General features: G+C 37.6%; 6 protein-coding genes across 7 annotated transcripts; 4 read left to right on the top strand and 2 right to left on the bottom strand.

The window, feature by feature from the left end:
• The first annotated feature begins 1487 nt into the window (after window positions 1-1487).
• LOC140153188 (dnaJ homolog subfamily C member 1-like) lies at window positions 1488-13238 on the top strand. Its single transcript, XM_072175865.1, has 9 exons — window positions 1488-1686; window positions 5982-6083; window positions 6504-6550; window positions 7154-7325; window positions 8584-9036; window positions 9451-9573; window positions 10091-10157; window positions 10816-11237; window positions 11747-13238. Exons 1-9 carry the CDS (start codon window positions 1534-1536, stop codon window positions 11828-11830), a joined length of 1623 nt encoding a protein of 540 aa, XP_072031966.1. The 5' UTR covers window positions 1488-1533; the 3' UTR covers window positions 11831-13238.
• Window positions 13239-18978: 5740 nt separating this feature from the next.
• LOC140152217 (monocarboxylate transporter 4-like) lies at window positions 18979-22872 on the bottom strand. Its single transcript, XM_072174516.1, has 2 exons — window positions 22155-22872; window positions 18979-19163 (listed from the first exon to the last, which is right to left on the bottom strand). Exons 1-2 carry the CDS (start codon window positions 22870-22872, stop codon window positions 18979-18981), a joined length of 903 nt encoding a protein of 300 aa, XP_072030617.1.
• A 7389-nt stretch (window positions 22873-30261) lies between these two features.
• LOC140151874 (monocarboxylate transporter 12-like) lies at window positions 30262-39481 on the top strand. Its single transcript, XM_072174190.1, has 4 exons — window positions 30262-30965; window positions 31631-31771; window positions 32778-33581; window positions 37271-39481. Exons 1-4 carry the CDS (start codon window positions 30761-30763, stop codon window positions 37474-37476), a joined length of 1356 nt encoding a protein of 451 aa, XP_072030291.1. The 5' UTR covers window positions 30262-30760; the 3' UTR covers window positions 37477-39481.
• A 6502-nt stretch (window positions 39482-45983) lies between these two features.
• LOC140153187 (monocarboxylate transporter 12-like) lies at window positions 45984-54036 on the top strand. Its single transcript, XM_072175864.1, has 5 exons — window positions 45984-46133; window positions 48420-48682; window positions 49433-49573; window positions 49922-50776; window positions 52771-54036. The coding sequence occupies exons 2-5, from the start codon at window positions 48457-48459 to the stop codon at window positions 52974-52976; spliced, it is 1428 nt and encodes a 475-aa protein (XP_072031965.1). The 5' UTR covers window positions 45984-46133; window positions 48420-48456; the 3' UTR covers window positions 52977-54036.
• An 8117-nt stretch (window positions 54037-62153) lies between these two features.
• Window positions 62154-72585, bottom strand: LOC140151873 (gamma-butyrobetaine dioxygenase-like). Its single transcript, XM_072174188.1, has 5 exons — window positions 72010-72585; window positions 66344-66464; window positions 64884-65089; window positions 63829-63995; window positions 62154-62729 (listed from the first exon to the last, which is right to left on the bottom strand). Exons 1-5 carry the CDS (start codon window positions 72576-72578, stop codon window positions 62554-62556), a joined length of 1239 nt encoding a protein of 412 aa, XP_072030289.1. The 5' UTR covers window positions 72579-72585; the 3' UTR covers window positions 62154-62553.
• Window positions 72586-83091: 10506 nt separating this feature from the next.
• On the top strand, window positions 83092-100099 carry LOC140153186 (monocarboxylate transporter 12-like). 2 transcript variants are annotated; one of them, XM_072175862.1, is made up of 6 exons: window positions 83092-83232; window positions 88975-89229; window positions 89803-90033; window positions 92365-92505; window positions 93173-94033; window positions 96127-100099. In XM_072175862.1, the coding sequence occupies exons 3-6, from the start codon at window positions 89997-89999 to the stop codon at window positions 96330-96332; spliced, it is 1245 nt and encodes a 414-aa protein (XP_072031963.1). In that variant the 5' UTR covers window positions 83092-83232; window positions 88975-89229; window positions 89803-89996; the 3' UTR covers window positions 96333-100099. The 2 variants fall into 2 exon arrangements, with proteins under 2 accessions (XP_072031963.1, XP_072031962.1); XM_072175861.1 differs by lacking the exon at window positions 89803-90033.
• The last annotated feature ends 1697 nt before the right edge of the window (window positions 100100-101796 follow it).

The following is a 101796-nucleotide window of genomic DNA, read 5'->3' as shown; positions in this document are numbered from 1 at the left end:
TCTTAATCTTGAGGCACCATTCCAAAAACGTTTTTTTTAGTTTTTTGATATTGGCCTTATTTTTTGAGATATTGACCAAATAAGGCATCAAAATGAACTTTTTAAAATTCACAAACGCGTATTTGCACAAAATGATGCCTAAAATCGGAAATAGACCAAAATAGAAAAAAATGAGAAAAACGTTTCTTAAGGCGATCATGCTTTTTATGATGCTGTATTTATTGAGTTATCGTGTACCTAAATCGTCATTTTACCGAGAAAATGAACATTGAAATAAAGGCCGATGAAGTTTAAAGTGGTCACATTTTGCACTTTGATCGAAGCTTACAGAAGAATGCGGCAGTTCTCGTTTTCTACCTTACATTACGTGAACATCGGGTAAATCCACAGCCCTTGAGAAATTTGGGCGAAATCTATTCATATCTTGATGTTTAAATCGGGGAAAGAACTTGAAAAAATCACATTTTATCAGCTAAAACGGAGCCATTTGACCGCTAGGTTTTTGTGAAATCAGTGCTTCCGTGATGTTTCCATAAGATGCGCCGCGCATGCAGATAAGCGTCGCGTATGCGTAGCGTATTTGTGCGTTACCAAAGTGCGCGATACGCAACGCGATGCGTTGTTGCGCGCGTGTACCTTGCTGGTACAACAAAGATTTTCTTTCCTTTTAAATTTCAAACACGAGTGGAATAGTGAAATAAAATCCTTAAAATATTACAGTTGGAGTTTACAAATCTGGATTTTCATTCCTTGTATTTATAAAAAACATAACAAAGTACAAACATATCAAAAAACTCAATTTCGCGAAAGAAACATTGTCTAGAGTACACAGCTGCCTTAACAGCCCTACATACGCGTCACCTCCAAAGTTGGAGTGCCCCCCCCCCTCCCCCCAATATTTTGATAGGGGGATGGTCCATACAATCATCTCCCCAATGTTGACGCCTGTATATGGGTTTCTAACCAAAATTAACCCCATATTTGGTCATTTTAAAATAAAAAGTGCCAATTTTTTGGCGCTTAGCGCAAATTAATTCCAGTTTCGTACTATATTTCACCAGTTTAGCTTCAATATAGCAAAACTTTTTACCATAAACTTATTTTGTCGGCAAAAGGCAAAAGAAATCTATGCCACAGTTAATGATGTAGGCTACCAGGTATATTTTTGGTTTTTTTTTAGGACATGAAGGGGGGTCAAAAAAATTTTAGACGATATAAAGGGGATAAAAAAATCCACCCTTTTTAGGGGGATCACAAATTTTTGACGTCCGAGGTTCCAACTCCCCCACCAAAGTATTTATGAACACTCCTTAATATCTAAAACGTAATGTCTTTTTAAAGAACAGTTCTTGTTTAATGCAAAAAATCGCCCAGCCATTGGTAACCTAAGTTCCTGAGCCCTCACTCACAATTAACCTATCAGGACGGAACAAAATGACCATGCGTAGCTGATATTTGGCTGGTTGATTAACTTAATTCAACAGCTGTCAAAAGGTCATTCAAGGTCATATTTGGACGTGGCCGGCCGTGATCATGTTTTTGTGCGGAAAAGGCCCAATTTTGGCCTTATTTGTGTTAGCCTTATTGCCGTTTGTGTCTTATGCTTGGGATTCAGACGACTTCGAACTGTTCGACTTGGTAGAAGAGGTCAAACGGAATTTTTATGAAGTTTTGGGACTAGATCAGGTAAGCTTACGTACTAAGCTTACAAGTACGGCGATCCTGACTTTTAGACCACCCTCGCTATATCATGATATAGGGCTCAAATATTACTATTTCATCAAGGTTTAATATTCTAACAAGCTTAAACTAAAAGTTTCATCTAAGGAGTCAAGCTTTAAACTATTAAGCAACAATATCCAACAAGCTAAAAACGATTTTTTACCCATTTTTTAACAAGCTAAAACCAATTTTTGAAAAGAAGCTTTAACATCAATTTTTTCATTGTAAAAACCATCTAAAAAAAAATTAAAAATACAGTGACCTACCTAATATTACTAATCTATGTTTCCGATGATATCCAAGAAGCTAAAATATTGAAAAAGAGGGCAGGGCTTTGAGTAATGAGGGAATATACGAGGTAAAATACATCACGTTTTTCGAGAAATTCGCCATCTTGAATAAATGCAGAATTGCGTCATGCAGTAAAAGCGATGTCAAGCGCGCTTGAAAATGCATGATACGCTAAGCGTAAATTACCGTCAAAATGAGCGTACATCAAGCGCTTGTGCTTCTGCGAAAACCGGAGCTGGCATCACCGGTTTTGTAACCAGCTCTTTTACGTCAAAAATAGCTATAAAAGCGTGAATTTTGGAACAAAATAAAGCTTGTTTGATGGAATAAAAGGTATGTTTGTACAGTTGAAAACATGTTTAACCTTGTTGCGAAAGTTTAATATGATAAATTTGCAATTTGTACCTTATATAGCTCGGGTGGTCTAAAAGTCAGGATCGCCACAAGTACTTACAAGACAGTTAATTATTGATTCACGGTTCATCATGCTCATGCACTGTCTTGTCATGCTTGTACAAAACATACATGTACTACTAACTTAGTACATTTACTAGTCCGAATAATCAGACCCAGAACAAAATATTAATTTCTGACATGATCCTGTTCTGGGTCTGAAATGTTTCTATCGAAATCTTGATGGCAAAGTGGACAAAAGAAGCACATGGTCCTACTCCACAGTTTTTTAATCCCCTATAACCCTATTCATGTTGCGTGAATCACTCTATTGTGGACCATCCTTTTGATACTTGAGTATTTGGACAAGCGGAACAGTTTTGACAGACCCTTTGCAGCTGTCTACCTCTCTGTTTGTAAACAAACGAGGAGGTCGAAATCGTCCTCCTCGCGGAATAGGAAATTCAGCGTAATAGTACGGCACTGTACATTTACTAGGGATTCAATCAATCCTGTTTCACTGCTGTGTCATCACCGATTAACAACGATGCGGCCGCGTGGGGCAGCTAGAGCTGCCATCGCGAAGTAAACCACGCAGAATTGTTATAGGTATGCCAGGTGAATTCAAATTTGCCATCAAACTGCATCATGTTATATATCAAATTAAAGCCCTTGAGTAAAGAAAGCCAACACTGAAAACCTTTTGTCATAGCACTTTCCGTAGCAAAGTTACATCTAGTCAAAGATTGACTTTCATCAAACATGTCAAAAAAGATTCTGCTAGCAAAATTCCCCAAAACAGCATTACGGGGTGTTTCTAGATCTTAGTCTCATGGCGATAGCAGCTTTTTTAATGGAACTGCTATCAAAATCCTCTGAAATTCCATACTGTGCGAGTCTCTCATCACCAAAAAAAATCATATATTTGACATCACTGTTTATCAACAAAGGCGAGGGACTCGTCTATCGATATGCTCGAATGAGCCGCTACGCTGTTCAATGGCTTTCCTGTTCTATATGAAATGTTGTGGGCGATTTAAAATGCACGTGCCCTTAGCAGACTACGATGCGTCACGCACACTGCAGGGCAACAAACAATGGAAATTGCCATAATCTTTGCAGCGCATACTGCCGGGCAATGGCGTCACATGCCAAGTGGTCTATAGACAACATATTTTTGAAGGTTTCCTTGAGCAAGCGGTTCTTTTAAATTTCAATGTAAATTTGTATTGCCGGTTTAGGCCATTTTGACTGACTAGCAAATGTGTTAACCGAGGTTTCCCTGTCATACCTAGTAGTTGTTAATCGTTGATATTGACAGTGTAATCATACTGACATTTTTTTAACGGAACAACTCTAACTCTTCACTATTAGTTGGACAATATTTGTGAGTCCTGAAACACGTAGCGAAAGATTGTGATGGACCCAGTAAGTTTATCCGCACAGCATGCTAGTATGACATACATCATGTATGGGCTGGATTGAACCAACTTGACACGACGCATTGAATTTGTGTGGACTGCACTAGTTGCAAAATGTACACAATGAATTCCCACCAATAGACACCCATATGGCCAATTCCACCGTTACAGACGTTACAGATACATGCAACTTTTAAGTGAATAGCACACATGTTTGCTGTTAGGATAACACTTTATTTCTTTGTATGCTACTACATTGTAGTACACACTCTAATGTTCAATATAATGAAGCAATTTTGTTTTGGCTTTCTTAGTTAATTAGCTACAGAAATTAGAAACGAGCGTTACGGACGTTACTCGAAAGTGCATGCTATTTTGACAGATGGTACATATCCTTAAATCTCCATTCAGTTCTGTGTTTTATTTTTTTCTGTTAACTATATTGAGCAAGCCCTGACTCCATTCTATGTAAACATGAAAAGCAAGTTTGAAATTAATACTCCTGTATCGTCCTACACTGTTAATTTAGTGTTACGGACGTTACATTTTATCTCAAATGTAACGTCCGTAAGCGTTTTCATAATGAAAAAAAAACTGTCAAGGTGCTTCCTCAGATTTTTTCTTTACTATCTTGAAGTAGGTCTGACATCAATCTATGGAGGCATCATTAGCAAATTTGAAATAAATGCTCCTGTTTTGAGCAATAATGTTCCAAAATTTTGTTACGGACGTTACAAAAGGCACTTTTGGCATGGAATTGGCCATATGATAAAGGACGCGATGGTGGGATATTTCTCACTAAGGTAAACGTAAAAACACATACATTTATTGTACCACGTACCCTTATGCCGTGAGTGATGCATTGACATTGTTTGTTTACCCAGGAGGGACACATCATAAGCTTTAAAATGGTATATCATTTGACTTCAAACATGTCAAATGATATCCAGAAGCGGGTTTATGGTTTGTTGAACTTTGCTCCTTCAACAAAATGGTACCTTTTTCGGTTCTACCTCAGTACCTGTGTCTCTTTTTCCACATTGCTGACTACAAACAGTCATAATTGGCGGTCATTTCAAATCATCCCCAGGTCAACAAGGTTCATGAATTCATGTCCTTGTATTGTTAATTGTTGTTTATACATTCCTAGACCAAAATACAATGCTTTGTAACCCAATACTTGAACAGGATTTAGCCAAAGCAAACAAAAACCAGAGCTATTTCAGAATTCTATCTATAGAAGCTTATTATCCTCTTCAACAAGAGGATTATTGATTGGTTTAAAATGAGATGCATGTCACCAACTTGAGGTACCGGGGTACCTATGATTGAATACGACCTTCAATTCATGCACATCACTCTAACTCAGAATACAATTTAGGACATTACGACTCATTCGTTGTGTACGGTCACAATTCTACAATTTTACTCTTAGCCCTTATATGGTGAGAAAGGAAACCGGAATTCCAATCTCAAGTCCCGATGCAAAGGCTAATTGTAATGAGTACCTTACACAATGAGCAAGCATGTGGCATTTGGTCGGTCAGCATGACGTCACTTGCAATAGGTCGCTTCTTCCCCTTTGTTTTTGCTGGGGTTTGGCTGTTCCATTTCACATGCTCTGGCATGAAGGGACGCTTAGTCGGAAGTCACAAAAAGCTGCTGGTCCGTGTACAGGAAGAGTCATCCCTGTGTGTGTCAGAGTTATTCGAAAAGAAAAAGGATACCATTTCCGGTTCTGATCTATTAATCCTAGGACTTGTTGCAGGATATTTTGATGTGATGCTATAAAAGCCCTGTCAACTCAATCAAGACTTTGTGTTAAAGAGAAAAGACCACAAAAACTGGACTACAACTTTCTGTCTAGTCTTCATTTTGTTCATCACAGCAATGTGGACATAGCCTACCCCTGTTGGGAAACTGACCAAAGGGGAGTGGCAAATATTGTATGTATGTAAGATTTCTATCAATTGTAAAGAGTAATGAAGGGTATGGTATTCAACTTGACAGGAGGCAATTCAAATTGACCTTTTACTGGGTGACATTGCTAAGACTTACTTTTCTCTTTTTGGTGTGTATAAAAGTTAAAGTTCAATCTGAAATGAATAATATACCGTCCAATGTTTTTTTCTCCTGTATTTTTCCTTTCAACAGTCAGCAACTAGTGCAGATATTCGCAGAGCATACAGGAGACTGTCACTTCAACTTCATCCAGATAAAAATAAAGAAGAGGGAGCTGAAGAACAATTTAGACAAGTGAGTCTCACGCTCCAGATAAAAACTCAATTTCACCATACTTTCTGAGAATCAAATCTTATTCCCGTACAGAAATTTAACAGAATCACTAGATTTGATACCAGTACCAAAACTACACAGGAAACCCACCTGTGGCTGTCTCCTAGAAATATTGGTGCACATAAAAGCCAAGTAGTAAATTTAGCACAAATACAAAGACTTGATTGACAAAAGTCACACTCAAAGTGCAGTGCAACAGGTGCATCATTGTTGTACAATGACCATTTACAACAGTTAATCTGAACTGGTGTTTATAGAGATAATCTAGACTAGAAACGTGAAGATAATCTTAATCTTTGGTAGTTTAACTTCTGCAATATGACTATGTGATGGTACTGGATCTTGTGTAAAGCTGGTGTCTTACTTTACATTTATTTACAGCTTGTGGCTATTGCTGACGTTTTAAAAGATGAAGAAAAGAGGCAAAGGTATGTAGAATTTAAAAAAAGTGTATTGGATGACCAGAGGGTGGGGAAAAGGGCAAGATAATCAATTTCATGGTAGAGCTATAGATCACCTGAGTGCAGTCGCATTTGGAGCCACCTGACTGAGTGCAGCCACATTTGAAGCCTTGTTTCACCTTATTGAAGATAATTAGTACTCTCTAGTGGTGGCTTGGCAAATGGTCCTTGAATTTCATTAATGTTTGTATCTTCTCTGTGCCCTAACTGATCAGTACTTGACACTCTTGAGGTCTCTGGATTGCAGATCAGACTTGGTGGCTTAAAGACAGATATTAGATTTTTCTCATGTATTTTTTATTTGTAAATAAACCTGACATACCTGTAATCAGTGTTGTAAAGAGTCAGATGGGTTTCCGACTTGAGTCAAGTCAATTTGCCAGAAAATGTGACATGAGTAGACTCAAGTCATTTACAACACAACACTGCCTGTAATCATTGGTCATACTACCCTGCTTCTAAGTTTCATAGCCTAAAATGGGTGAGAAATGATCAAATGATGATATTTGGCGAGGAGTTCCATTTTGTTTTATCAATGCATCAATGATCTATTGTCCTTTTTTTATCTAGGTATGATCATGTCCTTGAGCATGGTCTACCAGACTGGCGTCAACCTGTCTACTATTACAGACGAGTCCGTAAGATGGGACTTCTGGAGTTATCAATACTTCTTACTATTATCCTGACTGTGGGTCACTACTTGGTTATATGGTCCATGTACTGGGAAAGACGTTTTGAACTGGTAGGTAGAATAAAGAGATCAAAAGCAGATCTACGAATATTGAGAGAATTTTTATAACATACATATAAGTGTCAAAAAGACACAAGATTTGAGTGTTTTGGTGAGAAGGGGTACTGCATTTTAGGGACATGGCATAGTTCCCCATGGACACATCTACTTGTTGGATAGACAACTGCTGCTAGAATTGTCTTATAAAGTAAAATGTTATAAACAAGAATGATGATTGAAAGCATGATATTTATTATTATGTAATTTATGTTTATAATGGTTTTAAAGGGGTAACCCTATTGGTTTTGGATATGGATTGTCTTTAAAATAACATAATAATATCAAATATTGTCCCCTTTATGCTGCTTTGTGAAAAAACAAGAGCATTTTCAGCGTAAATGTGAATAAATAGCCAAATTTGCAATCCAATACCTTGGTATGCGTGAATTGCATTCTGGGCAGCAAGCAACAAAAACACATGCAGTGCGTGTGTGATTGCATTGACACCAAGCTCCACTAGTACACGTTCCGAAACTTGCGATTGTGACATTAGTTTTCATATAATAGACTTACCACTTACCACAACCAGTTTTTCCATGTTAGTCTTTATATATCGTTCATGATAGATTTTTGTGTATAAATTATGGCAATCGACCTGACGACAATGGCATGCTGCAAATGCCCGTATTGAATGGAAAATTTTAGTTTTTAACTCTTTTTCGTACCATTTCAGAAAAAAAGGAAACAAAATATATTTCCCCTTGCAATATGTACATTTCAAATGAATATAAAAAGTTTGGGTTAAAATAAACCTTCCACTACCGGGTTTTGAACCGGGTACCTTTTGGGTAAAAACATAACACGCTTATCATGTTGGAATTTTTAGAGCTACATACTACCGCCGTAAAGCTGGAGTCTCCTCAGCAGTTAGTGTGGTTCGCTTTTTTCACAGAATGTGAATGACGCGAAACCAAAGTAGCTGTTGAGGAGACTCTGATGATTCGTTCATAATTCCCTGCCCAGAAATCCGAAGTACTTTTTAGTATTTACAAAGTGGTAGCCTCTAAAGGCCGCTGTGTTTCATGATTTCTGATCTAAAATATTATGTGATACCAAAACCTCATCAACAATGAAAAATATAGGGGGGATGATGCTGTCGATCGGGTTATGGACCGTTAACTTAAAATTAATAGCATCTATAGCATGTGTAATTTCATAAGTGGAGAATTTGTTCTGATGTAAATATAACAAATTTTTATATAATTTACAGGAGGAATCTATTTTCAGCAAGAAGAAGAAGAAAAGCAAGAAGTCGAGCAAGCAAGCAGGAGAAAATCAGACCCAACCGGATCCATTATCCATCCTGGATGATCCAAGTATTTTATCCAAACCTCAAATTTCTGACATCATCCCATGTCAAATCTACAGACTTATCAAAGCCATAATCCTGGGTATACCACCTTCAATTGTATGGACCATTGCACAAATACAGGAATGGAAGGAATCTAGAAAGAGACAGGAGGAAGAAGATGTTGAGGAGGAAGATGAAGAAGAGGAGGTGGTATATGATGATAAAGAAAGGATAAAAAGGAGGCAGAGGATAAATCCAGCCTTGTATGAATATGATAGAACTAGTATAGCACCGGTTACTAATGTAGGTAGCCAAAATGTGTGTGATACCAAAAGTGCAATAAATGATGAGCAGCAGCTTCAAAGCAAGCAGGTAAGCATTGTAAAGTTTGTGAATTATATAATCTGTCTGAATGTCAAAAATGACTTACACTTCATTTAGACCTCTTTGTACTTCCCAGCCTGGCAACCTTCTGCTTATCTTCAGGCTGCCATACCACTGCAGCAGTCATATACAATTTTGTACTAAAGTTATATCATTGTGCCTCGTTTGGATGTAACCAATTCAATTCCATATTCTCAGTTTGACTTCATAGCTAATCCATGTTACTTGATTTTGGTTCTTTAAACAATTTTGATGTTTTACCTTTTAAAAAAATACTACGGTATACTATATACTAAATATAATACTGTATTCAAGCATTGATTTTAGGTGCTGATAATTATATTTCTATAGTTGTCTTTTCTGACCACTGTGTTTGTGATGTTACATTTTCCTTTTTTCCAGTCTGGTAGTGAGTGGACACCTGAGGACACAAGTAAACTAATCCGAGCCATGGCCAAATATCCAGGTGGTACTTCAGCACGCTGGGAGAAGATAGCCAGTGAAGTGGGATGGCCAGTAGATCAGGTAAGATTGATGTCATAAATTTTTGACTTTTCTGACAGTGAGCGTAATGTATTAATATTATTTTGAAGTATGTGCCCTGGTTGCATCTGGAATACAGTAAACATGGTAAAGCTTGTGCATGTACTCAGCAGAAAAACCTTTAAAGAATTGGTTTGGGCCAGGGGCTATGTAGTACAAATGACCATATGGGGATGGGCCGCAAACGTGGGTAGCATTTGCGGCCTTTTGGTATATCAATGACCCCCTTTTCTAGGCCAAATTTTTGAAATTTCACCAAAATTTGGGGTAAAAACTATGATAATTTGGGTTAAATTGGGTCAAATATTTTGATTTATGGTATATTGATGGGTCCACTTTCAAATTCTCAGCAGCACAGTCCTACCAAAACCAAACTTGAGTACCCCCCCTCCCGGCGGTTTGGCTGCGCCACATACATTATTTACATTTTTACTGTCTGACATTTAATTTGGGTGTGAGGATAGAGCATTACCCTTTATTTCTTAATTATTACTTACAGGTGACAAAGAAAGCCAAAGCAATCAAAACGTCTGGGTATGCAACTCATGTGGATACAGCAGCACAGGGTAAGTATGCCACCTTAAAGAATGTCACCATCAAAACAAGATTGGTAATGTGGTGAATTGATCTTGGTGTTATTTTATTTTATTTTATTCAGCATGTTAAAATGGAGACACATTACAAACATTATATTACACTGGTTTAATAATAATACTGAGTCTTGAGATATAGTTTAGTAGTGATATTTATTTCTTTGTCTCTCCATAATATAAATAATACAAAATACTCGAGTGAAAATCATAATGTAATGTGCAGAGCGAACCCGTTGTATCGTGTTGGTTCACGAAGAGAGAACTCCCAACTAATTGGTTTTCTCCTCACTCCCAGGTTTTTACAAAAATCTCAGCCCAGGCAATATCTCAAATGATTGGTTGAGATAGGGTATCTCCATTGATATCTAAATTTCTTTTGTCCCAAACTAGATCAAACTGGATATGAATAGATCGGAAGATATTATTTTGTGAACAAGAATATCCTGAAAAGGGGTCTGCTCCCAATCAACATTCCGCACTGTTATACACACCTTAAACAAGGGTGGATTTTTTGTTTTGTAAATGAGCTAAAAATAACAACATGTGGTACATCTAAAACTACAAATGAACAACATGTCATCACTTAACTGTAGTGATGTACTTATTTAATGTCACCTGCTCTATATTCTAGGTATCACTGGTGGTGTCCGACATACAGTCATCAGCAAATCAGGAAAAGTCCTAGGTGATGATGGCACAAACCTGCCAAACAATCAAACATCATCAAATGACCAAAGTACTGCCAATGGTTATGATGATAAGTCTTACGAGAGCCAGGGAAAACACAAGACTGCTAAACCAATCAAGTCATCAGACAGAACGTTAGTGATAATGCAACAGCAACAGCGAAATGCTGTTGATAAATCAAGAACCGCTGATGAGAGCGATGAAAAGCAGGATGATGGTGCTAATGATATAATATATCCTGGAGTGGAGTCTTGTTCATGGACACAGAGACAACAGAAAGTGTTGGAAAAAGCACTCAGTGTGTATCCAAAAGGTACTGATGCCAGATGGGACAAGATTGCAGATTCTGTACCAGGAAAGTCCAAAGTAAGTCTGGTCATGTGATATATTGTGACATGTCCTTGGTTTTAAATACAGACATTATTAACCCTAAACCAAGTCTCACTAATACTCACTATTGAAACCACTGCGTGCATGCATTCCATGTGACTTGATGATGCAGTCAGCCTATTAAGTCATATATACCCAGGGAATCGCTGCCCGGAGCAGAGTGATCTTCTGCGTGGCATGCGAGGGGTTCAAGGTTCTTATCCCGGTGTACCAAGTGACTTTTTGTTTCTTCTTTCCCTTCCGATAGCAAAAAACCCACAGGTAGGGTTGGGGTCAAAGGACATTATTAAAGGACATTGGGTCCTTGTGCTTTTAAATGTAGCAGATAATAACATTGTGCATTTGTAATTTTAATATTTATGCAAAAAATTGTGTAATTGGCCCCATAGAGCAGATCATGTTACATTATACGCTACTTATTTGTAGACAATTAAAAGTACTTTTCCTTCTTCTCATAGCTTTATTTATTGTTTTAATCTATCTAGGAAGAATGCATTGTCCGCTACAAAGAACTGGTAGAAGTGATCAAAAGGAAAAAGCAACAAGCTACTGCAGCCGGAGATCAGTAAAGTGCAACTCAAAGGTGACTCAGTATTGTGTCCAAGCTTAGTTACGAAGATATTCATAAGAACTGGAAACACATATTATAGAGTATAATCTTTTCGCAGCCAACTCATTATCTTTTATGGTGGCACATTGGACCCATGAACAAAAGGTCCAAAGTTCCTAATCAATTTTAAGTAAATTTCCTTTTGTTTTTTCCTTCTTTTTGTTTTATGACTTTTCATTTCTATATAAATGCGTATTGGAAGAAGTTTAAAGTCTGTTTCTTTGAAATGACCACACATTGAAAGGTTTGGAAAAAATGGTCATGTCACATAAATTACAATTCCTACATACTTACTAACTTATATTAAAGGTAATTATATATTGTGACATAAACTCATGTTGGACTATATTTCTCTTTTGAGTGTTATTATTAGACCTACGAGGTAATCTTGACTCTCCTATTCTTTTTTTTGGGGGGGGGGTGTAAAATCTGGGGATTTAATTTCATAGTGCTGTACATGTCTCTAGTCTCTGATATCAAGCGTTAATCAGTTGTACATAATGTGTATAATAACAGGAGATATTGTCAGTGTGCCAAACAGATCTTGCCACCAATTGGCTTTATGGGGAACAAGTTTTTCTTAATGGATGCATGGATCTTGATAAGTTTGTTAAATTTACTATTATTTATTGACAAAGGGACAGTTTTTACTACCATTGTGTTTGCTACTGCAGCAGTACCATTTCTGCAGCTAACAAGAAACGTTCACTAGACAGATTATAATCATAGGTCATCCAAAGTTTAAATGCAAAAGCAGTGGCATGCCTGACAGGGGGATTGCCACCGACAACTTTAAGATAATAGAAAAAGAAATATTCCTTGTTCTTTGTACTTTTTAAATACGCACACATTCGGTAAACACCTCGTTTTTAGTATCCATGCGAAATGAACCTAATGTGTATCAACTTTCACCTCGCCCTAAAACTTTTTCCACTCTCTCAGTAATATTGGGCCAAACTAATGCTCACTGGGCAAAAGAAATTCCAGGCACTCCGCTGTTGTGCTAAAGTTGGCCTGATTGGGCTTGAACTTAGTGCAAATCTTCCTTGAAATTGACGATGTGTATTGAATGCTGTGTGCATGGTGGCACAGCAACAGCAATCTAAGAACTGGAATCATAAACGTGAGGTAGCTCAAGGTCGTGGTTTGGGTCAATGCAGGGTCAATGTGTTGTGCACCAAAGCAAGGCTCTTCACCCCTATCGCACATGATCGGTGTTTTTTTATTTGTTTTGGTTTTTTTAAGTGTTATTGCATTCAGCATTTCTCTTGAAAAGTTATCTATCGAAAGTTGCTTTTTTATTATGACTTGGTTTGAAATATGCAAATAAAAAAAAATGTTTTATCATCAGTAGAATTTGGTATTATCTGTTTATTTTATGGTGTGTTTGTAATTTACTCTATGGAACATGGTATTACTGAAAACATCGGTTTAGTTATTTGTCAAGATCATTTTACTAACAGCAATATAAAAATGGATTCAGAAAAAGTATAGTTTGACCTACCTGCGACATACCGTTCTTGAGTTATAAGCAAAAGGTCAAATTTTTGGCGATGGTCAGTTTTTTTGGCCACACAGGGCCAAAAATGAAAAATGTCTCGATTTCAACGCAAATGGTGTCAAATTGCTCGTCATGCAAAGACAAGTCAAAAAAGGAATTGTTTGCACTGTCTAAAATGCTTCGTTATTGACAAAATTGGCCATTAAAGGTCAATCCCCATTACAGCCTATTGACCACAACCTATGTTGTGATGTTTCCTAGGTAACGAAACATCCTACATGGTTACAACTATTGCTTATTTGACTTATTTTTACATAACAAGCAATTTGAGACCAATTTTGTTCAAATCGGAGCATTTTTCATTTTTGGCCCCTGTGTGGCAAAAAACTGACCACCGCCCAAAATTTGACCTTTTTGCTTATAACTCAAGAACGGTATGTCACAGGTAGGTCAAACTATACCTATTCTGAATCCTTGCAATGAGAGGAATAATTTGGTGTGCTTGTGAACCAGATTTGAGCAACTTTGAAATTTGACCACTGTGTTGACCTTTAATCTTGAATATGGCCAGAGTGCCGGGAAATATTTTTTGTTAACATCTTGAATGTGTTATAGGACCATAAAAGGAAACTAAAAAAGTTGGTTTGGTAGAGTCCTGGGGGGGATGCACATTAAAACCTCGTAGATACCGGACGGAAATGGCCAAACTCTTTTGTAATGCCTATTGTGATTGTGCAAGTATGACCTTGTGTGTAGATACATGTACACTAAGATACACACTGCAATTTTAGCTTATCTATACCTATATAAATAAATAATGTTTTTGCTAACCCTAGAATTGATGTTGAAACTTAAATGTCATTAAAAAAATCATAATTACAGTGTTTAATGTTGGATATCTAATGAAACATAATATAGGCCTTCTAGATACATGTTAACTACAGAAATCAAAGGGTATTAAATGCTTGCCTATTGGCCCATTGTTAAATATCTCTGAACAAGCATCTTGAAAAATCGACTGATCAGGTAAAAATGGTGACAAAAATTATTGGAAAGAGCTATACCTGCTTCTAAACTTCTAATTAATGAAAGCATGATGCTAGTTTTAATGTGCTAATCAGTGGAAGTATAGACTATGCCATAGTCGAATTTTGATAAATAAAGATATGTTATTATTATGATCATGATTCATGAACCATTCTGTTGAACTCAAAATTATACTGATGTTTATTAAAATTAAAGTGTTCAATAGTAAAATGGTCATAAAGAGTTTATATAATTAGTGACAGTAAAAGTAAAAGTATAGGCCCATGTTATTGAGCACAACATAATGAACAAATCTTGCATTTATTATAATGGCTCACTTCAATACTGAACAATTTGGATTTTGAAATCTACCAGTTTATTGATCGCGAAAGCCAGAGTAAAAAATCAACAACACACATTGAAATAGCACTTCAAAATAATTACAACTGAAGAAGCACATTGATGGCAACGACCTTTTAATAAACATCTCAAAAAAAGTAACTACTAGTAACCCGCCTTAAATAATGGCCATTATTCAAAAACGGGCTATTGTATTACAAATCTGTAAAATGCGTTGGAAGCAGAATTTATTATTTTTGAAACGATAGCCCAGAAAATAATAAAACACAGGTCAATTTGAATGTAGTCAGGTCTAGATTTGAAAGTTGCACTTACAACAATACAAAAACACTCAGATATCATAACACAGATTTCCTTCCATTATACTGAACACAAATCAATAGAATTTACTGCAACTTTCAAATCTTGGGTTACATTGATTTAAACATACGCTGCACGCTGTGGCGACAATATTTAGACAATTGCTACAAATGAGGTGTCAAAATATGCAGAAATAAATTCTGCTTTCAATGCATTTTACAGATTTTTTTAAATAATGGCCATTATTTAAGGGGGGTCAGTTACTTCTTTTGAGATGTTTATAATAATGTGTTATGAGTGCTTTTTGGTTTTAGAAAAAAAGTTTTAATAACATTTAAATGTCCGGTTATATAGAGGTCATGGAAACATTTTAAATATGAAAAAACACTACAACAACATTTGAAGAAAATGTTAAAATGTTATTGTAATATAGATTGGGGAAACATTTTGTAATATTTATTTTGTCAACACAAATATAAACATGTTAGAATGTATAACATGTTACAATGTTTTGCATCAAGTTTTCAAAAATGTTTTTTGAATTTTATTAAAACGTTTTATACCCTTTATGTAGCCTGACATTTAGATGTTTTCTGTAAAAAGTTTTGTGGGTGCTGGATTGCACCAGCAAAATCTTCACAGTTTTGTTATATGTGATGCGATCAAGCAAAATCAGTCGGAACTCGGCCATAATAAATTTTCAGTTTCCTATAGGATAGTAAAAAGCATTTACAAAGCTGGATTTTGCAGAAAACCCCATTGAAATTGAACAACCAGTTCCAAAGATATGAGCAATTTAAGAGTTTCCAAAAACAAGAGGAAACAAAAGGAACAAGAAATGTCTTTAAAAAAGACAATGCCTCCAAGATACCAGTGGGCACCTTTTGTTATTAGTTAAGGAGACACTTATAATGCTAGCTTTGAGGTAACGCTATTGGATATAGATTTTTGTCTGATTGAAATATGTGAGTCCATTCTCTCCTGATTACAAGACTGAAAATTTTATTTTAATCGGATATTCGGTTACCAAAATATGAAGTTGGCAACAAATTTCTTTAATTTTTGTTATGCAATGATGTCAGGTAGGCCTTATTTTCTAATTATATATGCAAGAATTGTACAAAGTAGAATGTTCAGATCGGCTACAAAATAAGATATAAAACCCATGAATGCCTTTTTCCATGCAAATTTCCATTTGCATAATTAATTAGGGCCCTAATCAACTTTTCTAATAAGTGGCCCAAATTAATTATGCAAATTGAAATTTGCCAAGACGCAACCGTAATTTTGTAGTAGGTCTACAGTGTGTGTTCTACCCATGTACCATGCCTCAGTAGGCCTACTATAATAGCTCTTTTAATTGTATCTGAAATCTTTACTTTGCATAATTCATACATGTAATTAGAAAATCATCTGGCAACTGGACTTGTCAAAAATATAGAAAATAAAAATAAAGTTGTTGCCAATTTTTTGTTTTGGGTTCGCACCATTTTGACAGGCCATATCTCAAGAACCGAATGTAATCTACAGGGCATAAGCTTTAACATATTATTTAAATAGAAAGAAAATCTAAATTTGTGCATTAGCCAATAGGGCCACGGTCACCTAAAGCCATCTTGCAATCTTGCAGATAATTCTGATGTATGAAATAAGACCTTCAAACTTTCAGATATGAAGAGTTCCAGATGCAGGCAGCCGTTTCTGTTTTTAAATGCATATATAAATAAATAAATAAATAAAGTAATTTATATAGCGCATTATGCCAGGCCTCAATGCGCTGAACAGAGAACTAAACTTACAAATAATATGCAAAAACTACAAAAGTACATATTCAAATAGGCATAATACAACCAATACAAATTAAATTATAGTAAACACATTTAAAAAAACAAAACAATATAAAGCAATATTACACTTGATAAGAGAAACAGAATAGCATATTATAATGAACAAAAGCATGATAATTATAAACAACACACTTAAATCCAAATCACTACTCGAATCCCCAGGAATATGCCCAAGTTGTATCAAGAGTCATTTCTCGTGGAATTTTGACTGAAAATTACGATTGTAACGTTTCAGAGTAACAAATTTTCGTATCAGATTTTTTTTATGCCTGTTTATTATATTTTGTATTCAGGACTAAAATAATATTAATATTATTATATTTAGGGGGTCTTTTATAGGCCATTTCTCTTTTGTATGTGTAATTGAATAAAAAATCAAAAACATTATTGTTTTGTTTTGTTTCCTTCATTTGTGCTTTGTCTTGCATCGAAAGGGCCAATATCAACACCTTGTTTGTGAGAATTATTGTGTGGGGAAAGATGATTCTTGCATTTTATTTTTATTTTTATCTTAACAAACAAAAAGCAAATTTCTCAGTCAAAGTCTTGAAACGGTCATGGGTATGCATGCAAAAATATTGCAACAGTACCGTACTCAGTAGAACATAAAACACAACCACGCATGGGAATTGGGGAAGCAAATACTTTAAAACGAATTATTCCGAATTATATCAACGCAATAAAATTCAAAAATTGCAATATTTTAGTACATGTATTTGAACAGCAATGCCCGGGCAGCAATGAAGCCGGCCATAGGCGCGGCTAGGCGTATCATACCATACATTGCAGTTCAAATGCATCGGATCATGATTGTGGCCTAGTCGAGCCTAGCATGCATGCCAGTCGGTCTGCTGACTCGCCGCGGCACAAAAATACCTCCAATTTTGCACAAAACAATCCATGATGTCAAATTATCACATCCAAAGTGTCGCCATGAACGTCAGCTTCAACTTCTCCAGCCAAAGTTTTTGCATTAATAACCAGGTTTCATGTAATCATGAAATTAAACCTTGTTTGATGTGTATTCCCATTGCCACAGCACAACGGTTTTCCAACTTGTCTTCAACGATAAAGCTGCTGATCACACCGAAGGCTGATGAGCGCTGAGGTTACAACCTATAATTAAAGACCGAATTAAAAAAGACTAGTTTGCGTCTGACGTCATGACAAAGGCGCGCCGTGATTGGTTGCTGACCTGCGCAGTATGGCATTTTTGGTCTGGTTTACAGGACGGCATACGCAAGCTAGTCTTTTTTAATTCGGTCTTCAATTATACAACGTATGAGTTTGAAAATATTCTAATGCATAATTCATTAACTTGATAGACCCACGCCATTGGCGCCACGTGCTAGGCGTTTCTAGAATCCCTATAGAATAAGATTAATTTTAATGGTAATTTATTGCACATGCTGAGGAAGCGTGAATACCTTTTTGAACATTCGGAAATGGCGATAGGCGAATTTATGTATGGCGCAAAGAGGTGGGGGATATATATTGGGCTCTCGATATTGGGCGGAAATTAGAGTACTTGTCAGAATATAAATTTGTACAATCGGCCTACATGCCGCGCAATGTGCGGCATTTTAGGTGTAAATTTCAAAGCATACTACCTCCTGCGGAGGCAGAAAAACTTTCTTTGTTTGGCTATATCTCAAAATCAATATTTCCGAGTTCCGACTGATTTGGCTTGATCGCATCACATATTCATTTTCAACATGGAAAAAAACCTTTTGCCAAATTCACTAAGATCACTATAAACTTGACTCGCCATGTGTTTATGTATAGTTTTTACTTATAATATAATTCCCTTCCACTCAAATATCAGAATAAAAAGCAAAACTGCTTGAGGATAGAGAAAGAGACTATGTTGTCGTCTACCAACCCACAAGCTTCTGCAACTGAACTTTTTGCCTTAATTTAAGCCCCGATTTCATGTTTGAAAAAAAAAGTTTAAAATTGTACATGATTATATCTATTCTTTGCACTTTTTCCCATGAAGTTACGTAAGGGAAACCATAAAAGTATGAACAGCCTGCAGCTTATATAATGTGTTCATACTTTTCAAATGTCTCGTCACACTGGAGTTGAATTATCCGTGTCTGCAATACTCGAATACATGTGATTTGTTCGTGAAGTATTGTATTGCCTCTTTTCTTCAATCCTCAACTGCCAACGCTTCATCAGTGGATCTGCCAGTACGATGACACCCATGATTAAAACCATCATACCGCACACAATGTATGGCAAGTGGAACGTGCCTGTTATGTCATAGAGAAACCTGTGCATAAAAATTAAATTTGGGAAAAATTTTGTCATTTATTATTCCTATATAGGCGAAAATTTCATTTTCGTATCTTCATAAATTATTAAAGTATTAAGGTGGTATTGGAGGCATTATGGAGGTGCTCTGACATAACGGTTTTTAAAATATATCAATTTATATTTGCTTTGTATCTTATTGTTTTTATCAATAATCAATAAAGTTAATGAGCTAAAATGATTGGAGAAGCTCATTAACATATAATTTTTTGCCAATATTTTGCTAAAATCCATGCATAAATGTTCAGGGTACTTTTGCCCCTTTTATTTTGCATACTTTTGCCTTGAAACTTGCAAATTAGCTCATTAATTATGCAAATATGCAAATTAGAGGAGGCTTCACTATATAATACATTAGAACATATTAGAAACACGTTGACCAAGTTTCAGGGCAAAAGTATGCAAAATAAAAGTACCCTGAACATTTATACATTGATTTTTAGCAAATTATTGGCAAAAATTACATATTAATGAGCCTTTCCAATCCTTTTAGCTCATTAACTATATTGATTATTGACAAAAACAATAGAATACAAAGAAAATATAAATTGGTGTATTATGGAAACCGTATGTCCGATTTGCTCCAAACAAAAGGCATATTAATCAGTGTGCTTTATCCTACTTAATTAATCTGTTTAAAACATGCTCAGAGCATTTCCTAATTTCTAGAAAATGCCTCCAATACCACCTTAAAAACGGTATATTATGTGAATAGCATAGCATGCTAGTGGTTAAGCCGGGGGGACTCCAACTTTGGAGGTGACGCGTATGTAGGGCTGTTAAGACCCCCCTTTTCAGCGTCGCTGTCACCCAAAGACCCCATATTTTTTTACAAACACATGCTCTGTCACCCAAAGACCCTTACAAGTTCAATTTGAACAGCAACTTTCATTTATCACTGATTTTGTTACTTATTTTGAAAAAACAAAGGAATTTGAAGCCATTTAGAACTTGATTTTCAAGGTTTCTGTGGCGCTGTTTCGACTCTCACCCAAAGATTCCATTTAAAAAATGGTCATGTTCTCACCCAATGACCCCATATTTTTTACATTTTGCTCTCACCGAATGCCAAAAATCATGCTCTCACCCAATGACCCCATATTTTTTACATTTTGCTCTCACCGAATGCCCCTTAGTGCGGAAGTGCCAACCCTACACCTATATCCATTTCATATTGAAGTCCCCCCCCCGGTGGTTAAGCCGAACGCCGTGTGTTGATGACAGAATTTGATCCCAGTGCAAGTGTAAAAAAATTAAAATTGTTTATAGATTGCTTAAAAGTGAAGGATATGTCATTCAAATTGTCATTTTGCATTTTTTAAATGAAAAATTGAGCAAAAAACAAAGAAAACAGCAGTATTGATGAGGTCGGAGCCCCATTCAAATACATGTAGCTAATTTACATAGTGTCAATATATAAATTACGAAAATGTCGTGGTTTGTCTTACACGGATTTCGGCTGAACCACTGACAGGCTATGTATTTTTATTGTTATCATGGTTATTAGCACATCTATGACAATGACAAAGGTACCAAAATCTGAATTTTGATGATTTTTACGATCGTCCGGATGAGAAAATCACTGAATATGTAGATAAATCCGGGGGGCACTCCAACTTTGGAGGTGACGCGTATGTAGGGCTGTTAAGACCCCCTTTTTCAGCATCGCTGTCACCCAAAGATCCCATATTTTTTTACGAACACATGTTCTGTCACCCGAAGACCCCTTATTTTTTCATTTGATCTGTCACCCAAAGACCCTTACTTGTTCAATTTTAACAGCAACTTTCATTTATCACTGATTTTGTCACTTATTTTGATAAAACAAAGAAATTTGAAGCCATTTAGAACTAGAAATTCGATTTTCGAGGTTTCTGTTGCACTGTTTCGGCTCTCACCCAAAGATTCCATTTAAAAAAAGGTCATGTTCTCACCCAATGACCCCATATTTTTTACATTTTGCTCTCACCGAATGCCAAAAATCATGCTCTCAACCAATGACCCCATATTTTTTACGTTTTGCTCTCACCGAATGCCCCTTAGTGCGAAAGTGCCAGCCCTACACCTATATCCATTTCAAATTGAAGTGCCCCCCCCCCCCCGGAGATAAATTAGCTGCACGTATTTGAATGGGGCTTCAATTTGATCAATACTGCTGTTTTCCTCGGTTTTTTTTGATATTTTAATGACTTAATATCCTTCACTTTGAGCAATATTTTGACACTGTTGTTGGGATCACTGAATATGCCTTTAAGGCCAAGGTCCGGATACGAATAAAATCATTTCATCTCTCATATTTCCTCCGCTTGTTCGGCACGCAATCCGCAACAAATACAACATAAAGAACTATATAAACATCTCAAAAAAGTAACTAACCCCCCCTTAAATAATGGCCATTATTTAAAAAGCGCGCATTTGTCTCCTTCAATGTTCATATTTGATTATTGGCAGCTAAACATAGCTACTTTCGCTCCGCTGCAACATATTTTCAAGGATTTTACACCAACCAACCCCCCCCCATGTCACGAAGAAATTTACCCTCCTCCCACACACACCCCTCACTCCATGAAGTCCTGCACCGTCATCACTGATCAAAGGGGCCCGTGTGTTCACATTACCCCGGGCCCGTAATGGCTCTCGGCGGCACTGTGCACTGGAGCAAACTGTAACTTTTGAATTTGCATCTTCCTTGGGTTTTTGGATCATCATGTTTTTATTTCTTATAACGATTTCAACGAATGAGGTCTTAAAGCCGAGCTAAAAGATGCAGTTATTGGCTGCTGATTCCAATTATATTTGACATTTCTGACTGTGTTTAGGACGGGGTGAACATAACTGGTACCTTAATTCTTTTGCATGCGCACTGTAAGGACCGGTATAGTGTCGAGCAAACGGAGGGACGGTGCCACCTTCTGTCTATATAAACTTACCACATCCATTTATGTACACAAGACTTCCTATACCAATTGACAGGTACATCCACGCTATTGCACCAGGAGCTTTTTGCACAGATCCCGCAGAATATGCCGCAATAACCGTACAAAGATTTCCGCCAATACCCCAGGTCATGCCTAACACTGCAGCTATAACCATCAGTTCCGAAAACTCATTTAGGAATGGCATAACAATGGTCGTACATCCAAATATCAAAAATGATACTCCAGCCAATGTTGGAGCTGATACCATCTTTTTATCGACGAAATATCCAACAGGAAAAAGTCTTAGAGCAAGAATACTTATGCCTAGAGTTGACAGGATGAAAGATGCTCCGATATCTGATATTCCAATATTTGTCGCATAGGGAATGATGTATACAGCTACTGCAAGAATTGCACCCCATACAAATCCGCAAATTATACTTTGAAAAATAAACTGTACATTGGAGAAGAGGGATAAATCAAAGTCTTTGGCGATGTTTTTCAAGACGAATCCACAATAACTGGGAGTATCTTCTTTTAGACTACCTGTTGTCGGGCCTGTTGTTTCTGCAATATGTTTTGCCTGTGACATTTTATGCATTGGGGTACGTAAAAGATATCCTCCGACACATGTATTTGCCATGATAGCAGATATGACTTGTAAAGCACCTGCAAAACCATAGTAAGTTACGAGCACTTCAAACAGCGGTGGAAAGACGATGTACGCCATTCCTGTGGCGGCACTGCACAAGCCGTTAGCGAAAGCGTAACGTTTGTCGAAGTAAAATGCAAAAAATGAGCAAGATGTTTGGTAGACTAAACCGACTGATATGCCTGAAAAAAATTGAAATCAGAACAAATTTTTAACTATATCGACAAACGTAAAGTTTGTCAAAGTAAAATGCAAAAAATGAGCAAGATAATAATAATAATAATAATAATAAACAGACACTTAATATAGCGCATTATTACGAAGAGCCTCAATGCGCTTTACAACAAAATATACATGCATAAAAAACATTAAAAGAACCAACACGCCTAAGAATACAGTCAGAAGGAGAGCAAAACATGGCCAAAGGCTGAAACTCAAACGTGATGGTTTTACAAAAGCAGGCAAGCAATACAAGTAAAATACAGTTATACAGTTATAGAACCACAAAATATAGGCAAGCAATATAATGATATAATGATATAATATGAAAGTAAGCTACAAATATATCAAAGCATCAACATAAAAATATTTCAATTACAAATGCCAAGATGTTTGGTAGACACCTGAAAAAAATTGAAATCAGAAGAAATTTAAACACTATCTTCGTCATTGTTTGTGACATTTCTTTTTAAACGTTTTACTATTTTGTCACCTGAATTTTGGGGTTTTTTTTACCTTGTATGATTTGGTTCGTTTGTTCACCATGTTCATTTTCCCAATTTTAAACTCTTCCGCAAACTAAAATAAATGGCACTAGTGGCGAGTTAAACACTTCCAACACGTCTTTACTTAAACTTACTTATAACCCATGCACATAGTTATCTGATATGTATATGTATACAATATATCATTTTTTAGCCCGTAACAGTACTGTTAGACGCCATGGTCCTACACTATGGAATACTATTAGTTTAAATACCAAAAATTCACTAAAATACTCGGATAAGTTTCAGTATAAATGTGAGTTATTATCTCGTTATGTATCATGTGTATAATTTCGTTAGTTTACAAAATTATTATTAACTAGCGGTCACCCGTCTTTCGCGGTCACCGTCTTTAGCCGTCACTGTCTTTTGCGGTACTGATATTTTATATAATTTGTTTTTAATGTTCTATTTAATGTGATAAGTGATGTGAAAGGATATGGTCATTTAGAATTACAATTGAGAAGGTCAGGTACAATTTCAGTATTTGAGTTAATTTCTTTACCTTGGGGTGCACCTCATTTTGAAAGTTGTGGTGCATTATTTCACCTGATGCAGCGCAATTTGAAGTGCAGTCTCAGAACAATCAAAATAAATTTACAATTTTGTAGGACACTGACGTTAAACAAGGGCCTAAATATTTTGCTTTGACACATTATACCTGTCAGCTACTCCTGTATGAGTGACCCAATATCAGACAAACCCTCTCCGAGGGTCTTAGCAGGGTTCATAATTAATTATTGCACATGGGACAGGAAACTATTTCTATGGGACAGGAAACTGTTTCTATGGGACAGGAAATTATCAAAAGTCTCAGGGAAAATCTTTAAAAGTCACCCCTTTTGGGCTACCAAACCACGGGTTTGGCAACCCTGATTAATTTGTCTTTCATCACAAAAGCATCAAGCACTTGAACTAATTCAATAAACAAACACTCTACTGTTGACACGTTCTCAATAAAACACTGAATGCATGCTATTCTCGTGTGGTGTAATAGTTGATGCAGTGACCGGAGTATGATACAAAAAAGTAGTATGCGAGTGAAAAATATGACAACCTTATTTTAGTCAGAAAGGCCCTTTCAGTGCTTTTGAAACTAATTAATTTAATCTTAAACCATAGCCAACATTGCCTGTCTCACGTGTCCTGTGCGGTCTTTGTCTGCACATAATTATGTCCTGATACGTCTTTGATCGTGTTTCGTCCTGAATATTTAACTTATTGTAAAGGGTGGTCAAAATATTCGAGCCCTGCTCTGTGCTCCTACCATGTAATTTTGCTTTACTAATGTAGAAGTTATTTAATGGTGAAATAAACTGAACTGATCTGAACCTATGACGACAGATCGTGGGCTAACAAAGTAAAGATATGACCCGGAGATATGATCGAAGTATTAGAGTGTCAAAGAGCAATCAGTTCGTTGAATGTAGAGATGGTTGAACCCGGGACCTCCGACTGCACTAGTGTTTCTATTGACCGTCTGTGCAGAAAGGGTGGCATGAAGGGTAGATTACTTCATTCTTTAATTACTATTGGGTCAGATGTTATAAACTTATTGTTTTGGACAATGTAATGTGGTTTACCTAATATAGGTGTGATCGCACACACCTGCCACAGCTCACTTATCATACTCAAAGCAAACAGACAGCCAAATGAAACCACTCCTGCACCGACGACGACAACTCTTGACGTCAGACGGTTTCCTAACGCCGATGCAACTGGTGCTGTATAATGATTATGGTGATAGTAAATACCATTATTATTTTTATTAATATTATTAATATGATTGTAACGACGAGGACACTACGAGAAAATGTGGTAACAAGAAAACAAAGAACATAAACAATTTCGCAGGGTCGGATTTAACGTGTCAACAATTGCTGACAGGGCCACTTGCTATCTGTATTCGGGCCCCTACTCTAGGCAATACGCCTTTTGTTTTAAAGCGTGAAGACCTTGCAACTAATGAGCCCGTAAAATCGTTCACTTAGCGAGAAGTCACGCAAAATGTATTATCAACTTTTCAGAAACACTGGTGTTTTGTATATCGGAAAAGTAAACTACAGACTTGAAAAATTCAGAGAAGTAGAATAAAAGTACACTTTATCCTGCCTTGAATTTAAATTTTAAAAATGATATTAAAATTTTGATATAATGATGTAGGGGCCTATATCTTAGTCTATGTATAGGGAATTAGAGAATAAATGATAGTACACTTTATCCTGCCTTGAATTTAAATTTTAAAAATGATATTAAAATTTTGATATAATGATGTAGGGGCCTATATCTTAGTCTATGTGTAGGGAATTAGAGAATAAATGATAGGATTTTGTCTTTTGCCTATCCAATATCGTGTCATAATGGATGGGCTGGCCAATATTTTGAGTAGTGGATGCCGGCACAAAAATTTTTCTCGCAAAAATTACATCAAAACTGAATAAAAATGAGAATAAACGATAGGATTTTGTCTTTTGCCTATCCAATATCGTCTCATAAGGCAAAAAAAAAATTGTTGTGTTGCCCTCCCAAGCCTAAAATCTGGTAGTACAGCCGGCCGGATTTTTTTTTTTTTTTTTTTACCAACTCAACCATTTCACAGTAACATGAGTGAAGAGAGGCATATGAATAATATTGGCTGTATGTTCTACCCAATGTTGAATATTTTATTGAAGTAAATATTAATATTAAGACCCTTCACAATTAATTCTTAGTTTACCAGTTAAATATTTTTAAAAAGGCATGAGGTAACTTAATTATTAGTTATTTATTACTTATTATATTCTTCATTTTGAAACAAGTGGTCACAGCCCAATATCAACATCCTGCATGGTACATTTTGGCACTGCAGATCATATTGCAATTATGGTTGATTTTATACATTGATAATAATATGTGTTATTTGTTTGTTCAGGATTCATGATCAAAGTAAGAAAGTAGCAAATTAATGTAACAAAAATTTCATTTAACAGAGAAAATGACAGATAAAAATCAAATAATTAAATATTTTGCAATTCTCAATTTTTTTTTTGGTCTGGAAATAGGAAACTCAAAATCAGTTGTGAAGGGCCTAACATCCATGTTGTTGGGATTCAATGAGTAAGTCCTACTATCCAATTAAAGTGCTGGCTTGGGGCACAATCTTTTTAGTGAACGTCAGGGGTCCGGGAATAGGCTTGGGGGTACATGTATGATTTAAAAAAATCATTTGTTAAAAAAGAATTATTAAAAAAAAAATAATAAAAAAAAAAACCCGGGTCCAGATTTTCGCGATTTTGACCCGGCCGCGGAGGGCAACACAACATTTTTTTTTTTTGGCCTAAATGGATGGGCTGGCCAATATTTTTATCGTAGTCGGCTGCGCCGGCATCCACTACTCAAAATATTGGCCAGCCCATCCATTATGACACGATATTGGATAGGCAAAAGACAAAATCCTATCTTTTATTTAGAGAATAAAGGTATTGGTTTTAGTCACTGGAGTGCATCTATCGTCTCATATAACACGGGCGACATCATTATTTTAAGTAAAACAACGAGGTGAAGCCGAGTTGTTTTACGCCAAAAATAATGATGTCGCACACCGACACCGCCTGGCTAATAATTATTTGGTGGAGCAGGGACACTAAAATGAATACACGGGATCGATACACGTGAATTGCTATGCACGATTTTGATATCAGACGAAAATCTTCGAATACTGGGTTAGAAATTGATGAATATCTCCCGCAAATGAATTTATCTCAAGAAACCAGATGTGGTCTCATAAACTTGAAAATACGTGTTGAACAGATATGATAGTCACTAGAATGCGCTTTGAAAATTGGCCGTGCGCTTTGAACTCAAAATCTGACCATTTTATATTGCGTTGGTCCTGTAATACCCTGTATGGACTACAGCATGTAGTACAGCTGCACTCACTGTAGGCAGTATAAAAGTCGATGACCATTGACCTCAATGGGGTATACAAGCTTATTCACGCACAACCAAGATCACTTACCAGGCTATTGTGAGTAGCCTTAGTTATGTCCCTCGACTAATTATTAGTTCTAAAGAGCTTTAAAGGTTTGAACCAAATGGCTAATCGTGGCTGTGGATTCAACCTACCATGGCGATTCCTGCCATGAAGATATAGGGTCGATGACACTGTGTGTCGCCCGTGTTATATGAGACGATAGATGCACGACAGCAGATAAAAACAATACCTTTATTCTCATTCTTAAACACATCAATTCAAATAGAAATATCATAAGTATTAAAAATTGTAATCAAATTAAATCCTATACATTATATAAGGAACTACCTAGGGTTTAAAATCGACCTGTCCCGTTGCTGCTATGCGCATCCGATTGGTTCAAATAGCGAGCACGCGTATCGCGTTGATGCACACGCGCGCTGACCCGTGTGATATCGTGTCATATCACACGGGTAAGAACCAATGAGATTGCAGGAACGTTCTAAAGTGTAAAAGAATCTCTAATTCTTATTCAATGGGTGCGTCTTGTAAACAATTCACGTAATTTGATTGGTTTTCTGGTGTATAATATATCACAATAGTTGATAGTGATATTAGTCAGGGCGCGCGCCGCCACGCAACGGCGGCACGCTTGTTGCTCCTCAATGATCGCGCGATAATGCGTTCGCATAATACACGTGCGAGAACTAAGAACGCGATTGGCGGCTTAGATGTTCGTGATGGTTTCGTTCATTTAAAACAGCGGGGATGTCCTCACAAAAGTAACTTTATTTTTTTCTGAAAAAGTACAGTTTTTCTCGCAAAAATTACATTAAAAACTAAATAAGAATGAGAATAAAAGATAGGATTTTTTGAGTAGTGGATGCGCCGGCATCCACTACTCAAAATATTGGCCAGCCCATCCATTATGACACGATATTGGATAGGCAAAAGACAAAATCCTATCATTTATTCTCTAAATGATAGTTCTTACAGGTATCTAGCAAATTAACTTAGAATACTGTGAAAATGTAATTAAAAACTTTTGCTTTGCTTTCAGTTTTGAGCTTCGCCTGACAGAGTTAGCCGAGCCAACACGCCATCAGCGACAGGAAGGGGACAATTATTTTATAAGAAAACTTTTAAAATAGAATAAAACACTTGCATAAGTGTTTAAAAGTGCAATATACTTATTATTAATAAAAGGTTGTGTGATTTGTAGATGTTTTAGGCCTCATATGTTTTTAGTGGGTTTTTTATTATGCTGGGTATTGTCAGGGTTAGTGACGTAACTAGGGTTTGTAGCGCCCGGGGCAAGAAACTAAATTGGCGCCCCTCCCCCCCCCCCCCAACAAAATTTTGACTTTCATCGCTTGGAGAGGCGCAGAATCGATGCTGAATTGGTCAATTTGGGGCCCCCTAAGGGCGCCCGGGGCATGTTGTCCCCCCCCGTAGTTACGCCACTGGTCCGGGTTCACACAAACGATGTATCAAATTATTGATACGATATACATGTGTATATGCAACAAACAGGCAATAGCACATTGTGCTTTGTGGTTAATTAGAAGCAAGCAAACGATGTAAAAATTTAAGCATAAATTATATTAATGGCAACGTGTCACGCGTCGTTGAACATGTCAAATTACATGATTGATCTACGTCAACATTATTGTACTTAGAGTTTTATATGTATAGTTATTGAATAGTATAAGGCCTGTACAAAGTGTCAAACTTGAATACAATATAGGCACTTCAACATGTTCAACCAACACCTTCCAAGATTCTGTTGAGCTTGTTTTCGCCTATTATAAACCGAACAACTGAACTTTATGACTGAAAAATAACCAAAAATAGTCCAACCCTAAACAAAATTTGAGAGTTTCATTCTCTTCTTTGGAAAAGGCTGGAGTATCACTATTGCATCGATCACCTTTTGAAACCCTGGATCTGCTTCTCTGGAAGGCCCCCAGGCCACTTTGCTGACACATAGGGTCTTTTTCCTTAAATCGCCTCTGACACTAAGTGCGTGAGTGTTGCGGTGATAATATTATTTCTCAGCGTTTATATAAGTAGTGTACTTACAGATAAGAAAGACACATGACGAAAATGATGACCCAATCAACGCCGATTTTGAAGCACTAATTTTGAGATGTGTCCCCCATTCCAACATGAAAATGCCCTGGCAAGACCAAAGTCCATCAGCTAATAACCTAATGAGAAAGCAACTTGCCAGAACCACCCAAGCGTAGCCACGGTCAACTGGTGCCGATGTAGCAGATAGCTTCGTTGGTTTAATGACTACCATTTCGCAGGGATGTGAGAGTTCCTCTTTTCAGCTAATTTCCTCTTTTTTTGTTGCCAAAATTTACGCGTTTTTCTTTTATTTTCAACCCATATTTGGCGTTTTTACCCTGATTTTACACTGTTTTTAGTGATTTTCCTCGTTTTTGGTCAGTGGCCTCTCACACCCCTGATTTCGAACGAAGGTTTCAGAGCTTCTTCATGTTATGGATACGTTAACAGCTAGCTGTTGATCGTGCAGCTGAGCGTGCAAATGACAAGGTATGCCGTATTCGATGAACTTAATCCAAATAACAATCTGGGGCAACAGTACAGCTTAATTGCAGCATGCATTGTCAGTTGACCTTGAAAAACCTTTCAGTCGTGGAAATGTCAAAACTTGTTTACTAAAACTCAGAGTTTTAAGTTTTGTCTCCAATGGATACACTTGTCGTAAGCTGGCTTATTTTATATGGCTGTTTACTTAGCAAACGTCGCTCCTTTTAGACACTAAATATTTCAGCGCCTTCATGGAATCGTGTTCCTGCAAATTCAAGTGAAGCGCAGTCCATTATTACAAGTATTACAGCAGACACAGTTGCTCCGGGCTAGGAAGTCTATAAAATTCTTTCAGTCCAGAAACCGTGATTCCTCATTCCTCAATGTCGCAGCTCGGAAGCTGCACTTTTACAGGCACTTTTACAACAAGAAGTAACTAGTGACAGATAATTATAATAGGACTACGACAGTTTACTTCAATATAGCTAGTTGCCTGCTTGTGTGGTACAAACGTCATCCAACTTTGAAGCTGTGGCAATGACCGTTTATAGACTGTCAGATACTGATGAGCAATTCTGTGCCTCCTGGTTTAGATTTTTAGTGATCAAGTGGAGCTATACATGCTTTGGTCTACTATGTGCTGAAGAACAAAAAACTGTTTCGGGAAACATCCATTGACATTCTTCAGCTAATGATGGGCGCCTCTTCAAGAACACAGTTTGATCATGGTTACGCGTGGGTTGTACTAGGAGCATGTATCGTGGTGCGACTGTTTGTTGATGGTCTCTGGGCAACATTAGGTATTATGATGTTGCAATGGCAGAAACATTTCAACGTCAGCTCGTCGACAACTGCATGGATAGGGTCGTCATATTTCTTACTGATATTTTTTACAAGTAAGTATAATTATGGAAGAGTGAGCGACTTTGATTGGCATTTTCCCATTGTTGAAAATATGTCATGTCTATACAGGTCTATGTATAAATAAGCCTATGTAAGCCTTTTGCTCATCTTGATCTGATCTCAAGTCGTGTTTACACGATCGGACATAAGTCACTTATTACCGGTAATAAGTCACTATTACCGGTAATAAGTCACTTAGGCCTATGTCCGACCGTGTGAGCACGACTATAGATTTATTCTAAACTACGTCAGTGGTCAGATTATCATATCAGTTGTGTTCTCGGTGACAATTCGCCGTAGAATTGACGTAATAATCGGATTAACTACCATAGCAATAGAGGAATACAATTTTTGAATAGATCGCCCTGCACTACAAACAGAGTGTACATTTAGCGTATATATTTCAAAGACCCAAAATTGAATAAGTTTTTAGCTCAGTTTGAGATTCGCCGATATATGTTGTACTGGTCACAATATTTAATATGTATATAGGGGCACACTATATACGTATGTACACGTCATCAGGAAATGTCCAGAGCAGACAGAAAATGAATTTGTGAAAAGAAAACATTCATAATTTCATCTTACTATAATTTACTGTTAAAAAAGACATTTATATATCAAATCTATTTTTGTGTCCTTTTTCTCTTCATCACAGCACCAATATCTTCAGCATTAGCCCATCGATTTACGTACAGAGTAGTTACCATATTTGCTGGAATCGTGATCTTCGGTTGTCTGCTTGCGTTAAGCTTAATACGATCTTTGTGGCAAATTTATGTAATAATGCCAATATTGGGTGAGTTTTCTTTTCATCATTCTATCGTTGAATGAAATTTTCCAATAGCAGCTACCTTCGACTATATTTATAAATACGTATTTATAAATACGCACGTGACCCATCGGCACGACATACCAAGACCAGCACACTGACATTGGGAGATTCAGAATTTATAATATGTTATCAAAAACAACATTTTGAAAGTATTTATCGACGGAAACGTTTACAATATAATCACAAAGTTGAACAAAATAGACAGTTTTTGCTCTGGTCTCATGCTGTTATGTCAGCGCGGAGGTGGTCACGTGCGTATTATTTTATAAATAGCATACTGAATAGAGACACTTTTAACTTTAAAACATGCAAGTGGACTGCGATCGGATTTGATGATAAAGTGAATGAATATGAGCTAATATATGTTTTGAACAGGCATAGAACCTTAATAAGGGTACAAACCGAGGGAACAAGTAAACCAAAGAATAGTATAGAAATTGCAATTGCAGCGAAAGGCAAAAGTAATGAAATAAAAGGCAACCTATTATGGGCTTCCACAAGGAGAAACAAGAAACTTCCTTCAGCTTTCTGTGGCAATGCAGCTTTCTTTGTCTCTGTACTTGCCGGGTGTACTTGTGATATTATGCTTGCTACCAAGCTTCAATTGCGCAGACGATGTCACGTTAAGTCCAAAGAAGACAGAGAAACGTCCGCTTTTTCTCTTAAAACAAGGATCTCCCTCAGATCTGTATAACTTATCCACAAGAGAGCATTCAACCCCATTCTGCCAGTATCATGGAATTTCCTTTATTATACCCACCCCTTCAAATAGTTATTGTAATATTTTCGTGCTTGCAGGGCAGTATCTGGCAAAAATTCGGTTGTTTTAGTCTTGTTCCTTTTAGCTGATCTGTTCTATTGCAGTTTGCATGCTCCTTGAGTACAATATTTTCGTTAAGTTTGCCCTCTTTTATTTTCTCCCGACTAATGTTAATGCTTCTGTAATGCGTTTTATCTATTTGCTCCTCAGGAATTGCAGCAGGCCTGGCTTATCAACCTGCTTGTACATTTTTTGTTTACTACTTCGACAAGCGTTACGCTTTTGCCAATGGACTCAATAGTTCCGCCAGTGGCTTGGGTATCTTCATTTTCCCGCCGCTGTTGGAATTTCTGAATAGTGTATACGGCTGGCAAGGGGCGTCACAAGTTTTAGCTGCCATAATGGCCAATATTTGTGTATGTGGGTTTCTATTACGCACATCTAAATTTGAAAAGTTACAAAACAAACAACTCAAATCGCGTGAACTTAATGACACTGAAGACACAACTCGCTGTAACATCTTGAAAGATGTTGCACACGATTTTGACTTATCGCTTTTCACCAACGTGCGGTTTATCTTTCAAAGTATAATAAATGGACTATTATACGGTGGTATATTTGCAGCCATCATATATCTCGTTCCTTATTCCACTACCGTTGGTATTTCTGATCTTAATGCATCTTTCATCATGTCTATAACGGGAATATGTAATATAATTGCGAGACTCTCACCCATTGGGTTTTTAGTAGACAAGAAGTTTGTATCAGCATCAATGGTGACTGGAATGGCATTCCTACTGCTTGGCCTTATCACAATTCTCATTCCCTTCGTGAAAACTTTTCCATTTCTTATATCGCTTGCTGTAGTGTTTGGACTAACGTGGGGGGTTGGAGGTTCCTTAATCATGTTTATTGTGGCGCATTCTGGTGGCTCCAAGGACAAAGCTCCTGGTGCTCAGGCATGGATGCTTCAGCAGATGGGGTTTGGTGGATTCTTGTGTATCAACGGAACTGGTAAGTTCAAATAAATTTATATCAAAGTGTAAATTCCCAGGGAGTCACTCACCAAGTGACTTGCTACGCACCCGCGTCCCAACAAATATCGAAATGAATGCCATTTTCATAATATGGCGGCATCTCTCTCGCTATGAAGGAAGTGCAGGCTAGCAGGAATCAACTTGTTTTTTTTTTTTTAGATCATGATTAACATTATTGTAAGACCTTGATTTTGATTTTCCGAAGAACCTTTCAGCTTTAGGCTTTCATGTTTTGAAATGTGTTTACAATTTCATGCCTTAAGAATGAAACTAAATGCCGAGTCAAGAATAAATGAGTCGGTTTCCTCACGCTTTAACTTTGCATGTCGTACAATATGTTCAAAACGATTAAAACTTAAGTTAACGTGCATTGACACATGCAATTATTGTGCAATCATTCATTTCTTCGTTTTCAGTCAATCGGATCGGGAAGCAACCACAAAATGTTTTTAAAACGTTTTAAATAGGTTATACTTTGGGTTTTGGTTTTGGTAAAAACGTTTTAATATCATTAAATGTCGGGTTATATAAAGGTCCTGAAAACGTTTTAAAACGTTTTGTATGAAAACATATTTTTTAAATGTTGTCAAAATGTTATTGTAAAAAATATTTTGTCAACACCTAAATAACATGTTACAATAATTGCAATACGTTATCGAAAAACGTTTTTGAATGTTATGAAAATGTTTTATACCCTTTATATACCCTTTATATAACCCGACATTTAAACGTCTTCGGGCAAACCTTTCTAACGTTTTGCGAATTATGTTGAAAACGTTTCGTTTTCGCTGGGTATGCACCAATAATATAAAACATGTGCTATATACTCCTTTTTATTTTATTATTTTACAGTATGCGTCGACTATATTTATAAATATGTATTTATAGATACGCACGTGACCACCTCTACACTGCCATAACAGCTTGTAGACAGTAAGTCTCGAAGTGACATTCTACATAGCGGGTGGTCTTCCTGTACATTTGAATGCAAAGGCGGTAAACAACGCGAGACTTTGCAGCAGAATTGTCAATTGTCTATTTTGTCCAACTTTGTGATTATATTGTAAACGTTTCCGACGATAAGTTTTTTCCGTCATTAAATACTTTCAAAATGTTGTTTTTGATAACAGGTTACAAATTCGGAATCCCCCATGTGTAATAATTTTGCTGTTCAATTAATACTTAAATTTGATGATTTGTCTAAATAGTTCCTATCCTATTTAATGACATGAGGATTTGGTCACACTTGCTGGTCTTGTTATGTCGTGCCCATGGGTCACGTGCGTATTTGTAAACATATTAGAGATATTGCGATTTCCAAACGTAGACATCGGACGTACGTTGATCTATTCAAAACCACTCTCCTGTATCGAAACGAGGTCACATATTTAGCTATTTTTGAAGATATTCCACGTGCGAAATCGACGTAGATACATCGTTGAAAATGCACAAAATTTGTTCATTTCACAATATGTTAAAGGCAGTCAAAGATAATGAACATACTAAGGAAAGTCTAATTATTATTATGATCCTTTTTGTTTGTAACAAATCATTATAATAAAGGTACAGCGATGTGTTAAAAATGGACTAAATTTAAACGCAATATTCATACGCAGAGATTGCCCATTATAATGTGTGTGATACTTTGCGTACAAAAAATGACATTGCGATTTCCCATTTTGGATTCCAACGTAGAATAAAACGCAGATGCTACGTTGAAATATGCTGATTTTACCTCATGTCTAAGTCCATGCAACGCGCCCAATTTTCAGGACGAAAAAGTCTCATTTTGAAAGTAAAGTCATGATGATAATGGATGTAGTGATCTTTAATTTACCAAAATATATGTTTTTGGGCAACTATACTATTTGTGGAGCACAAAAAACAATTAAGTTTAATCAGCATGTAGGTCAAAATTTTAGTCAAAATCAAAAGCGGTCTGTTTGAATTAAGCAGAGACTCAGCTTACTGTTATTTTTTCAATCACTATGCCCTCTATCGACCTAGATTAGATTAGATCAAATATTATTGTCTTTATTTCAGCATACTCGTTCTTCTTCGTGACGAATGAGCACAATCCAGTTTGGAACCGAGACTAGCAATATTTTGGTTTTCCATCGTGCGTTTTGCCATAGCCACCCACTTGTCGTGCCCTTTATTATATTTTGTTGCATGCTTTTATTATGTTTGTTGTGAAGGTTTTTAATCTATATATTTTTGCCTATAATATTTGCTTATTGTTTTTATGTTTTTAATGCTTTGTACAGCGCTTCGAGATTAATTTTGTAAGCGCTTAACAAATATGTGCATATTATTATTATTATTATTATTAACTAGGCGGTTACCCGTATTTCGCGGTTCTCGGCTGTCATAGTATTGGCTTTTGCAGATCTCAAACCTGGGCTTCCTTGGCCAAAGTTACACCCACCGACCAAGTTTGAGCTCCATGAGCAATTTGAAATCTTTGTTTTTTGACCTATGACCTCTCAACCGTAGGTCTGACAAAAAGGTCACAATGGAACTTTTGTTTGTTAGTCCAATTTCCTCTTACCCACCAAGTATGAGCTCCATAGGCAATTTGAAATTGTGACCTTTCTTGACCTATGACCTCTTAACCGTAGGTCTGACGAAAAGGTCACCGTGGAAACTTTTGTTTGTTAGTCCAAGGTCCACCCACCTACCAAGTTTGAGATCCATAGGGACAGTTTGAATTTGTTACCTTTCTTGACCTATGACCTCTTAAAGGTAGGTATGATGAAAAGGTCACCGTGGACACTTTTGTTTTGTTTGTTAGTCCAAGGTCCACCCACCCACCAAGTTTGAGCTCCATAGGGGCAATTTGAAATTTTGACCTTTCTTGACCTATGACCTCTTAACCGTAGGTATGACGAAAAGGTCACCGTAGAAACTTTTGTTTGTTAGTCCAAGGTCCACCCACCCACCAAGTTTGAGCTCCATAGGAGCAATTTAAATTTGTTACCTTTCTTGACCTATGACCTCTTAACCGTAGGTATGATGAAAAGGTCACCGTGGAAACTTTTACTTGTTATTCCAAGTTCCATCCACCCACCAAGTTTGAGCTTCATAGGGGCAGTTTGAAATTTTACCTTTCTTGACCTTTGACCTCTTAACCGTTGGTCTGACAAAAAGGTCACCGTGGAAACTTTTGTTTGATAGTCCAAGGTCAACACAATGGCATGGCTAGATTTGCCATTTAAAGTATTTGAAATTAGACTTCAATTGAACTTGACCCCGTCCTTGACCTTTGAAAAAAAAAAAAATATAAACTCGTTCTTCCTCATACCAAGCTGCACCCACCCACCAAGTTTGAGCTCCGTATGACCTACGGTGGCCTCACATTAGCAGTCACAGACAGACAAACAGACAGAGAGACAGAGAGACAGAGAATAGCGTATTATTATATAGATATTTAACACCGTATTAACGTACGTAAAAACGTACGTGAAAACGTACGTTCCACGTGCTGCGTTTGGAACATCGCAATGTCTCTATTTATAAATATAGCTGAAGGTAGCTGTTTGATTTCCAATATAGGTTCCAAAATTGTCATCTGAAGCTATTGTTTTGTTCTCAGTCAGATATATATGTCGCTTATAGCGATCGTATCAAGTATTTGTTTACTATTTGATTTTAACTTCTTTGCAGCCTGGTTGTATGATTACATGGGCAGTTACCGATTAGCACTGATTCTCTGCGGGGTCTGTACATTATGCATAGGAAGTATTGTATTGGCAGACCCGTTGCTGCATCAATGGCAACTGAGGCTAGAAAACAAGAAGAAGAAGAAGTCTTCAACCAAGGATTACATATATTCTAGTCTTGGAAATACCACAAAAGAAACACAAGTGTGACAAGACAATTAGTCTATACCTGTACGTGATACGCAGTTTCAAGGAATAATCTATGTGCAATTACGATGTTATCATCATACGCTACTTGCACTGCTCAAAAAGGTATCATTACACATACACACAAAATCATAACATAAACATTTTCTTCACTCAGTGATAACTTTTATTGAACCTGTTTATTTCAATGCCAATTTCAATTTGGTTCCCAGTTCATCCTGCAATAAATAGTTTCTCCATCACTATTCACGACTGCTGAAATGCGACGTCGCGTGCTCCTGATGAGGTGACTTGTTTTTTCTTCGTCAATGCTGTTCCACTTTCTCAAATTCTCAAGATCATGAGGCGCAAACCCTCTAGGGTTGTGTCTGGCTTGACGGTCTTGTTAGCTTTCTTCTTCAGAGTGTCTAGGTTCTCTATTGGGCTCAAGTCTGCTTTTTATCGAATGATCAACCATGCGATAAACATAATGGTTTAAATTTTAATGAAAATGGCGCGCACAAAGCATGTATCGCATTAGATACTCATCCAGTAATCTATGTAGAATCATTTGTATAGATGAGTTGAACTCAATGTTTATCAACAAAGGCAAGGGACTGACATATCGATATGCTTGCGCGAACTGCATACAACCACTGCACTGTTCAATAGCCTAGTTTCATGTGATGTGGCGGTAGTATTAAAATCACGGCACTGAACAAAATATGATGCGCGCGCATACTGCCATATTGCCAGGCAATGGCGTCAGAAGTCAACTCATCTATAAAGACTTCTGTAACTTTTGAAAATCAATTCGTTAAATTGAAACGCTTGTCACAGAGCAATAAATGAGGTGTCAAAATTCGCAGTATGAAATGCTCCATTCAGCGAAGTTTTTTGTTTTTAAATCATGGCGATATTTTCAAGTGTTATGATACTTTTTGAGCAGTGTAACTTTCAGATGTAAACTTTATTGTAACCTAAGATGTAGTGTAAGTTGTAAAATTTAAGATCATTGTAAAGCGCTTTGTTCAAGAGAAAATTTATTAATATCAAAACCCTCGTCGTGTCTCACACTAAATAAAGTCATATTATATTATAACTCCCGGGTTTACGGACGGGGCAAGAAGTTAGTATTTGACAAGGTATCTAACCCGAGGTCAGACCACTGCTCCAGAGATGTGACGAGAGTCTGTCACTTGAAGGCAGGACCTTCGTCCTGATCATACTCAGTGAAGTACATCTATGGCGACAAGAGTAGTACAAGTATAGAGGTGAGGCTCAAACTCTTGCGCAGTTAAACGTCTGATGTCAATTATTTTGGTACCATGGAATTGGTATAGCACTCTTCTTTTCAAATCAAGTACAAACATCCCCGATTTAAGCAACCACAAGCTTGAAAATTGCCGATATTTAATCATACCATACCATTCCAAATTTTCCAAAAAATTTAATTTCAACAAAAAATCACTAACTTTTAAGTTTTCCAATATACTGGAAATGATAGGTACTTTTAAAATTATAAAGTATTATGGCCATAGTTTTAAACAACAGCACCCTCCTCTACCCTCGACTTTGGACGGTCTACCATACCCCCAAGTAAGATGGTAGGGTTAACAAAATCGATCAAATTAGCACAAGTATAGTAATTACATGGTGCTGTTTGGAGGTTTGTGTGAGCGCTTTAAGGCAATTGAACAGGAAATAATCTGAAAGGGTAGGTAGCCTCTAGCCCCCTCGCTAGGCTAAGGGTTTAAAGCCCTACTGACTTTTTGAGGCTTAAATTTGGTAAAATGAGCTTTGAAGTTTTCGAAGCCGAGGTTACATATCGAATAAAAAGAGTTGCATATTGTCCGCAAATTGTACAGTGAGTTTTTGTACCCTACCACCTTATCAGGACAAGGGCTGTGCAGCTCCGTTTGAACCATGTTTTTAATATTTTTCATCATGTTTGCCCAAGTTATTATGAAAGAAAACTTTGACAAGTTATCTCATCTACATCATTATAACACTATAGGGGTAGCAATTTTAACTTTCAGGTTCCAAAGTTCCATTTTTACAGGAGGTTTTTAGAGGTTAATAACTGCGCATCGGTTATTTAGGGCATTGTGAAAATCTAAACATTTTGCCTTTGGAACCGAGGGATATTCCGAGGTCCAAAGCAAAATGTTTAGATTTTTCACAATGCCCGACATATATATTACCGATGCAAAGTTATTAACCTCATTCATAACCGTCACTTTAATCTCTTCACCTTACACAATAACACAAAATTTCGCTCAAAAGTTTATTAAAATAGATGATTTTTACATCTTCCCTTTCCAAAAATCGATCAGGCCAATAACAAAAGTGTGTATCACAATCTGTGCAAATATGGTAGCGCGCAATCCAAATACGGCAGCCAGCGCGCGCGCAGTTTGTTCGACGCACAACAACACGCAAACGCCGGTCAATTGTGTGCGACATTGGAACAATTACGCATTTTGCGGTCAAGTGTGAGATATTAATTACCTCGATTTGCGTTCGCGTTTTCACAAATAACTAAATGTAATTCATAACCTCATTCATAACCTCATTAATATACGCAGCAAGTGCGATCCAATCACAGAGAATAACTTTTAAATACGCGGACGCAAATGCAGGTCATTGAAAAAGTATAATGACCGCGTCTCGGGTATTGTGAAATATACGGAATATCCCTCGGTTCCAAAGCACAATGTTTAGATATTTCACAATACCCTCAAAACAACTGATGCGCAGTCATTAACCTCTTATCAATGACCTCCGCGTATGCTTACGCGGTATAATAGCTTCGGCGTGTACGCATCTGTTGCGCCGGAACACTTCACGCGCACGCAACTACCATATTTGCACATGGCGTGATTGTGTAGTGCATCGGAATATCCCTCGGGGCTGCGCCCCTCGGGATATTCATCGGATCCAAAGCACAATGTTTAGATATTTATATAATATTGAATGGATTTGAGTGTGATACAAGAATATATTGCACGAGATAGAAAAATATTTTTCTATCGAGTGCAATATATTCTTGTATCACACGAAAATAAGCCATTCAATATTATTATTATTATTTATATCAGGGTTTTGCTATGCGGTAAAATGAAAATTTAAGCTTACATAGTCACCGGGTTTAACCAAGGGGTTGACAGTGATTCGCCGATTCTCCAAATTTGGCCAAATTTGCACGCTAAGGTATGCTGTACAGAAGCTGCCGCGAACCACAAAGTTGGTACCAGCATGGGCGCCGCCATCTTGGAGAAAGGGGGTGCTGGCGACCGTAGACTCCCCAGACAAACGAGAACCTAGACCAAGGACTTTGACTCGCGTAGTGAAGCCGACACTGCTTAGCAACGAATTTGACAAGGACGCATACCCGGACGCAAACAAGCAGACATGTTCGCGTCTACGGAACATGTTGCATTTGACGCGAGCGATAACAGCGCAGTAACCACGCAAACGAGCGAGTCAGAATGTACGCAATATATCTCCGCGCCTAGTAACCCCGTCAATCCGTCAATATCACCTTGGATACGGGGCTTCACCTCCCGCTGTGGTAAAGGATGGTGAGTCATAGGTCTAGGTGGTATGTCTATGGTAGACTCGACGGTCGCCAGCACCCCCGAACGCGTCCAGCAGCTCCCAGCACCATGACTACGCGTAACAGTACGCGTTCCCAACTGTCAATCATTCGGGGTCAATCACCTCGAGCTTGACAACGATATCTGAATAGACTATCGCCAAGTCTTACGTGTATCGCGCGAAATTAGGTTAATTTTCGTGTTTGAAACAGTAGTTTCTTTTATAAATCTTGGCCCGGATAGCGGGATTGTTGGTTGATTTAATGTATTTGATAAATTAAGTTCATGGATGCGCTAAGAAATGTAATTAAAAGTATTAAAAAAGCTGTTCAACATTTGAAAAAGCACTGTAGCAGGCTTGAAAAAGTCTAACCGTGGATGCAGCAAGCCACGATTTTACTGGTAATTTTCATGACTTGAACGCGGAGCACGGGCGCGATGCAGCCGGTAGAAATCGCGGTAGTGTTCCAGGCCTACGCGATGGCAAGGTAATGGCGGCTTCCCTAGTTGTATTACTTTTTATCTCAAGTGTCACTTCCCAATCTTATTTATTTCCTGGTTTAACCAATGTGTATTGTAAAGTAAGCTTACCTTTTGACCTTCTTGTTTTCTGCTCTTTACTCTCCAAAGACAATTTCGGAATAATTATATATATGTTTATTTGTAGATTTCCTAAGGTTATCATACTCCAGAATTGCCGCGAATTAAGTTTGTGATTTTACTTGTTTATACAGTACGAAATCTCCTGTGAGCCGTTACGATGTCTGTAGTGTATCGTATTGTTGTGCTGTTGTATCATGACGCGTGTTGGTGCCGTCACCATGGTAACTCGCGACGCGTACGCGATACGCGTACAATATTCAAGAAATATTGTATTGCATCCGGGTATTTTGAAAATATTGTACAATATACAGTTTTATTGTATCGCTCAAAAGCCTGATATAAATAATAATTCACAATACCCTCAAAACAACTGATGCGCAGTCATTAACCTCTAACTAAACAATCAATGTAATAATAAAATGTCAAATGTTTTTAATATTTTAATCTAGGTGTTTCATGTTTTAAGTAGTTGCATATATTTTTTTTCATTGTTTATATTTGGAAATAAGTCTCTGACTTTAAGGGACATCCTTGGCATATTATCATGTCATATATTTTATATACTTTCAATTTGTATTTTATAAGAATTTTGTATAAAACTGTGCAATATTTGTATTGACTCTGTGATGATATGCTGAATCAAATCAAATAAAATCAAGTGAGCAAGTAAATATTTGTGTGATTTGACATGAATCTCTTCCTACCATCCTCTAAGATTCAATACCGTACCTCTGTAACCATGGTATCATTGATGAGATGATACCATTGCAATACATTAATCGTATCTTGTAGTCTTTCCATACACATATAATTTGTTTGATGTAATATTAATGTTGACTTCTTACATGACTTAAAAGCGAAAGCGTAGAACCTGGTGGGGGGGGGGGCACTCACATGTTAAGGTGGTACGGGTATGTGCGGCGCTCAAGGGTCCCTTTTTCAGGCTCTCCGGCAGTTCCTTAAGCCCCACATTTGGATCTGCTCCAGTTCTTTGAGCCTCAAACTCTGACAATTGTAGCTCTTTAAGCTCAAATTTGGAAATAATTTAGAATTTTTTTAGCTCAACAGCCTATAATTTGGCCCTAATTTCAGTTCTTCAAGCCCCTATTTTGCCCGAAAATCAGTTCTTAGTTCCCAAAGCCGCACACCCCTACCAAAATTTAAGTTGAGTGCCCTCCCCGGGGGTGAGTCTGACTTTCTGCTGGACCTGGTCCCCTTCCTCTGGGTTTGGTGAAGTCATAAAATTGGATAGCGCACTATAAATCACAGGCTATTCACATGAAAGAGATTGTCAATTTGGTAACAGGAAAGAAGAAATGTTGTTTCTAAGTAAAAATGAACACACTTTCTTCTCGTTAAATCACTGGTAGCACACTAAAAACTAAATTCAGGCCCTGGAATTACATTATTTGTGATTTAGCCTTAAAAAAACCGGTATTTTTAGGGGTCACTTTGCATTTGACCTTGAGGATTAATGTACCACTTACAATTTTGGAAACATGTATACCATTTCGCACTCCGGACAATCCATACTTTTACATGGTAGATGTAAAAAATACGGTTCTAGATACTTAATTACAACCAACTCCTTAACTAAGGCCCCTACAAAAAGTAGCTTATGGACTACGACCCAATTTCAGATATTTGCAACTGTTTATGTAGGCCCTATAAGTCTGTTCCATGTTTGGTGGTAATAAGCCAAATCGGCATTGGAAGTTTGCAATGCATTGTAGGGCAGTTTTTGCAGTTTTGGGACACTTTGTCCTTAGACCTTTCAGAAAATTCAGAAATATTGGGTTTTTTGTACGTACAAAATATAATGTAAAATGAGTCACAATAATTAGAACAAATATAAAAAATATTAGTATTTTATTTTTAATTATTTAATATTTTTAATGATCAATATAATGACAATAATAAGAAAAATATTAATAATTATGTCAATTTTCCCGATATGTCAGAGGTCAAAGTGTCTCAAAAAAGTTAGAATGGGGTCAGTCCATGTCAAAACAGACTGAGTGTACACCCACCCTCTTGGATTATGCTCTCCTTTGGCTCAGGGGTACCTTTCATGGACCCCTAGGTGAGGTCACAAGAAAAAAATTCAAATTCAATTTCGTTTCCGAATGGCGGGCCATCTAAGTTTGGCGATCTTGACCAAAATTGGGAATTTAAGGTGTCCAAATGACAAAGCGCTCTCTTTGAGAGGCATTTTCTTCTTAATTAAATCAGTTGTGACCCTCTTTTTGAATGTGGTCACTCACTGGCTGTGTCTAAAATGCCTAATGCCAAAAAAGATTGATTTCGGAATTTCGTTGGGATTTCAGAGGGGGTCAAAATCAGCACTTCATACTGTTCAATCAAATTATCTTTGATTTTGAAGGACCCATGATAATGCCACAGTGCACTTATAGGTCCTAATTATGTTCAGAATGGATTAACCATGTGCCAATGTCTATGAGCAATTCAAAAAAAAGAGAAATTTCTAGACCCCTACAGAATTTTAGGCCCCCTAAAGTGGTTCAGCCACAAATGGCGCTTAAAATCGGCAAATTTTGACACCTAATAACTTTAGGTGTACACAAGATATGAATTTATAGTCTTTTGCATCTGAAAGAATGTAGTCTAATGTTACTAGGAACATAAGATTTGTTTTGTATTTTTGTGTTTTGATACTTTCAAAAGGTTGTTGACCTATGAACATTTTTCGTCATAGCGCCCTCCTGAAAGGTCTGACACATAACAAACTATACATTTTTTGTATTTTCATGACCATACGAGTAATTTGATATATTACTTGACATAATTGGGAGCATTCTGAAAATTTGACCCCATAACCTGTACTTTGCATGTGCATCGTTGCCAGGAAGTGCATTTTGATTTAAAAATCCATACAGAGGATTAGAAAGTAGTTTTTTCTTATTACTTGACTCAAGAGCAACTTGAAATATCAGGATAAAATAATACAAATGGCTATAAAGTGATCAAAAATATAAAAAAATATCATACTAAAATTGGCATTTTGTACCGTATCCTGTATGCATGGTATGTTAGGCAAAAATGACTATTTTTGAAAGCGTCAACTTAATACTAAAACACAAAAATACAAAACAAATCTTATGTTCCTAGTAACATTAAACTACATTCTTTCAGATGCAAAAGACTAGAAATTCATATCTGGTGTACACCTAAAGTTATTAGGGGTCAAAATTTGCCGACTTTAAGTGCCATTTGTGGCTGAACCACTTTAGGGGTGGCCTAAAATTCTGTAGGGGTCTAGAAATTTCTCTTTTTTGAATTGCTCATAGACATTGGCATATGGTTAATCCATTCTGAACATAATTAGGACCTATAAGTGCACTGTGACATTATCATGGGTCCTTCAAAATCAAGATAATTTGATTGAACAGTACGAAGTGCTGATTTTGACCCCTCTGAAATCCCAACGAAATTCCGAAATCTATCTTTTTTGGCATTAGGTATTTCAGACACAGCCAGTGAGTGACCACATTCAAAAAGAGGATCACAACTGATTCAATTAAGAAGAAAGTGCCCCTCAAAGAGAGCACTTTGTCATTTGGACCCCTTAAATTCACAATTTTGGTCGAGGTCGTCAAACTTTGATTGCCCGCCATTCGCAAACGAAATGGAATTTGAATTTTTCTTGTGACCTCACCTAGGGATCCATGAAAGGTACCCCTGAGCCAAAGGAGAGCAAAATCCAAGAGGGTGGGTGTACACTCAATCTGTTTCGACATGGACTGACCCAATGGCGATTGGGCTTATTATATATTTTCCCATTTTGATCAGTCTCTTACATTGCTTATGGCAACAAATCGACCATGGACCGTAGCTTAATTGACTTAAATTATCTGTGTCTGTGTTCATTTATTTCGATGCTTCCGTTGACATACGCCCTCGGTTAAATTATAGTAGTAGCTAGTTATATCCAGTTAGCTCTGGTTTCTATTTAAAAGAATTGTTAAGTAGAAACCCGGGTAGAAACAAATAATTTTGAGATCTAGGCAAACAAAAGAAATATTTCCTTTTGTTTCCTACTGTTTTGGAAACTCTTTCACTCCTCATATTTTTTGAACTGGTTGTCCAAATTCAATCGGGTTTTCGGCAAAATGTAGCTGTGCAAATGCTGTTTACAATCCTATAAGAAACTGAAAATTGAATATGCCCGACTTTAGACTGATTTTGCTTAATATCATACCACAATATAATATTGTTTTGTGGAAGCTTTATAAGTTCGATCTGGTTATATCCAGTTGGCTCTGGTATCTATTTAAAATAAGTGTAATACTCTAGTACATGTATAGAAATCAGGGGAGAAACAAACGTTTGTTTGAGGATGCTTTATAAATTCAACTTTTATTTGGCTTTTGGCATTTACATGGCAGCAAGGTCTGCTTGGCAACGCCGGAATTGCTTGATGCTAGCTTCATTGAATGAACTTGATTGATCAACCATGCCGTGAGTATTATAATTATTTATTATCATGCCTATCGCATGATTCTTCCTTCATTGAATGACCTTATCATTTGGCCATAATGATGTGAGTATAATCACAGATAGTATAATTATGTATATTTTCATTGATGCAATGCAAAGAGCTTATATATTCCTCATTGACTTGCATCTTCTACTTTTTGCGCATTTGGGCCACTTTTTGTGTTTTCAGCTCTGCGCTCTGCAGTGTTGTAAAATTTTTGATCATGTAATTTCTTGATTACTTAAAACAAATTTGTTTTTTTCTGACAACTAAAAACCCAAAATCATGATGGGCTGGCGCCCCTTCTGGCGCTGGTTGCGTAGACATATACGCGGGAAGACTGATTTCACAGTTACGCAGGTACGCGCGTGACTTTGAGAGATAAACCTTTGCAAAGAGCTGCAAAGTACTAGTAAATGATAAACATAAAATCAGGAGACAATAGCGTCATCAAGGTCAGAACATCGAGATTTTCTTGATTTCAAACGTAAAAACAATATTCCGGGACAATATTTAGTAATATGCATTCATAATACCGCATTATCTAGGAATTCATATTCAAGGTGAAGACAAAATCATGACAATGCTTTAATCAAGAAGTCACGACATGCATGAATTCATGTATTTAATCATGTATTTATAATCCACCACCAAACCCAAGGCCTTGATGATTTTTACTAATCGCGAAAGCCGGGTAATCGCATGGATTATTTTATTAGTAGCCTACAACATCGAGGCCCGAAGGCCGAAATTGTATGTTATACAAAATACATAAATATTAAAAAAATATATATAACATGCTAAAATTACAAAGTGAAATAATTGAGAAAATACACCACCTGTAGCTCCCGGGCTGTAGCTACCTGTGGGTCAAAGGACGGGAAATTTTAATCCAATCTCAACTGCCAAAGAGGCTTTTTTCAGGGGTTTACATTTAACATTCATTTAGAAAAAAGAATTTTCATACACGTAGCTTGTTTTGTAAACATGGTAAACAAGCGCTGACGTTGTTGTTTAGAGAGGGAAGCTCTAGTTTACAGGTCACAGAAATGGAATGCACTGAAGCCTGCAAAAAGCCATAATGCTTAGCTGGACAATATAAATGGAATGCACTGAAGCCTGCGACACGACAATAACAGCCCTGTAAAAAAATACACAAATTGTTGCCTGGATGATAATTAAATTATTTACACTGACTATCCCCCAAAATTAGTTCTGTATCGTGCATTTTAAAGTTCACAACCTCTCCATGTTTTTAAAATTTTAATAAGGACTGAATTTAAATCTGTTCTTGCCAAGCATACTGTAATGTGACACCTTATTCCTTGACAAAAAGCCCCGTTTGCCCCACAGGATCGTGCAGGGGGGTGGGACACAATTCATTTGATTCCATTATTATACTTTTAAAACCGGGGCGTATGACCTTTATAGACCTTTTTTTCACTATTCCAGGCGGGTATGAGTGTCGCAAAACACTAATCACTATTTCTTTCCAAAAAAAAATCATTAATTTAAATTTAAATCAATGATTTTTTAGAAAAAAAAAAATTGAGCAAACCTGTCATACATGCGTGTCCAAAGTCACCCCACTGTCCAAAGTCACCCCGCTTTACGGTATAGTAGTGATAATGATAACTGAGTCGATCAACGCAATACATCCGTACTCGATTCACGTAACTTGGACTACTCGAAATACCAGTGGGCTTCGACTATATTTATAAATACTTACTAATAAATACGCACGTGACCACTTCAGTGCTGCCATAACAGCTTGTAGATAGTAAGTCTCGAAGTGACCTTCTACACAGCGGGTGGTCTTCCTTAAGTTCCTTTAAATTTGAATGCAAAGGCGCGAGACGGTAAACAACACGAGACTATAGTGCAGCAAAATTGTTTATTTTGTTCATCTTTCTTTGTGGTTATATTGTAAACGTTTTCGTCGATAAAGATTTTTTCCGTTGGCAAATACTTTCAAAATGTTGTTTTGATAACATATAATTATGACAAATTCGGAATCCTTCCATGTGTAATAATTTTGCCATTCAAATAATACTTAAATTTAATGATATTTATCTAAAGAGTTTCTGTCCTTTTCTGTATAGTGGTAATGGCATAAGGATTTGGTCCCCGGGGATTTGGTCACACCTGCTGGCCTTGGTCTTGTCTTGCCCATGGGTCACATGCGTATTTATAAGTATAGTCGGAACATACTAAATACCTGGAATCAGCTGGTATTTATATCATTTCATCTTTCATTATCAATCCAGATAATTTGACCAACGTTGACAATCCTGACATACTGAGATGGTCGCCACTAAGCCTTCAGTAAGGCTGTCTTCAACTCAGACACCAGTCGATCATGGATACGCGTGGGTAGTCCTGGCCAGTTGTGTTCTGTTGAGGTTACTAGTGGATGGATTCTGGTCCTGCCTAGGTATTCTGATGTTGCAATGGGAGACGCGCTTTAACGCCACTGCTTCACAAACTGGGTGGATTGGGTCATCTTTTATGTTCATTTTGCTTTCTACAGGTAAGAACAGCAGCTCAGCAATCTGCTATAAGTAGTAGACAGGCCTATAATCTGTAAGTTGCATAAATATTGCATTTTAAAACTGAATGGAAAATTTGGTTGATTCTTTTAACAGCACGTTAAAAGAAAGGAAGGCTTTATAAAAGATAAAAGAGGAAGTTATTAATCTTGTCTTACCTAGTAAGCGTTTGCAAGATGTTTTCCTTCTTAAATCATGAGGTTTTAGGTCTTAAATATGATAAATAAATTCCAAACATTAATATCGCCATTGCCGTTCTCATGAAAGCGTGATCCAGTCGCTATGGTATCGCCCCGGTGTCACCTATATGACGTCATGTCTACGACAGCGAATAGAAAGGATGCGATGTCCCATACTCCATGCGCTTTTCAACAGGATTCTAACGAAGGCGGATGTATACTCGGGATGTAAATAACATCAAACGTTCGATATACATTTGCCTTATAGTCAGAGTTATAGCGTAATGGACATCAAAACCTCTCGTACTGCAACTCTAGTACCGATGGTGGCAGTTTTCTAAGGTATTATGAACTATTCGATTTTCACGCGTGTACGCTGTACCTGCTCGCTTAACGTCTACTTTGCCATCATTCAAGCGTATGATCCCACAATTACAGAAAATTGATGTCCCGTTACTGCGTAGCCTATACATGGGCCTACTATCGAAACATAATATTTTCCCGTGGCATTTCTTTAATCATAAGTATGTACCGATATCTTTATTTAAACAGCTCCAGCAGCATCTGCATTATCTCATCGTTTAACGTACAGAGTTGTCGTGGTAGGAGCTGGAATAATCGTTTGTGGATGTATATTTTCACTGAGCCTTGTGACGCAGTTATGGCAAGTCTACGTCATCATGCCCATACTTGGTAAGTTGTGTTGTGACAATGTTGAAATCCATAAATTACACATCATTTTGTTGCAGTAGTCCCAGTATTGATGTCGCAGGTACGTATAAACTACCGTAACCCACCGTCCCACCCAATATTTCACAGTAAATTTCGGATCATATCCCATAGCTGCAAGAAGGAACATTATTTGATTCATACACACTTTCAATTTCGTGGTACACCTTGTATTACCTTACATACTGTAGAAACCCTATTTAAAGTGATGGGCCAAAAAGGATTGTGTGCACATTATACTGATATAGGAATATGGAAAGCAGGAGCACTCTCGAAAGCAATATAATTTTCCACCGTATCTGTTTCCAACAGGTTTTGGTTTGGGGATCTCCTACCAGACAGGTATGATATGCTTTGTGTATTATTTTGATAAGCGCTACGCATTTGCGAATGGATTAGCTAGTGCCGCTGGTGGAATAGGTTTCTTCGTTGGGCCTCCTTTAATGGAAACTTTAAATACGTATTTTGAAGCAGACGGTGCCTTACAACTTATATCTGCCATCATGGCTAACATCTGTGTTTTAGGTGCACTCTTACGTCCTTCACATCAAGAGCAAAATTGGATGACGAAGTCAAGTAATGAGAAATTGAAACCAACACAATCAGATTTTTCCCGCCAAGAAACTGACGACAAATCAGTGGAAAGGAGATTCAACGCTTGCTGCACATTCTTAAAAGAGTTGGCTGATAGTTTTGATTTATCGTTGTTTCGCCGGGTACCTTTTGTATTTCAAGCTATCTTAAATGGATTTCTACAAGGGGGAATCTACTGCATATTGGTATACATTGTTCCATATTCTACGAGTATCGGCATTTCGGACTTTAACTCTTCGTTCTTATTGTCGGCAATAGGCGCTTCCGTCTGCGTCGCCAGGTTGTCACCTCTCATAGGATACCTAGTGGATAAAAAGATCGTCTCTAAATCAATGCTAACAGGAACGTGCTATTTGGTCAATGGTGTTGCTACCGTCATCATACCATTCACGACAAGCTACGGAGGGTTGATGGCAATATCAGTCGTGTTTGGGATGACAATGGGGATAGCAGGCGCTATGCTCATGGTCATTTGCACAATGGCAGCAGGGTCGAAAGACAAGGCACCAGGTGCGACAGCATGGTGTTTATTGCTATGTGGTATTGGAAGTTTAGTTACTCTATTTTTTGCTGGTAAGTTGTTTTGACAAGTTTCGAACTGAACATGAGAAATAACAATCTATTCTTGATTATCTTGGAAGCAATTTGTCACTTTTGGTGCAGCGCTCCGCCTCCACCGCCTCCTCCTCTTTCACCACCACCTCTACCTCTTCCGTTGTATCGCTCTTCTCCACCATGTTCTTTTTCTTCCATCGCTTCATTTAATCTTCCGTTTTCTTGTCATTTCTTTCTTTCCTTCTTCTTTTATCTCTTCAATCTTCTTCAAATCCTACATGTAAAATATAACACGAGCTGCATACTGCTATTCTGATCACAAATATGAAGACTGTTAACCCTGTTGACAGTGGCGGCACTAGGGGCGAGTGGGAATCCCCTCACCACCCCATATCCCAATATTTGTCTTGCCCCACCCACAGTTTTAAATACCCAAAAATTATAATTTGCGGCAATTTTGTGCAAAATTTTTAATTTTGCCCCCTGTAATTCACTTTGCCCCCCCCCCCCATGTTCCGTAAAAATTCCTGGTGCCGCCACTGCCTGTTGACCAGTTTTAAACCTCTCTTTTGATGTATATACTACTAGAGTATGCCATAATCGATTTTTGAGAAATAAAAAATATGTTATTTACCATGATAAACGTATTCAATTATACACATAATTATTTATCACATGTAAAGTACAGCATAGGTCAATATCGAAATGCACCATATCCATGATATCTCGGCATAATATTATTACGTCAGCTTAATCATATTGTTTGTGACCAATTCTGTTGTGTTTCCAAGGTTTAAAAAAATGCCCCACTGTTATTCCAAGACACATATTTTGAGACGTTTTCAACAAATTCGGAGGCGATTTTCTGTATTGACAGTGGATCCTAAATATTGGCATTCGACCTTTTTGCTCGGACGGTTGTAGTCGTAGATAGATTAAACTATACATGTTCTGATTCATTTTGACAAGTAAATATTTTGAAATTAAGTCTAACAAAATTATGAGCAACATTGGATTTTGATCCCCGTATAAACTTTGACCTCGCACACCGACATCGCCTGGCTAATAATTACTTTCCCTGTAGAGATACTAAAATCAATACCCGGGATCGATACACGTGAATGTCCTATGCACGAGTTTGATATGAGACGAAAATCTTTGAATACCGGGGTAGAAAATGATGAATATCTCCCGTAAATGATTTCGTATAAAGAAACCAGATATGGTTCCTTGCACTTGAATATATATTTTGAACAGATATGATAGTCGTTAGCTTGCGTCTTGAGATAGAAGCTTGCGTCTTGAGTCAAAAACTGACAATAATTCTGATTTATAATGTGCCGAATTATATAGCGCAGTGTATAGGCCAATCATGAAGGTAGTCTAAAAGCATATGTACCATGCTCGACTCGGCGAGGTCAGTCACCGGCCTAATCGGGGCTATTGTCAGTAGCCTTTTTAGTCAGATGTCCTTCGGCCCATTATGCGACTCAAAACTATTAAACAGGTCGATACAAAATGGCCATGCGTGGCGGTGGATTCAACCTACCATGGCGATTTCTGCCATGAGGATATCGGGGCGATGACACTGTGCCTCGGATTTCTGGAATTGTATAAAGGGCTAAAAACGTATTGGGTTATTCCAGTTTAAATCCATACACCTCCTGTGGAAGACATGACCTTAATCTCCCACACAGGGTGTGTATACAGTATATCAAATTGAGTATCCATTCAGGAAACCCCATATTGTATTTCACACTCCCTGTGCGGGAGATTAAGTTCATGTCTTCTTCCATAGGGGGTGTATTTTTTTCTAAAGAGTGACCCATAAGGAGAGTATATACCAATTTTGTTGCTTGTATCACCTTCAGCTCAATTGTGACCCTTATGGTAAACATGGCCCCGGGACATGGCCAAACCCTTAAAAATTGACTGATCAGAAGTACTAAAGAATCAAAGCAATCGTCTGAGTTAATCCAATATAATATGTTGTTTTATCTTGTCATTTCCAGGTTTTCTTCGAGATGCAACGGGAAGTTTCAAACCTCCTTTAATACTTTGCGGTGTGTTTACCATATGTACGGGTTTCAACTGTCTAATCTATCCATTGCAGAAACGTTGGCAAGAAAAAATAGACAATCACAGAAAGCTGAAACGTGGAAATTCACAGCATTATTACACTAGTCTTGCAGATGTATCCAAGTCGAATCAAGTATAAAACAGAAATATTTTGTCTTGAGGTCGTTATTTAAATTCCTTCGGTGCTATCTTTTCCCACACTCCATTTCTTACTTTCAGCAGCCGCTACTATATTACTTTTTTTTTTATATAATGTAAGTATGTAAAAAAAAAAAAAAATACAACATTAATTATACAAGCCTATTTTAAGAATTTCGTATGAGCTAACAAAATTGATAATGCTAAACTGTTGATCTTGTGACTTTCCTCTTTCATATGCACTATGAATGTTGTGACAATTATTGTTCCTATGCATACACTCATCATGAGCAATAGGAAAACCTGTATTGTCCGTTAATTTTTCTCCAGTTTGAAGAACCAAATACTTATAATTTAATATCTGATTAATTATGGTGTCAAATGTGTGTTACAATACGTATGCATCATCGCCAATGACTCAATAAATCGTATTTCTTTGATTTATATCGTGAAGCTGATCTTTCACCCCCTGTCGTTAATAACTCTACATAGCGCCCTCTGTTGATTGTAGGCTAATCGCGAAATTCCAGCCTCGGAGTTTTGAGACCAGAATCTTGATGCCGATGAAATAAAGGAATAATTACGATGACGTCATCAATTTCTATCGGGGTTTACTGCTAAATACGTAATATAGTATGGTAAGTAAGATGGTGCTGACGTCACTGTAACTCATGTGTAACTCTTAGTCGTGAAAAATCGCTTAGCAAATTTGGTATGCAAGAGTGTCATACATTCAAATTTAACATCTCAGCCGTGATCTCAGCAGATGTGCTGCTTTGTCGCCGAAGTCGCCAACAGAGGGCAGTATTTAATTATTATTAATAGAATGATACTGCCCTCTGTTTATCATTTTAGCGATCGATAGAGGGGGAAATAGGCAATTTGTAATGACAGTGGGGGTATAACAGTAATTTATACATTAAAAATACACATTTTGACACCATTATTTTTATTTTTATTAGAATTTTAATGAGTTTTGTTTAACATAATTCGGAGAAATTGACGGATAATACAGGTTTCCTAAAGCTCTTGCACTCATAGTAAACATGGCTAAACCCTTTAAAATACATGATGCAGTCATGTCTACAGTAGAATTCATCTCGACCTTTGCAGGACTTAAACCCCATTAAAAGCTATTAAACCAAGATAACACTCATTGAAGCAGCTCAACTGATTAAATCAGATCTTCTCTGGTTGTGTACAAGTGTCTGTTTTCAATGTGCGACATCGCAATAAAGCTGGTATTACAGCTTCAGTTGGGTAACCGATTATAAAGGAAACGAAAGGAAACAATGGTATGTGTACCATTGTTCACGAAATGAGACAAAGACCTGCTTTTTGTTAACCAGCATTCTTCAAAATGAGCAACATAATGATTGTTGACTTAACACAGTTTGGAAATAATTTCTTCATATTTTTGGTGTTATCTGTCGTTTACATATCCTTCCTAAAACACAAAAGTGCGACCCTCTCCAAACATCTAAATTAGCTAAAAATTTAGGACATGTTACAAAACTTTATTTTCTAGAACCTATTTAGAATAATTTAAATGTAGCTTTTACCGTTTTTTGTGGCATCCTTCAGAAGTGAGCGGTCCGATACCAATATTTTCGGTCAAATCTCCATTCAATTAACACGGGGAGTTGGCTAGCTATGCCTTGCCCTCACTCATATTTTACAAAAGTGCGACCATTTCTGAACATCTAACCTAGCTGTAATTTTAGGTCATGTTAGAGAAATATATTTGCTAGAAGTTTTGGAGAATAAATAAAATATTGGCTGGTTATTTTTCACACAGTGATGTTAACTAGGCAAGTGTCCATTCTCCCAACATACATCATTTGTTGAGGTCACACGTCAATGGTGAGAGCACTGTGTATTGTGTATAGGAAAACGGACAGTAACTGCAGTATGAGCAGAAAAGTAGCTAAACACTATGAAACTGCATAATTCAACATCGTATAAATGGTTCATTCATAGGGAACGCGCAGCCAGACATTTAATGAATTTGTTGTCCCGCCTTGGAAAGTAATGTTGCACGGAAGCGAACATTTCATTATAGAGCTGCAATATTATGGAATACTCTTCCTGTAACTAAGTTTATGGCAATTAAAAAGCTATGTATATAAATGTATAATCATTAATTTTATTCTGTAAATAATTTTTGTATATGTGACAGATTGAAAATATTAAAGTGTACCATATCATCCTATAAACTGTATTTATTTTGGTCAATAAGTAAGTGCAATAACCCTCATTAAACCACCTAGCGTCAAATATCTATTGATAAAGATAACGGAGTCGATCAACGCAACACGTCCGTACTCAATTCATGCAACTTGATTGCTCGAAATACCTGGAATCTGCTGTATGGTATATGACATCTTTCATTATCCATCCAGACAATTTGACCTTATATCTACTGAGATGGTCGCCACTAAGCCCTCAGTAAGGCACTCTTCAACTGACACCAGTCGATCATGGATACGCGTGGATAATCGTGGCCAGTTGTGTTCTGTTGAGGTTACTAGTGGATGGATTCTGGTCCTGCCTAGGCATTCTTATGTTACAATGGGAGACACGCTTTAACGCCAGTGCTTCACAAACTGGGTGGATTGCACTAGCCAGAATGGAGTCAAGTGACTCTCAATGTGGAGAAAACCCGGGGAGAAAACTAGCACTGACTCTCAAAAGGAGTCGCCTGACTTGTCACAAGAGAGTCAGTTGACTCTCCGTGGAGTCAAATGGAGAATAGTGCCAGTGCATTGATTGATCATCCCGGGTTAAATAATAAATAAATAAATAAATAAATAAATAAATAAATAAATAAATAAATAAATAAATAAATTAATTAATTAATTAATTAATTAATTAATTAATTAATTAATTAATTAATTAATTAATTAATTAATTAATTAATTAATTAATTACTAACTAACTAACTAACTAACTAACTAACTAACTAACTAACTAACTAACTAACTAACTAACTAACTAACTAACTAAATAATTGACTCTACCCGTTGAGTAAATTGATTCTACATTCAGGATCATCAGTCCAAGAGAACGCCAAATATGGATCAGGAGTATTACATAATAATACCCTGCTATGACAATAGCTGCACTAGGTTAATCGTATAATCTCCTTATGTGGTTAGCATGGCTGGGCCAGGAAATCCACAAGGTCAGCCAATGTATGTACATGTATTCGGTACATGTTCCATATCTTTACAATGGGTGATAAATTTCTGGTTTGTTTTATTTCAAAACGCAACATTCGATATTCTAAAGCTTGGTCCAAATCCAAGAGAAGAACCAACTCTAGTAATTTATGTGGTTTCAAATTATATCGGCCGTTGCCTTTTTGATAGAAATGGTGTTTGTTGATGTGCACAGTTTCCCATTAGATCATAACATGCTGTTGTACATCCAAGGTCAAAGGTCTTTTAATCCATATTTGGCGTTGTTCTGGGACTGATCATCGACGCGGTACACAGTCAGCTACCTGCACAACCGATTCTTTTTTTGTTCTGCAAGGCTCACTCAGTCATTTAATGAGGCAATACAAACGATCGAAATTGGTGTTGAAATGAGCAAAATTTTGAGTTACACCTTTTCAGTGTAAAATTTTTTTTCTCAGCCAAATGAAAAGCAATAATTTTCATTTTTTCAGTAAATGGCTGGAAAAACTATAATGCTTGATACTGATTTTTTTTTTAAATCCTGGTGTTAAACTTAGGCCTGAAATTTAGTCATTTAGTGTAAGATATTCGATTTTTATAGGCTTCAGCTCGGCCCGCGAGCTTTTCTTGGATCAACCTTTTAGCTTTTCAAAGTAATATAGTTCGCTAATGAAGGATTTTCCCCAACTTTCTAAAGCACATCACCGTGAGCTATATATCATAGTTTTGTCAGAATTTCCGTTTTGATTTCACCATCTTTCACTGTCGGCTGAAAAAATTTCTAAATCAACACGTGAAATCTAAAGGCTAGTACTAGCATTGTGGATCGATATCCCTGGGTTTAATAGGAATACCGGCATGGCTATAGTGTTGCCAGAACTTCAATATAGCAAAGAAATTCCCAGACCTATAGCGCTCCTACTGATCATGTTTAACCAGAACACCCAATTGGGGATTTAATCGCTGGTCGGGCAATTTGCTTTCAATGAAAAATTGACCTGGATAACAACAAAGGAAATATCGACTATTTCTGCTGGTTGCTCTCGAGATAAAAGTACTCACCATTGCCTACTTTTACTTAGTTTGACATTTTCGGATCATGAATGGAAAAAGGGTAAAACAAAACGGAAATTCTGACAAAACTATAACATATAGACCCACACGATGTGCTTTACAGAGGTGGGAAATATCTTTCTTTAGCAAACTATGTTAGTTTGAGACGCTAAAACATGAATTCCGTAAAAAGCTCGCAGGCGAATTCAAGGCCTATAAAAATCAAAAATATCACACTAAAAGACACAATTTGATGCTTAATTTTAACACCAGGATTTAAAAAAAATGTATATCCAAGCACCAAGTTTTTAACTGACATTACAGAAAAAAAAAAAAATATTGCTTTATATTTGACCGAGAAAATTAATTTCATAGCAAAAAGGTGTATCTCTGAATTGTGCTGATTTTTACATGTATCGATCGACTTTTAGCGCGACTAAGCATTTCTAAAGAATTGGTTGTCCAGGCGGCAGACTGTACACAGTGTATTGATGAATTTGCATTTATGCTGCTGCTGTTTACTGCTATTCAGCATGATGGGCATTGCCCATCATTCTGAATAGCAGTAAACAGCAGCACGAATCGGGCATTCGCGCGGTGTATCATGTATGAGTGTTTGGACAGTCTGATGTGATATGTTCATGCTGTAGGCTAACTTGGTCTTGAGCTGGATTCCACAGGAGAATTTTAACCTGACGAGAAGATCAATTTAATGCTTACATTTTTGTAATTGTGATGAATTGTTCATGATAACGTATTCGCCTCACTGGGGACTCTATAAATGGAGTCTGGGTTACTCACCGGGTTACTCTAGAAGCGGGGTCCAGCCACTGCGCGACTCTATGTCTACAATGACTCCTGTGTAGAGTCATCTATGGTGACTCTTCAGCTGATTCAACAAATTATGACTCTTCAAATTACTCCCCATATTACTCCCAATATGGGGTAGACATAGATTCGCAGATTGGCTGGACTCTGCTTTTAGAGTCACTCTGACTCCAGTATGGCTTCCAGTCTGGGTCTATACTGTCATCATACCATTCACGACAAGCTACGGATGGTTGATGGCAATGCCGGTGTTGTTTGGGATGACAGTGGAGATAGCCAATGATAGCAGGAGCTGTGATCATGGTGTTTATTGCTATGTGGTATTGGAAGTCTACAATCAAAGAAATTAATGTTGGCACACTCTGGCATAATAACTGTAAACTGCTACCCCTCTCTCCCAATTCAATGTTGATGAAAGCAATTTTGACATTGGGCTCTCCAGTCCCCCAACATTAATTGAGGGTGAATGGGGGAGGGAAAGGGGGGAAGGGGAGGGTTTGTACTTCTCATCAAACATAGTTATACTAATTTCACTGAACTCTCAGAGCAGCAATGAAGAGTTCCAACGTAATTATTGTCAATGTGTGCCAAATATTAATTTCTTTGATTGTAGTCACTCTACTTCTTGCTGGTAAGTTGTTTCGACAAGTTTCGAACTGAACATGAGAAATAACAATCTATTCTTGATTATCTTGGAAGCTTTTGTACAATTGTTTTCTACTTTTGTCACTTTTGGTACAGCTGCTACACCTTCTCCTCCTTTAGCATGTTTAGGAATTGGATTTTTAACAAAATTATGAGCAACTTTGAATTTAGATTCCCGTTTTAGCTTTGACCCGGATTGCATAAAGGGCTAAAGTGACCCACGTGGAGAGTATATGCCAATTCTGTTGCTTGTATCACCTTGGGCTCAATTGTGACTCCTAAATTTATCAATCTGCAGAATCAGAGCAATCGTCTGACAAGTCTGAGTTAATCCAATATCCTATTAAATTATTGTTTTATCTGCCAATTTTTCAAGTTTTCTTCGAGATGCAACGGGAAGTTTCAAACCTCTTTAACACTTTGCGGTGTGTTTACCATATGTATGGGTTTCAACTGTCCAATCTATCCATTGCAGAAACGTTGGCAAGAAAAAATAGTCAATCACAGAAAGCTGAAACTGGAAGTTCACAGCATTATTACACTAGTCTTGCAGATGTATCCAAGTCGAATCAAGATTTTTTTTAAAAGGTACGCACAGGCACAACGCCTAGACGTTGATCCATAAGCCTCAGCACCCTTTCCAGGTTGTCGCTGACCACTACGGCCCCACATCATTCCATAAACCATTTAACAACAAATCAGGGACTTTGCTGTAACAAGAGCGCACACCCTAGACATTCCACAAATAACCATCGCAACCAGGATCAGTTCCCCGAGTTTCGTACGGGTTACAACGAGACAATTAGCAGTTTCTTTCTTGTCCATGGGAATTTCAAGCTAACTCAATTTTTCCACGAGATCGTACAAGACACCGCCAGGGTTCGAACCCGCAACCTCTCGCACCATAGTCGAACGCCTTATCGATTCAGCTAACTTGACTGCTTTAAACAGAAATATTTTGACATGAGGTCGTTATTTAAATTCCTCCGGTGCTCTTTCTTTCCTTCTTTGTTCCTTCTTTCAGCAGCCGCTACTATACCACTTAAGGCCCCGTGTCACAGGGGAAGTTGGCCAAAATTGTCAAAATAGACCATTACACAAAGTTGCATTAAGTTGCCTAAACATTTTGCGCAAACTTGCCCAAAGTTATCTAAACATTTTGCAAAATTTCGCAAACTTGCCCAAAACTTTTCATAAAGTTGCATAAAATTACGTAAAGTTACTCTAGGTTAATGCAAATTTGCACAAAATTGCAAAAAAATTAGCAAAGTCGAATGACAACTTTGCGCAGTTTAGCAAAATTTAGCGCACTTTTGCACAATTTTTGTCCAATTTTGGACAACTTTAGGCAGTTTCCTATGTAACATGGGCCTCACTTATAATATAAGTATTTTAAAAAAGTCCGCGAATCAAAATACAACGTTAAATATACAAGCCTATTTTAAGAATTTTGTATGGGCTAACAGTAACAAAATGAACATAGTAAAATGTTAATCTGTAGTCTTTCCCCTTTGTGTCTATAACAAATATTTCTATGCGAAAACTAAATATGGCAAACCCATCATGACAAACCACACCACTCCACGCCATACATAAATTCTCCCAGTCACATTTCCCCAATATGAAATTTAAAAAAAATTAAAATGTCAATTTTGCTTCTTCTAAAGTTTGGCAGAGACGGGGTTCGAACTCACGGCGCAGGCCGGACGCGCTTATATGGTCTATGAGTCTAGCGCCTTAGACCACTCGGCTACTTGTCTTGATGGAATCCATTTGAAACTTATTTGATGATATAATCGCAACTTCAATATAGGCCTACCACGTGACAAGCAAAAGCAGAAAACGTACCACATTTTAGAATTTTATTTGCCTAAAAACATTAATGTGTATTAATAGCGCTCAATTGTTGTTAATCTGACAATAAACATAATAAATGCGCGTCTATATGGACAATACATGATATCGATTTTGACACGTGCTCTCACGGTGTCAGTACATTTCCATGGTCAGTAAAATACTATAGAGGAACCTACCATTTTTCTTGTATACACGTTCGATGTTTTATCAATTACATAAAAATCCATTTTAGACCCCAAATTTTTCTTCCGGAAATAAAATATTAGATTACAATAAAAACGAAACAGTGATCTTTTGCGGGTCTAATGTTATTTATACATAGGATTTTCAACGTTTTTTCTATCCTTATTCTTGGTCAATTAAAAAAATATTTTGGCGTATATAAAATTGAAATAAAATTCTCTGCCTCATAAACGACATCAAATGTGCCACAATTGGGTATCACGAATCGTTAAATATGATGTGCAGTTAATATTCATATTTTCTTTTATACAGAGGATGCTTCAGTTTTGACAGGAAAAATATTTTCTTGAAAACCCTCTCACTCGGTTATTTTAAAAAGGTAACCACGCTTCCCTAGAATGTGCAATAAATTAGCATTAAAATTTTTCTTATTCTAACAGCAAGCGTTTCTAGAATGTATTTTGGCGAAATGTGGTGTAATGACAAACCAGCTATCAACTAAACTGATATAAAGGGCTTTGGCTCTTAATTAAGTTGTTCCTTGTTATGCAAATGAGACATTTTACGCTCCATAGCTTTCACACTGAGACTTTTTGTTATTTCATGTGCTCAAGGACATTTCATGACAGATGAATGAACCTGTAAAGAGTCTTTCGCACGACTATATGGTGCGGACATAATATCAGATTTTCAAAAAATAGCTAAACACTTAATGACAGATGGACAAATCAACACTTTTATAATTGCTTTTAAAATAATGTGTCAATACTTCAGCACCTGTTACAATCTCTCTTCTCACTTTGTTTCGCACAAAATACTCATTCAAAGAGAACTCGCAGACAAGGCAAATTGGGCAAGCTTCAGGGGCAGATTTGGATATGCTTAGATATGGTCCCAAATCGTGCTCTCTTGAGTAATTGCAAGATAATAAGGGATGAGTCATTGAAGTACTGGATTGGACTGTTCAAGGTTATTTAAAGAAATCAGAGGCAGGGCAGGAAATCGGGGACAGGGCCACATTTACCATTGAGCCAGATGGGCTCGGGCCCAGGACCCCCCCCAAATTTTGGGGGGAAAATTTCATGCCTAATTTTACAACTAGGATTTTTTTAAAGATATATCCATGCACTATGTTTTTAACTAACATTACTGATCGACTTTTAGCGCGACTCTGCATGACAATAAAAGCTGGTCACTGGCGCAGTGAGTGTCGAAGGCAGTAAAGTAAAATCAAATTTTGTAATTTTCTCAAAAAAAATATTTTTGCAGAAATCAGTTATGCTAGTACGATTCCCTGCGTCATTTCCTTTCTTAACTTTTGTTATAATAATCATCATTGTGTCTCAATTACTCGAGGAAGTCATACGGACTATAATAGTTCAATGTCAATTTTTAATGACAGTTTTCAAAAATATTTTTGAATATTAAAGGAGTATTTCGTGATCCTAGCATCCTCTATTTATGTCATTTTTCATTAGATATCCTCGAAAAAACCTATTCCCAAAATTTCAGTTGATTCCGATTTTGCGTTCGCGAGTTATGCATGATTATGTGTATTACACTGCTCCATAGACAATGCGTTGTAATTTCAAATTTCACGATATCTTTGCTAAACGAATTAATCTGCAAGAAATATTTTGTATATAAACATTATGTAGCCAGAGGTTTCCAGTGATATAAAAATCTCAACTTTTTTTGAGAAAAGTGGGGGGATGAGGCTGTGGATCACGAAGTGCCCCTTTAATAAAATGTTTGATATCCTTTCACATTTTAACGTTTTCTGTAAAACGTTATGTGTTGTTAATCATGCAGTTTGAATCCCATTCGTCCTCATGCGTGACTGTTGATGTTTTTCTGGTCCATTTCTGTTTGAAGCACTCGCATACGTAAGTTAACCTGGTCCCAATCCATGTATGTCCCCTCTAAGTGGCGATTGGTGGTCTCAGTAACTTTGAAGTCAGCTCTTCCATGCAGCACTCGGTAGTTATTAAGGCATATTATGTCACCTTTATTAAAAATACGGAAATATGTGACCCGATATAAGTAAATGAGATTCATTGCGGTAAAAGCCATTTTGATGCATAAGCACAAAATGTGAAAAATTGATTAATTGTTGGCAACAAAATGATTTTTGATCATTCATTACTTTTGACAGGAATGCTGTAGTGTATTGTGGGATAGGCTTTTACGACGGGAATTCATAACAATTAGTGGGTTTTTAGCGGATATGCGAGGTTTTCTGTAGACAAATGGCAGTCTTCAGTGAACGGCTCTTTTCAGAACCACCAAAACCTTTAAAATTAGCAGATAGCCGAAATCTGTTTGTTCTCTGTCGCAAGGGGCAGTCTTCAGTGAACGGCTCTTTTCAGAGCCATCAGTAGACAAGGGGCGGCCTACATGTCTCATTCTAAGGTACTTTTTCCTGAAGAAGTCAGAGCTACTCCTGACGAAAGCTTGACAGTTCTAAACTTGTCCGACTGCGAACCCGTTAAAAACCCACTAAATGCTGTAGTATGTTGATTTTGGTATCAAAATGTTCATTATTTAATACAGATTACAAAAATATGAATATCTCAATTTTTATATTTCCCTCATTCTGCCTCATTTACTCATGCTGGGTCACATATGTGTAAGAGCATTAATTTGTAAATTATTTGTCATGAAATTCTAATTGCTCTCTTAATTGTAAGTTGATTGTCACAGTTTATCTTGTCTGTGTATTAAAGACCCATTCAGTAATCCCAGCACAAGTGTAAAAAAATACAATTGTTTATAAATTGCTTTAAGGGGGTATTACACCCATTTCATTTTTTTTTTGCATGGGGAGTATGAAACCACAAAGGTCCTCCAAGGTCACAGGTCAGGAAAGGTCAAATGAGGTTCAAATGAGAAAAAAATTGGACAAAGTGGTATGCAAAATGAAGGGGCAAATCTTCTCGTTCTATAGGTGGCATCGGTATCAATGTAGCTTACATGCTTTTAAAGGTAGAAGCCAAAAGGTGGTACATCACTGATCTCAGGTGTATTCGCAAAGGCTTATGGGATTTACTGAAAAGGTCTATTACATCATGAAAATGGTATAGAATGTTCAAATTAGACACTCACCTGCTTGTAACTTGTATTTAAACAGGTTGACCGGATCGTGAAGTTTATTTTGAAACATTTTAAGTGCTTGGTATATTGCTGGAACTGTTGAGACTGGGGCTCGCAACATTGGTGTCCGGCCATGATCTGCCATCACTACTTGAGAAATCTGTCCACGATTATCAAGTCTGATTTTAGGTAAAAAATAGAACAATAATGTAATTAAATGTTTTTAATAGATATTATCATTTTCTTTTATTAAGTCTTTCGTGCCGTTTTCAAAGGAAATACTAGTTGTTGGTTTTTAATTAATATCAACATTTAATTGTTGAGTTAGGTCTATATAAAGGTCATAAAAACGTTTTTAACACGTTTTATATGGAAAAAACCCCACTACAACAACATTTTAAAATGTTTGAGCAAATATGGAAAAATGATTTGTTAACACTAACTTAAAGGTGGGTGAGTTTTAATTATTAGTGGGTTTTAGCGGGTTCGCCGTCGGACAAGTTTAGAACTGTCAACGACGGCGAACCCGCTAAAAACCCACTAATTGTTATGAATTCCCGTCGTAAAAGCCTATCCCACAATTTGAGGTTTAATTGTTAATGGAAAGGAAAGTGCAAATGTTTTTCGTGTTTCGAATCGGACGAGTGACAAGCTCTAATGACGTCATGATGTAAACAACGTACTTTCTAGGCTTTAATCTGGAAAAATACATCTTATCTAACCCTAACACCCAACCCTACTTTTTGCTATCGGAAGATAAAGAAGATACGAAAGAGGAGAGAAGATGAACAAAGAAGTCACTTAATTTGCACCCCCGGGATTCGAACCATAATTAATTAGGTAAACCCAAATATGGAGGTATCCAAAAGTATGCTAATTAAAAGTTCAACGAATCAGAATACGATCCTGGTATTCAATTCTATGCAAATGAGTTGAAGGAGGTTACGTGAACATGTACAGTAGTTCTGATCTAGCTTTTTATACTAGAAGATATTTGGTATAGCGAGAATGATCTCCAGAGGTTCCCTAAAGGGGCTTCTTTTTTGTCTTCATTCATGTATACTTACTGTATGACAGAGTGCCTTGAAACGGTGTGATACCTTCCATGATAATCGGTTGACTGTCCTTTGTCAAAGCTCTCAAATATGGTTGTTGTAAGTAGCTTGAATGCTTCAGGATTTTCACGCTTGAGTTCTTCAGCAGCTTTGAAGCCATCTGACAGGAGACTCTCGCCACCATCACTAGCTGATTCAATACAATGAAGCATCATAAGCTGCAATAATCAAGATTGATGTTAGTAAATTTAGGTTCGATTTCCTCCAAGTTGTAATTTTGTTATTATTTACTCAGAATGCTGAAATGATATTAGTAAGGAAGGGTTTCTGTCCATTTTAAGCCAAAATAACAAGGTAAAGTAAAAAAACTCAACTGACTAATTTGGCTCGCTCTGAATGAACCTCACTGCTCTTTTGAATCATTTCAAGTTTGTTTTTGGCTTTCTTAGTGTGTGGATCCCAACATGATGCAGCATATACCACCAGTGGTCTGACAATGGTCTCGTATGTCAGTTCTTTGGTGTTCTTATAGGGCAAGAGTGTAGGTTCCTTTTGATGAACCCCGGGGACCTATTTGCTGAGGCTGTGATGTGTATACTGCAACTGTAGCTGTTTGACCCCGACTACCCTTTTGCCTTTTTGACATGCTCTCGTCATATTGAGGATTCTTTTTACCACGTTTTTGGGCATACTTTCACGTTTGACCCCATATGACCTTTGACCTTGAGTGATCTCGGTTTGAATTTGTTCATGCCTCCATGATATGGAGAATTACTTTCACCAAGTTTAAGCCCAATTGGGCGAAGTTTAAAATTTAGCCTCTGTATAACCTTTGACCTTGGTTGACCTCGATTTTATTTTGTACATGTTACCCTTATACGAATGATTCCTCCCACCAGGTTTAAGCCCAATCGGGGAAGTTTATGTTAGCCCCTAGATGACCTTTGACCTCGAGTTCGTTTTGTCAATCCACTCATCAAGTTTAAGCCCAATTAGACAAAGTTCAAAAATAATTTCCAGCAATGAATTCTGGAGAGGCATTACAGTGCATTTCAAATTGGGCATTTAGCCAAGATCTTCATCAAACATGTTTTAGCTGTCCAGAGATGCCCAGTAGGCCTACACATCTTTTTATCCACCTGGGAAAACCATTCAAGTAGGTTCAATTTCAAAGCTTTCAACTTGGTCAGGTTAAGTTCGCATAGTGCAAAAGTCATGACTAATAATAATTATTTAGTATAATAGTTGCTTTGATTTTCTTGTGGTTGAAACCTGGGGTTGAAAGCAAGTTTGCAAATTGGGAACCAAAACGTTTGGCATGTGCAGGGTGGGGGCAACGATTTTTGGGCAGGCCAAGAAGGGGGGAAAGCAATTTTCGGCGCGCCATTTGAAAATTTTACCCGGAGGGGCCTCATAATTATTGCACAGCCCCTATGTATACAATGTGTTTATTTGTTTAAATTTATATTTACCCCTGCTGGTCTCTGAACGTAAGTTAAGTCCGTATGTAATGGCAGGAACCCGGCTTTGTAAGCAGCATTGTGGTGGTCGGAGCCATCTGGAGAATACCTTGTACGGACCTTCCAGATCAGACTGAAAATCAGTAAAAATTAGTGCATGATATTAGAAGATAATGAAGATATACGTAGACCTACAGTAAGCCAAAGAATTAAGGTACCAGTTGTGTTCACCCCTTTATATCCTAAATGAAGACAAATGTGTCAAAATAAAAAGCAACATCAGTCCCTGTACTCTTTAGCTCTGATTTAAGACCTTATTTGTGGAAATTGGTTGACAATTAAAGAAACGGTGATCTAAAACCTAATGAGCATACAAAATAAAAATTGTACTTTTGTGCTCTAATCAATGAAAGCACGACGCTATTTTTATGATGAAAGCATGGCGCTAGTTCTCTTGTTCGCTAACGTTTGTGTACAAATCAATAGGGCATGCAATGGGCAAATTGCAACTTTTAAATTTGCATCTTCCTTGGGTTTTTGGATTGCCGTGTCTTTATTTCTTGCGCGAAATCCAACTTGAAGATTTCAAACAGGATGTTGTTACTTCGTCTGTGGTTACCGATCCCAAGGACGAAATTGATTCGCTTTGTACACAATTTGACACCGTTATGTCTGGACTCCTAGAACGCCATGCTCCGGAGCAAACTAAGTGCATCACTTTTTAAAGACCTCATGCGCCATGGTACTACGATGAGCTCCGTGCTGCTAAGCGTGAAAAGCGTTGGTGTGAGCGTCAATATGTAAAATCTGGCCTGACAGTTCATAAGCAGATTTTTCGTGATGCATGTAATAAGGGGTGGTGCAATAATTATGTGTACCCCGGGGGTGAATTATAGGGGGGGGCAAACATTTTTTGGCAGGCCAAAAGGGGGGGGCAAGCATTTTTGGCAGGTCGAAAGGGGGGTCAAGCGATTTTTGGCAGGTCGAAAGGGGGGCAAGCAATTTTGGCACAGATATTTTGGGCACCGTTTCTATATTACGCCCTAAAAGAAAACACGTTCAAATATGCAAAATTTCCTGCTCGTTGCGCTCGCATTATATGTTAAGACAATTTAAGGTTTTAAATTCAGGTTTCTCCAAAATCTTGCATGTGTTGCACGTCAAAAGGGGGGGGGGCAAAGGTTTTTTGGCACGTCGAAAGGGGGGGGGGCAAAGGTTTTTGGCACGGCCAAAGGGGGGGGCAAGCGATTTTGGAGACCATTTTGAGAATTCCCCCCCCGGGTACACATAATTATTGCCCCACCCCTAACTACAAAGATCTTTTGGATACGGCTAAGACTAACTATCATAAGTCTAAGCTCTCCAACCTTGACAGTCGCCAGCTCTTCCGCGAAGTAGACAAACTTTGTTCGTCCAACACTTCTAAGAAACTTCCTTCTCATGATAATGAAGAGCAACTCGCCAACGATTTCGCCGACTTCTTTCGTGATAAAATTGAGCGTGTAAAGGACAAGCTAGATAACATCTCGCGTACGGACTCCACTCCTGAAACACCTCTGCATCAATCGACCTTCTGCAAATTCGCTAGGGTATCTGAGGAACAGGTGCGAACTATCGTAATGAAAGCTCCATCGTCGTTTTGCCAATCAGACTGTATTCCGACCTGGCTGTTAAAGGCGTGTCTTCCTGAGCTTCTGCCGTGTATCACTAAGATCGTCAATCTGTCGCTGCAATCGGGAACGTTTCCATCTTGCGCGTGTGAAACCATTGATAAAGAAGGTTGGCAAAGATCCGGAAGATCTCAGCAATTATAGGCCAATATCCAACCTGAAAATTCTCTCTAAGGTGGTTGAGCGTGCAGTAGTGACACAGGTGCAAGACTTTATGCAGGAAAACGGTCTCTATGGGACGTTGCAATCCGCGTATAGGAAGTGCCATTCTACAGAAACTGCTTTACTCCGTGTGCACAACGACATTCTTCGTGCACTGGACTATCATAGAAACGTTGTGCTTGTTCTGCTTGATCTCTCGGCCGCCTTCGACACTGTTGACCATCACATCCTTCTGAGGCGGCTGAGGGATCGCTATGGCATCCGCGATAGTGTGCTACAGTGGTTTGAAAGCTACCTATCTGATCGCAAGCAATATGTTGCTGTAGGTGATAGTTCCTCTGCCAATCACGTCCTTCACTGTGGTGTTCCTCAGGGGTCAGTGAGTGGCCCTTTTGACTTCGCCATATATTCTGCTCCGTTAGAGGATGTTATCGCCGGTGATGATAATGTTGACGCGATGTTCTACGCTGATGACAGTCAGATGTATGTTGACTTTACCCTGGAAGAAATGCCTGGCCAGTTGAGTAGGCTAGAAAATTGCGCTCGCAATGTAAAATCCTGGACAACGTGCAATAATCTTCTGTTGAATGACACCAAAACAGAAATTGTTCATATGTCGTCGCGCTTTGTGAAAGATACGCCATCGATTTCATCTCTTACCATAGGCCAGTATGAAGTTAGCATCATCAAGGAAGCCAGAAATCTTGGTGTCGCAATGAACAATCACATGACTCTTACAACTCACGTTAAAAATGTATGCCGCTCTGCTTGCCATGCCATCCACAAGATTGGCCTGATTCGGAAGTATATTGACAGATCAACAGCCGAACGCCTTGTTCATGCCTTTGTGACCTCGCGTCTGGATGCCAACAACAGCCTTCTCTATGGACTTCCTGCTACAACTCTCGCAAAACTTCAACGTGTTCAAAACTGTGCTATCCGTCTTGTTACCTGTGCCAAGAAAGACTGCAACATCACCTCTCTTCGCCGTGAGCTTCACTGGCTTCCAATCAAGGATCGTATCGTCTTCAAACTTCTTCTCCTCACATATAAGTCTCTCCATGGTATAGCACCATCTTACATCTCTGATCTCATCAAAGTTCATGTTCCCCAATGCACTCTTCGGTCTAACTCAAAACTTCTTCTTAATGTGCCGCCGCCCAGTCGCGAGGTTTCGACGGCCTACTATGGTGAAAGGACATTCTCCGTCGCCGAGCCAACTTTGTGGAACAAGCTGCCTGCACGCATCCAGAAAGCGGGCAGTCTCCCCATCTTCAAGAGACTTTTAAAGACTTATTTGTTTGACAATCCGTCGTAAATATTTTTGCTGCTTTTGTGTATAATTTTCTGGTTTTTAATTGGTAGTTTTTAAGATGTACTTTTAAGGTTGTAATTTTAAGTTTTATCTTTTGTAAAGCGCCCAGAGGCCTTTTGGTGTTGGGCGCTATATAAGTGCGTTGTTGTTGTTGTTGTTGTTGTTGTTGTTGTTGTCTAATTCGAGCTAAAAGATGCAGCTATTGGCTGTTGGTTCCAATTATGACATATCTGCCTTTTTTTAGAATATACAGGTGGTGAACGTAACTGGTACCTTAATTTTTGGCCTAGGCTGTATACAGTGTAAAACATTCCATCGAAGTATTCAGTTATCTGAAGCCAATATCAACTTAGAGCTAAGTGGCTCACGAGCCACGAATATCAGACCGTGGTTTCTGATTGAACTCATTTGACCTTTGACCTCGGGTAAACTCGAGTTTACTACTCATGCTCTCTCAAATCAAGGCTAATTTGCATCACATTTAAGCCCAATCGGGCCTATTTTAACCTCATTTGATCTTTCCTGACCTGTGACCTTGGAGGACCTTTGCGGTTTCATACTCCCCATGCATGTCTAAGGGATCATTTTCCGCAAGTTACAGCCTGATTGGACGAAGTTTAAATTTTAATTGACCTTTGACCTCGGATGACCTTTGTGATTTCATACTCCCCAAGTGTCAGGGATCATTGTCCCCGAGTTGCAGCCCAATCAGAGCAACTTTGAATTTGACCTGACCTTTGACCTCAGATGACCTTTGCGGTTGCATACTCTCCATGTATATCAGGAATCATTTTCCTTGCATCATGGGAAGACACATTTACTGTGATCTACATGCTAGCAAACTAACAGCAACATGGGCTATTCAGTTGAAATCCATACACCTCATCCGGAAGACATGACTTAATCGCCCACACAGGAGTGTAAATTTCAAATGGGTCTACCTGAATGGGTGACTCCATTTGAAATATACACTCCTGTGTGGAAGATTCAAGTGATGTCTTGCATAAAGGGTGTATGGATTTCAGTTGGAATAGCCTAATAGACAAAAACTGACGAACACTGACATGTTTATCTCTAAATTGTTATGTCTATGCTTATCTCTTGTTTTCAAAATACCAGACTAGCTGTCACCGACCGAAATTGCAAGGTCCCGATCAATTTTTATAATACATCATGGGAAGGTATGATTTCCTGTGATCTTAATACTATCAAAGTAACCACATGAAATCCCAAGAGAAAAGACAAATGTCGTATACGTTATAAAATTAACCGCAATCATAACAAATGTAAGTCCCTTGGCTCTTATTACCAAAATAGCTGCCCAGCAAACACAAAACGTTTTCGACTTCATTCGCAAAAGGTTATAAAAGGTTGCCAGAAATCGTTTAAATGTCGGGTTATATAAAGGGTATATTAAGATTATAAAACGGTTTCATAACCTTAAAAAACGTTTTTTGATAATCTACTGCTCAGCAAACAAAAATGTTTTAGAGAAAACGTTTAAATGTCGGGTTATATAAAGGGTATAAAAACGTTCTGATAACATTCCAAAAACATTCTTGAAAACTTGATACAAAACATTCTAAACAGAATGTTATTTTGGGGGTGATAAAATATTTTGCGAAAAACGTTTGCCCAAAATATTTGCAATAACGTTTAAAAACGTTTTCATGACCTTTATATAACCCGACATTTAAATGATATTAAAATGTTTTGAATAAAACATTTTAAGAACATTTCTGTGTTTGCTGGGTTCAAATATTTTGACATAATGTTATTTAAGTATTGAAAAAATATGTGGCAAAAATGTTTGCAAAAATAGTTTACAATAACATTTTTTGAAAACATTTAAAAATATTGTTGTAGTGTGTTTTCATACAAATCGTTTTAAAACGTTATCATGACCTTTATATAACCCGACATTTTAATGTTATTAAAACGTTTTTACCTAAACCAAAAGCCAAAATCTAACTTATTTAAATCGTTTTTAAAACGTTTTTGTGTTTGCTGGGTGCTTTATACAATTTTGCACAAATATTATTTTTCACAAAATGACCCCTATTAAGCGTGACATGAACTTTGACCCCAAGCTGTTTAACCCATACATAAAGCTTGGGCCAGCGGTTCTTCTGAGCTAGTTTTTGATTTGTGGTCATACCATGTATATTTAGATTTAGGAGAAGCATTTTAAGATTTTCACAAAATGACCCCTAATAACTCCTATATGACCTTTGACCATTTTGTGTGTAACTTATATTAAGCTTGGACCAGTGCTTCTTGTGGATAAGTTTGGTCGAAATCGGTGCAAGCGTACATGTAGCATTTTGCGGTTGTAAGAAGAAAGAAAGAAAGATTTTGGAGCTTCGCAGTAGCCTATACCTGATATAAAGAAAAAAGATTTTGGAGCTTCACAGTAAATCTGCCTGCTGATATAAGAAGCTCTGAGGAGGTATGAAACGGAAAATGACAAGCTAGGGGCAGCCTCTATACCCCAAGTATAATTGACCCTAAATCATGCCCTAAATCCTTACCCGTAATGACTCGGTTGGAGAAAGTTTACTCTCTCTCCAATTTTCTGCATCTCATTTTCGTTCTTCGGGGCGTTGACAATAAGTGCAATGCCAAGTTCTTTCAAGTCAGTCATCCAATTCAATAGAGCCTCATCACTGGAAACTAGGTCGTTGAATTGGTATTTCTTCAGCTGTTTGTCTCCAACCTCCGAACCCCAATACCGCAACTTGGGGTCTAAGATCCCGTCTGATCGTGGAGAAGAATCAAACTTGTATTTGCGAAGCCAATTGGATTCGTACTGACTCTGGTGACCATCTGACCATCGTATGTCTATCAGATTATACGAAGAGCTAGATTCCATGGAACCAATGACTTCCAAAGATGTCGGGGTTAAATCCAAATCCAAATTGAACACTGCTTTACCAGGTTGCGTCGATAGACCAGACTTGTGCCAACAGACAGTGCGGCATTGACAGTTGTCTCGCAACCACACGTATGGGTACAATTGAGTGTCACCATCTTCCCACTCCACAGTTAAAGTTTTGTCGTCTTGGTTTTGAACAGCATTTGAGATCATCACATTTGCCATGGCCAGCAATAAGAATAACTGAGTTATGTTCGAAGTGGAAATGCACAAGGTCAAACTAAATTGATTCAATTGAAACATAGATATATTTGTACATCAAGGACCTTGAGCTTTGAGCATTTAAACCATGATAAGGCCCGTGATAAGGCCATCTTAATTAAATCCTGTGTCGCATATCGAAACGTTAATGCACAACATGATGCAGTCATGTCTACAGTAGAATTCATCTCGACCTTTGCAGGACTTAACCCCATTAAAAGCTATTAAACCAAGATAACACTCATTGAAACAGCTCAACTGATTAAATCGGATCTTCTCTGGCTGTGCACATGTGACTGTTTTCATGAAGAGCCTGTTTTCATGTGCGATATCGCAATAAAGTTTTTTATTATAGCTTCAGTTGGGTAACCGATTATAAAGGAAACGAAAGGAAACAATGGTATGTGTACTATTGTTCACGAAATGAGACAATGGCGTGCTTTTTGTAAACCAGCATTCTTGAAAATGAGCAACATAATGGTTGTTGACTTAACACGGTTTGGAAATAATTTCTTCGTATTTTTGGTGTTATCTGTCGTTTACATATATCCTTCCTAAAACACAAAAGTACGACCCTCTCCAAACACCTAAATTAGCTAAAAATTTAGGACATGTTACAAAACTATATTGTCTAGAATTTTAGAAGAGTACTTTTAATATTGGCCGGTTATTTTTCACACAGCGACGTTAACTAGGCAATGTACTATTACCTATAACATTAACTAAAACACCAAAGTACGAATATTTCCAAACATCTAAATTAGCTAAAAATTTAGGACATGTTAAAAACTATATTTTCTAGAACTTTACAAGAGTACTTTTTATATTGGCCGGTTATTTTTCACACAGCGACGTTAACTAGTCATATCCCCATACTTTTAACGTAGGGCTATTTGTAGAGGTCACTCGTCAATGGGAAAGAGCACTGTGTATTGTGTATAGGAAAACGGACAGTAACTGCAGTATGAAAGTCATGCTTATTTTCTGTGTGTTGTTGCACGAGATTGACCCTTTGATCCCACACCTCGAATCACCATGGCTGTGTGTGTAGTGAGTCTGGCTAGCCTCTTCTGCAATCTGTGAAACAGTTAGCATTGTGCCGTTATGCCATGTGCAACGCGTTTGATGACTGTGCGCAAGACTAACGTAGCAGGCAAGCGACTGAACTCGATGACAAGAAATCTGCCATTTGGTTTTGGGGTGACCTGTAGGTTTTTGTTAGGGGTGGTGCAATAATTATGTGTACCCCCGGGGGGTGAATTCTCAAAATGGTCTGCCAAAAATCGCTTGCCCCCCCCCCTTTGGCCGTGCCAAAAAACCTTTGCCCCCCCCTTTCGACGTGCCAAAAACCTTTGCCCCCCTTTGACGTGCCAAAAATCTTTGCCCCCTCCCTTACACATGCAAGATTTTGGGGAACCCGAATCTAAAACCTTAAATTGTCTTAACATATAATGCGAGCGCAGCGAGCAGGAAATTTTGCATATTTGAACGTGTTCGTAACGTTTTCCTACGCCTTTTTAGGGCGTAATATAGAAACGGTGCCCAAAATATCTGTGCCAAAAATTACCCCCCCCCCTTTCGACCTGCCAAAATCGCTTGACCCCCCCTTTCGACCTGCCAAAAATGCTTGCCCCCCTTTTGGCCTGCCAAAAATCTTTGCCCCCCCCTATAATTCACCCCCTTCGGGGTACACATAATTATTGCACCACCCTTAAATCTCGAGGCCAGTTATAAATAAATCAAAGTTATTTTTAGATGACAAGAGAAAGTACAACCATTATGAGTTCAGCAGTATATTTCCTTTTGAAAAATGAGTGCGCACTTTATAGTTTCAGGCAGAGACAAAGTAGCCCAGACGAGGCAAATCAGGATTTTGTGCAGTGAATCGGCCAAAATTCATCAGTTTATTCAAAAGAAAAAAATTATTCTCGAGTGCGTTGTAATATTTACCGTTTTTTGAAAGCTAGATTATGGAAGAAAACAATCTTAGCCACAGATAAATACCAGCCTTTCCTGAAAAAAATTTAAAAATAGCCAACTGACAACGATTGAAAGCAAAATTGGCCTATTTGACAGGATTGTACATTACGGTTTGCTATTCAGTATCGAAGTTACGTAATGTTACTATGTCAACGGGATCACGCGCTAGAGTAATGAACCACGATCGAAATGATCACCACATAAAGTATATGGCACTCGAAGGCATACCAAAGTAGCGTGATCCGGTAACCAAGAGAATTACGTAACCACTTCGATGCTGAATTGCTGCACAGCCTTTTAAACAGGGATTCTGAAATGTGACCAAGGGTTTTGATATGCTGCCGCGCGCGTTAGTAAAATCGTGCACGTAGGCCTACACAGTCCTGTTTGAAAATCATGAAATTAATTTTTTTTAATCTCCCAATTTTATTTGTTTTTTAACAAAAAGGCAAAAATAAAACTCAAAATTCGTATTTGATTTCAAGTTTTCGATTTTTTCGCAAACTTTGAACACGAAAATAATAACAGAGAAGAAGAATACTATTTTGCCCGGGGGCACTCCAACTTTGGAGGTGACGCGTATGTAGGGCTGTTAAGACCCCCTTTTCAGCATCGCTGTCACCCAAAGACCCCATATTTTTTTACGAACACATGCTCGCTCCGCGCTCTGTCACCCGAAGACCCCCTATTTTTCCATTTGATCTGTCACCCAAAGACCCTTATAAGTTCAATTTGAACAGCAACTTTCATTTATCACTGATTTTGTTACTTATTTTGAAAAAATAAAGAAATTTGAAGCCATTTACAATGTAGAACCAGAAATTCGATTTTCGAGGTTTTTGTGGCGCTGTTTTGGTTCTCACCCAAAGATTCCATTTAAAAAAAGGTCATGTTCTCACCCAATGACCCCATATTTTTTACATTTTGCTCTCACCGAATGCCAAAAATCATGCTCTCACCCAATGACCCCATATTTTTTACATGTTGCTCTCACCGAATGCCCCTTAGTGCGAAAGCGCCAGCCCTACACCTATATCCATTTCAAATTGAAGTGCCCCCCCCGGGCTATTTTGTAGCAGTGACTTTTTTGTCTGTTATTCCAACATTTGCAACATTCAACGGATATTTTTTACATAAAATGCTTGTCCGAAATCCTTAAAAACAAAACAACAAAAAAGCAGTAAAAACCACCGCATTCCGCATTAGGTTTTCAATTTCTCACAAGCTTTGAGACACAAGATTAAGATGGCCTTAAACCGAAAAAAACTGCAATTTAATCAAAAGTCACAATAAGGGCGCCGCCAGCGGTTTGCGATGTAATCGTGATGTATCATGGGAAAAGGTCGACATCCAAGTCCGCGCAATACGAATATTACCATGCTATTACATAGGAACACGTGACAATATTTTTTAGTTTGTCAAAATAAAGGTGTTACACGCGAATCGATACTCAATAATACTTAATAATGTGATTTGAAATGTGCACAATTAAAGCCATATTATCAGACTATAACATTTGCTGAGGAAGACGCCCTCACTGAATTTTTAAAATTCCTTTTTTACACGATTAAATTGTACTTTATTAAACTAATATACCCTGCAAAAATCAAGACTCTAAGTGTTGTAGTTTTGTCAAAATCCGTGATTTTGAATTAAAGGCTGATTCAGCGCTTTATTATTACGATGGAATTATTAGTCGAACGCATACACGATGTTCATAACACACAGTACGTCACGGCGTGCGAGACGGTGATATACACAACAAAGGGTCGTACCACAACATGACCGAAGGAGTGGTACGTATTGGCGACATGTGCGCTGGTAGTAAATTCAATTTTCTTTGCTTTGCCGTAGTTGTTCGGCTCAAAATAAAATGTAAAAAAACAGTAAAAGCTAACATTTTATGGCAAAGAAATGCTAATCTATTTTGTTTGAAAATGTTATAATATTGCTTTAATTTTTCTCTATCGATTTGCGTGTAATACCGTTATATTGACAAACTAAAAATATTGTCACGTGTTCCCATGTAATAGCATGGTAATATTCGTATTCAGTATCGAAGTTACGTAATGTTACTATGTCAACGGGATCACGCGCTTGAGTTATGAACCACGATCGAAACAATCACCACACAAAGTATATGGCACTTGAAGGCATATCAAAATAGCGTGATCCGGTAACCAAGAGAATTACGTAACCACTTCGATGCTGAATTGCGCGGACTTGGATGTCGACCTTTTCCCATGATACATCACGATTATATCGCAAACCGCTGGCGGCGCCCTTATTGTGAATAGCGAGAATTACTTACTAGTTTACTAGCTTACTAACTGACTAACCATTTGATCTGAAATGGACATATCTCTAAAATGCCACGAAGGTATGACCCCATGAGTGGTGTCATATGAAAGAGGAAAACATTAAGAATATAATAAAAATATTTCCAAACGTCAGAGGTCATCCTGGGGTCACAGGGGTCAAAAAAGGTCATTTTAACCAAAAATGCTCCGATTGAGCTCAAATTTAAATGCAATGATCCTTATGACATTCTAAGCATGTTTAAAACATTTAAACATTTATTTAAGGTCATTAAGGGGTCATAAAGGGGTCAAAGGTCAAGGTTTTCAAAATGCTCCAATTGAGCTGAAATTTAAATGCAATGATCCTTATGACATTGTAAACATTTAAAAAATATTTTAAAATTCATTTAAGGTCATTAACGGGTCATAAAGGGGTCAAAGGTCAAGTTTTTCAAAATGGTCCAATCGAGCTGAAATTTATATGCAATGATCCTTATGACATTCTAAACATTTTAAAAACATTTTAAGATTCATTTAAGGTCATTAAGGGGTCATAAAGGGGTCAAAGGTCAAGTTTTCCAAAATGCTCCGATTGAGCTGAAATTTAAACGCAATGATCCTTATGACATTCTAAACATGTTTAAAAGATTTTAAAATTCAATTAAGGTCATTAAGGGGCAATAAAGGGGTCAATGTCAAGTTTTCAAAATGCTTCAATTGAGCTGAAATTTAAATGCAATGATGACAGTGGTATAGGCCTACCACAATATACTGCCGAAGCCACATGGTTCAGCTATGGTGCGGTTATCGCTCTTGTTTTAACAACACAAGCTTAGCTCTTAATCAGAGCCCTCGTAGTACCTTAGAAGATCCAGAGATCCCCAAGTAAAATAAACCCAAGCGAGAGACTAGTTAGTATTAGTAAAGAAAATGTATATAGGCCAATCCATTCTGTAAAAAATTAATACCACTCCCATGCATCACCCAGCAGTACATGTATTTGTACAGAGCTTGCCGAAGGCAAGCTTCACTATCTAGGCAAGTCACCAACAAGTAAAGTAGGACCACTATGCAGTAAAGATCACTGTCTACCTGAGATATTGGTCTACCCCACACACCAACCGCGAAAGTCCACTGATCCACTGCAGCCGGTCTTTACTATAGTGTCAGAGGGCATATGGCATGGTTTTTTCATTTTTTCTTTCAATTGGATGGAAAATAGGTTGGCTTTGGAGCAAAGCTACACATGCTCTGTCACCCGAAGACCCCTATTTTTCCATTTGATCTGTCACCCAAAGACCCTTACAAGTTCAATTTGAACAGCAACTTTCATTTATCACTGATTTTGTTACTTATTTTGAAAAACAATGAAATTTGAAGCATAGACCATCTAATAACATTAGATGGTCTATGTTTGAATCTAGGAATAAGAGTTCAAAGTTTGGAATATTTTAAATAGTCTTTATGCGAATGTACAGTGTAATGTACGGTTCGGTTATATAAAACAGATTATTTCGATGTAGAAGGTGTAAAACAAGGTTGTGTTTTGTGTCCAATTCTTTTCTGTTTATATATTAACGAGTTATCTTAAATATTTTATGAGCATGATGAGTATGATGTTGGTATTCATATTTCAGGGGTAATTATCCCGAGGTAATTATTAATGTTTTTTTTGGGCAGAGGACGTTCTTCTTATGGCAAATAACGAATTTGACTGACTTACAGCGCATGTTAGATATTGCAACAGAATTTGGCATCTATATTTCGATCATGAGAAGTCAAAATTAATGTTCTCGTTTTTGATAAACGTATTTAATCATAAATTATATCTGTAGCTCTATGATTTAGGCTGGAATGACTTCAAAAGCATTCATCAACTACGTTTCAACACAAGTTTTAAAAGATGGCCTAAATTATAGGTCAATTAAGTTGGAAATGGTTTCAATCAGTCAATACAATTTTTATAAATAACAATATAGATTTCGTACTCAATTAGCAACCAACACATGGTTTAACACTTTTAATCACACAAGATCGATTTTATTTAAGCTTGGTATGAAGATGCATGTCAGAAATCTTCTTTAATTCATTACGGTACAATGTAAGAAGCTTCCTTACATAGAGAAGTATCTACTTGATGAATTGGATTTTAAAAAACTTTTAATATGGGGGCAAGTTTACAATTTAAAGCTAGGTTACACACACTTCCCCTTGACAGACAGAAAACTGAGTAGGCCTACTTTGGATACTATTACTAATAAGCATTTGTTCACTTTGTAATGAAATAATGATAACACTTCCTGTTAAACTGGAAGGCAATGAGTGTTATTCGTGAAGTTGAAAATGTTGAAAAAAATCAACTTTTTCAAAATCCGCCCCCCCCCCCTATTCCAAAAAGGTCCAAATTTAGAAAAACAAGTCCAAAAAATCCTGATTAGGCGACGAAAAAAAGAAACCCTGTTCTACGGGCGGACGGACCTTTCAAGTAGGGTCGGTCGGTCGGCCTTTCTCTCTTTTTTTTCTTTTTTTTGGAAATGACCCAAATCTAAAAATAATTTGCAATTTGAGAAAATACAAAAAAAAAAAACGTTGTTCCTGAAATTTCCGAAATTTGGGTTGGCATTCATTTGCACAGGAAATTTTTTTTCCCACTTTGTTCAAAATCTGGGTCGGTCGGGCCCGCCCGTAGAACAGGCGGGAGAACAGGGTTTTCTTTTTTCGTCGCCTTACGGGCCTGATACTAAAAAAACCTTGAGTAGGCCCTAATGTTTGTTTGATACATGATTAAAGCGATGATAATTTCCATGTCGTCAATTCGGATGGCACAATAGAGTACGCTTCCGTACATGATAGCATTTCCATGGTGTTTTTTTATGTATGATTGTATTTTTTTAATACATTCATTTTTAGTGTTTTAAATTGTTTGTTTTTTCTTCTTCAAAATATTATTGTTATTAAAAACGCACCGTTGGTTAGACGAGTGCATGTCGTTGATGTTAAAGCGTTTGGTACGTGAATACATAATGAATAAAATAAAATTGGCCGGTAAAGAAATAAGCCCAACGCACTACAAATATTACTGTATCCAAATGCTTGTTAAATTACCCGCGCATGCTCCAGGCGCTGGACCAATCACAATAGACTCAGCGAGATCCTGCCGATGTTTGCCGAATGACCAGCCCAACTTTTCATCTTCGTGTGTTCGGCACAGGGATGTTAGAAAGGTGTTTGAGGTTGAATGATGCTTTGAATCCGACAACTTTCTACTCGCATTTATACAAAATGGTAATCTACACAAAGTTTTTTAAACCTTGAAAATCGGTGAAGAAATAAGGAAAATAATGACATTTTTCAGCGCACATCTTTTTGATCATCGGAATTTTCAGGCTAGTTGACAATTCTAGAACATTTGGGGGTATAAATTTCATTGCAAAATTCACAATTTCGTGGATTTTTTCGATGAATACTTTGATTTTTTCCATCATCGGAAAACTGCACAGTATAACACTGTGCAAGTTTTAACGTGTTACATTTTCGAGTTTTGTGTTACATTTACGCTAAAGTTGGACCAAAATTGAGTAACATTTCGGATTTTCCCGTTTCTACGTGTATAGGGTGCTTGCACGGAAGATCATAAGGCCGAGTGAAAATAAAACATGTTTCTCGTCTCCTCCCGCTTCCTTTTTTGAGGCCGCTTCTAATTTATTTTTATTTTTTAAATTCAGTCAAAACTTTTGAAGAACGATGTCTTGGAAGTTGAGATGCTTTCTATAGCCTTGCTAATATGCAAGAAACACTTCTGGATGGTTCTGTGATCACTAGAGGGGGCGTACCTACCAGAATAATAAAAAAAAAAGGGCCTCAAGCCCCTCTTCCTCCTTTTTTTTAAACCCAGACGAGAAACATGTTTTTATTTTTACTCGGCCTAAGTTGTACTGCACTGCCCGCCGTGAATCAAATCATCCTCCAGACACGCTCCAGAAGACATATGCAAATGCATGGAGTACAATACCAATCACCTGTTTAACTGGTATTGATCAAAGTAATTCTTTGTACTCCATGCATTAGCATATCTTATGGAGCGTGTCTGGAGGATGATTTGAATCACGGCGAGCAGTGCAGTGCAGCGTGAGTGAACACGGGTCACTGAATTAGCATAAAGGTCACACAAAACATCTTCCGCGCAAGCGTGGTAACCTCACAGTGAAAAGTTTGACCTTACAAAGCTGTCGAGCATTTAGATACAGTGTTATAGTGTGTAAGTTCGTAGTGCAACGTGCTTATTGCTAAATAAAGAACAATAATGAGCTAATATGGCCTGAATATGGCGATGACCCCCGGCGATTATAATCTGTGGTCTGGCGAGCTGACTGGAAACGGCTAGCTGGAACTGGAAGCATAATACTGGATACGCCAATATTTTCGCGTACAGATATTTTCACGGTTTCAAGTAGGGCCTTTATCAGTTATCAGTTTTCGCGAGGTGTTAAATTCGCGGTTTTTGTCAACTTATATAAAAAAATATATACGAAATGGCTTCATTTTAACATATTCGCGGGTTATTCTTTTCGGGGATTCCCCCTTGTTTTCCCTGAATTTCTCCATTTAAAATTTAAAATCCCGCTCCTGGTTCAATGAAAATTTCACGCCCCGCCCCCAAGACCCCCAAAACGGGTTCCCCCTCAAAATGCCCCCCCCCCCCGTCGTAAATAAGATCGCTCCCTTAATAGTATAAAGAGAAATTGTGATTTCGCGATTTGTCGATAAAATTGCTCCTAATAATTATACCAGCCGGCATTTATATTGTAGATTCATGTTCTGTATAATGTATGCTTATTTAAATTGGCGCATATGACATCCCCTCTACATACAAGCCACCCGGGGGGGGGGCACTCCAACTTTGGAGGTGACGCGTATGTTAAGACCCCTTTTTCAGCATCGCTGTCACCCAAAGACCCCATATTTTTTACGAACACATGCTCGCTCCGCGCTCTGTCACCCGAAGACCCCTATTTTTCCATTTGATCTGTCACCCAAAGACCCTTATAAGTTCAATTTGAACAGCAACTTTCATTTATCACTGATTTTGTTACTTATTTTGAAAAAATAAAGAAATTTGAAGCCATTTACAATGTAGAACCAGAAATTCGATTTTCGAGGTTTTTGTGGCGCTGTTTTGGTTCTCACCCAAAGATTCCATTTAAAAAAAGGTCATGTTCTCACCCAATGACCCCATATTTTTACATTTTGCTCTCACCGAATGCCAAAAATCATGCTCTCACCCAATGACCCCATATTTTTTACATGTTGCTCTCACCGAATGCCCCTTAGTGCGAAAGCGCCAGCCCTACACCTATATCCATTTCAAATTGAAGTGCCCCCAGGACAAGCCATACACTTAAATGCATGCATCATGTATGTGACTGAATCCCGGGATTGCATATAGGTTTTCTCTGACCGGGGAACTTCACGGACATAATTATTTTGGAAATCCTCAATTAATATAAGTTAATATATTTCGAAATTATAATATAAATTTCTGTATATCAGTGGAATTATTGTATTGATGAATTAAGTCATCACTTTCGGCTGTAATTCACGATAATTATCATAATTATAATATCTCTATTTCCCATTTTACGATAGTGTGTGTAACCCACCGTGCTTTGTTGACACTCTGGTTGACACCGCGCCGGGGTTGACAGTGACACCATTCCGTACATAAAGCTTCCATTTTGTACTCGTGGTGGTGGCTCGTTTATTTACTAGCGACAGATGAAGCTTAAAGCTGACTGTATACCTATTTTAAGCTTAAAATTTTGAATTTAATTTATGACTATATGTCGCTAACTATTCTGTGAGTATAAATATCTAAGAAATTTAAACATTATTTGCGTTAGTTTTTGATGAAAATCGGCATCTCCAAAAATGCACTTCTCGTGCTCAGATTTGTTTTTATATCTTCGGAAAATTATATGCTTGACTTGGTCAAAATGATAAAAAAACACTCTAAATTTTAATGCCACATTAATTTTTTTTTTAAGCCATATTATTTAAAAGTGGTGATGTTTTTGTGGATTAACGTGTGGTGTGTTTTCATGTGTACTGCAGCTGCAGCTTCTCACCAGTCATCATCAGCTGTCATCAGAAGCAAGGGGATCAGCTACGTTCGCTTTGTTGGTTGCCCTCTTATGAACCGATGTTTCTGTGAAGGGCAGAAGGGGATGTAAAAAAAATGAAATGGGAGCTGTGAGCTCAGTTCAATTGTGTGTTGAAGGATCCGTGTTTGGGGAGAGCTCTTGCTTCTGGCATCTTCTCTATTAAAGGGCACTTTGATGGTGAGTTTTAAATAGTAGCCTATGCACCATTGTCCATGGACACATTTTGTATGATCCTAAATGCGGGGGTGCTTGCGTGCATAATATGTCTGAAGGGTGTTTCACGGTGTTGTTGTTGTTTCTGTGGGGATGTGACAGTTTTACTGATGGCAAACAGACCATTGTGAACAGAGTTCAGAATCTCGACCTCACTCAAAGGCCCTTCATAATTAACTTTGTTTACTGTATACTTTTTTTAAACTAAGGCATTTTGAAATATCCCCGAAATTTGGGGGGGGGGGAGTTGTAAAAATCAAGACAATTTGTGTTTAATTTGCTGAAAATGTTGAGTTTATAGATATATTGATGGGTCTAAATTTCTTGAAAAATTGGTATATTGATGGGTCCAATTCTCGAGCAAGTAAAAAAATAAAATAATTTGCCAAACTAACACCGAACATTTTATTTCCTGATTGCTTTGTTTTTAATAGACTATGCCATAGTCGAATTTGATACTAAAAATATGTTATTAATCATGATGAACGCATTCAGTTGAACTCGAAATTATACTGATGTTTATTACATCAATACCAGTGGGCGTAGCCAGTGGGGGAGCCAGGGCCAGTGCCCCCTGCTCTCGTCATGGCCGTCGGTAGACGGAAGGTGTTGGTGAAAAAAAATTGGGTTAACAATAGACAATTTTTCACCCAGGGTGACCGAAAAAAGGGGAGAATTATAGAAAAATTGTGAATGAAATTGAATTTTAAATAAAAATTTTGTGTTTTTATGTTGGTATATCGCCTACAATCCTTTATTATTATTATTATTATTGCTCTTCACTTTTTCAAACCATGCAAAAAAATTTGGGTCAACAAATCACAACTTCCGTCGGCAAAAAATATTTCCGTCGGTACATTTACAAGTTGTGCCCCCTCGGTTCAAAAATCCTGGCTATACGCTAGTAAATGGTTACAAAAAATTATATAATTACTAATTAGTGGCAGGCAGTAAGAATAAAGTAGGCCTATACGTAGGCTTATATTAGAGTTATGAATATGATGCAGCATATCTTGGACATACCTTAGATGCTACACCTTCACCTTCTTCTGAGATGATAATAGTGTGGCAGGGTTTGGGGGGCTTTTTTGCCCATTAAAACCCAATTTACTTAGTTCCTGCTTAAAGCAGAGGAGTGTGGGCGATTGAATAGCACTTTCAGGCAATTTGTTCCAATTTTCCACCACTCTTTGACTGTAGAAATACTTCCTTTTATCTAGTCTTGATCTTGATTTGGCCAGTTTTTGGGAGTGTCCACTGGTGCCCTGGTAGTCCGCTTTCTGGAAAAGGGTATCTGGATTGATCCTGTCGATTTGATTCATGATTCTGTATGTTTGGATGATGTCCCTCTTTCCCTTCTCTTCTCCATTGTGGTGAGGTTGAGTCTCCTTAGTCGTTCTTACTGGCATAAGGCCAAGTAAAATAAAGGAGGAAGAGGGATTTCTATTTTTTTTATCGCAAAATCCGTGTAAATACCCAATTAGAGCTGTTTAGCATTTACATTAGTGCCTGGAAAAGACCTCTTTTTATTTGTTTTTCTGAGAGGTAACACCCCCTAAACTATCGCAAAACCTTCCAAAAGTGTGTCTTGTATAATTAGCCAGGCTATAGAAAGCATCTCTACTTCCTAAACATATTTGTTGAAAAGTTAAAACTGAATTTCAAAAAATAAAAAGATAATTAAAGAAAACCTCAAAAAAGGAAGCGGGAGTGGACGTGAAACATGTTTATTTTTTTATTTGGCCTAACTATAGGCCTAATATCTCACTTCAATACTAAACATGCTATAAAACAATTCTGATTTTAGAATCTACACAGAAATTTAATAGGAGCTGGGTGTTTGGTATTAACTGCAACTCTTTCAGCATGCAAAGGTCACGGAAAGGGTGGAAAATGTTACCTATTAAATGTCGAGTCTCACTCTGGTCTCTCAGTGGGTATCAGTGGCGTAGCGTCATAGGGGCACGGGGGGGCACGGTTCCCCAATCGATCTGAATTTTTTTAAATCCCATAGCAAAATTCCCGAAAAACGGCATCCGACCCCCCCATCAGACCCCCCCCCCCATCATGGTCGGTGCCTCCCCCCAATGTGATGACCCACGCTACGCCACAGGTGGGTAGGCCTATAACCCCCTTTTAATCCCGTTTTGAAGCGGGTACGTTTCGTAGGTTGGAAGCCAATCTATCCAAGACTCACCGTGGAGATATAGTGTAACTTTAGTAGTATATATAGGGCCGTCGCTAGAGGGGGCTGGGTATGGGGTGTGAGTGACACCCCCCCTACACAATTTTGTCGGCAAAGTTGACTGTTGTCGCCAAAACCATGTGATTGTCGGCAAATCTAGTGGAAGCTATGTGATTGTCGGCAAATTGAAACAGTCATATACAAAATTAATGTGTTACGAAATTTATAGTAGTTACTAAATAAAGCAGACTCCATTCGGGGGAACTGAACAACCTGCCCCCTCCCCCACTATCAATGTGGTGCGCACGCCACTGTCATCATCATCAAGACTGATCATCAACAAAAATATAAATATAAATTACTTTTGACGTCAATGCGTGGCAGTATGCGCGAGCATCATCACAATTATCATTGTTTTTTGCCTGGAGGTATGCGCGCGCATCATATTTCGTTCAGGGCCCTTGGTTTAAAAATTCCCGCCACAGTGTACCATATTTATGCAGTTCGCTCAAGCATATCGATATACCAGTCCCTTGCCTTTGTTGATAAACATTGAGGTCAGATCATCTATAGCTCAAATGTTCACCTAACTGGGTTGCAGAGTAGGAGTTTTTATACCCAACAAACTCAAAGATCATTCTATACTTGTACAAGCATATTGGGGTTAACGAACTGTGTACTGACGGATGAGCATGTTTGAGCTAGATCTATAAGAGCAGCCAATTCGCTACTTGCACGGTTCCGCCATTATGCACTATGTGCGGGGAGAGCCTCGAACTGGCAGCATACATGAAAGGAAGAATTATGTAACATTACACAGAACGTTATGACTAGTTCAATTCCATTCATGTATGCTGCCAGTTCGAGGCTCTCCCGCACATAGTGCATAATGGCGGAACCGTGCAAGTAGCGAATGGCGGTATAATTGTTAATTGTTTGTCAGGCATGGTTACCCAAGGGTTATTGTACTATTACCTTCCCTGTATGTAATAACATGTTGATTAGCTTTGATTTGCCCTTCATATTGCATTGTCTAAAATTATGTGTTTATTTATTATTATTAAATCATATAGTGGAAGAAGGTCAGTGTGTACATGTACTTGTAGAGTTAACAGGAAGTAGTAGGAGTTACAAAATGTTTGTTTTGATTTTTAATAAGCATTATTGTAAAATTTCCATAAAAAATAGATTTGCATATGGGGCATTTCTTTTCCAAAAAATGTTAATTTACACTCCGAATGAACAACCAAAATAACAAGCAATTTTTGGTACATATATTTTGGCACCTAGATAAATTGCGCTCTGATCATAAGATTAGACCATTTCAGGTCTAGGTTAGGGCGGATTTTTGGCATGTCGAATGTGGGGGGGGGGTATATTTTTTTGCATGTCAAAAGGGGCGGAGGGGCGGGGGCAAAGATATTCTTTGCATGTCAAGGAGGGGGAAGCATGTTGATAGCCCGGGTCGAAAGGGGCGGAAGCGATATTGGCAGACCATTTTGAGAATTCACCATCGGGGGTACACCGGGGGTACACATAATTATTATTACACAGCCCCTACGTTACTTGACAACATTTTTCATATAACATTATTAATGTTATAAGGACATATTGGCACAATGTCCCAAATATATAACAAGAGGTTATTCTATAAGCTGCATATCCTATAAGCGACTGCTATTCCTTGTTTAGAATTTTCAAAAGAAGTACCTGCATGTGCAACCTGTTTCAAAATAGCCCGCCAAAGTCATGCAAGTAACTCCAAGGTCGTGCATTGAATTGGTTTGAATGAGGAATACTACGGGAACCAGCGCCTTTTTGTAGAAGTCAGACATGAGTAACGTGGATGACCTTTATTGGCATGAAATTACTTGGTAAAATATTTTGAACACTTATTGTGCATGAGCTTTATTGAACTACATGTATGTCATTGGACATGAGGCCAGTTTTGCTCCAAAGACTTGAAACATAGATACTAAAAATATGCTTGAAACAAGTATATGGATGTCCTTCAAAGAAAACGGGTCTATAAACACCATGAACTAGGCACATAAATTAACACCATGAACTAGGCACAGTGCACTCCTCAACCTTGGATATTTACATAATTTTACTCATTTTAGCCTGAGAATCGTTGGCATAGGCCTACTCAATGTGTCATGTTCGAAGACAATGACAGGAAGTATTAGTGACAGATAAATATTAAGGTTATCATGTCCTTGGTCGTCAATATCATGGTCGAACTAATCGGACAATAACAAAATACAGGGTGTCCCAAATGTCTCGATGCCATTTTAAACGTTCATAAGTCTATATACAGTATGCGACTGAACAAAAGTGAAGGTATCGTTGACAAGAGGAAACTCGGGCAATACTAAAGTATTTTGACACCAAATTTGACAAATTCACCCACCCACTAACATATTAAAGAATCTACGGTGATACATTTGGGCATATTACACACAAAACTATACAATAAGTTTACAGCACATCTTCGGATCCCAAGTATCCAACTACCTCCTCTTAACTTCTAGACCAATGTTCCCCATTCAATTCAATTGCAAAGATCTCGTACTATCAAGATGATATACAACACCAAGAAATGTGTACTTATGCTTTGATTTATTTGGAAATCGAGGCAGTAAAAGCTATCTTCTGAAGTTGTGTAATATTCCATTCTTCAATTCTCTGCTCCCTCACAAGATTCCTGCACCAGGACTGTAAGGACATAACTCTTAATAATTCAGTGGATGATGAAAGACAGGGAGGTCAACATTGAAGTGTCGTTCTTCATATTGTAATTACAAACCTAAGGAAACAACAAGTTGTTTTCCTTTACTATGTTTACAAGTGTTCCAAAGTCAAGACATATTATTCTAAACATGAATTGTCACATATCAGCCGGTGCTTCATCTTCAGTGTGATCAGGGTCAGGGTTGAAATTTCTATTTGAATATATATAACCATTGTTAGATTGAAATTTTTATGAAGAAATGATTTCAATATAATATCATCATCAACAATACCATAACAGAATAAGATATGATTTTTCTTCAAACTTTTACTAGAAAAAAAGACGAACAGCGAAGTCTAAAAATCGATTTAATAATTCTCAACGAGAAATGCATATTTTTGGTTACCAGTATTGACATGTCGCGTTTGAGTTGTATTGTTCATTGTCATGTATATCTTATTAACGAGGGAAAATGCATCATGTTTGGTATCCAAATAATTGCATGAGTTTACTCTTTCCAAATGTGTATTTAGATTTTCCCTCAGCCAATCCTAGCGAAAGAAATGACAGTTCAAAATGGTATCGAGACTTTTGGGACACCATGTATTATGAGAATGCATGATGAACATTGGTCCTACTATTATCTGGGATCTATTGACATAAGATATTATATAACGGAGTCGATCAAGGCAACACGTCCGTATACTCGATTCATTCAACTTGGACTGCTCAAAATACCTGGAATCTGCTGGTATTTATATTATTACATCTTTCATTATCCATCCAGATAATTTGACCAACGTTGACAATCCTGAGATGGTCGCCACTAAGCCTTCAGTAAGGATGTCTTCAACTCAGACACCAGTCGATCATGGATACGCGTGGGTAGTCCTGGCCAGTTGTGTTCTGTTGAGGTTGTTAGTGGATGGATTCTGGTCCTGCCTAGGCATTTTGATGTTACAATGGGAGACACGCTTTAGCGCCACTGCCTCACAAACTGGGTGGATTGGGTCAACTTTTATGTTCATTTTGCTTTCCGCAGGTAAGAACAGCAGCTCAGCAAGCTGCGATGTGCTGTATGCAGGCCGGCGTACAACTTAAACTTGTATGAAAAATTACATTTTAAAACTAAATGAAAATTGGGACGGATGCCATGGCATGCCATGTGGTGAATCTAAAATGCGCGATGAGATGCAGATTGGTTTACATTCATCACGTGACCCATTATCGTTTGTTTAAGAGTTCAAAATCACCAGAGTTAATACAGACTGCATGCAGAAATAGTACAATTGTATTGTATTGCTCATGCATCGCCTTGCCGTGGATTCTTTGAAGAGCTTCAAAGCTTAACAGGGATCCGGGAATTGCGACTGAAAAGGGTCACGATTCACACAAGTGGTATATCATCTATATGACCTGAATTGACATAGGTCAGTATATTCCCTGGCATGCTTAGTAAGCACATCCGTTTCACCATACACCCTGAAAGATATTAAATAAACATTTGGTCACATTTTATCAATATGATAAAATATTAAGAAGGCCTAAATCCATATTCAGGAACAACTTGTTAACTAACCCTAACCCAACCCATGGTTTTTTTTGCTATCGGAAGGGAAAGAAGAAACGAAAAAGGAGAGATGATGAACAAAGAAGTCACTTGGTACCCCCAGGATTCGAACCTCGCTCGGACCCCTCGCATGCATGCCACACAGTAGATCAACGACATGTAGACACGGGGGTTTCGCTGGCCCGGCCAGCGATTCCCTGTGTATGACTTAGGCTGATTGCGTCATCGCATCACGTGGAATGCATGCATGCGCAGAGGTTTTCATTGTGAGCTTTAGTGAGTTTCAGTATATAGGGTAATAATACAGTAAACATGGTATAAGAACTATTCTATAGTAAATCGGTTATACCAACTGATGAGGCAAATGGCCGTGGTGGTGGTATATCATCTCTTCTGGAACTGTGACTTGGGTCTCGACATTTAACCATGTGCAGTTTCATCCTGTTATAAATCGGTTAGCAACGTTTCCACGCAGAGGTATTTTTGTGGGATATAAGAGCACATCAGACATGTCGAATTGCATTCAGAATACGAGGAATGTCCTTCTGATATGAAATAATTTTGACTTTTTGAAATTCACGATTTAATACAAATTTTATGGCAAATTATTCAAAATTGATATTTTTGACATTTGACAGTCCTTGAAATAAACTTTTATAAATCTAATGATATGTACTTAAAGTGTATGTAGCCGGGAGGAAAAGCCGTCCATCATTTGAAATGTTGACCTTTCGTATTGAAGATATGTAGTTTTCCCCCAAAAGACCTTAAACTTTGAGGCCTTTTGGGGAAAAAAATATGTAAATTCAATACAAAAGGTCAAAATTTCCAAATGATCGTTGGCTTTTCCTCCCAGCTACATACACTTTAAGTACATATCATTAGATTTATAAAGTTTACATCGAGGACTGTTAAATATCAAAAATATCAAAATGTAAATTTTTAAATAATTTGCCATAAAATTTGTATTATATCGCGAATTTCAAAAAATCTAAATTACAGAAGGACATTCCACTTGTTCCACACATTCAGAATGCAATTCGATGTCTGATATGCTCTCGTGTCCCACAAAAATACTGTGCAAACGTTGCTATCCGATTCCTTTATTATTGCGACAACTCGTTGCTTTCTAAAGCAACGTTTTGCTTTCAAGAAAGCAATGCGTTTTTATTTCCATTCAGTGAGGTCATTACGAAATTAACGCGTTGCTTTGGACCTCACAGTATAGAAACTACAACGCATTATTTTACATGCATTGCTTTCTTGAAAGCAATGCGTTGCTATTGAAAGCAACGCGTTGTCACAATACGTAATGACCCCAATGGCTTGCGACATGTGCCCATGCCATAACCATAAGCCTTTCGGCGGGATTCTGACGAAGGTGGATTGTGTACGTGTAATGCCTAAGGGGGCTGACATTTTCTTCGGAATGGGGGGTCCCAAATATATCGGTGACCGGAGTCAATTTTTACAACCCCCCCTTATCTTGGGTCGAAATTTTTGTAACCCCCCCCCTTCTGCCTAAACAAACTCAAGACAAATTATTCATTGCCGGAACAAAGGCGTACAGTGAAGAAAGTGTGCGGAGTGCGTTCAAATTTTGATTGTAAGTATAAAGAAGGCGCGCTGCAAATTTTGCATTACATTTAATACGAAAGATTGTAATTGTCAAGTTAAAGAATGCGCGCAGAGCGTGCGAGAATGTTGATTCACCAACTCTTAATAATTCTATACCCCCCCCCCTATTTTGGGTGTTAAAAAACTTTTTTGGTCTAAAAAATGTATGACCCCCTTGTATCTGTATATTTGGGACCCCCTCCCCTTCTGAAGAAAATGCCAGCCCCTTAACGTTTATCTCAAGCCAATAAGGTCCATAACCACGGAAGTCTATATAAACATTGACTTCGTTGTCAGGTTGTTTATAACGCATTGCAAAAAAATCACAACCGTTGCGAAAAATTGTGGTATCAAGACAAAATCGCGCACACTATCATGACTATCAAATTGTAATCCTTTCCCATGGCGCAGTACACAGCGACAACGCCTGGGAAATAGTTATATTGTACGGCAGGGAAACTAAATCAATACCCGGGATCAATACACGTGTATCTGTTATGCACGATTTGATATTCAGACGATAAATAAAGATGGATACCGGGGTAGAAAATGATGAATATCTCCCGTAATTTTGCTTTCTAAAGAAGCCAATAAGGCTTGTACTTGAATATATGTGTTGAAAGAACATGATAGTCGTTAGCCAGCGTATTGACAAACATGCGTGCGTTTTGAAATCCAAAACTGACAAAAATTCAGATTTTATATGTGCAGGACAAAGGAAAATGACAGCCGCCCTCATTCGAAAACACTGGAGTCACGGAACATAACACGGTACTACATGTTTGTATAGTGCAGTGTATACCACTGATGGAGGCAGTCTAAATGAGATGACGTACCAGGCTCTGACATGCGTGGCTGTTGAAGAACAAGTGGATTCGTTCTACCATCATGGCGATTTCTGCCAGTGAAGATATCGGGGCGATGACACTGCAGTATATATTTCCTCTCTACATAAATCTTATAGATGTACCGGTATCTTTATTTACACAGCTCCAGTAGCATCTGCATTATCTCATCGTTTGACGTACAGAGTTGTCGTGGTAGGGGCTGGAATCATCATTGCTGTATGTACATTTTCATTGAGCTTTGTGACGCAGTTATGGCAAGTCTACATTATCATGCCCATACTTGGTAAGTTGTGACAATTTTGAGCTACCCCCTACGGAAGACTTAATCGTCCACAGGTAACTCCTTTTGAAATCCACACTCCCTATGTTGAAGATCATCCAAAGGGGGGGGGGGTGGTCAATACCAATATTGACCACAGTGTTAGAGTTACCCACCAATGAACCAAATGTTGGGCAACTCTGCTGCACATCTATCTGTTAGAATTCAATGTTTCTAATAGAATTATATCATGCAGCAGAATTTGACACCACCAGAATTAGCTAGATTTCGCCCGAGCTCGGCACTTTAGATGCTAAAAAGTCACGTACACACTTGAAGTGTACACACAATAAATTGAACGCCACATTTATTTGATAACGGAATGGTACTACTTTGGAAATCCGATCATTTAATAGCTATTTAATTGTGCTGTGGATATTATTCGCGCCCTCTAGCAAGTTCGCGACATCATTTAAATAAGAAGTATCTAGACGTCCTAATAAGCAATTGTCACATCCTGATTTCTATTATCCTTGACAGTTTATATACAGTTTATATAAACCCTATTGAAAGGGCAATTAATATGGTGGGACGGAAAGGATGTGTTTATGAATACGTACATACATAGTACATTGTAAGGCAGGATCACTCTTTAAAACAATAACATTGTCCATCATTTTTTTTCCAACAGGTTTTGGTTTGGGGATTTCTTTCCAGACCAGTATGATATACTTTGTGTATTATTTTGATAAGCGCTACGCATTTGCGAATGGGTTAGCTAGTGCCGCTGGTGGAATAGGTTTCTTCGTTTTCCCGCCTTTCATGGAAACTTTAAATACTTATTATGGATCAGACGGTGCCTTACAATTAATATCTGCCATAATGGCTAATATATGTGTTTTAGGCGCACTTTTACGTCCATCAAATTATGAACTAAATCGGAGAACGAAGTCAAGTAACGAGAAATTAAAGTTGAAACCACCAGAAACAGATTTTTCCCGCCTAGAAACTGACTACAAATCAGAGGAAAGGAGATTCAACGCTTGCTGGGTATTCTTAAAGGAGTTAGCTGATAATTTTGATTTATCGTTGTTTCGCCGGATACCATTTGTATTTCAAGCTATCATAAATGGATTTTTGCAAGGGGGAATCTTCTGCATATCGGTATACCTTATTCCATATTCTGCGAGTATCGGCATTTCGGACCTAAACTCTTCGTTCCTATTGTCGGCATTAGGCGTTTCCATCTTCATTGTCAGATTGTCGCCTCTTGTAGGATACCTAGTGGATAAAAAGATTGTCTCTAAATCAATGCTAACAGGAACGTGCTATTTGGTCAATGGTGTTGCTACCGTTATCATACCATTCACGACAAGCTACGGAGGGTTGATGGCAATGTCGGTGGTGTTTGGGATGACAGTGGGGATAGGAGGAGCTGTAATTATGGTCATTTGTACAATGGCAGCAGGGTCTAAAGACAAGGCACCAGGTGCGACAGCATGGTGTTTATTGCTATGTGGTATTGGAAGTCTAGTCACTTTACTTCTTGCTGGTAAGTTGTTTTGACAAGTTTCGAACTGAGCGACGACGTAGTCCTTATTCTTCTTTACTTTTTGCCACTTTCTGAAACTATTATAAATGCAGCGCTCCCCTGGAAAGTTACCTTTCCCTTGACCCCTAACCCTCTCCTGAAAAATCCTGTCTGCGCCACGTCCCTGGACCGGATATCCCAAATCATTTAGTATTCTAAGTAGTACTGCATGCATATTAGTGAATCAATCGATCTCAAGAAGATACATATGAGAATTGTGGGTCAATTCTTAAGAAAAATACGTTCCGGGTGTCAAAATTCAAAGCTGCTCAAATTTGGTTAATTGTTTCATATGGACTTAAATATATATAGAGAGAGAATCATAGATATAATTTGACTTATGTACGACTTACCCGGTATCTTACCATTTCATCAAAATCGGAGGACATTTTCTATTTTGACCCAAGTGGAGCCCAGAATGAATGGATGTGGATAGATCAAACTGTATATTTTCTTAAATTCCTTGTAACCAGAGGAATTGGTTTCAACCAAATTTAAGCAGCTTTGAATTTTAGTCCCTGCATATACTTTGACGTAGGAACATATTTTTCTTAAGAAGTGACTAACAATTCTCATGCGTGTATCTCTTGGGATCGATTGATTCACTAATCAGCGGTACAAGAATACTAAACAATTTGGATTATCCGGCGTATAGCCAAAAATTTCCAGGAGAGGGGTCAAGAGGGGAAGGTAACAAGAAGGTCCACATTGGCCCCTTTTACTCCTGGGTACGCACACTGGCCTTGTTCACGCCTGCAATCGTAAAAAATTGTTTTGCGAATATAGTGATTTATGATGCATGTTGATACATCAAAAGAAAAACAACATTCACATAACATTGAATTTGGGTTCCTGTCATGGACTAAGAGCTAGAAACAGACTAACCACAAACAACCAAAGTCCCAGCATTACCCAGGGATTCAAGTTTTCCTGCTTTTGCTGGAATTACTGCTTTCATGAAGTCCAAATTCCCGCACTTTTCTTTTTTTCAGCCCGTTTTTTGGCTTTTGGCCCAGATTCACGCACTTTTCAGGCTTTTTCTATCAGGTCAGCTTGCATCCCTGATCACCTGATAATGAGGACCGATCGTTCCATGAAGTGCGACAGACGAAATTATTACACCTCATACATATTCATGAGAGAATTGCACAAATTCAAATGCCAATCACAACTAGACACAACCCAAGTAGATTGGCCTATCACCTTTCTTACCGGGTGATAGTTTTCCCTAATTCCGATATCATCATCATCATCATCAAAAGTTCTTGCTCCCTTTCATAAGCGTGTTTTTCGTAGGTAGCACATGGCATTTTATATTGTATCATGGTTCTCCGTATGAAAAAACGGGAATTAAAATTTTATTAGAGCAACAACAAAAATGGCAGCGAAAAGAAGTGCTTCGCTGACGAACGATCGGCCCTCATAAATATGCAAGAATTCACAGCTTACAAAGCACGGGTACTTTGACTGCCAGTTGGTGAATGGTCTGTAGTCTATGATCCGTGTATAACCTCGGAATTCTGGGATTGCACAACGGGCTAACCGTCGGTAGCTAACGTATTTTTCCTAAGACGTTACCCACATGGAGAGTATGCCAGTTATGTTGCTTGTATGTAGCACCTTGGGATCAATAATTGTGACCCTAAATTGATTGATATGTATAGTACGGTACACGGTGGCTTAGCGGAACGGGCACTGACTCATAATCGGAAGGTTGCGGGTTCGAGCCCCGGCGACGCCATCGTGTTGTGCCCTTGAGTAAGGCACTTGATTACTCCTGTCCACCCAGGTGTTTAAATGGGTACCGGCATTCTTAAATGCTGGGAAGGTAACAGACTCGCTGTAGAGGAGGTGTAGCGATCCCCTTATAGCAACATTACATGGAGGAGTCTGGCCCAATCGCCAATGAACGAGAGATGGGCACTCCGATCACTGTTTATACAGGATCGTCTCCTTTACCTTTACTTTACTTATGTAGTACGGTACTAAAGAATCAGTGCAATTGTCTGAGTAAATCCAATATCATAAGTATTGTTTTATGTGTCAATTTTCAGGTTTTCTTCGAGATGCAACGGGAAGTTTCAAACCTCCTTTAACACTTTGCGGTGTGTTTACCATATGTATGGGTTTCAACTGTCTAAGCTATCCATTACAGAAACGTTGGCAAGAGAAAATAGACAATCGCAGAGAGCTGAAACGTGCAAGTTCACAGTGTGATTACACTAGTCTTCCAGATGTATCCAAGTCGAGTCAAGTTTAAAACAAGAAATATTTTGTCATGAGGTCGTGATTTGTATTTTATGAGTTTTGTATTGTAGTCTTCTGTTTCCTCTTTCATGTACAAAGGGAACTCGCAGTCAGACAGTGAGTTGATTGCCCGGTTGGTTGTTCCATCTCGGAAACTTGTTGCATGAAAGCGAACATTTCGTTATCAGTTGCGAAATTATGGAATATCCTGTAACTATGCGGAAATAGTATGTAAGGTCAGTTTAGAGAAGGCAAATTGGGCAAGTTTCAGGGGCAGATTTGGATATGCTTAGTTATGGTCCCAAATCGTGCTCTCTGATTGGGTAATTGCAAAGGGGAAGGAAATCAGTGACAGGGGCAGGAAATCAGAGGCAGTAGCAGGCGGCCATTGGTATTTAGGATGTTAGTTAGAGGCAACAGGTATAATTATTTGTATGTCTTAACAGTTCAAATCAACTCTAGATCAAGGGAAGACAAATCTAATAAGGTATATTGCTGATAGCGATGAGGCAAAAGTGATGCATTCTGGGAAGCAAACGGGCTCAAATTGGCGATCTCAGGTAAGAGCTCTTTCTCGGGTGATGAATTATATAGCTTTTGAGCCCTTTTCATTCCCAGCATGCAACACACTTGCCCATCGATCACTATCAGCAATATACCTTATATTTTAATACTTTGATTGTTGTTGACTCACTTGTTGCTATAGGCCCCTAAGGTAAAAATAAGACCTTAGGAGAGTGATATTTAATTGAGAGTAACAGGTTATTACACCTAGAGTGAGTTCATCATACAGTAAGTACATTCCCTAAATTCTAAACATGTCGTAAAATAGACCCAAACAACAACACAAATATTACAATGCAATACATAGATATAATATGTCTTGCATTTTATCATTCTTTATTATAGATATTTACAGGCTCTTTTTGGTGGCTAAAAATATACTTTATAAAAAAAAGTATTAAATTATATACAATAGTTTTAAATATTATGTATGGCTTTGATGCGCTGTATTGGTATGTATTTTGAAATTGTATGTAAATGGGTAATGTTAATTTGCCCATTTTTAAGTTCATGATTGTGTCTATTCTATGTAAAATATTTTGATGTATACTTTAATGTGACTCCCTGTGCCTCACATACATTAGAATACATTAGAGACCGTTCACAAACACTTGTTAGGGGGACCTGATGCAAAAAAATTCATCGCGAACATTTTTCGGCCGGGCCCCTCCCTTTTCAGATCTCACAAATTCCAGCCCCCCCCCTTTTTTTTTGTTTAAATTTTTACATGAAATTTATGGGTCAACCCATGAAGAGGCCAATTTTACACCCTTTCATAAAGGTGGTAATCTCGACGACACAAATAATTCGATTCTGCCTGTGGTCAGTAAAATCAGTGCATAGCCTATAATCATGTATTATTCTTATCAGAGAAGATGAGAAGATCTTCCCTGATAATAATTAGTAACTCAACATGGTATTTTAAATTAGCACCAGTCAGGTTTTCGACCAGGGCATGTTCTACTGAGTCTGATACCGCTCTTATAGATATGGTGGACGACTGACTCTCAAATATTAATTTTAGGTAAAATGACCGGTGAGGCCTTTATCGATTTACATAAGGCATTTGATACTGTAAACCAGTACCATGATATCTTGATTATCATGATTATATCAACAAATTGTGTAAATATTGCAACATCTAGTAACACTCTAAAATGGTTTAGGTCTCATATCTGACAGGAAAAATGCAAAGAGTCTTATTTAATGGTGTTGTTTCTGATGCACTACCCGTGAAAACAGGCGTATTCTTGGGCCAATTTTGTTTCCTATTGTTATTAATATTATGCCAATGATAATTAAACATGGGAAGATCTCAATGTACGCTGATGATACCACACTATAGGTATTTAAGTGGGAGTGATGTTACCGATGATATGGAAGGAATTACTAAGTGGCTTCGTAATATCATGTTTTTCCTCAATACTGACAAAACAAATGTTATGATGCTATTGGGCAGTAGTTCAAAATTACGCAATGTTCATGATGATTCGTTTTCAGTTATGGTAAATGGTTGTAAACTGGAAAGGGTCAATAAAGCTAAATGTTTGGGTGAAGCGATTGATGATGAGTTGATGTGGCACAAACAAGTAAATGGTGTTACATGTGTTAGGTGTTTGTCTAACTTCATCTGATATTATGTTTCCAATGTTAAGTTGGAAATCACTTCATGACCGTTGTAACTATTGTAAAGGGGCATTTCGTGATCCACAGCCTCATCCCCCAACTTTTCTCAAAAAAAGTTGAGATTTTTTATATCACTGGAAACCTCTGGCTACATAATGTTTATGTACAAAATATTTCTTGCAGATTAATTCGTTTAGCAAAGATATCGTCAAATTTGAATTTCGTTCTGGTGCACCAGAACGAAATTACAACGCATTGTCTATGGAGCAGTGTAATACACATAATCATGCATAACTCGCGAACGCAAAATCGGAATCAACTGAAATTTTGGGAATAGGTTTTTTTGTGGATATCTAATGAAAAATGACATAAATAGAGGATGCTAGGATCACGAAATACTCCTTTAAGGCTTTGTTGATGTATAAATCTCGAAATGGTTTGCTTTTAACAAGTCTCTCTTCAAAGTTCAATTACGTTTCCGGTAGACATTTTAATACAAGACAAGCCGCAGCTGGTCTGCTGGCGCTCATGTTCCTATGGCAATGATACTGAATATTTTCAGTATTCATTTTCCTATACAGTGGTGTTGAGGTATGGAACAAAATTAATATTGACATCAGAAAGTCAGTATTCAATGTTTAAAGCGCATGTTCATTGTTCAATTTATGATTAAGTGATATATTTCCATGAAGTTTACATAATATGTACTTATTTGATGAGCATAATATTTTTGTTTTAGGACCAATAGTGGTCTATTTTGCATTTGAAGTATAACGTATATTTTGGTTAATGTTTATGAATTTGGTTGTTACTTGTATCTTGTTTTGTGTTGTTGTTAATTATTTCATCATGATTGATGCGTATAAAACATTATAAAGAGTATTTTAATTTTTATGTTTGTATATAATTGTGTATCATGTGTGTACACAGGGGGTGTGTTTGTGCGTGAGGGGTGATGGGGGTGTGTTTGTGTGGTAGTGACGATACGCGATGTGAGGCAGAGAATGGTGTGTGAGGAAGTGTGTAGTGGTAGGGTTTGAGGATGATTCAGTGGCGTAGCCATAGGGGCACGTGCCCCCCCATCGACCTGAAAGTTTAGAAAATCCCATAGAAAAATTGCCGAAAAACGGCTCAGTGTGCCCTCCCTCCCATCAGACCTGGTACCCTCCAATCATTGTCGGTGCCCCCCCCCCCTCCATATGATGGCTCACGCTACGCTACTGGGTGATATGGGAATATGACGAGTTCATGAGAGTTTGCTTTTGATTCGGATTTGTGCAATAGCCTATTATTTGCTCATAATTTGTACCAAAGTTTAAATGTTAAGTTTCCAATATTATTAGTACTACTTTATAATGGTTTGTTTGTTCTCAACATCTCATTCCTTTAAGTACTTGTAATTTAGTATGGTACTCTACTTGTGCTTTATATTATGTTTATGCTTTAAATAATTACTCCTGTATCTGTATGATTTTAAATGTTATGCAGGGCTCTGTGTAAGAACAGCGTTTTAGCTGATCGGGCTACCCTGGGCAAATATGATGTAATAAATAAATAAAAAGAAGAAATAAAACAAAACAAACAAAACAATCTACGGTTTGTTAATTATTTTACAGTATTAAAGGTCCGTAACCCGATTTTTCTCATTATTGATCAGTTTTGGGTACCAATAATAGATCATGTTTTTTCCCCGGGGGCACTCAACTTTAGAAGTGACGTGTATGTGCGTACCGGAGTCAGGGCCTATCGGGTACAAAACGTTATTTAAAAAAAGGGGGTCATTGGGTACAAACAAAATAAAAAGGAGGTCATTTGGTATAATACATTGAAAAAAGAGAGTCATTGGGTATAAGATTTCAAAAAAGGGGTCATCGAGTAGAAAAATTTTGAAAAAATGGAGCAAAATTCTATTTTCTTGTTTCAAATTTTCCAAATTTCTAATACAAATTTGTTGAAATAAGAGAATTTGAAAGTTTCGGCATTATTTTGTGGCATTTTGATGATGCTCTTCTAGAAAAAAAGGGGGTCATTGGGTATGACTTTTGAAAAAAGGGGGTCATCGGGTATAGTCGACTTCAAAAGAGGGGGCCTGTTGACAGGCACATACCGTCACTTCCTAAGTTGATTGCCCCCCGGGTGTTTTTCTCATTACCATCCTTAAATTTGACGCTCCAAATCGATGTGTTATCTTGAGAAAAAAAACAGGCGAAAGGTAGTTTCCACTTTTCACATGCCGGGGAATTCTGGGTAGGGAAGGAATGAAATCATTGAAGTCGAGACGTTTTACTCCGGTATCAGTTCGCGCAAAGAAAAAGATCAAAATATTTTAGAGTGTGCTTTAAGGGATCTGGAATGAGCGTTTCGACAGTATTTTTATTGTGGGACATGAGAGCACATCAGACATATCGAATTGCATTCTGAAATACGAAGAATGTCTTTCTGATATCAAATGATTAAAAAAATTTGAAATTCACGATATAACACAAATTTTATGACAAATTGTTAAAATGTGATATTAATCACATTTTTTTAAATATATAACAGTCCTCGAAGTAGATTTCATAAATCTAATGACATCCCAGCAAACTTAAAAACGTTTTAAATAAGTTATATTTTGGCTTTTGGTTTAGGTAAAAACGTTTTAATAACATTAAAATGTCGGGTTATATAAAGGTCTTGATAAATGTTTTGTATGAAAACACACTACAACAATATTTTGAAATGTTTTCAAAAAATGTTATTGTAAACTATTTTTGCAAACATGTTTGCCAAATATTGTGTCAATACTTAAATAACATTATGTTAAAATATTTGAACCCAGCAAACACAGAAATGTTCTTAAAATGTTTTTTTCAAAACCATTTAATAACATTTAAATGTCGGGTTATATAAAGGTCATGAAAACGTTTTTAAAACGTTATTGAAAATATTTTGGGCAAACATTTTTGCAAAATATTTTTCAACCCCAAAATAACATTCTGTTTAAAATGTTTTGTATTAAGTTTTCAAGAATGTTTTTGGAATGTTATTAAAACGTTTTTATACCCTTTATATAACCCGACATTTAAATGTTTTCTGTAAAACATTTTGTTTGCTGAGCAGTAGATTATCATAAAATGCTTTTTAAGGGTATGAAAACGTTTTATACTCTTAATATACCCTTTATATAACCCGTCATTTAAACGTTTTCTGACAACCTTTTATAACCATTTGCGAATGATGTCGAAAACGTTTTGTGTTTGCTGGGATATTCTTAAAGTGTATGTAGCTGGGGGGAGGAAAAGCCG

The sequence above is a fragment of the Amphiura filiformis genome, chromosome 5 (assembly GCF_039555335.1).
Source record: "Amphiura filiformis chromosome 5, Afil_fr2py, whole genome shotgun sequence".
In the NCBI taxonomy this organism is placed as follows: Eukaryota; Metazoa; Echinodermata; class Ophiuroidea; order Amphilepidida; family Amphiuridae; genus Amphiura; species Amphiura filiformis.
This window is presented reverse-complemented; position numbering and strand designations above follow the sequence as displayed.

What these genes read in the sequence shown, in the direction of transcription:
- LOC140153188 (XM_072175865.1), top strand. Translation starts at nt 1,534, where the DNA reads ATGTTTTTGTGCGGAAAAGGCCCAATTTTGGCCTTATTTGTGTTAGCC. An exon ending in CTGAAGAACAATTTAGACAA is followed by an intron (nt 6,084 to 6,503) that starts GTGAGTCTCACG and finishes ATTTATTTACAG; the next exon opens with CTTGTGGCTATTGCTGACGT. An exon ending in GGGAAAGACGTTTTGAACTG is followed by an intron (nt 7,326 to 8,583) that starts GTAGGTAGAATA and finishes TATAATTTACAG; the next exon opens with GAGGAATCTATTTTCAGCAA.
- LOC140152217 (XM_072174516.1), bottom strand. Translation starts at nt 22,872, where the DNA reads ATGGCGTACATCGTCTTTCCACCGCTGTTTGAAGTGCTCGTAACTTAC. An exon ending in TGTGTACATAAATGGATGTG is followed by an intron (nt 19,164 to 22,154) that starts GTAAGTTTATAT and finishes ATGACATAACAG; the next exon opens with GCACGTTCCACTTGCCATAC.
- LOC140151874 (XM_072174190.1), top strand. Translation starts at nt 30,761, where the DNA reads ATGATGGGCGCCTCTTCAAGAACACAGTTTGATCATGGTTACGCGTGG. An exon ending in TGTAATAATGCCAATATTGG is followed by an intron (nt 31,772 to 32,777) that starts GTGAGTTTTCTT and finishes TTTGCTCCTCAG; the next exon opens with GAATTGCAGCAGGCCTGGCT. An exon ending in CTTGTGTATCAACGGAACTG is followed by an intron (nt 33,582 to 37,270) that starts GTAAGTTCAAAT and finishes ACTTCTTTGCAG; the next exon opens with CCTGGTTGTATGATTACATG.
- LOC140153187 (XM_072175864.1), top strand. Translation starts at nt 48,457, where the DNA reads ATGGTCGCCACTAAGCCTTCAGTAAGGCTGTCTTCAACTCAGACACCA. An exon ending in GTTCATTTTGCTTTCTACAG is followed by an intron (nt 48,683 to 49,432) that starts GTAAGAACAGCA and finishes TTATTTAAACAG; the next exon opens with CTCCAGCAGCATCTGCATTA. An exon ending in CGTCATCATGCCCATACTTG is followed by an intron (nt 49,574 to 49,921) that starts GTAAGTTGTGTT and finishes TGTTTCCAACAG; the next exon opens with GTTTTGGTTTGGGGATCTCC.
- LOC140151873 (XM_072174188.1), bottom strand. Translation starts at nt 72,578, where the DNA reads ATGGCAAATGTGATGATCTCAAATGCTGTTCAAAACCAAGACGACAAA. An exon ending in ACGTTCAGAGACCAGCAGGG is followed by an intron (nt 65,090 to 66,343) that starts GTAAATATAAAT and finishes TGATTATTGCAG; the next exon opens with CTTATGATGCTTCATTGTAT. An exon ending in TAAATACAAGTTACAAGCAG is followed by an intron (nt 62,730 to 63,828) that starts GTGAGTGTCTAA and finishes TTTTTAATAAAG; the next exon opens with GTGACATAATATGCCTTAAT.
- LOC140153186 (XM_072175861.1), top strand. Translation starts at nt 89,004, where the DNA reads ATGGTCGCCACTAAGCCTTCAGTAAGGATGTCTTCAACTCAGACACCA. An exon ending in GTTCATTTTGCTTTCCGCAG is followed by an intron (nt 89,230 to 92,364) that starts GTAAGAACAGCA and finishes TTATTTACACAG; the next exon opens with CTCCAGTAGCATCTGCATTA. An exon ending in CATTATCATGCCCATACTTG is followed by an intron (nt 92,506 to 93,172) that starts GTAAGTTGTGAC and finishes TTTTTCCAACAG; the next exon opens with GTTTTGGTTTGGGGATTTCT.